The 109,593-nt window shown below is 39.8% G+C and overlaps 9 protein-coding genes across 9 annotated transcripts; 5 read left to right on the forward strand and 4 right to left on the reverse strand.

Annotated features, from left to right (window-relative positions):
- Positions 1 to 14,547: 14,547 nt before the first annotated feature.
- LOC128376824 (leukotriene B4 receptor 1-like) lies at positions 14,548 to 15,491 on the reverse strand. Its single transcript, XM_053336678.1, has one exon. The coding sequence runs from the start codon at positions 15,451 to 15,453 to the stop codon at positions 14,548 to 14,550; it is 906 nt and encodes a 301-aa protein (XP_053192653.1). The 5' UTR covers positions 15,454 to 15,491.
- A 1,237-nt stretch (positions 15,492 to 16,728) lies between these two features.
- Positions 16,729 to 19,296, forward strand: LOC128377551 (serine protease 23-like). The gene is made up of 2 exons (XM_053337508.1): positions 16,729 to 16,843; positions 17,406 to 19,296. Exon 2 carries the CDS (start codon positions 17,410 to 17,412, stop codon positions 18,814 to 18,816), a length of 1,407 nt encoding a protein of 468 aa, XP_053193483.1. The 5' UTR covers positions 16,729 to 16,843; positions 17,406 to 17,409; the 3' UTR covers positions 18,817 to 19,296.
- Positions 19,297 to 22,273: 2,977 nt separating this feature from the next.
- On the reverse strand, positions 22,274 to 43,854 carry snap91b (synaptosome associated protein 91b). The gene is made up of 21 exons (XM_053337506.1): positions 43,725 to 43,854; positions 36,536 to 36,678; positions 35,961 to 36,036; positions 35,024 to 35,126; positions 34,752 to 34,845; positions 34,505 to 34,616; positions 34,303 to 34,409; positions 34,165 to 34,206; positions 33,580 to 33,653; positions 33,291 to 33,296; positions 32,332 to 32,344; positions 32,112 to 32,239; positions 31,782 to 31,855; positions 31,487 to 31,501; positions 30,740 to 30,910; positions 28,917 to 29,015; positions 25,821 to 25,895; positions 24,176 to 24,262; positions 23,584 to 23,645; positions 22,472 to 22,555; positions 22,274 to 22,360 (listed from the first exon to the last, which is right to left on the reverse strand). Exons 1-21 carry the CDS (start codon positions 43,852 to 43,854, stop codon positions 22,274 to 22,276), a joined length of 1,782 nt encoding a protein of 593 aa, XP_053193481.1.
- Positions 43,855 to 48,039: 4,185 nt separating this feature from the next.
- LOC128377550 (zinc-binding protein A33-like) lies at positions 48,040 to 50,446 on the forward strand. Its single transcript, XM_053337507.1, has 6 exons — positions 48,040 to 48,684; positions 48,776 to 48,871; positions 48,949 to 49,179; positions 49,285 to 49,307; positions 49,529 to 49,647; positions 49,822 to 50,446. Exons 1-6 carry the CDS (start codon positions 48,280 to 48,282, stop codon positions 50,361 to 50,363), a joined length of 1,416 nt encoding a protein of 471 aa, XP_053193482.1. The 5' UTR covers positions 48,040 to 48,279; the 3' UTR covers positions 50,364 to 50,446.
- Positions 50,447 to 52,885: 2,439 nt separating this feature from the next.
- pgm3 (phosphoglucomutase 3) lies at positions 52,886 to 58,911 on the forward strand. Its single transcript, XM_053337500.1, has 13 exons — positions 52,886 to 52,890; positions 54,424 to 54,632; positions 54,843 to 55,027; positions 55,262 to 55,329; positions 55,439 to 55,572; positions 55,724 to 55,919; positions 56,396 to 56,553; positions 56,635 to 56,718; positions 56,796 to 56,894; positions 57,072 to 57,191; positions 57,320 to 57,442; positions 57,950 to 58,123; positions 58,257 to 58,911. The coding sequence occupies exons 2-13, from the start codon at positions 54,426 to 54,428 to the stop codon at positions 58,344 to 58,346; spliced, it is 1,638 nt and encodes a 545-aa protein (XP_053193475.1). The 5' UTR covers positions 52,886 to 52,890; positions 54,424 to 54,425; the 3' UTR covers positions 58,347 to 58,911.
- Positions 58,912 to 60,111: 1,200 nt separating this feature from the next.
- ngs (notochord granular surface) lies at positions 60,112 to 63,543 on the reverse strand. Its single transcript, XM_053337514.1, has 9 exons — positions 63,347 to 63,543; positions 62,920 to 63,085; positions 62,585 to 62,734; positions 62,317 to 62,436; positions 62,111 to 62,206; positions 61,560 to 61,694; positions 60,590 to 60,700; positions 60,372 to 60,482; positions 60,112 to 60,240 (listed from the first exon to the last, which is right to left on the reverse strand). The coding sequence occupies exons 1-9, from the start codon at positions 63,541 to 63,543 to the stop codon at positions 60,112 to 60,114; spliced, it is 1,215 nt and encodes a 404-aa protein (XP_053193489.1).
- A 594-nt stretch (positions 63,544 to 64,137) lies between these two features.
- On the forward strand, positions 64,138 to 72,060 carry ccnc (cyclin C). The gene is made up of 12 exons (XM_053337515.1): positions 64,138 to 64,273; positions 64,585 to 64,691; positions 65,391 to 65,475; positions 65,864 to 65,933; positions 66,050 to 66,101; positions 66,217 to 66,272; positions 67,736 to 67,771; positions 67,860 to 67,951; positions 68,086 to 68,153; positions 68,245 to 68,324; positions 69,292 to 69,410; positions 70,192 to 72,060. The coding sequence occupies exons 1-12, from the start codon at positions 64,242 to 64,244 to the stop codon at positions 70,244 to 70,246; spliced, it is 852 nt and encodes a 283-aa protein (XP_053193490.1). The 5' UTR covers positions 64,138 to 64,241; the 3' UTR covers positions 70,247 to 72,060.
- Positions 72,061 to 73,180: 1,120 nt separating this feature from the next.
- On the forward strand, positions 73,181 to 80,565 carry faxca (failed axon connections homolog, metaxin like GST domain containing a). The gene is made up of 6 exons (XM_053337511.1): positions 73,181 to 73,440; positions 76,328 to 76,463; positions 76,999 to 77,195; positions 77,791 to 78,008; positions 78,537 to 78,653; positions 80,264 to 80,565. The coding sequence occupies exons 1-6, from the start codon at positions 73,181 to 73,183 to the stop codon at positions 80,563 to 80,565; spliced, it is 1,230 nt and encodes a 409-aa protein (XP_053193486.1).
- Positions 80,566 to 88,812: 8,247 nt separating this feature from the next.
- Positions 88,813 to 90,198, reverse strand: pou3f2a (POU class 3 homeobox 2a). The gene has a single exon (XM_053337509.1). The coding sequence runs from the start codon at positions 90,196 to 90,198 to the stop codon at positions 88,813 to 88,815; it is 1,386 nt and encodes a 461-aa protein (XP_053193484.1).
- Positions 90,199 to 109,593: the final 19,395 nt, after the last annotated feature.

The following is a 109,593-nucleotide window of genomic DNA, read 5'->3' on the forward strand; positions in this document are numbered from 1 at the left end:
AAGCAGCAGCTTCAAGTTTTATTTTAAGTGTATGTCACACAAAACATATTGAAACTGATAATACGCTTTAGAGGAACTCAAACATGAAACTTTATCAGAGATATATTACGTACAATCTGGTATCAATATTTCAGCACTGAAGATACAGACCATGAAGCTCTGTAGGCTGACAGCAGGTCAGTCACACTCCTAACTTTCCCCATTCACCAACAGGCTCAATGTCAGGCTTACTGCCTGGGATTCTTATCATGAAGCAGGTACTTACCCGACCTTTGACTTGTCAAGTGGATGACACCGGCTTGGTTTCCAGTGTCTGACGACATCAGAGGATTGGTGAGGGGATTTCAGACAGACCCCTTGTCATGCTTCCAAACTGATCTCCACAAACAGATACAAATTAGTGTGCGTGTGCATGCTGAACTTCACATTCATGTATTGCATGACTGTGTACAGCTCATGCTTGTGTGGTTATTCATTGTGAAACTCCACTTTTTTTTGTATCACTTTGTCTGTGCATCACTTCTGAATGTGTAGATATCCCTCAGTTACTGTACTCAGGATCATGATAGTAACTGAAACTGTGTTTCATTCAAAAACAGGAAGAGGAAGTCAGACACTTTTTTGCCCCACAGTGTCTCATTACAATATTCACATGCTACTCCACCTTCACTCCATGAAACCCCATCTTTTACTTTTAAACCCTTATTTTCCCACTCCATCCCATCCCACTCTTCCTGTTTTTCCTCATCCTCTTTTCCATCCCCTTTTACTCCATTCCTCCACGTCGAAGTTCATTAAGAGATTACCATGAGCCCGTTAGTCGAACGTGCCTCTGCGCTCTTCCTCCTTCTCTTTCCCACCTCACTGCTCACACCTCTCTTATTTTTACTCTTTTGTCTGGATTTCCTTTAGTGGGTGAAAAAAGATTCCGTTTGTTGTAAACTAGAAAGAAAAAAGTATTTTACAGCTGATGGGGGGAAATATTCTTTTTATTTTGGGGCTAACTATCATACAACAGTTTTAACATTTTTTGTAAAAACCATCTCCTGCACTTCCTCCATTCTGGTCCAGCCTTGTTCTTACTGCTGCTATAAACCTCAACTGTCCCTAAAATAACTTACCTTTCACTGCTCCATAGCTTGTCAGCTGTGAGAGGAAACAATGGCTCCAATAAATGAATAGTTTGACATTTTGAGAAATACGGTATTTGGCTTTCTTGCTGAGAGCTAGAAGGGAAGATTTGTGTTCTTGTACAAATAACGATGTTGTCTCATCATACGTCGAATTATACAATCAAGACACAATCAAGATAACATGTTTTCAAGTCTTTATGCTAATATAACTAACTAGTTTTGATATTTGTTGTTCAAACATGAGAGTGGTATCGAGCTTCCCAAAATGTCAAACTATTCCTTTAAGAAATACCTCAAAATCACTTTTCTCTTTCAGTCCCACACAACATCTACCTCATTTAGTGAGGAAAATAGGAAACTTGCTATTTGCTACCATTTCTCTTGCATGCCTGTATTCCTAAAATATTTTTGTGTTACTCTATTTCATTTTATGGCATTCTAATCTTGGTTGCTTTTGGTTGTATTTCAAGTTCTCTTCTAACCTCTAACTTCAGTCTGCATTCATAAGGCACTTGTTATATGAGAATTTGCACATTTGTAAAGTGTTGATAGTTAGTCAGCGTTGGAGAAGTAACTATGCTCATACTGGTTCATGCCGTTAATCTGTTAATTTACACCCTAGCACAAGTAATGAATCATCTGCATACAATTACTGACCTTCCTGTTTCTGCTAGTGTGCATGAAATTCACTTCTTCAGTGTGCAGCCCACTGCCCTTTAACATATTTACAGTAGATGTAAAGCACATAGTAGCTAATGACACTATATCCAGCCAAAGACAAACCTCAACAGCATTTCCAATCAGTTTTAACCCTGACCTCGCTACAAGACCTCTGTTGACCCTATCCAACCTTGGAGAGTGTGCTCAATAGTGTAAGCCCCCTCTAAAGTCTTCCACAGCCACTAATGAGATTCGCTGACGTGCCCTGCACTGTAAGCCATGCTGCAGCGCTCCTAAAAGGTGCACTGTGTGTGAGCATGTTAGTGGCAGTTGTAAAACTGCCAGAGTAATGTATTTGAAGGGAGACCGACCGGTAAAAGCAAGATTGCATCAAAACTTTATGCAGAAATTTCAGGGAAATACACACTTGTAATTCAACTTGCAAGATGTTGTTTCTGCATTTCTCCCCAATTAACACACTCATAGTTGTCTGAATAGAATTGAGCCTGCACACAAGTTTACAAACATGTATTACTCAAGAGGAAACACACACACACACACATAAATGAAATGCAGCATAGAGTAAAGAGGATTAATTAATCGCTTATTAAATAATCTATCTATTATGTGAACAAAAACACTCCATGAAATGAAACTCAGTCAACTCAGCACTGTTTCCCCCCATTTTTAACATATTTAACATGTTCTGCTCTCCTGACCTGTCACAAAGGCCAGCAAATGCAGTGACAAAAATAAACAAGAAGTGAATTGCTCTATCTGTGACTCAACTTCCTGTTTGATATCTGTGTGGTTGGAGTCAAGACCACACTGATACAATGTGTGATCTCTTTTGCATATAAACAGGCATGCAGACACATACATGCACGATGAGAATTTACTCCTCACCCCCCAGCTGTGGCAAGAGGTTACTTTTACAAGCAGTCATGTTGGTGATACATTAGCTAAAAATTGGCAGGTAATGATCATAATATTATCATCAGACAGAGTCACCCTCTAAACCAGCTGTTCTCAACCTGGGGTAAGGGCTACTGCCAGGGGTCATGAGGGTTGTGAGATTAATAGGATAGACATTCTTATTGGGTACTTTCCCCTTGCAAATTACTTAATTATTATTAATTATTATTATTATTTAGACATCTGAAAATGTTTATTCAAACAAAACACAGGGCAAAGTAACATCCAATTCCAGCCAGGCTAATTGGCCAGCTGCTGTCAGCCCCAAAAGCTCCAGGTTTATGTAGTAACTGGTTTGTGTCAATTTAATTAAAAACAATGAACATGAACTTAAAGAGCTTCAAGGAGAATCTTATACTTTATTATTCATTTTCAGTTCCTTTTCAAAAACAGTTCGGAGTTAGAATCTTTTTTTTAAAATCACTAATTCAGTTTTATGTGTATTTGATTAATATTCTTAAGTTAATATGGTTAAACCTATATGGACCAGGCAGTATTCATGTATGGAAATATTGTAGACAGTGCAAAATACAATCAAATGATAATATTACAATAATAATAATAACTTTGTAATGCTCTTAAACACGCCAAGCATAACACAGTGAATAAGTTCTAGTAACTTATTCTTGGGAAATTTACTTTTACTTCCATCATACATTCTTCCAGTTTCATGGAGAAGCTGGAAAACCCCTAAATAGTCTCAACAAAGGTCACACTCGCAACATGAAGGAACTGTGGTGCCATCTGCTGGATTATAGCAAACAGCCCATACTGGACACACTGTTGAAAAGTTCCTTTTCCATTACACTGGGTGGTGCTCTTTTCGTACTGTTGTTCACACACGCTTCACGACACTCACTTTATATCTCACTGATGAAAAGTTCCTTTTCCATCACACTGGGTGGTGCTCTTTTCCTACTGTAGTTCAGTACACACACACTTTACATTTTTCCTCTCCTTTATTCTCACTTTCCCACACTCCAGACTGTATAGAAATGTACAAATGAACAGCTGTGTAGGGTAAACAGTGTCATTAAAGAGCCAAGTTAGGTCATTTTGTCCTTCAGTGTGATGTTATTAAAAGCTGAATTGCTTTGGGAAAAAATGTGCTAATTAGATACAGTACATGCAACTATGACAAAATCAGCAAAATGAGTTATCAGTCACTCAAAGCATCTCTTTTGTGCGCATATGTGCAGAGTGATTTAGGGTGAGACACATCCTTTGATCTGTTTGTAATAATGCTGACATTTGATATACAGTATGTCTGCTGTGGGAAATCTTTGTATCATCCATGTTGTATAACCTTTTTGTCTCAGCAATAGAACATTTATGTTCTTTTCTTTGTTTAACTGTTGTGGTAAGACATATGTCAGCATTATTATGTAGCCATAGCAACTCCTCACAATTTTGCTTGTTCCCTGTCCATGGGATGGATGATGACTCAAATGACTGGTTAAACTCAGCTTTGTTTTGAATTGCCAAAATTCTTCATGGCCACAAATGATGCAAAAGTAGAAATTAATACTTTTGAAAGTTGTTGGAGGGCACATTTCTGAGACCATGAGACCTTTAGAGTTATTGATTATTGACGTCATCTTACGGTCTATGTCCTCTGCATGTGCAAGATAGCTTGTACAAGTGAAAAAACATTTTGTAAGAGCAGCATGTGTCTGGCTCCAGAGTAACAAAGAGAATCTTAGTGGTGAGATCTTGAAGGAAATCCATCCTGACTTGGTTTAGTGAAGCCCTGTACACGCTGCAGCTGCAGGTGATGTGGCAGTAATTTTGCACTATGGTCAGTCATTTGGCTCTTCACTCTGTCATGAAAGGTTTAGGGTGGAGCTCGACTCCTATTCTGTCTTGAGACATCTTTTACAAAATTACCTTGGTGAATGGCGATTTAGGGTGAGGTACACTTCTCTCACTTCCACCAACAGCTGCAACTGGGAGTGCTAGGAGGGAAGAGGAATGAGAGGTGTAAAGAGAGAAATGCTGTCTGGTGTGTAATTGAGATCCTGGATGAAGAGACAGGAGTAAAATTAGGAGAAGTCAGCATGGAGGGATGATGAGTAGGACATGAGGGAAGGGTGGGGAAGAGGAGGGGGGAGATGGGGTTGGAAAGTATAAACAAAACATTAGGAGCAGAGTTGGATTAATGATGAAGTGCCTGAAATACAACAGCTAACTCAAGCCTCAGAGGACCACATCACCGCCTAGCAGACGGCATGCAGCATCTCGCCAGCAACACGGGCCCATCCAACTCTGATCTGACCACAGCTTTCTGTATTTACCTCACATGAGAATGATTTGCTTCCATGGCCTACTTCTCACACAGGCCTGTGCTTCATATTGACATTGTTTGCCTTTTTTGAGCTTTCACAACCCTCTTCTCTCTCCTCAGTTCCTGCCTGCACTTTTGCTGTTTGCTTATGTCTTTTGTTTACTCAGAAAGGTATTTGTTGATCAAATCAAAGGGGCATCCAAAACATCTGAGGGATCCGATGCAGGTTTAACAACCTATATAACATACATATGGCACAAAATGTTTGAAAACCCAGCACCCTCAAAGGCTCTTCTAACTATCTGGATGCAAAAATATTCCATCTGCTTCTCCATAAAAATAATTATGAACTTGTTTGGGATTATATTTCCTATCCAGCTGGAAATGACATGTCTCATTTTTCTTTTTAAACAACATGAAACTAATATTACATGTATTTAGTTAGAAAATATCAACTAATTGAAATTAAAAGAAGTGTAACTTGCATGGGAAACGGGTTAAAAATCTATTTTTGTCTGGAATGCCCTCGTGGTCCAGTGGTCAGAGCGCATGCCGCATCACAGCGTCCCTGGTTCAAATCCAGCCAGGGACCTACAGTATACTGCAGGCCATTCCACCCTTGTTTCCTGTCGGCATCTCTGCCAGCTAATTTATTTTAATAATTTATTTTTTATCAAGCAGCAGACAGAATTTCTTTTTTTATTCAAATGGTTAGAGTCTTTTAAGATTTTGGAGAAGTTCAAAGATCTTAATCAGAAAATCAGATGCTCTGTCATGATTGACTCTTCAACTATTTATATCAAAGTTGTTAGAAACATTCAGTTTCTGGACTGTGTAATAGGAACAGCTTTTGTTAGACTGCATTCTTTGTTGTTGCCTTGTAAGTAATTCCTGAGTGTTTATAATCAGAGAATTTCCTGTTTGGAGCACAGAGAGAAGACACTTCAAGGATAGCTGTGGCCAGAGAAGGTTGTCTATGTATTTGTGTTGTGTGTGCATGTGTCCTTGCATGTGTGTGGTGAGTAAGAAATGACACCAGATGGAATGTCTTACGTCAAAAATAATTAGATAATGACTTTGGCACATGTTTCCCAGTACGTGTTGAACTGACCTTGAATTTCTTTCCAACAGCTGATTGAAAATGTGATTTAGTGATTCACATTCTAAGTATCACCAGACAAGTATTTATTGCATCATACTTTTATCAAGCTGCAAAACATTCAGGGCAATATCAATGTCTCACAATTCAATCAATCAAAATTTCCTTCCAGATGGTTGATGGTGTTTTTGTAAAACCTGATCATTTGAACATGAAAAGCCAGATTAAGATCAACAGCTGCATGTTATTTCACTTAATTATTATTGTTTCTACAAGGCTTCAGTCAGCTACAGTTCATGCATCTCTGTCACCAGTGTAAAGAACATGGCGTTTTGTTCTTTGTTGTAATTTCATTCCTCCATCTGTACAATCTAAAGATTACAGTTACACCAGGCTGAACTTGGACACAGTGTGCTTTGAGCTAATTGCTGACATGTTCACAATGAGAATGCTGTAGCAGACTGTCCTGTGTTTTACTGGCTTACTGTGTCCCTCTGAGTAACTGTGGAGCAGGATATGTTGGCGGACTTCCACTTTTCGCATGTGTTAAAATTAAAGAAGCAGTAGCTGCTGGACATGCTTCTATGTCTCTGTGTAAAATGTATTGTTTTCAAACACTAGCTAATGTCTAATGGAAATGCCATTTGTTCTGCATGTATTTAGTCACAAATTAAAATATTGGACAAACTCAGATTATGAACTGATGATGGCACTATGTGTAAAGTCAGAGGGTAATCACAGATAGTACCGTTCATTCTGAGGGGACAATACATCCTGTAGTTGTTAAGACTTCTCACTTAAAACCATATATGTAAATCTCATGGGGTTTATTCTCTGGGGAACAAAATGTTATTGTAATCCATCAAGTAGGTGTTCATTCAATTCATTCTGGACTAAAGTGGTTGGCTGACCAATGAACCTAGTGACCAACGGCTCAACAATGACATCCATAGAGCCATGCCTCTAAAGCTTGTGAGCAGTTTTAATATGGATTGTAAGAAGTTGAGGCTCTCACGTGTAAGGACAGAACAAGGGGAGGACCTAAAGAGGTCATCTTTTGACAAATAAAAATCCAGTTGTTTGTGTGATGTGCAGCATGGCAACAGAACTAACTATTTTTTCTGTACAAATGGATCCAGACCGAGACAAAGACAATAAAGAAAGAGAAAAACATACTGTTGTTACCGTAAGTGGATGATTTATCCATGTGTCATTATGTATTTAGTATGAAGCCTGACCACTGCCAAACTGTCTCTGACTATGTCAAATGACTGAGTGGAGCTTTCTGCACTTCCAAAACAGTGAATCCCTCTATTTAACACAGCTGGAAGGATCTCAAAGTCTATACAGAATGCCCTGACACAAGTGCAAAACACAAAGACCAGGGGAAAAGCCAAAAGAAAAAAAGAGAAGTGCTAAATCTGGTAACATAGATCATTGTTGGTTATACATGAAGTCAGTTAATTATATTTTAGCCATCTGCAAGCTAGCAGAACACAATTCATAATAATAACCATCAAATGTGCCAATTCTTCCACAACCCAGTCTTAAAGCACATTATCATGTTAACAGACACATGTAACAGAGATGTGGCTGTGCTTTAAACATTTAAGTTTAATGAAGGTGATTGAAACCGAAGCAACATGCTCTAGAAATACGAAGGGGTGTGTGTATATTCTGCTAAATTGCCTCCTAATCTGAGGGATTTAACGCACTAGCTAGAGGGCGTTGAGTCTGACCCGAGATTACTGTGCAACAAAATTGCCCCTGATTTACACTGATACAAGTTTAGCACAGATGATATGAGGCAGTGTCACTAGTGTCACTGTAAATCCTCATAATCCTGGTCACAACACGTGTTATTTAGTGCCGCACCCTAGACAAAATGCAGTTTAGGAAGAATCTGTCTAAGGCAAATATTGGATAAAAGGCCTCCAACTCTCTAACAAAAAACAGTAACCAAAAGTAACCGGTTTTCATCCTGGATTAGTTTCTAAAGAAAGTCCTGAAAGACTTTTTTTCCCTCAAAAATTCAACTTATGAAATACATTTAGTGCATATGGTATCAATGTAATGTGCTGACTTTATTTTCCAAGATGTCAGATATTATAATTACATCAAAACTACAGATCTATGACTGATGAATTTTTGCTACAGACAAATATGGATTCAATTAACTTTCCATTTTTGCAGGGCACGAGTTAGCTAATTGCCTGTGACTCCAGTGAAACATGTTGCTGATGGCTTAATCAACTTTTTGAGTTTTTCGCAAATATCCACAGAGCCATTACTACAGTAGCAAGGTGGATGACAGATGACATGTGGACATGCAACATTACACCCATACAGCATCTGATTATTGAACTTTTCAAAACCACGGGCATTTATTTACTTGTGTTTGTTATTTTATAGTTTAGAGCAAACAAGAATAGTTGAATTTATTAGGATTGCTAGTTTTGTACTGTACATAAAAAACAGCCTCTTGTCAACTGCCAATTATTCTTCACAGATTGAAAAATATGCTCTTTGTAGTCTTTTTTAAATTCTTTTTACTCTCCGGAAAAGAAGCACTGTGTTTGAGCAACTGTCTTGACAATAGACATAAACCCATTTTTCTAGTGATGGAATCAATGAACAATTCAATATTAAGGTTCATGCGAGGATTACCAATTCACCTGGTGGACACATGACACGTGGTGTTCTGCATCAGATTTGTGATGCTGAGTGATACAAGAAAGTAAACACAACAGCAGCAATTACAACTGACCCTTATCATGAGAGAAGGTCTAAACAGAAAGTATGGACCACACACACGTGTACTGGAACTGAGGGCAGAAACACACGCACACACACGCACCGCAACAAAAGACAAAGAGCAGGACAGACGTCCAAGTCCCACAAACACACGCCTCCACAGAAATACATCTGTTTTGATTTGACATAAATCTTCCTGTTGGAGCGATAAGCACAGCTTGTTCATCAGAACTTTGCTTATTATAGCACTACAAATTGAGAACATGTGAGTCACATAAGGGCTCTACAGATGTGCTATGAATGAAAGGTCATCACATGTTTTGGTAGTCAATTTGACTTTAAGTCATCTTGATGTGTATGAAGTCTAACATACTAAACACAACACACAACATACAAGTCAGTAGAAATAATATACAGTAGGCCTACATGACGGCAGCTGCAATTACAGCTTACTTAATTATGTTTTAAAATACCTTCCATGTCCTTGTGTGACCACATGATTAAAAATGCTGATGTTTCTATTTACTGCAGGCTTTTCATCATAAACGGCATACAACGGTGTGCCCTGAACAAAACTAAAAGTTTACAGATATAGTAACATTGGAACAGCACAGCAAAATGATAGCAGCATGCTAAAATGCCCCCAATGACAATGCTAATATGCTAATCGAACATTTGCTGATTTGCACAAACAGGAATGTCACTACATGCAAGTGTTTAATCATAAACCAAAATATTGGACAGATTAAACATTTTACCTTTGAACATTACTGAAACTACCCAACTGTTTGTATTTGCCATACTTGTGCTACAAGTACACCATAACTTACTACCCTGCCTCCCCAAACATTGGTTAAATGCAAAACTATCAATAATTGATTCCAAGATAACTTGCCAAAACAATGGACACATTTTTGTGGAATACTTGAGGTGAAAAGACATACATAGAATGTGTGCTTCAGTGGTGGTAATTTGAGACTTTGTAAGTGAAAACCTCACCCTGTGCAGACAATCCACAATCGACATAACTTCCCTTTTTCCAATGAATAGAGACTCATCAGCAGTCTTGATTAACCAAAATAAGCCTCTTTTAGCTTACCCCAGAACATCCTCCCACAGGTTTAAACCTTAACATGGGTCATATCTGTGTTGGGTGCAGCCCAGAGCTGTTAGAAACACACACCACAATCTTTCAGCTCAAACCTATTAACCACTGACCTCAGCACCCACGTGAAATTCTAAAAAAGAGAATTTGTGATTAATCATCCTCATGCATGAATCATACATGAATAATAGCCTCATTTTACACTTGACCCATGATGTAAAAGATGCAGAAATGTATGTCAAAAACAGAATATAGTCAATATTTCCCCCTAAAAATTTCACAAATTATGTTTTCAGGAGAGCTGAGCCAGGCTCCTCCTGGCCCCCCTGTAGTTGGCACCCTGATATTGGAAATTCACCTCTGTTTTTACAGAACAGACCTTCCCTTGGCCTGCAATATTAATCCTCCACTGACAGTGCTTAAAGCAAAACACAGAGCTCAAATTGTCCATAACACTGATGTTCTTCATTAATTTCAGAGCTGTGTGCGATGTTTATCTCTTTCTGAAAAGACGTCCGTGAAGGAAGCGTATGTGGGAAATTCACTATTAGATCTCATTCAGGAAGTCAAGCTGAAGTGATGTTTCAGAAATGTCAGAATTCAAATGAAAACATGAGGTTTTTGGCAAACTGTACACTGTGCCTGGACTATATCAGGCTAATGCATACATGCTTTTCAGCTAGGAATGTGGACTTTCTTTTTATCAGCCAGTCTGAGGCTTTAAGATGTGCCTAATCTGAGCTAGTTAACTAAAGTAGGCTAAATTAAGGGCTACACTACTACAATTATGTGCATGATCATATACACACGCACATTTTGTATTGATTTTGCATGTATTTTTGTATGTGTATGTTGTTGTCCCTGGTATGAATTTTAGGCTCAGTGGAGTTTAGAGTCACATTACTATATCATGTGACTTATATTCATGTGACAGTGTCACCTGGGTCTGATGAAGAGCAGATATTTTGAAACATCACTTTAACATCACTTTTCGTTTTTTTAAGTTAAGTGATTAACCTGCAGTCATAAAATACTTCCGAGCTGAATCACTTTTATCTATTTGTTAAGTATATTGGGTGATACTGAGCTCAGTCTCTTACCGTAACAGGAATGAAGATTACATGATGTTCATTTAATGGTTTCATTTACATTGCAGTTGGTCCATTCATTTGTTAAGCGTTGTATAAATTCCATCACCAGGTGGTTCTGCAGAGTCAGTAAGATACAAGTTGCGAAATTGTCGAAATAGTGTAGGTAAAAGTGTTTTGCTAATGTAATTTTGTTTAATGATATATAAAAATGTTTTCCAAAATGTAAATTTGTCTTAAACTTTGTACACTGGGTGCACACACACACACACACACACACAGAGATAGAGAGACATCTAAAGATCTTCTTTTTGTTGCAGCTCAAGACTTTTTCTCTCAAATAAATCTCATAATCTGATCAAGACATTATTAATCTACAGTAAGCCATTTTTGTGTTGATATATAGTTGCAGCTGGAGATCTCAGAGCATCCCAAGACCATCTTATCAAAAAATATCACAACCTTTCCACTTAGCCACAGCATTCCACTGAAACAAGAGTTACTGTTGGATAGGAACCAGTAAAGCTCTCTTACAAGACACAGGGAGGTGTAAAGAGCCAAGACAAACCAGCTCCCCTCCTCACTCATGTGTCCGCACCAAACTTCTCAGTGACTACTGCCAGCTGGAATAAAAACCTGGATGAGTGTAGAGATGGAGAGTATGCAATAAAGAAAAGACACACGTCTTTTAATAAAACAAGCAAATTATAGAAACAAGAAGAAAGTAGATGGAGTGAAAGAAAATGCAGGTCAGGACCAGGCAGATTGTTGAAGGATGAGGAATCAGGAAAAGGACAGCAAATCCTAGATGCGTGAGAAGAGAGGAATGAACAATGACTCATCTACCATCCCAGGGCATTAATATACTTCTATCTCTAATTCTCTATAGACTTGACCCAACTCTTTTATCTCATCACGTCACATCAATCTTTTTCCCATTGCCTGTTTCCCACAACTTCAGTTATTTATTTATTTTTATTTGATCACAATACTTCCAATTTAGACTTTTAAATTGATTGTATTCTAATTTGGATGTATTAAAACCAGTATTATTTCCCAAAAGCAGACAGATAAAGTCTATTTAAAGGGTGGGCTGACAGTTTGGAAAATAAGCTTATTTGCTTTTTTACTGAGACTTAGATGAGAAGATTGATTCCACTCACCTAGTAAAGTAAATAAGTATTTTCCCATAATGTTGAACTATTCCTTTAAAATTGTGAATAGAACAAAAACAGAAATAAGCTTTGTGTTATTGTAAATACTCCTTGATTAGATGGCTTCATCAGTGAATTCAGTGAATTAATCATGGCTAAGTCTGCGTGGCTAAATTCTCATTATAATTTGCACAATGTGTTGGATGTGATTTATAGTCATCATAACCACAATTACACCATCATTTATGCTTTCCATGACTAAACACTGCATCCTTTCAGCAGATTGCATCTGGTAGGCTACACTGACAGAGGAGTGGTAAAATAAAAATCAACCACTTAGATTAGATGTAGTTTTAAATGTGTTATCATGCTCATATGCACACAAACCAGCCTCTCAGCATGCATACGCTTAAAATGATTCAGCCTCAGAATTTTTCTCCCTTTTTGTCTGCCATGGGTCAGGATAACCCCCTTCTGATGACGAACACTGTTACTGATCATGAAAATTGTAACTGAGCATCTTGGCAGAAGAACATACACTGAATCTAGAGGAGAAGTCATGCTTGCATGGGAAAAAGATGCTGTCTTTGCTGAGAGCTGGCCAGAGAAAACTCTGCTTGGGCCCAAAGGAGCAGCTGGGGGAAATACTGAGTCACCAATAGTCAAAGTACTCATGCTCCCCTGCTAGAGTCCTGACCCCTTTTTTTATTAACAGTAGTGTCTAGACAGAGTTCAGCACAAAAGGGGCCTAAGCCTAACGAGACACTGTTTCCTCTGCAGTTGAGGGCATGACCAGCAGAGTTACTCCCAGAAAAAGCCCCGCTTGTCAGGCACACAGCAGAGGAAGACCCCCTGGACCTCCTGGTTCACCAAACATATCAAAGTCCATCCGGAAATTAATGAAAAGAAAGCACAAAAGGTGAAGGCTAGCACGAACAAATGAGAATAGAAACTGCAGGGATGAATGTAATTGACTATCATGAGACACATCAGATAGCAGAGCAACACTGAGCTTTTCTAAGAATTATCTGATCAAGTGGAGTCACACAGGCAGCTGAAAACATGAAGTGAAACCTTAGACAAATTCATAAACAGTTATCTTTGGAATCACGCTTCTACTTTGGTGGCGCTCTATATACCATAACCAACATGAACTCTCCCACACACACCACGACAAGTTTCAAAATGAGTTAACAATTCTATAACATGTTATGAAGGCTGCTGAGAAACAAAGGCTCATTTATCATCCTTTTCAAGAGGGAGTTAATCCATCATATCACTATATGTATGTATGTTGTATGTAATGTTATTTGTGGATACACTGTAGCATTTAATGAGTTGTAAAATTCAGCATTATGCATACTGTCATAAGTTTTTGAAAACAAGTGAAGAGTAATTTTCCTGACCAATTTATATTTGCTATTTATTAACATAGATGGCCAGTTTCGCCTGTCCTAAAACAAAGTTCATTTAACGACCTTTTTTCCCCCTTTTGCTCTGTTTTTTGTCATCAAGAAGTACTGTACACCAAAAATTCCCCAAGAGATAATTGTATTCCTCTTAGTGAGTGAAATAAGGACACTAACCGGCAAGAATCAACAATGCTGAAAAAATGGGTGGATGGATAAACACTATCTACCAAACAAAGGAGACACATTGGATGCACTCCAACACAAATATTTATTCAATTGTTATTTCTTCTGACTTGATCCCTTCCAGAAAAACTGAGATCCCAAGACAGACAATGTCAATATCAGACTTCACACAGAATGAACTTTTTTCAAAATTTATTAATTAACACAAACACACACAAATGACATATGTAAAAGTTTTTAAAAAAAGCAGATTATAAACTAGAGATCATAAAACACTTGACCAAACCGTAATGTAAAGGAAACAGAAAATCAGTCTTTTATTGCAAATTCAATAAAACAAATATTAATTTCGCATAGTTTGATCTTATGATTCTCATCCCCATGCATTTTCAACAAACTTCTTCAGCTCAGGTTGAGGACCCGCTTATTGCTTAACTTCAGAATTCATCATTAAATCACAAATCATCTGCAATTCTCTGTGAGAAACAAGAGCAGCACAACACTGAACTCTGTATCAAGAGGGGAGATGATTCAGAGTTGGACAGAAAACACCTTTTTCAGGTTTGTCCCACAGTCACAGAAGCAAAAGAAATTTCTTCAAGCATAATCACTGAGCTGTAACAATATCTGGTGGCTTTTCATTATGATACAAATGATACACAAATGATTAATAGACTTCCTGGATTTGCAAGCTTCTACATTAACAACAGTATTTATTTTCAGAGTTTTGGCCTGAACACATGTTTCGCAAAGTAAACGTATAAAGGACTGGATTGAGGCAGCTATTCACAGCAGTTAGTGCCTCAACAATGTTCCAGCTGTCCTGACAGAACTTAATCAGGCCTTCGTTTTTGAGTGAAACAGCCAACACAATCATCACATGTATCGTATGATACGGAATCCACAGGACAAAAAAGGCCACAATGATACTGGCAACCAGTCGGGTCGTCTGTGGATTGTTGAAGAAAGCTGCCTGGTTCACCTTTCTGTGGAGGCAGATGTATGAAAATGTCACAACAGAAAAAGAACCAAATCCCATCAAGGACTCTGTCAGCAGCACAACCATCCACTGGGCCTGGGAAGAGTACTGAGGTCGGCAGCTAGTCCCACAGTGTTGGTCTTTGGTCAGCTGACGTAACAGTAAAATAGGGCTGTACAGAGTCATCACAACTAGCCACAGCAGAATCAGAATCCTCTTCTTTCCCACCTGATCCAGACACTTCTGCAGGTACACCACTTGCAGGCACCGCTGGACACTAAGCACTGTGATTGTCAGCATGCTACCATACATGCTGCAGTGCAAGACATACGCAAGGACCTTGCAGGTCACCAGGCCGAAGGGCCAGTCATACAGTAAAGGATGAATCCAGAAGGGCAAGGTGAGCAGGCAGAGCAGGTCTGAAATGGCCAAATTCAGCATCAGACTCTGGCTCAGGCTGGACATGTGATGGTAGTTTGGTTTGAGGATGATCACAGCAAGGTTTCCAGGGACTCCCAGCGCGAAGCAGATGCTCAGTATCACTGCAGGGACCAGATGGCTAAAATCCCAGGAGACAAAAGAAGGAGTGGAGCTGTTAGTATTGACAGTACAGTTGAGTTGTTCCATCTTACTGGCAATGAGCAGGTGATGATGGTGTGCAGCCAGTGTTCTTTGTTGCAGTCAAAGAGGAACAAATAACTGTACGCAAATTGTTCATGCACATGAACTGATGTTCTGCGCAGCTATGTGGTTTTGTCTGACGTATTTACCCATTATTCTATGTCCCCAAGAGGAAACAGATCACCTTTTCACCAGCATCTCAACGGAAGTAAATGTAACCTTCATAAAACCTGAGCACCAGTTCTGTGGTCTCCTGCAGCAGTTATTCTACAAATACAAATATAATGACAAGTTTATACATCTTTATGTCTAAGTAAAAGCATTGATCACACAGTAATCCCTAATTCATGTTTTTTTTAAATAACAAAATATATTTAAGGTCGTCTTCTCATGTTTATCAGTTTTTGCAAAAAAAATAACTTGATATGGTAAGTAGAAAAAGTATTCTGATAAAGCCTTTCATTTTTTGACAAATTAATCTCCCCACATGTTACATTTAGTAGCTTTTCTGGAGCTTTCAGTTACATTACATGATCTAATCAGAAAATGGAGTTTGCACAGTTGTGGAGTTGTAAATGTTTAAATTGCCATATCATGCATGCTGGTTAAAGTTGAGATTCAACGTTAATTCTCGACCTCGGAAACAACAGTCTACACAATATATTATTTTTGTGATTTTTGAGAAACCCAGAACATTTTGAATTAAAAAAGCTCCAGTAAGAGCTTGTGTAACTGCAGACAAAACTCCAAAATTTGGGTAAGAGGTTAAGCTTAGGGTAGCCTAATGGTTATGCAAATAGTTGTGATGATTAAGGTTATGGTAGGTCTCCAAGAAATTAATGTAACTCTATGTAAAGTCCCCAAAAGTGACCTTTGACAATTTATGTGTGTGTGCCTGGACGCACTTCAAACTTCACCTGACATAAATCTAAACTTATTTTACCGCAAAAGCACTCTGAGGCAATACTGTCTGCAAACAGCATCACACCAAAATCAATATTTTATTTTTAGGGTACTTGAAGGGATCGCTGTTCTGTTCTGTTGATCAGTTCGTTTTTTCCGTTTAATAAAAATATTTGCGGAATCCAAGAGAAACTTTCCACGTGGCTCCACTTATAAAAATGTCATCAGATGATCAAAAACTTCATTCATGCGTCCCCCCCTCACAGACTCCCCCCACTGTCTGTGTGGTCATCACTGTTTTTTTGCAGCTGAGTGGGATGTTGCAAACAGCTCTTTTTCCTTTTTTTTTCTTTTTCTTTCTTTCTTTTTTTCAGTCCAGGAAGATGATGGAGCCCAGTCTGTTGGAAGCCGTTTGGATGGAGTGGCTTTTTTATTGATGAGAAGGAGAGAACGTGTACAGGAGGTTGCTGGAGTGTTTTGTGTATGTTTGCAGGTAGGAATGTTTTTTGACTTTGTGTATGGTGGTTATATTTACCAAATGACATTTTAGTATCAGTTTATGCATGCAATGACAATGCTTTTAAAATAAGATCACCAGTTCCTCCCTCTTAATGTAATCTATAAAATCTATGTTTCCTCAGTGTATTCCTTTTACTAATATAAATTATTTGCAGTTACAGACTGCACTGAGTTGCAGACTTGACTAACTTATTTTGCATGGTGTAACATCCTATCGTCTTACAAAATAACATAAGTCTCGTAGTTATCTGACACATGATTTTTTATATGTGCTTGCATTTGCAACTATTTATTCAATCTCAGACACCTCAAGTCAAAATTAAATGAATATATCTCAGAGAACACTCACTTTGCTACCCAAGTGATTGTTTGGAAATAGGGCATTTGCACCCTCTGTTGGCCATAAAAAGCATCATGACAGCTACTGATGAGAGATCATGTGTATAGGTTTCTTTCTGCTTCATTCAAGCTGAATTCCTATTTCATTTAACTATTTCAACCACTGAGAATATCTCTCTGTGCTTTTACCTTTTCAGAGGGATGGGCTTCAAACACCTCCTGTGTTTGCTGCTCTGTGCAGCTGCCCTGACAGTGTCAGGAGTTTTTGGTGAAGATGAGAGCGACGAGGCATACAGGTGGAGCAGACAGAGCCTCCCAATGCTTCTGGACATGCACACCAAGGTTTTAAGCAAACCCTTGTTCAGAGGGCAGGAGGAAGATGAGGAGAGAGGAGGGAGTAAGACACTTTGTGGGATAGAGTGTCAAAGTGGCCTACTTCCTATAGACCAGGCTGAGCAAGAGAGGATTCTGGGATATGAGACCATGTATGAGAATGGCACACACACACATACAGAAATCACTTTGCTTGGTTTCAACAAGACGTCTACAACCATGACTGCCAATGCCCCCTCACATTCTCGCAGGAAACGGCAAATTTATGGACCAGACAGCCGCTTTGTGATCTCTGACTCGCAGTTCAGTACCAACTTCCCCTTCTCTGCTGCAGTCCGCATCTCCACAGGGTGCTCTGGGGTTCTTGTATCCCCGAAACATGTGCTAACAGCAGCTCACTGTATCCATGATGGCAGAGACTACCTGGAGAGTGCCAGAAGGATCAGAGTAGGAGTGCTGCAAATCAAGATCAAAAGAAGAAGACTGGGTAGGAGGAGAGGATGGCGGAAGAGGCTTGGGAGGAAGGGAGAAGGGGAGGCAGGTGAAGAGCAGAATAGTATAGAAGGAGATGTAATGAGAGGGGAAAAGAGAGGTAGGAAGCATAGAGAAAGAAATGAAGACAATCAGGTGGCAGCTGATGATGGCAATACAGATAGATTAAAAAGAGGAAGAAGGAAGCAAAAAAGGGCTGGTCTCATCCGCACACGACGCAGTACTGAACCCAAGAAGCAGACTGTCTTTCGTTGGTCACCAGTCAAACAAACGCACATCCCTCAAGGATGGATCCACTCCATGAACTCCACCAACTCTGTGGCCTCCGACTATAATTATGCTCTTTTGGAGCTGAAACGACCTGTCAAGAAAAAGCACATGGAGCTCGGAGTGGCGCCTTCTGTGATCCCCCTGGCCCGGATCCATTTTTCAGGCTACGATGCTGACAAAAGCCTGCTGGACGGGCGTGGAGATGAGAAGGTGGTCTACCGCTTTTGCTCAGTGGCAAAGGAGTCTGACGATTTGATGTACCAGCACTGTGACACACAGCCGGGCGCTACAGGTGCAGGTGTTTACATTCGACTGAGACAGAAAGCTGAAGACGCAGGCAGGAAAGGAATGTGGCAGCGGAGGGTGATTGGGGTGTACTCAGGCCATCAGTGGGTGGAGGTGGAGGGGGGTGAACAGAGGGACTTTAATGTTGCTGTGAGGATCACCCCTCCCAAATATGCACAGATCTGCCACTGGATTCATGGTGATCCCAGGCATTGTAAAGAGATTTGAACCATAGAGCAACAGTCTCTAAGAGACAGTCAGCTGTCTCTTAGGAGGCTCAAAAAATGTAAACTTCTAAGAAAATGACTTAAGAATAATAAACTTTGACTTATGAGTCAGAAAAAGCTTGGTACAAATAGAACCTACACTAGATGCTTTGTATAAAAAAGCTGAAAGTAACTTTTAGTAAAGTGTAATTCACACAGTAAGTGTAGACTGCAGTGACTCCTGAGGACTACAATTATATCTACTCACATTGCACTTCCTCAAGCACTGAAACAGCCAATAGCACGCCTCCAAAGGTGACATGTCATCAAACATTTTAAAAGGTCATCTAAAACGTCTGTATATTATTTCAATACATGTTTAACTAACCAAGAAATAAATAATTTCCTTAATAAGTTTATTGGCATGTTCATATTCAGGAAAAGTTTCATGCATTTCCGCAAAATGCAAAAATGTGTTGGTTTTTAAGACCAAAATTTAACCCTGAGCAGCTTTACTGGCACAGGAATATTGATTATATTGATATAATATTGATTTGAACCAGCTCACCTCTTCAGTCATTCAGGCCACATTGGACACACGCATAATCTAAGTATTGTGCATACTGTATGTCCTTGGTCCTGGATATGCAGTTAATTTAGTAATTCATGGTTTGATTTAGAGACTGTAGGAAACCACGGGAAGCTTTAATTACATGTGAATGATGCAAATCCATTGTTACCACTTTTTAAATCTACAGTAGTTTGTATGTCTCTGAGTATAATAATTATCTCAAGAGAAAACAAAATCTAGCTATTCTTTCACAAGTAAACAGCTTTTTAGTTTTTTTTTGCTCGTGTATATAAAGCATGCATTAGTATAACCTGTTGGTCCTCATTTCACTTCATGTAGTCCAAATAATACTGTATGTGTGTGTTTTCTAATGTTTGAAAACTGTCAAAATACAAATCTGTTAATGTCTGAGTAACAATATCTTGTTTTGTGACTTTGTATGTTACTGACCGTCAGGAGTGTCCATGCCACAACATGCTGATAAATAAAAAACAAATAAAAATTTTCACAGAGTAGTCTGACAAAACCAGGACAGAGATAAGTGATCAGCCGTGAGGGTAGTTTGTATCAGTGTATTTGTATTTTATTGCATCTCAATTGGACTCACATGCAGGTGGGGACGAGGGAGGAAGGACGATGTCATTCATCATAACCCCCCTACCCCCCCAAAAAAACAAATTAAAGAAAAGAAAAAAAAAACCCCAACAACACAGCCTTCATATGAATACTTAGCAAACATTATTTATCCACATTCTTTTAGTTGTTATGTGTCATAGTAATCTTTATTTTTCTTTCAACACTTTGCAATGCCACAATGGATTAAGATACAGTCACTTTTGGAAATAAACAACACACAGAACATCCAGCATATACTTCAGTGCTTTACAGTGAGAGTCCTCAAGATTTACAGTGACAGCACACGAGCAAATGTACCGATCGCTGTGTTACAAGTGACCCACAGAGGACTGAGGCCACATTCCAATCACATACACAGATACCTCCTTGTCTCTTTGATTTCCACCTGAACATTAAGTCAAATGTCAGCATGTGTGGAGAGACAAGGGAAGGAGCTCTTTGAGAGTATTAGAATGCATCCCAGGTTGACCTGTGTTGCATGCTACGATGCAGCATCACTCCACACCAGCAGAGGGCGCAAACGTAAAAACACTCAGGGCTGAGTTTCCATTCAATACTGGCTCTGATAACAGACTGAGAGGTATGTACAAAGAAGGCTGGAAATTTTTGAATGTACTTGCCTTTTTTTTAACCATATAATTTGACATAACTAAAAATATATGATACTTTTTTTCTTTGAAAATAAAGATTAAAGAAAATATGTAATCTATCATCAAAAATGCATATGTCAATTTGAACACAGTATTTGCATGTTTCATACAATCCCTAAAAAAAGATAAAGTAAAAATGAAAGTGAACACTGTTTGAGGTGTCCGATAAGTCCCAATTTGCAGTGCAAGTGGTTTTCAGGTAAGTTTTGAGAGAGTTGAAAAAGCAGACTGGCGGGAGGATGGACTGCCAAGCAGATATACAAGGTACAACCAAGTTTTGAATGGCATAACATAGCTCAGTATTAGTTTGGACAAGAGGAATAGAGTCGGAGTGGGGGTTGGCCAGTGAAGTTACACACACCGAATACAGTCCACATTTAAACAACACGGTCCTCGTCTGGGAGATGCGCAAAGAAACCAACACGTATCCATCATTCCAAGTCAGCTGATATGCAGAAATCCAGAATGAATCTAAATACACATTTATTAATTTTTTTGTTCATTTTTCAATAGTATATTAAGTAAAGGTTAACACTGATTTACACACACACCCACACACACATAAACAGAATTTAGTTTTTCTGTATCTAGGGTTCACATTCACAGTTGTGCTACAACATTAGATAAGGAGGGCAGGTTGTTTCAGGGGCTGCGGCTCGTAGGAAGTCAGAGGGCAAAGGTCGTAGAGATGGTGGCCGAATGGCTGAAGGGCTGGGGCATGACTGAGGGAAGGCGGTGGGGAAGTGCAGACATCCACATCCACAAAGCTCCAGACACAATGACAAACCTGCAGAGAGAGGCAGACAGAGTGATGGAGAGTGGAAAGAAAATTAAACTTGATTGAGGCAATTCGTCTCAACAGAAATAGTTGACTGGCAGTCAGATTTTCTCAAAAGAAAAAGCAAAAACAGCGTGTCACAATGATAAAAGGTGATATTGTCAATAAAATCAAAGTTCTAACATGTGCCTTTACATCATTTGCAGTGTGAAGAAGGTTAATAAACAGTCGTTTTTAATTTTTTAATTTATAGGCTTGAAAAAGTACAAGTACCCAGTATTTCACAATAAAAATAATAAAAACTCAAGAAAAGTCAGTGCTATTTTATTAGCTGGCCATGACTACCACATCAAAGTTGTCTGATGCAATAAAAGAAACCTTTGCTATGGCATTACAAGAGAAAAGTGCATATATTAAAGTCCCAGTGAAATGGAAGTGTTTATTAAATCAAATCATGAAATTGGTTTGTTCAAGCCTACGTAAGCACAAATATTTTGTTTTACAGGAGAAAAAACATGATTAAATTTTGATATAAGAATCCAAATGAATTTATTATTTCTCTTTTTGTTGGTTTATATTATTAAAAAGGTACACAATATGACTCAGGATGTGATCTCAGTTTTTAATTCCTGCTTGCAACTTTCTGTTTTGGATCAATTAAAGCCAGGCAGGTCGGTACATGTAGGCATACCTACAGCTCTGTCATAGCAACCAATAAAATGCATCAATAATAATGTGGGCTGGTAATGCAAATCCAAATCTGATCACTTAAAATAAATCAAATTTATCTGCATTTCAGCAAAGTGACTACACATTTACCTTGGGGGTTTACGGGTCAGTCAGTCTACATGAAGTCCTTAATGTTAAGGTCATCCAGAGCGTTCCTGGGTGGTGGAGGCTTTCTGGGGCTCTGGGCCATTCCAGGAGACATCTGAAGACACATCCGTTTTTAGCACTCAAACTCTCTTTGTCAGAGCAGCCGTCAATTTCAGGTATGAATGTGTAAATGTGTGGATAATCGGTTTAACAGTGAGCAAGTTACCGGTGCTCCAGGGGTCGCTCCGGTGGCAGGGAAGCCTGGCCTAACCATGGGCATCATGGGAGCTCCAACGCCTGGTGCCCCGGGCTTACACAGACACAGACAGAAAGAAAAAGAGACAGTAAGACACCGCCATCGGAAAGATGTGTTCGTGTGTGGGACACCTAAAGGGGTCAATGTCCATCTTTTTCCAGTAATGTCCAGACTGGTTCAGGGACATTACTGGACTGGACTGGTGGTCTTACCATGCCGAAGCTGGGGTGAGTTCCCATAAAAGGAGGCACACCCATGGGTACAGTCTAAAGGTGTGGAGGGGAGGGAGAGGAGGAGTTGGGATCACTACATATAAGACAGACACACACAATGCAAGACAATGCAAACACACGTCACAAAAAAATATCCACAATGCATTAATGTTTTCTACAACACTTAAAGTAATGGACGGACACAGTGATGTTGGACAATAAGAGGTTGGAACACAAATATAAAGAAACAAACACAGCACAACAAAAACCCCTAATTTAACCTATAACTTATGCACAAGGACTTATAGAGAAAGAGGAAGCTTGTTGCAGACAGCCCTAGAGGTGAGACATCTCATCTGTATGAAACTACAACTAGATCTGATGTTGCCAAGAACTGAAATATCCATAAAAAGCAAATGTGTCAATGAGAGAAGTGAGTTTAGTTATGAAGGGGAGAAGTTAGTTTCTTGCCATAACTTTATCAGGCTTAAAAGAAAATAGGAATTTCAGAGAGGAAGAAACTGTTTCCAAGCAACAGCTTCTTTATTTGGCACTTCATCACTCTCCAGTAGATATTCCAGGAATACTTTGAGCCAGACTGCATGTTGAAAGTGCCAGATTCTGGTAATTTTTCCACACATTTATAACCAGCACGAGTTCTGAGCGTTATTGGAGGTTCTGTGAGATCTATCGGCTGACATAGCCAATAATTTGTCTTGTCTCCTTTCTTTCCTCACTCTCAGCTATAAATCACACTATGATTGGACCTGGAACCTGGAGAGCCAGATGAAGATAATGCACGTGTTATGCCCTGTCTGTCGCTGCCATGCGAGGCTCCACTCCATGCTATAAGACACAGACAACATTTACCATGGGAGCACCCCAACTGGGGGGAGCTACCTGTGCTGCCGCTGAGGTTCCCATTGTAAGATCTGAGACAGATGCAGAGAGAGAGCGAGAGAGATCGAGAGAGAGCAAGAGCGAGAGAGACAAAAGAGAGGTTCTGCAAAATTACTGTTTCATTTAACAAACATAAATACAACCACAGAGACTTCATTGCAAAAAAGACAAGGTGAATTAAAGCAACAGTTCAACATTTTGGGAATATACTCATGTTTCTTGCTGTATGTTATGTGGCATCCTTGCTGTGGCAACAAGACTATTTACAACACATCCTGGATGTTCAGTGTCCAGGTTTTTGAAATTAGACTCAATCTGTTATTTAGCAAATTTTAGAGTTGCTTGTATGCAAGTTTTGTTTTTGTTTTGGGGAGAACCGAGCTATCTGTTTCCCCTTGCTTCCAGTCTTTATGCTAAGCTAGGCTAATCGCCTCCTGGCTCCAGCTCCAGCTCCAAATTCAACAGAATGACCACAGTCTTGTGTATTTCCCACGATGTTGAACTGTTCTTTTAAATTGACATATCTATGACATTGCTGTAGCTAGTGTGAATGACTACTTACTACTCGCCATGTTAGCCATGGAGGTGTCAACATCACCTGCCTGAGGGGTCAGAGTGGGCTTCATTACATCCCCTAGTCCATCAAATACTACAGGAGGGAGGGAAGTAGGGAGGAAACATAGACAAGAGGAGAGGAGGGGAGAGGAAGATATTAGCTATCCTCACACTCTACCAGAACTCAGTAGCAGACCTCATTACTATTGGAGATTGCCATGACAACCAATAAATGTCTCCATGACAACAGAGAGAGAGGAGAAAATGAGCTATGGCGTAGATTCATATAAAATAAGACATTAAGTGACAGCTATAGTAGTAAAATGGCCATTTTTAGGGCATTTAGAGTATGAAGAATGTTTTGTAATTTTAGTACAAAATCAGCATACAGACTCTGCTACAGGAGACATTATTACTAATACTACTACTACTAATTACTGTTAATAGTAATGTGCAATCTGGGCATAGGGAATAAGAACCAGACCAGCTTTAACAAATATGTATGAGGGTAGTTGTTATGTGATTGTATTTTGTGCAAAAACACTATATCTTGCATTTTAACGTCATACACTGGTCAAGAACACGTTTTCAGTGATTATTTATGTAATTAATGATGAGTGCAGAAGCTGGGTTATTTGGTAAAGAAGCACTGTAATAATACTACCACTACTACTACTTTGACTCTTTGTAACCATCAAGCATCTGGTGGTGGAAGGGACAGCACAGCTGAGCTTGCACTACTGCAATGCAGCAGTGCACTGTGGGAAATTAGCGTGTTAAAGAGCAGGGAAACTCACCGAATCAAATGGCAGGAAGCAAGCAATGAGCCAGCCCAAGAGCCAGATGGAGAGAGAGAGAGGTTGAGAGAGAAAGAAAGAGAGAGAGAGAGGGAGGAAAGTAAAAAAAGCACATATGCCAGAGAGAAAAAAAAAAAGATGCAATGAGGTTTTAAAGGAGCGGGTGACAGTGAAACCATTAGAGGTTATTGCGTGAATGACAGAGAGAGAGGGGAAATAAAGAGTTAAGCCTCGAAGCAGTAGTATTGCAGACCGTCAGTTACATAACATGAAGACCAGTGGCACAGGAGATGACCGGTAACCAGGTGAGGAGGGGCCCATGTTGCTATGGTGACAGTTACCATGGATACCAGTTGCACAGCCGGGAAAGGTGGGAAATATTGATGGAATTCCCTGAAGACTAATAACTATGCAAATGATCCAATGGTGACGTCAGCGTGACTTTATACAGACGTGATACTGAGTCAATAGCAAGCAACAGTAAAAAAAAAACAAGACAACACCCAAGTTTAGTGTATAAAGCTTCTGTATTCGGTACAAAGAGTGAATACGTGATATAAAAAGAACAACTAACAGCAGACTATTTCATTAACCATTACCAAAGTTAATAGAAACAGCGACTGATAAAACAATTGCCACAAAACAACCATCTTCACTGGGAAACACAGATGTAATTAATGGAAGATGTCACCAAGGTGGCTCTAACAGTATTAGTAGGACTAACATTAGACAGCATGCAATTAGTGAGTTAACAACACAGCTACAGTACAGTTTGCTGAGATGAAATGGAAATCCACAACATGTCCGTACACCCTCCAGCATGCAGAGCGGCTCTTCACATTTCAGAGGTTTTACCTGACATGAGCTCTGCGCCAGGAGCAGCTGGGGCGGCAGCAGCAGCAGCAGCTGGGGCCTCTCCTCCTGTGGACTCTGACAGGTCAACCAAAAACACACCAAGCCGTACAGCGCCAGGTCAAAGCGGGCCAATGCGTTTCCATCGCAGCATGAGGGCAAAGAAGGGGTAATAGTCAGCCTTCGGCTTCTCACTGCTAATGCCAAACAAGTAGAGAGTGGTTAGAGTTAGAAATATTGTTTTTACATTTTAAGACACATACACATGTCTTATCATATGCAACCGTCCACACATTTTCCAATACACCTATGATCATACAATAGTCACTGCACACATTTAAGCAAGCTTATTTATTTTAATAATCCTATAGAAAGGAAAATCTCCAGGTCCACAGTCACACAGTAGCTTATACTGTAGTTCATAAATAATTTGACAATTTCAACATGACCAAGCCTTATCTCAGATATCTGCTTGTAATACTTCTATAAAATAACCACAAAGAAAAAAATTCCCATTGTTACAAGATGTCTATGAGTTTAAATTAACAATTAAAAAAACTGACCTATGTTTAGGGGAAATACAACATGCAATAACAAACCCATTATTGATGACCATTAGAAAAGCCGTACTGGTATTAATATCAATAGTTTCATTTGATGTCTTTCACAGATACAACTCCTCTTCTCTTATGAAGCTTTCATCAACAGGGGAGAGAGAGTGCGAGCAGGCCGTCATGTGAGTTACCCACCACCAAACAGGTTCATGATGGCTCCCGTGTCAATTTTGGGTGGGGGTGCGGAGGTGAGGATGGGGGCAGGGGAGCTGAATAAATCTGGTGGGGAGGGCAAGGTGGAGATGGTGTTTAGATCACACATAACATACAGAAACGTTCACACACACTCACACACTGGTATTAACTGTGAATCAATATAATGCACGTTCATCACTTGCAGTTGCAGTGCACGCAGAACATGCTGGAATGGGAAGGAGGTAAGAGTGATTTAGTAAATGTTTCAGACAGCTTAATAGCTTTTAGCTGACCCATAGGAGAGCAACTCCATTTCCTTTTTTTCCTTTCCTAATCAAAGCCAAGGACAAAGCTGAAAAAACTGAAATGGCAAGACAGGATATGAGAGTGCGAGCACACGAGAGATGACAGAATGGATGCAGTGGGGATAGCTACCTGCTGTAAACAAGTCAACACTGGGAGTGGGCTCTGCTTTGGTGAAGCTTGAGTCTGGCATTGAATCAAAGAGATCTACAAACATATGCGCATCCAGAGACAGAAACAGCCAAATTGAAGTGAAAAATGCCGTCAGTATGTGCACATAAGGAGCCATGAGGATGCCAGTCAATGTGAATAAGAGCACAAGATAGTAAGATTAATGTTGGAGCACACACATCTCTAACATTTACCGCTGAAAAGGTCAGTTGCGCTGGGAGCTACTGGAGCTGAAATGGTTGCAGTAGTGATGATGGTGCTGGATGCGGAGGTGAAGAGCGGTGAAGGGGAAGCGGAAGGGGAAGGCTGGGGCACCACAGAGTTAAAACAGGCATCCAGCGAACTACCCAGGTTATTATTCTCCACTGTCATCATGCCAAAAAGGTCTAGACCCGAAGACACTGCATCGGTGCTACCATCTGAAGGAGCGAAGGGGTCTTTTGGAGAAGAGGTGGGGTGGTGATGAGGAAGAAATGTAACACATGGGGAGGAAGGGAGGGTGTTAGATAATGATGTTAACACAAGATAGAGCAGACACATATACTTCATGTGAAGATGTGATGAAAATACTGGTGAAATCAGGATGAGACCACAAGATGAGATGTGGGAATGAAAAAGCATCAGGGAGTTTTGATAGTAGAGAAAATGCAGCTCCAACACACTCCTGTTGTCAGCGGAAATGGTTAAAATAACACAAATAGTATCTGTTATGAAGGGAATATTGTCCAAATGTGCACTATAAACCTCAGGAACAAACCACAACTGAGTCTACTCTTAGAAAGTACAACTAGCCTGTCGCAAGAAACCTTCTCCATAACAGAAAAATCTACTTGTAATGCCAAACAGTCTTCATTCACCATGGCAACAACAATAGCACTGTCCAGACACCAGCAGCAATGAAGAGTGAAACTGTACGCCTACTGTGCCTGCACAAAGCCTCGAGATGAAACCCTGATTACACTTGAGACCAACAAAGAATGCTTACACATGTACACAAACTGAAACATCTTTTCATCCACAGCGATGACTATATTCTTAAGTTTAAAGTAGCAATACCACAATACAAAAATACAACCTTTCATGTAGAAATTCTGCATTTTAAGTCTTACTTAAGTGAAAGTACAGAAGTATTGACAGATAGGCTGCTAGATAAGAAGATTGATACCAGTCTCAGTATAGAAAGAGGTATGAATTTTCTCATCTAACTCTTGGCAAGAAAGCAAATAAGCATATTTCCCAAAATGTAAATCTGCTCCTATTTAAGTATTGTAAATTAAGTAAGTAAAATTACTCATTATTACATTATTACACAATGTTGTAAGCCTTTTTTCACAGCAGTCAGCTTGGAATAACACAGGTGTTACTAATAACATTAACAATGGCTCCGTTGTCTTCAAGTGTCCGAGTAAGCTGTGACGTCATCTATAATTTATCTGTTTTTTAAAGCTGTGCTACTACTGTGACATGTCAAACTGTCATCTGTGAAAAAGGCCTCATACTGATTCAATTACATATAGGCCTACTGTAAACAGAATTTTAATGTTGTAGTTGGTCGAGGCTGACTTAAATTTGACCAATTTATATCCTTTTGGGTAGTTCAATCTATAAAAATGAATCATATTTTATAAAACGATAATGTGTTTTGTTTCTAAGATCTTAATATATGAAGTGGTCACTAAAGCTGTCAAAAAAATGTGGTGGATTAAAAAGTTACAGCGGAATAGAAATATGTCTATAGAGTAGCATAAAATGGAAATACTAAAGGAAAGTGCAAGCACCTGAAAGTTGTACTTAAACACAGTGGCTCAGTACATATTTAGCCAATGTACCCCACTGACTCAGACACATACACAGACACAGATTTTCAGTCACCCACCAGCTCCAGTGTTAGTGGTTGGGGCAGACGCAGCGGCCGCCCCTCCTTCAGTTGCTGCTGCAGAGGCCTCAGTGGCAGGAACAGGTGTTGCAAAGGCATCTGAGGTTCACACAAACCCCAGCAGAGGATAGAGAAGTCCAGAGAGACGTAGACAGATGCAGAAATGGAAAAACAAAGAAAAAAATCAAGACGAAAATAAAGGAATCAGAAATGTGAAGAAAAGAGAATATCAGAGAAATGCAGGTAAGCTGAGAGTATTTTAGCAGAAAACAGGAAATAATCAATCCTTGTTGTTACATTAAGTATTGTTCTGTAAAGTAAAAATGCAGTTTACGGCATTGATATGTGATATTAATGACTGACAGGTGAATGGACAAATGGGAATACAGACAGGAGGCACTACAACAAGGTTTCATCTACTGCACAAAGCAGAATAAGGCTAAAATCTACGCACGTAAGCAGTGACTACAGTACAAGTGTTACAGCTCCCATCGGTAGCTGTAGCCATGTGACAGGGTTTGATAGAATTGCTTTTCACTGCGGTCAAGAAAAGCATGTCTGCCTATCAAACAAGTCGCATGCGAAGAATGAGTGTACAGCAGTATGTTTATGTGCAAGCCCATGGTGAGTGTGTGGCTGTGCATACTTACATAATGAAGAAATATCTGTGAGTAATTGTGGAGGAGTATTTTTTGTGTGTGTGTGTGTGTGTGTGTGTGTGTGTGCGTGTGTGCGTGCGTGCGTGCGTGCATGTGTGTGTGTGTGTGTCAAAGAGTTGTATATCTTCAATGACCTGCAAGGCTTATTTTGTGGCAGCTGAAAATAATGGAGATGTGCATCAATGCATCACTAAGGCTTCATTGTTTTTGATGATGCAACTTCGCTTGCAGTATAGACAGAATAAGTGATATATCAGCAAAGTTCAATGGTAACGCTTTAGATTACAGCCACAAATTACAATATATTCATTTGGTACATATGGTCCATCCATAAAATACTCACTGTACTTAAATATAAGGGGGAAATAGGGAGTGGCCTACCCTCTTGTAACAACTTCCTGCTCAAAGATCCCCTCTAGAGATGTATTAAGACATATAAAAGTACTCTGATATTCTTTTCACACAAAAAAGTAGTATTACTACATGAAAATCCTTCACATGACATCTACTTCTACTTCTTCTTTAAAAGATCAAAACACTATGGATATGCAAATATCTGCTGGACCCATGATGTCTTGATTTTGCCACTTTAAAGTCAATTTTCAGCATGTGTACATTGGAGGCTTCAATTTTTCACATTGGACTTGTGTAAATTGCATACTGGAGGATGACTGGCTCCAGACTAGCTGTGTTGTCACAATTTATGCTCCTACATCCACCTGTAACTTTTCACTTTTAGCAGATAAATGTGAAAACAACCTGCTTGAGTCAAACCTATCATCCAGCACAATTAAACTCAAACATTGTTAGAAAACAACCTACAGCAGCTTTTAGGTCCTGTCATATAAGTACCAGCTGAGGTAAGGGCCGTCACTTTTAAGAGGCACCAGTACAAAGCATTGAAATTGTGGGGAAAAGTAGCTACTTGTTCGCCTATTTACACTCCAAGTACAATGCTGTTTACTGCTAGTAGTTAATTGGTAACTCCATATGTACAAAATATTAACGCTGTAATTTACTGACTGTTATATTAAGCGTTACCAGTTCGGTCTGCATACTGTACGTGTTTGAGCATGCAGTCATCTGTCATATTGTGTGATGGGTTTTAGGGTTGAGCTTCGCAGAGTGATTCTGTGGTAGAGAATCCCCTGGAAGCCCACTGACCTCCCAACAGATCCATATTGGTGGCGCCAGGGGAGGTGGCGGCTGCTGTGCTAGTGGGAGGAGCTAGAGAGACTCCAGGCTCTGCCGCTGAAGGAGTGGGTGTAGCTGCTGCAGAGGAGGGGGCGGGCTCTGCCGCGAGGGTGGGTTCGGATAGCATGGAATCGCCCATTTCTGTGAGTACCAACGGGGTGTTTGAAATCCCCAAATAAAGGTACCAAAATAAACCCCAAAAGAGCAACCAAAATAACCAATTGAGTCACAATAAGAATAAAGCAAGCCAAAACAAAGATCCAATTCAAATTATAGCCCAATTAAAATCATTTGGAATCGCCAAAAGCAATATCCAAATTTTAATCAAATTAAAGTTGTAAAATTATCCAGCGCCATCCGGTCATAACCAATAAATAAAAACCAATAAACCAAAACAGCCCCCGTTGTAAACCAAAAACAGACAATGGAGTATGAGGAGGGAGGGGAGAGAGAAGGCAGAGAGAAACAGAGAGACTACTCAGACTAAAGAGTCCAGCTTGAGGAGACAAACAGGGAGGTAACCATGTGACATTACTACTTCATAACTTATCTAAAAGGATTAAAAACATTGAACATTTTTTCCAGGTCAGCTCAATTTCAGACTACAGTTATATTTTAGAAAAGTCAGAGACATAGAGGTAACCTGGAGGATGATTTAAGACTACACTTGTCTACACTAGAGCTTAGATGTGACATAAAGAGCACGGTAACACTCACCTGATCCAAGAAGGTCTGTGGAAGCAGAAGATAAGGGAGGAGCAGAAGATCAAGATGAAGTCAGTAACTAAAACGATTCATGATAAATTTGATAAGCTTCCTCTCGAAAACGTAAAAGTTGATTTCTTTACTGTAGATGTCATGAGTTCTGTTGTGTATTCAAAGAAAAACATATTTTCTTCACAATTACAGTCAATAAATAAATTGTAATATAACATACAGGCTGGTAAATGAATGTGTTTAGGTTCTTACAGATGAACCTGTAGCTGATTTGACAAGAAGGAGGGAAACTTACCTCCCCAAGATGTGGGGGCAGCTGATGTTACTGAGGGACCTGAGGAGGAGAGTGGATCCAGGTCCAACAAAGAACTGGAGACAGAAACAGAGACAGTGAATCCATCAGCTGTTGCAGAAGGTAATATTCTTTTACATTTGTTGCTCTAAACACCCATAAAGTCATAAGGTGTTTTTTCCTGTTATAACTCCTGTGCTGCATATGCGTGTATCTGCATATATATACTGTATGTGTATCCGAAAATGTGTGTAGTGTGTATGCATTAAGTATAAGAAGAGAGTATTATTTCTGTGATAACCACAAAAAAATAATATTGATATTGTTACTCACTCTTCTGCTGGCTCTGGAGCAGCTGCAGCAGCAGCAGCATTCTCCCCAGGAGGAGGCTGCAGTGTGGGAACAGCATTTGAAGATTTGGCTGGAGTTGATGTTGGAGACACGTTGTTTGTTGGAGACCCCTGGAATGTAGACAATGAGGGCTTTTGTTCAGCGGTGCATCAGACCAGAAGAGCTTTGCAATAATATAGACTATTTCAAATGTGCGTCTTACCTTTGTTGGTGACCTGAAGGAGCAGGAGAGAAGGAGGAAGTTATTTTGCTTGAAATAGTCAGATCTGATTTACTCAGAGTGAAAAATATTTGATGGGTCTACATTTAAAGGTCAAGAAATGAAATAAATATGTGAGACAGGTTCCATCATATGTGATCATATAAAGAGTTAATCTCCAAAGCAATATAATGTATTTCCAACATGTTGCTTCTAATTGATTGAAATACTCTAGTAATATTAACATTTTGTGGTAATGATCAATTTAAAAGAAATTATTTCACTTTGGAGCAAAACCCTTCATATTCTGATTCACATCTCAGGATATGACAATACAATAGAGCCCGACTGATATATCGATAGGCCGATATTATTGACCGATATCCAATATGCGCAAATATATTTTTTTGACAAACCTTTTTGTGTTATTTTTAATAACACAAAATTATTGTGTTCCCAGTAAAGTCTATAGTTTCAGTGCATTTATGTCATTTTGGACAATAAAGTTAATTGACAAACTGTAAAATATCCTGCCCCCATAGATGTCTTTGTCACTTTGTCACACATATTTAAATGTCTTTGTCATATCTCTCTCTCTGTGTGTGTGTGTGTGTGTGTGTTTACACATGAAGAATATTGGCCAATATATCGATTCAGGAATTTTCTTCATTCCCTAATATCAGTATCAGCATTGGCCTCAAAAATCCAGTATCAGTCGGGCTCTACAATACACATGTGGTGACTTACTGTTTTTTGAAACATGTGTCTCTTGTAGAGTACACACATGTATTCATTCAAAACGCACACAATTCCACATGTAAACCTGCTGAATGTTTCCATTCTCATGAGAATTACGTATATAATTCACATGTGAATAATGTGTTACCTGGAGGGAAATGACTGAAATACAACTACACTAAGAAATTAGTACTCTCCAAACAAAACATACAGTATATGCTCACCCTTCACTGGTGATTCCAAATGAACATAAAGGGGGATAAAAGAGAGGAAGGGTTAAAGTAAATTGTAGAAATATACCTCCTGTTTATGCCTGTTTCTACCAACATTTCTCTTCCTTCAGATTCAGACACAAGTCATGATAAAGAAAGAGGAAGTTTCTCAGATCTCAGCTTCTTTCTTATTGTTTCATTATCCTAGTTCTTCTATTCATCTCATTAGGGTTTTGTGTGTCATCCAACAAAGAAGCAGTTGAACTGATATTTTAAAAAATGCCATTAAACAATTTCTTACCCCTTCTTTCCAGTCTTTACATCCTCCAAACCGTTCATGTGTGTTTCCAGAGACTCCAGGATACTGCTGGGGGCCTGACAAAAAAAAAAAAAAACTTGAGTAATCAATAAAGAATCCTTTCCACGTGTCTCCTGGATCGTGCCATCAGTCTGTGCATAATTACTGCGTGTTTATGTTTCAAGTCAGGTCAGAAAACACCAAGGCTTTGGAAAATCTCACTACAACACACGCACACACACGCAAGTTTTTTCTGGCGTGCTTGTCAGATTGAATTAAGATCAACATGCTGACACTCCATCCTGCAAACAGGCACTCAGCCAGGGCACCCTGTGTTTCTGCGGTTACCGTGTCCTCAAGAGGTTTAAAAGGACAGTCTTCGTCGTCTGAGTCTGCTAGATCCACCACTACCCCCGGGTGGAGACACTGGGTGGGGAGATGGTGGCGGGTGAGACATGGATGTGCGTCTGTGTGTGCATATATATGTGTGTGGGATGGATGACATTAATCTGCATTATATTGCCCACCTTCAAATCTCTTTTAGGAGAGTAATAAAGAAAATGCCAGCCGCAAGATGTGGCAACTTACATAGTTGATGTCAGGAATGTCGTTTTTGTCAACTCCAACTGTCTGTTGAATGAAACAGAGTCAGAAATCAGCATTACAACGTTGCTCTACCACAATACATTGTCAGAGCCATGCTGAGGACTAGCAGGTGACTCTTACTTCAGCCAGCTTCATGAATTCCCCAATCTTTGTCACCCTGGTCAGGAACCTCTTGTAGATCTCCAAGGCCTCCTTACAATCACTCTTCTTCATCTTGAAGTATTTCTCTGTACACAATAACAAGAAGTTTGCTGATTCAGATTAATTTTGATCTACAGTAATCTGCAATTTATATATACTCATTTGTTTGTGGACAACTGACCTAATAGGTTGATGATTCCGTCATTGTAGGATGCAAACAGTTTGACCAGGTCCTTGAAGAGAAGCAAGAATGCAGCATTGATAATCCCATTGTTCAGCTCCTTGGGATGAACCTGAGAAGAGAGAGGAAAAGGGATTACTGGACATCTAATTATCAATTTAAAGTGAAATCATTGGAGACGTTCCACCTTGTATTGCTGTCAAATAAAAATAAATAAATGTACAAATCATGTCAACGCTGGACTCACATCAAACTCCAGGAGTGTGTCAATCTCAGTCTGCAGAACAGGCATGCCTTTCAACAGCTTCTCAGTGGTCATGGTCCTCATCACACCCTCAGCACTGAGTGCACACAACACAGAGAGCATTAGATGCTTCAGAGACACAAGATCAGTGACCATTACATACAAACTCCATTTGTCCAAAGTCTTGAATACAATTAGTGAATGACAAAGATGAACTGTCTAGAAGGCAGTGTGTAGAGGTGTAAGGCCACTTAAAAACACCATGTTTAACATACCCCTTCTTGACTCTGGTGAAGTCAAAAGCCATCTGGCGGTAGGCAAAAGCTTTCTCATTCAGGTACCGTCCATACCGTCTGATGAATGTAGACATGTCATACCCTAAACACAATATATTTATGTCAGTGAGTACTTTAACATTTAAAGGAGGGCTCTTTTTCAGTTATAGGGCTGTTCTTGTTTATGTGCGTAGATTCAACATCTGATTTGTATTATCTCATCTTTTTTTTTCTTTACTTTCCCCTCACGTTATGCATATTGCAAATTTGCTTTCTCCCAAAAGGAAAATAATTTCCACCAGCTGTGTTGAGCGGAGTCTTCTTGCAGAAAGAATATAAGACATTGTCAATGTATGAGAGCATACAATGTGAATAAAAATCATTTTCTGTTTCTTTAAAATCAGCATGTTTATTCATGGAAAAAATGTCAACAACAAGAAATGTCAGCCATAAAACCAATTTAAAACCGATACCACACATGTATCCCAAATTTCATGAATTCAGCAGAAATCTTGGAATGTGTGACAGCCTTTGTAAATATTTTCCAGTTGCAGAGGAACAGCATCGAAAAAAATCTACTTCTTCTTTCATTCTACACGGACATGATGATTTCAACCAAAAGTGGTCATTTATGTGATAGGCAGTACCTTTGAGTAGTGTTCCTCAGTTTAATTTCTTGTTTATTTGTATAACCATGCTGTCTTTGTTTAGCTTACAGATGTGTATCTGTGATTAACACAGAAAAAACACAATAATACAATACAGCTCTGTTGACTAAGAAAAAAAGTAAGAGCATGTCGAGTCGCTCCTGTAATTTGTGCCATTTTCTTTTTGTATTGTGTGATACTGAATAAGTTCAAATAAGGTGCCAGTATACAGATCATTTATATATATTTACATACAAAAATGCATCATCATCAGAGTTGGGTGCTCTTACCGTGAGAGCCGGTTTTGTCAATGAAATTGCTGAGGTTGAACAGGGAGGTCCTGGAAGCCAAGTACTGAATAAACCTCTGAAGAAGAGAGAGAAAACACAAAAAACTGTCTCAGAGGCAATGGTGGAAAGAAATTAAATTAAAGGTGAACACTACAACAAAATAAACACTTCAACACTTATAGCTGGGACATGCCTGGCTGTACTTCCTGAAAATCTTATTCTATTAAATAGCAGTTAAGCAGGTCTGAATTTGCGGTTGCCTGCTCATACACTGGACCCACAGGGCTCATTTCATTTATTTGAGGAATTGTGGTCAAAGTCTCTATGTATCTGAGAAACACCAAGCTTTCCTCAGCACCACACAAAACCTTTACTGCACTCAAATATGCCAGATTTAGCTGTCTAAAGTCATAACCTCACAAATAATTGTCAAAACATATTTGGACAGGATCATAATTTGACAAACCATTAAATCTCATTAAAATACCCTTTGTATTTATCATATAATGTAAAGAAAAGCTGGCATAAAATCCAGCTTGAACTGAAGATTGTTTAGAGGGGTCTCACCCACATACCTCATTGCCATGGACACACATGTGATGAGTGGTGACAAGGGCCTTGAAGACAACCACCCAGCTGGCATTGGTAGCCCGCTCAAACAGCGTGTCAGCCATCTGAGGGATGTTCACGTTGGTGGTATTGGTGGCTGACACCAGGTCTGTAACACAACCACAAAGTACCCACAGACTTCTTAGATCAATCCATCAAAGCGTCCCTCTCATTAAGCACCATGTGATCCTCTGAGGTCTGAAGACATTTCATTGAATATGGTAGACTGTATAAGGAGGGTCATGGTTAGTTTATTCTTAGATAAATGTCGACATAATTGGACTCACTCTGATTAAAGTTTGATTAAGTGAGCGGGCTTAAGTGTTCACTGCAGAACTGCTCTAAACACCCAGGAGAATATTAAGCTGGGAGGAAGACCTGATGTACATACAAAATGATGTTGGTGCACGAACACACACGGACACACACACACACACACACACACACACACACACAAACACACACACACTAAAAGTACAGAGAAAGAATAATGCTGTCTCATCTCCCCTCCCGTGGATGTCAGGTCAGACAGGGAGGTCTCCAACAGTAAAAGTGACTGAATTTTTGTGCCAGTACAAAATGAAATACGATAACTTCTTCTAACGTATTTAAGAAAAAGTGTGACGCATTTGACATCTCTTAAAAAACTGTCCTGCTCCAACATCAAGTCAATGACTAAATTATCGCTCCCATTTCTTATTTCATTATATTATATTAGAAATTAGGGAGCTGCTTTTTTATTCTATGGGCACTACTTTATATGGCTAGCATATGCATAATTTGTGTGTACCTCATTTCCTCTTACTCATATTGACATATGGCATGAAAATAAAACCAATGCGTGAGATCCTGTGGGACTCACAAATTTATCAGAAATTAGCCACCAGTAAAAAGTGAACAACAAGAAAAAGAAATTAGCCACCATTTGTGATCTGTGCATGAGAAGTGCGCACAAATCACTTTTGAAATTTACCTGATTACATGATGGGTGCTATTTTAGTATCAAATAACCTTTTTTTTCTTTTCTTTTTTTTTTACTTCTGCAGTGAGTGATAGGGAGTCAGGCAGACAGACAAAATATAACAAAGTGATTTGGCCAGATACTGTGAGTATTTTTCAAATGAAGTACATTACTGAATGTTTGCCAACCCTGCAGTACACTAGACACCCTAAAATGATGACATTCATAGCACATAAGAAACAGTTTGGTTACTTTTCTGTCCAGCACTCTGACATTGATGGCTGAGCTACAAGGGTAAGACTGAGTATATCCAATGCAGAGTGCCAGAGAGGAATGCAGCAATTATTGGCAGGCATCTCCAATAATGGAAGGAGAGGGAGGCCGTTATATTGAACAGGCCTTGGCTTTGCCTTGAGTAGGTATACAAATTATAGACTAGAAGGTATACAAATTATAGACTAGAGCAAAGAAGGAAAAAGAGCAAACACTCAAAAGAACATCAGTTGAGAAGCACTAATGTGGAAATTAATGTGTAAGACATGATGAGACATATGGGTGGGAGCAAGGGAGCTGTTCAAGGTCATAACAGGGTGACCAGCTAGACGTGTGGGGGGTTGGGGTTTAGGGAGGTTGGGGGGTTGTAAACAGATTATTACTAATCACTGGTCCTGGTCTTTCTATGTTAGCTGCCTCACTGCCTCACACCTGTCTTACACACCATATAACACATCTCCATTATCAGCTTCCTGACGCCCGTGTTGTAGGTTGTAGATTCAGTTTTAGCTAATTATCTTTCTGACACATTGTGAAAACTGAACAGACAGGAGCTGCATCATAATTCATAATGACACATCCTTCAAAGACTGAATGTGTCACACCGGTGTGACAAGGCTCTTCCACTTTGAAGGCTCCTTCTTTTCCCAAATTTGGAGGACCTAACGACTGGATCCTTTGAAGCCTAACCTATCCCAGGATGCATTTCTCACAAACCAGTAGCCATTGCCTGAAGTTTTGAGGCGTGCTAAAACCTGTTGTAACTTTCACTGTAGAACTGTGAAAATGTCACTTTGTTCATTTTTTTCCCCAATTAACCATTTAGATTCGCAATAAGTGGTCAGTTTATCCAAATATCCTGTTTGGAAATTTTTAAAAAATGTGAGGACATGCTGACTGGGTTCCAGTCCGTCATATCAACTGCTGGCAGCCCGACGACTCAGATGATTGGCCGATCAACCCAGGGAGAACATGATATGATGAAGTGATCTGTGCGGCTCTTTGGTAATTTATCGCGAGCTCTAATGTCTCTGTAGCATTTCTATGCATATGATATAATTCCTCGTGGAAGATAAAAGTTGGTCTTGCACGTGAACAATTAACAATTGGAGCTGATACAATGGTTTGTCTGAACATAGAGGTTATTTTTTGTGAGAGTGTTTTTGGAGCTTTGAGTTGAGATTGTTTTGTCACAGTACAGTCAGATAGGTGTGCTGAGACCGAGGTGCTGCTGTCAGCAGGTACACTGCTGCAGAAAGAGACAGAGGAGAGCAGAGAGAGAATGGACCGGCTCTTCTCTCTAAACGAATTAAAATAAGGGTTCTGCAGGTTCTTAAAGTCTTAAATTCAATTTTATAAATATTTGTCGTTAAAACTGTATTTACATATATGTTGGTTCAGCTGAGCAAGGAGTCCCTGATGGTGCGGCTGGACCTGGATGGGCTGTGACAATAATAAAATTCTAATTTCTGGCACCATTTCTACCTGCACCCCAATCATCAGCTGCAGCTGTCAAAATTGCTAGGCGACACGAGCAGCGCTTCGTGATGCAAGGGTAAGGGCGTGGACAGGTGGTGACGCAAATAGGAAATCCCCCACAGACCAAATTGTCTCATTTAACAACGCTCAGTTCAGGCTTTGCAGTCTTTGTAGACCGCGTCAATCGAAGAATGTTACACAAATGCTCCTGAATTGAGACACAGCTAATATCAGCTTTAATAATCAAAATGAGGATTAAACGCTAATGCTTTATAATTAATATGCTGCAATCCATCTGTACAATTTAACCAGATTGAACAACAATGATGTCTGATGGAGGTTGCATCAGATTAATGACTTTTCATCTATGTCTCTTATTTGTATTCATGTTATTTCGTAACGCTTAATATGAGCTGTTAGTACACATGGCTCTCTCTCTCTATTACTGCATTTTTTTTTTCTAAAGGTTAATTTTCTTCCTTTCATCGTCATTTGCTATCCATCCACTGTTTTTCATTTTACTCCCTTTTTTCTGTTCCTATTTGGCCTCACTTCTCTGTAATATGGCTGAAGATTACACCCGCCTGCAGCCTTTTCCACTCACACACACACACACACACACAAACACACACAGACACACACACATAGAGAGACGCGTGGTCCACAATGGCTGAAATGTGATTATATAATATTATCATGTCACCAGTGGCACAGCTACAAGTTAATATTCGTTCACTCTCTCAGCCTTCCAGCTCATAACACCACATAATAACTGAGTGTGTAGGAATCTTATCATATGTGTTTAATGTGTTGACCATATTGACCATATCACAGGCTATAATCCATGCTTTCTGTTTCTGATATGATTACCTGAAGCAAACACGCATTCAAGTTCACAAGTACAGCGTGTATGTGTATAGGTGTGTGTGTGTGTGTCTGTGTCTAATAAGGATTGGCCGAGCTAAATAAAGACTCTTACGGTAATCCACGTCCAACAGGAGTGTTCTAAGAATGAACTGTAAGGCCTCACACTGTACGAGTCTATGTTTGTGTGTGACAGCGTATTCTTCCAGTCTGTCATCTAGTATTGTGATCTGTAATTACACAACAAGCACTCAAGCAGTAGCCAGAATAATAGACAGAACACACACACACAAGCTAACAATTTCTACTCAGCTGCTGTATGAGTCATTTAAAGTGACTTCCTGACAGCTTTAATCAGGTGATTTCAACACCAATTCACACTTTAATTCATGTGATTCTAACAACTCGCATGTGACTGCCATGTGACCTCGCTGATTCTCGTGTAACATTGTGGTGTAAATTACAGGTGTTTAAATCCACTTAACAGAACTGATGAGACTTTTCAGTTCTAGTGGGGAGGTTAATTTGACCTTGACATCCAGTGATACCAGTTCTGGCTCCAGCAGCTGTGACTCACATATAAACCCCATGATATATATGTGGACTGGACTAATGATCTAGAGCTAGTTTCCTATCTCAACCAAAGAGTGTTTGAATATCTTTAGAGGTAAATTATCCAGTAATTCAGGCTCACGTGAACTTGTTTCTGTTTTCCTGTCTTGTTAATCATCACCTTTTGTCTTGAGACCCCAAGTGAGAGTCCCAACCCTCTTGTTTGAAACCACTCTTCTCGAGGTCACATGACATACGGATGCTTATATGGATAGCTGTGTCTGAAATCACTCCCTTATTCACATATTCACTACTCCCTAAATAACTTGCACTTAATACTTAAATCAATGGTGAGCAGCAAATAAAGATTTCAGACGCTTATTTATAAATGTTTCGTGTCATCACCACCAGCTGTAGAGTTGCATAAAAGTAGTTTTCACATCTTGTGGTGTGTTTGTGGAGCATGATATTGTGAGATTGTCGAGAGACAGAAAAAAGTAGCGTCCATGCCACTAACACTACTTTTTTATTCAAACTGTGGAATATTTGAGGGCACTATATATTGGATATTTTTACACATTCAGTAATTGGAAACTTAAATAAAATGGCGGAGGGTAAATGTAGTGAACTATTGATTTTGGACACAGCGATGATCATATGAATTACACTATTCTTCAGACACTTTTAATTCCATTCTTCAAAACAGTCACTTCTTCACTCTTCACAGTGTATTTTCAACATGACCTCAGATTCATTTAAACCTATTGCCTTCAGTGTTGAGTGAACTCGTCCAGCTGACCTTGTGAGGGCCATGTGTTCTGTAAAAAGCCTCTCCAGCATCCATTTTACTATCATTTTACTACAACATGATGCCTAAACACATGACTAATATCAGGGATGTGAAATTCAATTAAAAGAGGAGGAATAACACTTTTGACACCTGGGTTTCATTCCCTGCAATGTATGCTTTAAATACAGGTGTCCAAGCTGAAAGAAATTAAAACATTTCTTGCTGCACATATTTTGTAACTTGTGAGCTTTTATTTTAACGGTCAAATTGTGGTTTAAAAAGGCTTTCCTCAATGCACATGCACCTGTGATTGTGAAACACCCATTTTCACATACCTGCCCTTTCTTCAACTGCTCATCTTTTACAATTACGAGAGTTTCATAACTGATTAGAAATGCTACTATAACTAGTTACATTCCACCATATACTAAAAGAAAAAAATAATTTGTCTCCCTCAAATGTACATCTATTAGAAATGATAGAAAACACCAATACAGATACATTCAGAAACACTTGTCATCTACTTTTTAAGAACTACACATTAATCTCAGCACTCCACAGATGACAGTCGTTTGCCCTCTTCCTCATCCAAGTCTCCCTTTGTCATTACAGTGCCATCCCCTGAAACTCTCAATCTGTTGCCGTGACAACTGCGCTACACCACCACTACTACCATCAACACACACCCACTTCCACCCCAAAGGCCACATAGTGACAAAGAAATAAGACCACCAATGTATATAAATCTAAGTGTTAAATGCATATGTATCCAACATGGTGAAATATGAACAATTATTATAACAGCCTTCACTTATTTGACTTATTTGTAACTATTTTCAGCGTGGACTGTTTCATGACAGAAAAATATTAACTATTGGAGTATATCTTGGTATGAATGGAAATGTTCTCCAGTTTTTTGAGGTTAGGAGGTTCCCCCTACTGAGATGCACGTGCATGAGAGGCACAGTGGCCTATATACAGGAAGCTGGTTGAATTGCCCTAGAAACAAATACAGTATAACCTAATACTTGAAGGAAGACAACACGTTCATATGTAGCCTATGCTTTGCTGTATTATCTTGGAATTTAAGCACTTACCAATCCTTTCATGTGCCGGCAGTGTTTGTGGTAACAACAGGTTAACAGAGGCTGATAGATCCCTCAAGAAAGAGCTCGTGACTTGAACTAACAATGGTTAAAATGTCACAGTGATGTGTTGCCTACCAGCTACACAAGTCAATGTCCACAGTTAGAGTAAAAGGCACACACAAAACAAAGGTTCGGACACAGAAGAGAATGAGGAAGCAATGGTCCCTGGGGCATGCTAGCATTAGCATTGTCACCTTTGGCTGTGTAAATAATGCAAGGCAGTCATTGGCTGATTATTAAATTATTCAGCAGTGGAGCGGATCACAAGATATATAACGTCCTAGCCTAAGACACAGGACCAGCCCTGCCCAGCGACCACACACAGACACACTCACAAACACAGACATCCAAAAGGCATGTAGAGCCAGTCAGACCACCCTTCATCTGTATGCAGCGCCACGCCACTGCTTTGGTCTGACACAGTATTTGTGGTAGTTGACAGTGATTAATCACGATTTGTCATAAGGAGGCCCCTGCTGTCATCTGTAGATGTGTCAATAAAGCTGTGACTTTGATAATTTTATTCCGCTGACTTTACAGCCTTACCACATGAGCCCAAACTCACTGATAGCCAATGTCAAACACAGATAGCTGTCTACTGTATGTGCTGTAAGTTGCTTCAACTTTATATTTTCACGAGTATTTGAACATGACATGTAAAGTTCCTGATCTATCCAGACTGTTGCAGTAATGTGAAGTTAAAACATTGTGGCTTTGCAGAGCACAGAATGGACATTAAATGGGCTTGGGTTGTGTGGATGACTTGTCAGTGTACCTTAAAATATGACCTTTTCTTCCACCCTCTTCCTTTCTCCTACACTCTCCCCCTTTCTCTCTCCCTCTCTCTGGGTGTTCATCATATCTACTGGAGGCTGACATAAAGGGTCACAGACGGGTCATCACCAATGGATACATCAATTCATTAAGGCACCACACCCATTTAACCAAAGGAAATTAATAGAGGATTGACTGTGATGGCATGGCATGTGGCCTGTGTGTGTGACTGCATGTGTGCGTGAGGCCTATAGGCCTGCCTGTAGAGCTATGCCCATGCGGTGTGAGACAAGAGGAAGAAGGGCCACACTTACATTCCAGGTGCTTCTTCTTGGGCGCCATCACTTCATGAGTGGTGGCTTTGCAGACAGCTCGGGCCATATCTGATCCCGTTAGCTGGTATTGCGCAGCGGCAATGCGATCCGTGAGCGTTTGCCCCGACATTTTCTCTCCGTTCAATCAACCACCCTAGGAATTTATTTCAACACGGAACGACGTAAGAAAGAAGAAGTGTCTGAATAAAACCCAGCAGCTTCCCGGTGGTTCAGTGAGCGGATCCCGTGCTTTCGTCTTTCCCGATGGATAGGCCTGTGACCTTCTGTGTGGGCGGAAGAAAAAGCACACAAAATGAGATCAAAGCACTACATACATGTTATTTTCGCATCAAATCGTGCGGTCACGTTGATAATATGCGCCGTGACATGGGTAGACTTACGCAAGGCTGTGAATTCCCCTCTGCTCGTCCCGTTATAGCTGTCAGTTCAGCACCTTGGACAGCTAAAGCCACTGGGTTATGTAACACTCAACTGGCAATGAAAGCTATTCTCTCACCCCGCAGCAATATTCTTAAAAAAACAAGCTAATAAAAAAATGCTGATCAAGCTATTCTTCTGTCTGACTGTTCAAATATATTTTAGGAAAATTACGGGACGTAAATCAACACTCCATAGGTCGGTCAAATATCCCGTTTGGAGGGGGCACTCGGTTTGACTGCCTTCCTCAAGCGTCTGTGCATGAAAAAATATTACTCTCAGGGAGAAAAAAAAATCCCCCCACCGTATCCCCTTCGTCTGTCAGATTGCGGCGTTTCCGCTCTGATCTGTTCCGTTTGGGGCGCAGAAGTGCCTCCTCAGTCCTCTCGGATTGACAGAATATGCGCACAACTCCCCGCTGGTGTCGCCAATACTGCACAGCGCAAGATTCTCAGGAAGAGGAAAAGAACGAATTTCCTATTCTCCTTCCCCCTGTCACTTGTTTATTTATTTGCCTATCTATATGCCCATCTAGACTCTCCTCCCCCCAGCGGGTGCTTGGATAGGGTTGGATGACACAACACGTCCCATCCCACGTCTCTTAAAGGGGAGTCGACGCTGGGGTCAGTGTGCAGAAACTCATATCGCTGCGCACCAAAGGGTTAATATACGAGCATGACTGTGTGGCTTATACTCTGCTGCATGTACGCTATGCAACATATAGGTTTGCACGTATAGCATGCAGAATGACAGATAAGGGAGGCGAGGAATTTTTTGGGGGGATAATCGACTAAGATAATAGATCTGAGTTATTCTGGTCCACATTAGGAGGGAAAAGGACAATCAGAACATTTAAGAAGTATGTCCAGACACCATATTTGCTCTATATGGACCTATAACAGTTACTATGGATTTTTCATTTTTTATTTATTTATTTTTGCTTTAATCGATCCACCCAAATATAGGCTACCGCTTTGTATTTTTATTTCATTTTTTTTGGAATATGCATGTACAATATAAAATAAGATGCCCTATTCCTCAGTTCACTTGACGTGGTTGCGGTGTTGAGGGCGTCCCTGTATCAGCATATAACAGGAGACAATCATTTAAGAGGAAAGGCGCACATCACACTGAGCGTAATCGCGTCACTTGACGTACCCGGAACTGTGGCCACGTTTTTAAATCAAGCACATCAAGAAGAGAGGAGGAGGAATAACAGATTAAAGAAAGGGCCAGGCTAATTTGCACCAGTGTTGGTGCAAGTGGAACAAATGCGCCACCCCATGTTTTGTCTTTTTAAAATAAACTTATTACCATACAGCCCTCCTATCAGCCGATTCTGTGTAAGCAGTCTATGTCAGTGGTCTTTATCATTTTCAGCAACTGACCACAACAGATATTACTAATAAAGAAAAAAAACACTCAGACATCATGGACCACTCCTTCAGCAGAGTGATATTCTGCCAATACATAATCTCTTATCGGGCCAGATGACATTGTGATCTATTTTGGCTTTAGTTTCTTCTTTTCAGTGTCCCAGATTTCTTTACATTGCGTTAAAATTTAGTTTACTCTGACTGGTGTTTGTAAAGCAGAGTTGGTGGAAGACTGGTCCGAGTGTGTCTGAGAAGGATATAGAGTATATATATATATATAGATAGATAGATAGATAGATAGATAGATAGATAGAGAGAGAGAGAGAGAGCGTTCAGATTAAATTTCATATTTTTTATTACAAACTATAGAACTAAGATTTTTTACCATTACAAGTGTATTTTTGAGGGGTTGTAAATGGGGTGACTAAGATGGTGTGTTTAAGGGTCTTAATGGGTGAGAGTGTAAAAGAGGCCAATAATATTTGAGCAGTGTCTGAGACCAGCTGTGCAGGTACAGCTGGTTTACTGAATCTTCTCAGCTGCACTTGATGATTAAACCTGAACAGTGACATAAATTGTTAAACACAGTGGCCTAACCTTAATTTCAATATTTAGATCATACAGAAATCCTGAGATAATTGTTAACATTATATGAAATATTGCACATATCTCTATAGATAAGACTTTACATTGTCATGAGAAAACAAACAGCAGGGTTTCCCACAGGAGAGAGTAGTAGTGAAGCACCTCTGGGGGAGGAGTCCCGCAGTGATAGTATCACTGGTGTATTCATGGTGCATCCAGCATACATTTATTTAATATATATAATAAGAAGAGTACATAAATACAAGTCCATTTAAATACAAAGCATATTTAGCTAACCACTGATGAGATTCAGTTTATTCTACCTGAACATTCAGATCCAATATAAAACAACAGAACACACTGAGGAGATTATATTTGGATGCAGTGATATGAATTTTTTGACTGCTTATGTATCACTTGACAATGCTTGTCACTTGTCCTCACATTAAGGCCGCATAATGTTTTTATAGATAGAATTTCAAATATGAAAATAATAATCATTTACTGTTCTGATCCACCCAATCATGTAGTGTTCTTGACAAATTCTCGGTTTTCATAGTGCTGGTGGTTGTTTCTTAATTTCATCCAAGTGTTGAGGTGGTGTTGAAATGTGTTTCTCTGGGGGAGGACTCACAGACCCTAAAGTCCCCCCACCAAATATGTATCATTCCAAGTTTGCTCCCTCATTTTAAAACATAACCCCCAACATAATTACAACCTGTCTGATTGTCTCACCACATGTTTGTTGCTCTGTTGGACATATTTAGGGATGTTGCCACATTTTGAATTTACAACAATTACATTAGTAAGTATAATTTCTTTAAAACCTGTGTGTATTTATCATTGGATTAAACATTTCCATTTAAGTGTGGTGTCCACAGTAAAACTGACCCCCTACCCTGAATTGTGTCTGCCCCTTTCAGCATCAGGTTAATCCTCCCTTAAAGTAATGACATCTGTTAAGTCTACAGGTGAAAGCTCTATTACTCCCTCCAGTTAAAACCATAGGTTAAAACACGAACACAAGGCGTTCTTGTAGATACGGGCATTTATTGCATCCATATCTACTACCGTCAACATGCCGTGAGAATGAATACAAAATACAAAATTATAAATTTACAGACATGAATTCTCACAGAGAATAATCATTTACTATTAAATAGATAAGTCACAAACAAAATAAATCTTACATAATTCTTTTAACTAAAAGACAAAGCTACTTAACTAATGAATTAGCATTGAAGCTTAAGGTAACATGCAGTTATCACGTGAACTCAAATAATTACAAATATACAAATACAAATAAACTTGCATACCTCATTGGCCGCGTGAACTAAAGGGGTAAGAAAATGAACACTTCAACACAGCAAGCAACCCTTCAGTGACCATCCTCTCAGCCAAAACCGAACTTTTTTCACCTGTGGTCCTACTAAGTGCGCAACCAACCAAAACAGTCCCACCCACAACAACACAAATAACTTTTGTTCCGCTATTAAAATATTACACAGCTCTTTTAATATATGTTTTGTGTATATTCTAACTTATATTCACGTTAATAAGCAAAATAAATATAAATTTTAACCAAACAAAATTATTCTAATTTTTAACTTAAATTATTAAATGAACTTAAAGTGTATGACTAACTCTGATGATAGCTACAAGCTCCCTATATTTGCCAATGAGGCACACTTTGTTTCTTGGTTAGGGGTTAATACTACTGTTCCATTATTCTAATGTTTTTACTCACCGTGCCAAAGCACCAGAGCAAAAGTACTGAGAAAAAACAAGAAAAAAATCTGATAAGCAGAATGTCTTTCTTCAAACTGTGGCCATGTGAACATGGAGGAGGACCTACAGAGATAAAAAAAAAAGAAAAAAGAAATAACTCCTCCCTTTTTACACAGAAAGCAGGAAGAAGTGACGACAAGTCAGCACTGAAAGTTTCTCATGTTAATGTACTGAAAACAGAAGAAAATAGTGAAGATAATCCAGGAGTGTATATGTATACTGATAGTTTAAGGGTGTGTATTGATACAACAGCAACTACATTTCTGAAAGGGAGCACTGTTGGAGTGCTGATTCTGTGAAAGTGAAAGTAAATTGGCTTTTTGAGAGTTCATACAAACAGGAAAAGAACCACAGAAGACAACAACAGAATGGCTGCCAATGCATCATCACCTGTAATAGACTGCACCTGTCCTGTATGCTGTGACATATTTAAGGATCCTGTACTCTTGTTGTGCGGTCACAGCTTTTGTAAGTACTGTCTTCAGGAGTGGTGGAGACAGAGTAGATGCAAGACATGCCCAGTCTGTAAGGAAATATTTCCAATGGCTCAGCCTCCACGTAATCTGGCACTGAGAAATCTTTCTGACACCTTGAGACAAGAGAGGAGTCATACAAGTTTGACAGGATCTAAAGAGCTCTGCAGTCTGCATGGTGAGAAACTCAAACTCTTCTGTCAGGATGATCAAGAACTCATCTGTTTGATCTGTAGGGATGCAAAAAAACATAAGCAACATAACTGTGCCCCCATCAATGAAGCAGTAGAAGACTACAGGGTAAGCAATCTAGTTTAATATAGCAACTGAGATGTTTGAGATTTTGTAGTTTTTATAATTTTAGAAACTATTGTTCTTATTCTTGTTATAGACCAAACTGAAAGTTAAGCTGATGCATTTAAAAACCAAACGGGGGTCATTTGAAGCAGAAAAAGTCAAGTGTGATAAAATGGCCAGCCACATCACGGTAAGTCACTAACATGATAGTTTAATCGATGGCCAGCATCATGTAGTCTACTTTAGTCACAAAGTGTCTCTCCTCAGCTCCAGGCCCAACAGACTGAGAAGGGGATAAAAGAGGAGTTTCAAAAGCTGTACCAGTTTCTGCGGGCAGAAGAGACTGCAAGGATTGATGCTGTGAGGAAAGAGGCGACACTCAAGAGTGAAGCAATGAAGATCAGGATTGTGAATCTGACTGCAGAGATCTCCTCACTCTCAGACAAAATCAAAACCATGGAGGGAGAAATGAAAGCTGAAGACTTCTCATTCATGCTGGTAATCAGTGATCACTTGTGTCAATCAGTATCTAGATCTAAATATTCAACATGTAGCAAAATTAGATCCATTGATTTGTTATTGTATTTTCTCTTTATTTCATAGAATGTCAAATCCTCTATGATGCGGTAAGTGGCTTCATTTTGGCTTCAAGTTAGACAACTCAAAGAAACATTATGCATTTTTGTCCTCCTCTTTATGTTGGAGTGCCTACAAGCATTTTGTCTCAAGTACTCAACATTTTTAGTAGATCTTGTTGATCTAGTTGAACACTGAGAGTCTCACTGGTTATGATGGGAATGAAATATCAGCTCACAACACAAAACAATCCAATCTCTTATTCTTTCAGGTCCCAGTGCAAACTGCCAGAACCAGAGACTCCACCAGGAGCCCTGATCGATGAGGCCGTACACCTGGGGAACCTGCTGTACGCAGTCTGGTGGAGGATGAAAAACGCAATACAGTACAGTAAGTAATGTATTGTTGTTTTTACAATGCCAAATTTTAATATTTGAATCTGTAGTAGAATGTATATAGGTAAATAATGAATTCTCTTACCAAAGCAAAACCAAACCTTTCATAAAACCTTTACTTTAATAATCATCTCAATAAACTTTTGTTTCTATTTTTTCCACTCTGAAGCTCCTGTAACTCTGGACCCCAACTCTGGCAACCCATCATTGACTATATCAGAAAACATGACCCGTTCAACAGTAGGAGACAAGTCTCAGTCGCTCCCTCAAAACCCTGAAAGGCTATGCTTTTATGGTGTTCATGGGTCTAAGTGCTTTAGCTCTGGGAAACACAGCTGGGATGTAAAGGTGGATAACAGTTGTGATGTGGGAATGGGTCGTTATTGGTGTGTTGGTGTGGCTGCAAAAACCAAGCCTCGAGAGTCTGAAAAGATCTGGGGCATCTATATGTGTTCGTGTGCCCCTCCTGACTTTTTATATGAGCTTACTCCAGAGGATTATACGAAAGTTGTACTTAAAGATTCATTTCCTGAGAAGGTGAGAGTGCAGCTAGATTATGACCAAGGTATACTTTCATTTTTTGACCTGGATAGAAAAACACTCGTACGCACTATCAAATATACTTTCACGAAGCCTGTTTTTCCATATTTCCGTGGGAATACAAAAATCCTTCCGGTTGAATTGTCTGTGACAGCGAGTCAACCCAGATAAACATGCTGCATTATTGCATTAGTTCAAACAACAAGATGAGGCCTTGATACAAGATACGAGACCTTGATTATGATATTGCCTAACTTAGCACATGCAGGTATTGTGTCACATTAATTACAACAATTTTTATCATCCTATTTTTTAGCATTCTTTAACCATTCTGTTAACCTTGGTGTATGAGTTTTATATTTTGGTTTTTGACTTTCCTAAAGGGTTATCCAAACTGATTTTACCATAGAACTTCAGTTTACTGGCGTGCTGATAGACTCAGATCTGACCTTCAGCAGTCACATCAAATCAATCACCAAAACAGCCTTCTATCAGCTTTAGAACATATCCAGAGTGAAGGGTTTTATGTCTCAAACAGACCAGGAGAAGTTGATTCATGCTTTCATCTCAAGTAGACTCGACTACTGTAACGGTCTTCTGACTGGACTCCCACAAAAAAGCATTAAACAGCTGCAGCTCATTCAGAATATAATATAGAATATAAACCCAGTAGAGCTCTGAGATCTACTGACTCAGGTCAGATAGTTGAGCCCAGAGTTCAAACTAAACATGGTGAAGCAGCTTTTAGCTGTTATGCTGCACACAACTGGAACAAACTACCAGCAGAACTGAAATCAGCCCCAACTGTGAACATTTTTAAATCCAGGTTAAAAACACTTCTCTTCTCCTGTGCTTAAGATTGAGCTCTTTTAAAGCACTTTACATTTTAATCTTTCATTTGCACTGCATGTCCTTTTATTGATTTTAAAGCAAATCATTATTTTTATGCTGCAATCATATTTAATGCTCTATTCTAGTATTTTATTTCTGTCTTTCTATTTTTCTGTACTTTGTTTTTATTATTAGTGTGGGGGGTGGGGGGGGGGTTAATTGTATGTTTTAATGTTTCTCAAATTACACGTTTTTCTGTTTTATGTAAAGCACATTGAGTTGCCATTGTGTATGAAATGCGCTATATGAATAAAACTGCCTTGCCTTGCCTTTACTTGTCACAATAATTATTTTTCAGCTTTTAAAAACCATTAAAGAAAAATTTGAGAAAATAAGTCTGATGATGTCACAAGGGTTGAGATTCAAAGTGCCTGTAAAGCAATAATAAATATATGTTATGAGTGTGTCATACCACAGAAAAATACATAATTAACCACCCAGCCTAATTAGAGAAATTAAAAAAGTCGCCAAGTATACAAAAGGAAGTTTTCAAAGTCTTGGAAAAATATTTATCTATTTGGTCAAATGTTTTGAATATATTGTAAAGAATTGATACAGTCTTGTTTTGCTTTGTTGCTTCTTTCGGACATTGTATATATTTTGAAAAAAATTGCCTATTCATATTAAAATATTAATTAATTTCTGGGACATTCTATATTGTTGTGGTAACTGTTTTTTGCTTTTCCTCAGTAATTAATGATAAGCTGATCTCAATCAGGTGTTTTATTGCTGCCAGAAATTATTTGAGATGACTTTGGCACAATGTAACTAATTTGTTGTGTATGCCTTGACCTTTAGCATGCTGATGAACACCCGATGAGTTTAAAATGTTGTCATAATAAAAAAAGACTTTGGGCACAAGTGTGTGTAAACTGCTGTTTTCCTCCGGAGTTTAATAATGAAATAATAGGACCCTTTCTCATTCAATTCAATGTGAAGGTGTGTCCAAAATGTTAACTGCTACTCTACTTGCCTAGCCATAGTGGAACTGTTAGTTACTCTACTCATTCTAAACTGGATGAGCAAGTCAAACCAATCAAAGTTTTGATTGGATCGGGATAGAGGAAATGAGGGTTGATACTACTACAGCATTAAAAAGAGAGTAGGAGAAAGGAGAGAAAGCATTAGAAAAATTAAGGTGGAGGACATTAAATCAAGGACGAGGTTTAGTCAAACTGGTCTGATCATTACATTAAACATCAAGAATAATAAGCATGCTAGATGTGTGAACATTAGAGCATGTATTTTTATCCTATAAGAGACTTAAAATTACATTTCAAAAGGAATCACATGACAATATTAGAGAAATGGTGATGAAGGATACAGAGCTGTTAGATTTTTAGAAAACACAGGACTTAATAGGTAGGTTATACTAATGTAATAGTATAGTAACTGATCATAGACTGTATAAAAGAAAGTAACTGATCTATATCTGATCCAGAAGGCGGCGGTAATGTGCCTAAAAGCTGTTTGCCAGCCGCCATAAACAATAAATGAAGAAGAAAGAGAGGCGGACCCGGACGTTAAGTTTTGTTTTCCTAGGGCGGTGAAGCCACGAGTTGCCGTACTCTATCTCTGATTGGCTAGTGCTCGCTGCCTTCGTTGGTTTGGTTGGTTAGATTCAGGCATGAGACGTGTGATTGGTTAGAATTCGGATAAGAATACCTGGGTACGGCAATCAGAGGCAGAGGAGGGCGGGTCATAACTCCGCCGTCCTAGAAAAAAATATCACGGGCAGGACAAGAACCGGAGTAACAGGAAGCTTTTCATTGATTACGTTACTCTACATTACTAACCCAGACAGACAGTAAGTGAATTAAAAACAACTTTATACGATAAAAATGATAACGTTGGTTTGTTTGTATTTTCTGTAACATGTGACTCTGAAAGCACCAGTTTTTGACTTGTGTTAATACGATTTAAGACAGTTAAAGTGAGTGTCAGTGATAGTTTATTGAGCTCTTAGCTTTATTGGACGACACGTTGCAGCTGTAATCATCAGCAAACTTTGCCCTCTTATTGCTCTTTGGCATTTTCTGGAAAATGTTAGTCTAAATGTTGCTTTCAGTGGCTGTTTGTAGCCTAAGTAAAGAAATATTCATATGTTTAATTGATTTATTCTTAATATAGAAGATGTCAAAGTGTTTTCTGTGGTAGAAATACAAAGTCTGTCTTTGCATTGAGTTTATTTTAGTGGCCATTCAGAAAAAATACTTATCCCAGAGCATTACAAAGCTTTCTGTCAGTCATAAAATATCATATAAATCAATATACCAACACAAAACTTCATTTCAGTAGGCTTGTTTCAATGAATCGTTGAATGTAACTAAGTACATTTACTCAAGTACTGTATACACATATATGTCACTTTAAACTTGACTTGGACTGCAAGAACTATGTTTGTATTGTCCGCTGATGTCTTGTATGATTAATTCATTGTTTTGTTTATAAGATATACACATACAAACAAGCCGGAGGGACTAAATGTTGTCATAAAAACAAAAAATATATAGGTAGGCCTAAACATCTTGTAAAGCTTACAGTGGTTACACGATTTAATAGCTTTTTTATTTGTACATTCGGATATTGATGAAATGTATTGTTTGATATGGACAGTCAGCTCTGAAAAGATTGGCTTTTTGCTTAGGAGTATGGATTTTTATATTTTAAAATTTGGTTATGGAAAAATCGAATTAATTCGCAACATAAAGCATTCAAAAGCAACAATATTGTCAATGGCTAAATAAATTCACAATTTCATATTGAGCACAGGGGGATCAGTGTCTGACATTAACAGGCTCAGCTGTCAGGGTGTGTTTTCCTCGCTACAGTGGACACATTTAGGGATGTCAGGCTGAAAATCAAAGGACTGCCATGTTATGTGGAAACACGTCAACAGTATGAATCTGACAGATGCATTAACTTCCTTTTATATTGAGCGTAGGGTGAACGATGTCTGACAGTAACATGCTCAGCTGTCAAGATGTAGTTTTAAGACATTTAAATAAAACCTGAAAACATTTTCTCAGTTAATTGCAGTGAAAATATGCTTGTTGGTACAAAATACCATCTTAATCAAAACAGTAAAAACAAGTTGATCAGAAAAAACTGTGTACAGATTCTTGTCATATGCAATGACTCACATCCAAAACCACACCTCTCTAATAGGAGTGTGATGTAACAATTACATATATTTTTGCTGATACATCTATATGTGTTTAAAGGTCGATATTGTGCTTTGAGCTTAACATTGCTACATTGTAGTATTTCTGATTTTACTCAAATAAAGAATGTGAATTCTTCTTTCGACACTGACTTTTGTTTTTATGATGTCTTTCAGCGATGGCTCAGTTTCAGGAAGTATCAAAACAGTCCAGCCTGCATCCTAAGCCTGCAGGGTTGGTTTTGCAGTATGGAACCGCTGGTTTCAGGACCAACGCCAAACATCTGGACCACATCATGTTCAGGATGGGACTGCTGGCTACACTCCGCTCCAAAAAAACAAAGGCCACCATTGGAGTCATGGTCACTGCATCTCACAACCCAGAGGTGTGAGAGGACTAACTTCTCCTTGTGTCTTACCATGTTCTATAGATTTCGGCATTCATTAATAACCTTTCCACTTAAAATCATTTGGCCTTGTATTTAAAATAGGCAGGATTCACCTCTAGCTTTCCAATCTTAATTTTATTTGATCTCACCAGTTTAAACTATCACCTTTTCCTGCCACTCTCTCTCTTTATTTTTGGACTTGTGTAGGAGGACAATGGGGTGAAGCTTGTTGACCCGATGGGGGAGATGGTGACACCGGCATGGGAGGGCTACGCCACCCAGCTGGCCAACGCAGAGCAGGAAGATTTGCTTACTGCTCTGAAGGATGTTATAGAGAAGGAGGCCATAAACATGAGCCAGGAAGCGAATGTGTTTATAGGCAAAGACACCAGGTAATATGATGTTTACTACTTTATTTTTAATTTAATTGACACATACAGATGGCACTCAGGTAACGGGTAAAACAAAAAGAAACACCACATAGACTTTTTAACAATGTTGTATTATTGGCTGATTGAAAGTACTGTAAATGTCTCAGATTTGCTTTTCCTCTTTTGGCACAATAAAGCTTAGCCATCATGTTAGTGTCCTTGTGATTAACTACAATGTGTGCTTTCTAACAACAGGAGCAGCAGTGCCAGCCTTTCACAAGCAGTACTGGATGGAGTGTCTGCTCTTGCCGGTCGCAGCAAAGGTCAGGTTTATTAAACTGAGTTTATCCTCCGATTTTGTTTGCTCATCTAGTTTTATTAATTTCTCAGTTGCTCTCTTCTCACTCAATATCTGTCCTTTTATTTGATCAGACTATGGATTGCTAACCACCCCACAGCTCCACTACATGGTTTGCTGTCAGAACACTCAGGGCAAATATGGAGAGGCAACAGTGGACGGATACTACAACAAACTCTGCCAAGCTTTCATTCAGCTCACCAAGAGTGTAAGAAATGATGGAGTGTCACTGTGTTCTTGTGTCTTCAATCAAGCACTATATGTTTGTGTGGGCATGCTAGTAGTTTTTATTTTTTTTTATTTTTTTTTAATTTATTCACTTCTTCTCTCCTCCCATCTATTTTTTTGCTCTCTGGTAGACGTCCAACCGTACAGATGACCAGAAGCACCTCTGTGTGGACGGTGCTAACGGCATAGGGGCTCTGAAGGTGCGTGAGATGGAGGGACAAGTGAAGAGGGAGCTGCAAATTTCCCTCTTCAACGACGGCAGCAAAGGGAAGCTAAATCACGAATGCGGTGCTGACTTTGTGAAAGTGCAGCAGAAACCTCCAACAGGTGTGAACATGCTTTTTAAGACATTTGTAGATTACGTTTTTGATAAGCAGGTGCAGAATGTGTTAAAGTAAGTTATTTTTATCATCCTTTTAACATCCTGTATCTACTGCCTGAGTATGGACTCATAAAAACACTAACAACAACACAGTATATATTATTAATTGCTTGTTTTGTTTTTTTTATGTAAAATAATACATGCAGGTCCTGACCACATCAGTTTATCACCAAAGTAATGACTTTTATTTGGCATTTTGCTGATGACATTAACCTTTTAGAAATCCATCATCATCAGTGGTGATAGTTGAAAGCTCAGTTATAACTTTTGTGTCCCTGTAATTGCACATTTTTTAAAAACATTTTTCCTATAAATGTATACAGTATGTCCAAGAAAAATTAAAAAGAGAGATGGTGTTTTTAGTTTACCAATTCCATAATGTATCTTTCTCCGTCCTCCTCCTACATCCATCTCTGTGAAGGCATTGATACAAACGCAGGCGAGCGATGCTGCTCATTTGATGGCGACGCTGACCGAATAGTGTTTTACTACACTGACCCTGAAGGACAGTTTCACTTGCTAGATGGAGACAAGATTGCGACACTCATCAGCACTTTCCTTAAAGAGACACTCACACAGGTGTGCACTCTCACATACCAACATATAAACAATAAGTAGGTACATAGACACAAACACTAAATTGTGTTTGTGTTCATACAGGCTGGCCTCGACTTGAAGATCGCTGTGGTGCAAACTGCTTATGCTAACGGAAGCTCGACACATTATTTGGAGGACACTATGAAAGTGAGCAAACACACAAAAACTTTTATCTTTACATTTATTTAAAGAAGTTAGTGCTAACATACTTTTGTGTAACTTAGGTAATAGTGAGGTGCACTAAGACTGGAGTGAAGCACCTCCATCACGCAGCGCAGGAGTTTGACATAGGAGTCTACTTTGAGGCAAATGGCCACGGGACTGTGAGTAAACAGACACACTTGTACAAATTATTTCAAGCACCTATCATAACCAGTCAAACACCAAAGTAATAGCTCTTTCTTCCTGTGTCTGTGCTGTGGTACACTATGTCTGCTGTCATTATTAAATGAATGGTTCTTACTATTCAGCATGTGATGGTGTGTTTGTGTTGTGGTCAGGTGTTGTTCAGCAAGGCGGCTGAAGAGAAGATCCAGCAGCTGGCTAAAAATCCCAACATCGACGACCAGAGGAAGAGAGCAGCTCTCCTGCTGCAGAACACGATCAATGTCATCAACCAGGTAAACACACACACACACACACACACACACACTGAACAAAGGTATGAAAAGAGGCAAAATCATGTAAAGAATGTGCATCTTTATTATGATGAATTAAATATATATAATGTTCTTTTTTTTAATCAAAGACTGTAGGTGACGCAATTTCTGACATGCTGCTGATTGAAGCTATATTAGCCATCAAAGGTATGACTATCCAGCAGTGGGATGCCATCTACACTGACCTGCCAAACAGGCAGCTCAAAGTCAAGGTACACACACATTTATGGATCATTGTCACTCTTTCGTTTTTCTTGGCCCTTCTCAACCAAAGAGAGAAAAAGAGTCTCAACTTTGAATTTTTTGTAAAACTATTGCACTAAATTAATCAAAAAGCTTTCTCTAGACTTGGATCAGCACTGATTAAATAGCAGTTTTTAAATGATACTACTATATCCACTATATGAGTGAAATGAAGTGAAATTTGAGGCCTTTTTCTCTGATTTTGACCCAACAGCTTGTCTTATTTAAAATATTATTTAAAATGACTTCTCAAAATGTTCCAAACAAGTACCAAGTGCTGTAACCTTTTTTTTTTTTTTTTTTTTTTTTTTAGATCTAAGGCAGTTTCACTTTGCAGAATTGTATGAGTAGAGTAGTAGTAGTAGTTTTTGATTTTGTGTGATATGTGTTATTGAATTGAACTTACTCGTGCTCATCTTCTAAGTTCAAATATACAATTATACATATCTATAGTTGTACATGACTTTGTTCTGCAGGTGGCGGACCGCAGGGTGATAGACACAACAGATGCAGAGAGACGGACCGTGAGCCCAGCAGGACTGCAGGAGACCATTGACAGCTTAGTGAAGAAATACAAACTGGCCCGCTCCTTCGTTAGACCCTCTGGCACAGAGGATGTAGTCAGAGTTTATGCCGAGGCTGAAACTCAGGTGAGAATTCCTCTTCTTCTGTCTTTTGGACATTTTTAGGTGCTTGTCCTTTCATCTCTTACACATGCTGGTGAGACAGAAGAATACCTCTGAATAGACGTGTGGTTGCTCTCATATTGTGTTTTTGTTTTAGGAGAGTACTGACACCCTCGCACATGAAGTCAGCCTTGCAGTGTATCGCCTGGCTGGGGGAGTGGGAGATGAACCGAAGCCGCTGCACTAGAAACACTAATGGTCACAATGTTGATCCATCAATCTATGCTTTTTTAATGCTACTCCAGTTGATCATTTTCTACAGTCGGAATTTATCAAAATTGCATGTTTTTTTGTCTGTTTGTTTGTTTTTTTGTTTGTTTGTTTGGTTAGGTGCCAACTTATTTTGTACTGTTAAATTCACTTGGTACCTCAATCTCAATTTCTATTTTTTCTGTATTTCTATGTTAAGATATGGGGGACAATGGGGAAAATAATGAATGGGTTGTTATTGCATCTCAAACAGGCTGTCATGTGCCTGAAAATAATGGTTAACTTCTAACATAAATAAGTTACTATACTGTATATATCACAAACAAATGAAGACACTCCATTTCTGGGAGATTTTAATGTGGGTTTCAATCAAAATTTTATCATACTGTGACTTCCTACAACCGTTAAAGTAAGGAATATTCTATTTGAAATGATGAAATCAAAAGTTTACTTGTTTACTTTCCTCAAATGTTAAGTGGAAGGGTGGTGCTGCTTTCATTTTAAATAAATAATGGAACAAGAGAAACATCTTTTGATTGAAATGAAAACCACAACCGTGTTTGTTTGCTGTTTATTTTGTTACTTTGAAAGACACGTTCCTGCCACACAGGAGGATTAAAAGAGCAGAGAGGCGAAGAGAGGCAGACAAAAAGTTAGGAGCAGGCAGAGCAGAGTAACAGGACAAAGTGCGTCTTAGTGTAAAGTCTCAGCAAAAGATGCAAAATATCTTAAAATGTGTATATGTAATTGTGTAGAATATGGAATTCCTCTTACTATTGCGCAATGTGTTTTTCTGAAAATCAATGTTGAATTTTAGGATTTTCAAAGGACTGAAAAAGTGTAAAGAATATGCCATGAAACTTGTCCAATAGGTCGTCAACAGGGGTCACTCAGGGGTCACTAAGGCAGGTCTATTCTTCTGTATCATCAGCAGCTCCAGAAATGGTGATGGTGCACTCCTGTGTGTTGCTCTCATATGTGTCCTCATGTGTCTTAACTGTTCTGGGAAGAGGGGGTAACAGATTGGGAAATAAGATTAAGATAGATTAAATGGACTATACTTATATAGCGCCTTTCAAGTCTTTACAACCACTCATTCTTACACTGATGGCAGGGGCTACCACACAGGGTACCAACCTGCTCATCAGGAGGAAGTTAACCATTCATTCACCGTTGGCGCAGTAACGGGAGCAATTTGGGGTTAAATGTCTTGCCCAAGGACACATCGACATGTGGACAGTAGGAGCCGGGAATTGAACCGCCAATCTTCCAATTGGAGGATGACCGCTCTACCTCCTGAGCCACAGCCGCCCCGATGTATGTATGTATGTATCTACTTAGATTCAACTAAAGAGTGTTACAAATGAGTTGTAATATACATTCTCTACCTGATGAGCAGAGTCTTCCTCTCACATGTCTTAGTTGCCAAGTTACCATCTGCCTGGGTGTCTGATGAGGCCACTGCTGCAGGAGCAGGGCCATCAGAGACTGAAGCTGAAGCAGCTTTCAGACTGATACTGGACAGGTGATGGACCATGGTGCTCAGTCTGCTGTCTTCTCCCTCAATCAGTTTCCTGCCAAATAAAGAGAAGTGAGTGAAGTTTAAGAGTGTGAGTGTGGCATTCAAAACTAAAAATGTCCTGTTTGTAGTGTTTCGGCTTATATTTTCTACTAAATGTGAAACAATCAGGTCAAATTCTGGGGATGGCATTAGGGCATGAAAACCTGAGGCTGTGCTGTAGTCACCTGTATGTGGTGATCTCAATCTCCAGAGCCATCTTAACATTCAGTAGGTCCTGGTATTCCCGCAGCAGCAGAGCGATCTTCTCCTTGGTCAGCCTCAGGTCCAGCTTAATCGCCTCTATATGCTCCTGTAGTAAGAGAATTAGTTTTATGATGGGGAAATGTCCAAAAATCTGTCTTTATATTCATTAAGAAAATGTGATATGCAACTTACTGTGTATTGCTTCAGTGTAATGTGACATCAAGTCAGTTTACTTACCTGCAGGTCCTCCTCCTTCTTCTTGTATTTCTCCACTGTGTCACGGACCTGGTCCTCCAAATACTCATTCCTGGTCTTTAGTGCATCCAATTCACTTTCCTTGTTGAGGATCTATACACGTACACACACACACACACACACACACACACACACACACTCATTTTAAGGTTAAGAAGAGGTATGACTAAACATGAATGAGAAGAAAATATAATACTCACGTCTTTTTTATAGCCTGCGATCTCCTCTCTCATGCTGCGAACAGTTTGGGCATGTTTGGCGGAGGCAGTGCTCCAGTCCTCAAACTTTGTCTTGTACCAAGCGTCCATTTCCTGAAGAAAATGGTTTAATAAACTATGTTAACTCATTTGAGTAGCCTTACATACTCTTTTTTGCATGGGGTTTGTAAAGACTCTAGATTCAATACTTTATTGCTATACAGGTGAGGCACTAGGAATTTGCCTCAGTTTGCTAATGACAGAACAACAAACAATCATAACATAACTGTTAGGGAACATCATAATAAAAAGCACATAACCTCATCCCATAAAACATGGCATACATGTGTGGATGTAAGATATGAATAGATCAAGATGAAAGTCTAATGCAATATAGGAATTAAAATGTCAGGTGCTTTAAAATACAGTAGGTCTTTGCTTTCGTAAAGTGCTGACGCAGAATTGAGGAGCCATTTAGTAATTGAATGGTTCTGCAGTATGTGCTGTTGAGGAAATGAGATTTCTTAGATTTTATGGCCCTGAGCAGAAGGTTATTAAGAGTGGGTTGGCAGGGTGCAGGAGTCCTGTAGTATTTTTAGACCTTTCTAGTAGATGCCAGAGATGGGGGTGAGTTTTGATGATTTGTGAGGTAGAACAAATAATTCTGTGTGACTGCTTTCTCTGCTGAGCTGTGGAGTTGCCATACCACACAAATATAAAAAAGGGGAGAACAATTTCTATTGCAGGTCTGTAGAACTGCAGCATCCCCTCTTTGGACATCTCAAACTTTTTGAGCTGCCACAGGACAAAGAGTGTTTGGTGGGGTGGGCTTTTTTGGTAATGCTGATCGAGCTGTCATCCCATTTCAGAGAGGAGGAGATGGTTAAAGAATCATCAATGCACCAGTGGTTCAAGACAGTTGTGCGAAGAAGATTTTAAGTGAACATGATGTGGCTTTGTGGTTGCACCATACCTGTAGGTTTTTGGCGGCGATGCTGTCGTACTGAGACTGAATCTGCTGGAGGACAGAGGAGAGGTCTGGAAGACCAAAGCTCAGCTCCACCTTTGAGTTTGCTGAATAGAGTTGCTTCATCAGCTCCTCAATTTCCTTTCAGTGGATCACAAACCACAGAGAGAGAGAGAGGGACACATAGATGATGTTTTATTCAACTTCAATAATATAACTCTGAGGTATAAAAGATGATTTTAAAGCCACATGGGCACAGTATGTTATGGGGTTAAGTCATGGACACATTACTTTATGTTGTTAAGGAAGGTTCACTTCACCAATCTGCACTGCAGGTTAGTCACATGAGCTTCTTATGTGTCCTTCACACTATGCTGATAATTAGCATGTTTTCAGTCTTACTTACTCTATCCATCAAAAATGTCTTGGTTTAAGTAAAACCTGCCATAGCGATAATTACCATCTCATTAAACCATTAATGACAAAATGAAAGGTATGCCAGCCACTGATTCAAATACACAGTGTGTCTGTCAGACAGCTGGACAGACACATGTTACCTCCTTGTGAACTCTCTGAAGGAAGGCAAGCTCAACATCCAGGTTTTCCAGCTGCCTCTCCAGCACAATCCGTGCTGAGGTTGCTTTATCCACATCCTGCAACAGAGAACCACATACGGTTTGGGTTATGTGAAATAAAAAATAAGCCTTCTTCTAAATTACAACGTTGGATTACATTTTAATTGAAAGAAGGGAGTGAGCCTTACTGGACGGAGAGCCTCAACCTCTTGCTCTGTCTTCTTCCTCGCCTCAACAGCCTCATCATATTTGGCCTTCAGTGTGCCCATCTGGCCCAACATACCCTCCTTGGTGGCCAAAGACACATCCTGTATAGACCCAGTTGTTAAAAGGTAAGAATTAAGTAGATAATAAGGTGACATGCAACATGAACCACATAGACTGACTTCTCAACTAATCAGAACAACATGCCATGATCTAAATGTTTTGTGGTCATGATACACAGCCACTTCTCACCCTCTGGACTCTCATTTGTTCAGCGTTCCTGCAGAGTTCCTTCAGCTGAGATTCATATAGTTGCCTGAGGCCCGATGACCTGACATGTTGACTCTTCAGGTCCTCAATCTCAGCCTCCAGCAGCTTGTTTTTTGACTCGAGTGTACGGACCTACAGTAGGAAAAATATAGGTCCATCTGATGATTACAAGTTTATGTCATTATGGGCTAAATATGTAAAGAGATCAGGGTGGAAAAAGCTACAAAAGGAGTCAAATTTCAATGAAAACGATGATAAGTGTGGCATTTAAGAAGTGATGGATGACAGCAAATGTATGTGTGCTTGGATTTTCTTGCCTTTTCTATATATGCTGTCAGTCTGTCATTGAGGACTACCATCTCCTGCCTCTCACTGGTTCGAGTCTTCATAAAAGCTTGGTTATCTGCTGCCGCTGCATCCAAGTCCAGCTTTGGCCCGAGCCCCATGGACATATCGAAGCACAATGTTCCCATACTCACACTGCTGTAGACAGGACCAGAGATGGATATTCAGTTGATAAATCATTATCATTTTATAATCTCTATTTCAAGTAGAATGTATACCTCAATAAACAATACAAAAACTACCTACATTTTCACTGTTTTCTGAACAGTGTACCAGAACCTGGTCACAAATTTAGTGATTTTCAATTAAGTAGGCTAATTAACCTAATTGTTGCATACATTTTATATTCATACCAGCACACCCTGCAAAGCTGTAATGATAGGTCTGTAGGTGACCTACCTGGTTATCCGAGACTTGTTGGAGGTGGCCCTGCGCCCCATCGGTCTGCCACTTCGGGTGAAGCTGACCGACCGATGACGGGTCTCCCTGCGACTGGGAGACGGACTGGACACCCGAATCTGGTAGGCAGGAGCAAGATCCAGGGTGCCGTCGAAATGACGGCGGTATGAAGACATCCTCTCTGGACTGCGGCTCATGTTGAAGTTTCTGTATGTGCCGCAACTTTAACTGAAGGCTGGAAACGAGTCATTCACACTTTCTGCCAGCAGCCGGTGAGGGTCTTTATATGCTCAGCCCTCCCCTCAACACTACAGAGGAATGTTGAACCTTCCCAACATCAAAGTGCCCAGAGTGACAGTCCCTGCAAACATCTATTAAGCTTGCGTCAAGAACTTACTGCAAAGATGATTGATGATGATGAGATGTGTGTTAAGTTAAATGTAATATGGGGGGGGGGGTCATTTTGTACAATTAGGCTGCACATTTACAAAGCCTACAAAAGCCTAAGCCAGTGGTTCCCTTAGGGGTCCTTGATAGGGTTCCTGGGGTCCCCAGTAAAATGGGGAATCATTTATCTCCAGTATAATTCCATCAATATATGCTAGACATTGGTGTTTTTGATGGGTTTCTGAACATTTTCTGTAATAAGACAAAAAGCAAAAATGTTATCAATTGAAATTCAATACAAAACAGACATTTAATATTTCTTTTTGCGTGAGTTTGACCGGCGGAAACAAAAATCCGGAACCATTGCGCTTGCTATCGTATTCCGGAAGGCTTTTTATGTTACTCCAGTGTCCGCTTAGCACTACTACTTTCTCTGTGATATCCACCACTTCGTTGTAGCCAAGTAATTTAGATTTTAAGTGTACTTATCTACCTCAACTGCTGCGATATGGCGGGAAACTTCTGGCAAAGCTCTCATTAGTAAGTTTTAATTAAAAATATGACGTGTTACGTCTTTATTTTGCAGACGACCATCTTTGTTGTGAGGCCTAGCGTTAGCCTCTGCCATCAACTCTGGCTACGATCAGACAAATAGAAATACTTTAAAAATAGAAACAATGTTTAATACAACAAGTAGGCTAGTCTTTAATTTATCTGTCAAGATGCACGACAGCAAAATAGATGTCGTACACAAACGAGAGGTCTCAATATACTGGTGTGCTACCCGCTAGCTTGGATGATTTCAGTGTAACCAACCAAAATAATAATTATCATTACTTTATCTGTCAAAGTCTGCAGTGGGTGCTGGACAAACAGGACCTGATGAAAGAGCGTCAGAAGGACCTAAAGTTTCTCACAGAGGAGGAGTACTGGAAGCTGCAAATCTTCTTTGCCAATGGTATTTACATTTGTGTGAATGTAAATAGTCTGCTCTCATTAGTTACAACACCTGTTACCTCCTTCATATTCAACAAAACAGTGCTGTGATGTGTGCCAGGGCCCGACCCGTACTGGATGAAACTGATATCAGGGAGTAAAAAAATCTGATATTGATATATTACCTGTTAATCTTGTTTATACAAAATATTTAAACACACACTTTTTTGTTATGATCCCTCAAACATGGTTACACTTGTAACACTTGTGACAAAGATATGGAGGCCATGATATTTTACAGTTTAACAATAAGCTTTGTATAAAATTACAAAATTACAACAGTGTGCTGATACTGAACTTCACCAGGAATGTAATAACTATAAATAAAATAACACACCCAAAAAAAGATTATATTTACATACATGTTTAAGTGGAATTAAGAAAAAGGATCAACTATATAGAAAACTTTGCCTCATATCAGACAACATATACAGATACTGATTCTGATCTATGATATGCCTATATTGGCAGACTGATATATTGGTCAGACTTTAATGTGGACTATTACAATTGATAATTGATTAAGTGTGTTATTAAGTGTAGCAGGAGTGTCAAATTTCCTGTACTTTTATCTTTTTAACATTCTGTCTTATCTAACAGAAATTATTAAAACAAGTTAGTTGATGTTACGTTAAATTATTTTCTTGTCTTTTTTGTTCAGTCATTCAGGCTTTGGGTGAACACTTGAAGCTGCGGCAGCAGGTTATTGCTACGGCAACTGTCTACTTCAAACGCTTCTATGCCAGGTAAAGAAACAGTACAGTGTTAATATTTCAATGTAACATTAAAATGTAAACTATAAGTGTTTTTCAGACTAGATTTCATCAGATAGTTATACTGCAGCGTCAGTTTTGTCCATTTCTGCGATTGCAGCTACACTACATTTAGGTGATCTGCTATATATGTAACATTTTTGTCTGAATGGGTTCAGACAAAAATTGTACATTACTATGAATTGTTTCCCAAATACCATATCATCCACCTCTACTTTAGATGCAATATTATCTTGTCCAAATTCACATGATTAATTTTGAGGTATTTAATCTTCATTGTGCTTTATATTAACTGCACATAAATCTTAGTCATAGAATCCAATAGGAAATTGGACAAAAGCTTAATCTCTTTCTGTAACAGGTATTCCCTGAAAAGTATAGACCCTGTGCTCATGGCTCCTACCTGTGTGTTCCTGGCTTCAAAAGTTGAGGTATGGAAGTTTCCTTGCTGTCATTAAGACAAACATTTTACACTAGCACATTTTCAGCATCTGTATTTAGCATCTGTTGTATTTATGTGATCTGAGCTCAAACGTGTCGCTTTCAGGAATTTGGAGTTGTGTCCAATACCAGACTGATCTCTGCAGCAACATCTGTGTGTAAGTGACTGCATTCAGTAATGTGATGAAGATAGCACCAGTGTAACCTTATTTTCACATCTCCCAAATGTTATATAATATTGTTATATCAAAATGTGTTTTTTTTCTCAAACAGTGAAAACAAGATTTTCCTATGCCTTCCCAAAGGAGTTTCCTTATAGAATGAATCATGTAAGTAAAATGTGGGTTAAATTGTTGGTATTCAAATGCTGTCATCCAGAGTGACCCAAACAAAGTGCAAAATAACATTTGTGAAAGAGTAAATGCAACAACATACTGAAGACAAGCAAAGTCATTACCCCACTCTCAGTCATAACAATATAATGACCTAATTAGAGTGTTCAGTTGTGTATTTGAGGAGTGTGCCTGATGACACCAACTCGTGTTTAAGTAAGAGTCAGACTTGAGAGGAGGACATATGGCTGAAAAAGAGAGCATGTTTCAGCTTGAAATTAAAGAGACTGCAGCTGCAACTAATGATTATTTTCATTGATGATTAATCTGTTGATTATTTTCTTAATGAATCGATCAGTCATAAAATGGTGAAAAATGTCACTCACCATTTCCCAAAGTCAAAGATGCAACCAAAAATGTCTTGTTTTGTCCCGACCAACAGTCCACAACCCAAAGATAATCAGTTTTCTATCACAGATGACTAAAAAAACCTGAAATTATTCATATTTAAGAAGCTGGTAGCAGAGAATTGTTGCATCTTTTTTATTCAAATATAACTCAAAGCATTTAATCAATGATCAAAATAGTTTGTGATCAATTAGTTCAATCAAATGTAAATCTAATTGTAGCCGCTCTAAACTCAAGCACAAAAGCAGACATAATTCACTCCTTAAGCCATTAAAATAAACCACATATGTCAATGGATGATATATGCTACACACTAAACACATGACTGTTTTCCTGCTTCCTCTGCAGTTATTTATGCACTGTGGTGCCACATTACAGCATGCCTGAGATCCCCTTACACTGTATCACAATATCACCATGTCGGTGTCTACCAATACGACAGATTCCACAACTATTGTTCACACACCTTCGATAAAATCTCTGTTGCTGTGGAAAACGGTTTCAGCCATGGCTCTATGCTGCTGGACAGCATCTCTCACTGTGGTGTAAAGTGGCGTGTACCGCCAGCATTTTATTTATCTACCATCTGCACATAGAGGCCAGGACATCATCAGGGCTGACACGCTGTCCAGAAAGCTGTGTTGACTATTATTTATAGTGAGCCACTTTGGAGTGATGGAAGGAGGGAGCGGTTCATACAGCAGAGAATGAGTTGGCGGGGAGCTGTGACTCCTCGACATAATATTTCATGTGCGTTCTCTGGGGACATACAGTAGTAACAGGGGCGATGGCACTGGGAACGATGAGGGCCTCATGATTGTGTTATTTGATTCAATAGGCATCTAGGAAAAGAGCAAAACAAAGTAAACTACATGAGGGTGCAAAAGACGCATCTTTTTCCAACTAACTAAAGCATATTTTTATGTGAGGGTGCTCAATACAATTAGATCCCAATAGGAAGTGGCCATCTGTGTTTCCTTTCAAATCTTGTAGAAATGGGTTCTGTTTAAATTGTTTGACATGTTGGACAATCTTAATTTGTGTCTTTGCAGATATTGGAGTGTGAGTTCTACCTTTTGGAGTTGATGGTGAGTGGAGAGAGCTTTCTTTGTCTATTACCATACTGTCAGCTGTGTATCTAAAATGACTTGATGTTTGATGTGGTTTGTGTTTCAGGACTGCTGCCTGATCGTGTATCACCCCTACAGACCTCTGTTGCAGTACGTGCAGGATATGGGACAGGAGGACATGCTACTACCCCTGGCCTGGTACGTTTTTCGTCTGTGTACTTTTATTCATGCGTCTCTTTTGTGAGCAGAAATTATCTGGTAAAATAATTAGCAGTAATTTAGCTATATTTGTAGTTGTACTCAGTGTCTCTGCTGTCATCCATCTTTACCAGGCGAATAGTGAATGACACATACAGGACAGATCTGTGTCTGCTCTACCCTCCCTTCATGATTGCTCTAGGTAAGATTTGTTCCCATGTATCACTCATTGCAGCTTCAAATTAGATTTATTAGATGTAACATGATCAGTTCTTCTGCTTTTCCTCCCACAGCCTGTCTGCATGTGGCCTGTGTGGTGCAGCAGAAAGATGCCAGACAGTGGTTTGCAGAGCTCTCCGTTGACATGGACAAAGTAAGATCGGTCACTGTTGCACATTTAGCTTCACTGTACCTTCTTTAGTATGTAAGCCACTGTCGTTATTGGCTTTTTTTTCTTGTTTTGTAACTGCACTTTGTATTCGAGGTTTTGCTACAGCTGACTTTAGAGATGTAGCTCACAGTGTCACACATGCACAGACTGGTCATTTATAATACATAATGGGCACGTATGAATATTTTAACATGAGAAAAGTTGTGCAATCATTGAATCGAAGAACATTATGTCCTAACTACACAAGCCAATTCACTGTGACCATTAATTAAAGTAGTGAGCCTCTGAAAATATACAGTTTGAACAATTGAAGATTTTCCAGCATCTGTAGTCCAACTGAAGGTCCTCGATGGGCATGTATGCTCACTGTTAAGCAGTGCACATGCATAACTTATTTTGATGTTACTATACAATCCGAATGATATTATAAAGACTTAAAAATATGCTTCATATGACAAAAGTATTAAATAATGATCATTCTTATGGTTCTCTAATGGCGCGTTTCCACTATACAGTTCTAGCACTACTCGGCTCGACTCGGTTTGGTACCAGGAACGACCTTTTCCATTACTATATAGTACCTGCTCAACGTGGGCGGGGTCGTCATAGCACGGCTCCACGAAACTGCCGTGACTTCATTTTATATGCGACACAAACACATAAACAATGGAGGGCATGGAGGCGATGGTGTACTTGCTGCTCTGCCTTTGTCTTTTGTCACACACAAAGCAAGAGAAGAGAGCCGAATCGCTTTAACGCTGTTGCCGGTATTTAAGTATAGGCAATACATGTTCACTATTATGTAGAAGAGAGTACAATTTTGTGTTTTTACAGCAGTTCTAAAAGCAACTGAGTCACTTTAAACTTAGCTTGTGTAAAAAAAAAAAAAAAAAAAGTTGCTTTACACTTTTGAACGTAAAGATAAATGAACTTTGTGTTTTCTATTAAGATCCTGGAGATTATCCGAGTCATCCTGAAGCTCTATGACCAGTGGAAAAATTTTGATGACAGGAAGGAGATCGCTGCTGTGCTAAACAAGATGCCTAAACCCAAACCACCTCCAAACAGGTAAAGCTGACTTAGATCTGTATGTTACGCCGGTCATCACATAGAGTACATATGTTTCATTTGATAGATTGTGTGTTTTTCAGGTAAAATATAGAAAATAGTTGAATTTATCTGGTGTCAAACTGAATCAAACTTAAACCTACTTGCAGTTAGGTATGTCAACCACCAGAGTGGGTTTTCCCAAACATGATGGATGTGAAACATTTACACTTCTCAACAGCTAAATTAACCTTATGATAAAGAAAAAAGACTAAGTGTGGTGTACTGCACATACAGTAATGCTCTTTTAGCTCTTTTTAAGTTTTTCAAGAGGAGAAGAAAAAAAGTGGCTGATTTAGTGGGGAAGTGTGCTAATTTTACACATCAAAGTTAACAGGTTTTAGGGAATAATACATACATATGTGAAAAAAAAAAATAATGCTGCATAAATTGCTAGAGTGATGTAAATTTAAGCCACATCTAAAGCTGAAGACTACAAGCTTGAAAAAAAAATTGTTTGTGGGTTAGCATAAAGTGAAACTGCATTGTGGGTAATACAGGCACCAAGTTTTGACAAGAAGGATAAATAAGAAAAGGTTATGTTTGGTTCTACTTCATCAATTTTCTTTGAAATTGTTTTTTTAAACTGAGTCAAAAAATGTTATGATGCAATGCTAAATTGATGTAATACTTCTGTAAGGGCACCTCCAGCTCTACGTTGCTTATTTTAGGAAACATGACACTGATTTCAATGAACTGAGTATAAACTTTTCCTCTATCTGTTTCGCTGTCCTGTCTACAGTGAGAGTGACCAGAGCTCCAACGGTAACCAAAGCAACTCATACAGCCAGTCTTAGCGTGGCGCCTGTATCTCCCCGGATTCCATAATGTCGATGCAGAGAGAGGTTGATCACCTTCAAAACGTTGCACAGCACAACCTCTGTGATGCCATCTTCAACTGACAACCCCCCCACCCAACTCTGAGAGTCATGTCTTCACTTTACCCTTCTCTGATCATTCTGGGTTTATGGATTTAGGAAACAGCCGCAGAAACACCTGCAGTTAACAGCCGATCAGTGACAGCAGGCAGTTATGTTGTCTCAATGAGGCCACTCTACTCTGCTCCAGACTTGAAATGAACTTAAACTGAGGAACAGAAGGGGGTGGGGTAGAGGGTAAGTGAGTGTGAGGGGGTAAACTTGATGGGAGAATTGTGGGAGGGGGTTTACAGATGTGATGATTCAGTAAAAACATTTGATTGTAATGATCCTGACGTCCTTGAACAGCCCAGAGGAGCAGAGCAAATCACTTCACATGGAGCTCCACGGGAATCGAGAAAACTTGATCACAAATACTGTGTGTGTGTGTGTGTGTGTGTGTGTGTATACGTACAACATATTGAGAGGCCAGTCTGGGCGGGTTTTCATTCCTCAGGGACCATGGTAGTCTTCCCTACTCGTGTCTGTACATAAAAATGATTTGATACTGTGCCGTTTAAAGAATGGTTTTGATTGGATATCACCCTGTGCAACTGTGATGTGATTGGATATACCTGCCCTCTGCGCTCTGTGCTGGTTGATCATGAACCGTGCCAGGGAAAAAATCCCAAGAGAGGCTCTTCTTTTAAGGTTTATAGTAGCTCTTTGAATTCCAGATTTTACTGTTTTGAATCATGACAATTCCACCTCCTCCCTCCCATTCGCTCTTTCATTTTGTAAATAGCCTTTTTGCTTCTATTCATTTATTTTATGTCATGTTTTTGCTTCATTGAGGAAAACTCACCGGAAATCATGAGCGGCTTCCACTTTGAACTCTGTGCTTGAATGAAAGTGCCCCAGTCTGATTCATTGTCATGATTTTGTTTGCCTGCTGCAAAGCTTACGCTTCATTTTATTGTACTTTCTTTTTCATTTATTCTGCTTAGTTGTAGAATATGTATCTTGTAAATCTATTTTAAAAACTTTTAGTTTGTCAATGATTTTTTTTTTTTTTTTTTGAGTAAAGGCAAATCACAGTCATTCTAAATGAGTCTGTTTTGGTTGTACATACTTATTTCTATCCTGCCATCTCTTTAATCAGTGAATTGTGGCAATATATGTGTCCATATACCTGTAAATATCTATATTTTTGTGATATAAAATAGTGGGAGGTGTGTGTGTGTGGCTGTACTAAAAACAAGGTGCTTCAAAGCCTTATAAAATAATAGCTGCTGGTTACAGAGAAAATCCTTCATGTGAGCACATTGTCCCATTCAGGTGAAAGTGTAACATGTATCTTAGGGTGGATTTTTGTCGCAGTACTTGGATGCATCTTTATGTTTTCCTCAGTGGCTTCATCTACTGTACACTCAAGTTCTGTCACTGTTGGAAAAAGCAGCTGAATAGGTACATAAATATCTTGTTAAAGGCCACTTTTTCATACTAAGTGAAAGCCAATGAGGCATGTTTGAAGCATCCTTGTTTGACTCTGCCCTCAGGCATTTTCCTCCCCTTCAGCAGGCTCCATCTGTTACACGACTGTTCACTTGAGCTGGCGTACAGTGAAAAGGGCTTCACACTAAACTATTCCCTCTAGTTCTGATTAAAACATCACCCAACATTGTTTTATCAAATATTACTTGAAAGTCTTTGTCTATCATTTTATCAATTATGGTAATAAAATGTATGGTGTGGAAAAACAAAGTGGCTCACTGCTGTTATTCAAACTGTTGTGTTCATAGTGTATGTGATTCACTTCCAGCCTGTTACAAAAGTCTTGTACAGATCGTTTACCTAACTTCAATGTCAACGACTATATGGCGTGGCAGTGGTGGGACACCTAGTGGTAGGACATGTAACAGTTTACACTATGCAGGATTTGATATAGAAACCCTGCATATGGTTAATAACAGGAAGCTTGGAGATACAGGCAAACTATGCAACATCTATTACAAAATTAGCTGTTTTTACAATTAAAAAAATCTGAAGTGCTTCATTGACTGAACAGTATCAGGATGTATTTTCTAGTAGTTGCCTCTAGGTGTTTGTACAGTCCTTCTGACGTCACTGTATCTGTGTAAAGCCAGCTGAAACATTAACAACTATTGCTGGAGCATCACAATAAAACTCTTATGTTTTCTTTTTTAACTTTAAATGGAGGAAACACTGCTATCACTGCTTTTAGAGAGACAACCTTTATGTGATTATTAACACCTGTGCCTTTTCTACCAATAATGAAATAAACATATCTGCCCTGAGGTCCTTTTGTCTATTAATTGGGTAGAACTTTGATAAAATGCCTTAAAGACTACACTTAAGGTAAAAATAAATACATCTTTGTAGCAGTTTCAGTCATTAATAAGAAACAACACAAGAATAACATAAAGGAGCAATAAACTCTCAATAAATTAATTCTCATAAACAACATAAATGAATGTTATATGACTGAACAGGAATCTTGACACACTTGAGAATCTGTGAGTACATATCTAAATGTAGACATTCGTTTTCATTTTTGTTCATCATTTAGATATGTTATGTTATTCAAAGACTGCTGCAACGCATTATCCTCGGATCTGACTTTACTTTGAAAGGCAGCACTGGAAGCTCTGCTGGTTGCTTGTTCCGCCTTGACACTGACAGGAGCCAGCTCCGAGCGGGCTGCGGAGGATGTCGACCCCGCTGCGGGGACAAGCTCCGGGCGGGATGCTTGTGTCCACACAGTCGCCCGGCACCTGGAGCTCCCGGCACTCATGGGGACCTCGCTGATGAAGCCTGCCAGAGTGAGGCGGAAAGTGGCCGGAGACAGAGAGCATGTGCTGGCGCGTCGGGCTCGCCTGGACGCGGTCGTGTGTGGTTGATCTTGGCCAGAACCAGAGCTTCTCCTCCGGCCTGCCGGGCTCCGATGAGCAGCTCTCGTTTTATGGGTACATTATCGCCTACCCACTGCAGGACTGCGGCGGGATCATGTCAGCTTTGGGCTCGGACTCGTGGTGGCGGAAAACGCTGTATTTGACCGGAGGGGCTCTGCTCGCTGCTGCTGCTTATTTGCTGCACGAATTGCTGGCCATCAGGTACCAACAACAACACATAGATGCTGTCAGAGGAGCAGCTTGAAGCTGCAGACCTCATCACTTTGTTTAAGTGTCAGAGTATGATAGATTTAAAAGCAGCCGGGGATCTTATTCTGTTATTATTCCAAATCTCCCAGCTCTGATGTATTTTCACCGGGGGCTGATATTACTTAATCTTGTCAGGTTGGGCGGGGTGAGAGCGGAGTCAGTGGAGAATATGAAATCGTGAGTGGGTGGCTGTGATGTAACGGATCCCCCAACCCCCCCAAATCCCTCTCTAACAAACACACACGTTAGATTTCCGTGTTTATTGGCTTCTTGCTGTGGAGAAATGACACGAGCAACCTGCGACTGTAATCTTATCATAGCCAGGATCAATCAAAAATGATTAGCTGTAATTAGCCGACAATGAATGTATAAGGCTTATTTGCTATATTGTGTGTTTAAGAGGTTAGTCTGCAGGCCTGCTTCCAGCAGCTCTCTCTTGACATGTATGAATCGACTTTATGACAGCAAGTCACTTTCATTTGTCTGTTCAAGGACGTTATGTACAGGGTTAATCTTGTGCTTGCTGGAAGCCAAAATGAAAAGGGAATAGTGATGTAATTGATTTGATTATCATCAGTCTTTGGCCGGGAGGAGGGTTAACCTGACTGTCCGACACTGTTGTCCTTAACATCTCGGGTTACCTGCAGTCCAGGCCTTGTTGTTGACGAGCCACAGGCCCACAGCAATACTACAACATAGTGAGTGTTGAGAATTATAAAGGCACTAACCACTGGGTGATGCATTGTTAGTCTCGCTATGGATAATAAGAGGATATAAGGTTGATTTTAGCTGAAGTGACAAGGAGTCTTGTTGGTGTCTAGGCCCTGGACACAGTGTCCCGTGTGGCTTTATTAATGCGGAGTCGATTTGTATATGTAGGATATTTGGCAGAAATAAGGCTGATTGTTGTGCAATGAAATAATCGTTTGATGGGGTTCCTGTAGACTGTATGTAGCTGGTCAGTTTTTAATGATTAAATATTGCAGCTCTCTTCTGTCTCATCGTGTGCTATAGGCTTAATTTTACGATCATCTCTTGTCTTTAGATGAAATAGGATTGCACTATTGAGGTTATTCCTCCAAAAAAATGCCTTTCGTTAAAGTCAGCGGTCATTTCAGCACCACAGTGAGGCGGACAGCTCCTCTGCTCTCAGGCGCTGCTGCTTGTTTTCACGTTTCAGCACTTTGACAGTGTCCCTTTATTTCTGCATCCTGCCCACGCACGTGAATTTGTTGCCGTTTGTGGAGCACTCGTGCATGCTCATGACGTGGCCGGTTGTGTTTTTTTCTTTCTCCTCGGTACTGTCCATGTGAATGCAGCATAATCTATCAGAAGAGTAGAGTGGCTAATTGTTCTGACATTGCGGTTTTCCCCCAGCTAGTGGTAAAGGCCCCATAATCATTTGACCTATTCAGTCATAAACACACACACACACACACACACACACACACACACACACACACAATATCAGACCATGGGGTCTCTTTTGGGGGACATTGCATGGATTTATTACCACTTGCCTAATCCTAATCTGAACCTAAATGTAACCTAACCGTAACCTTAACCACTGACCTCCCAAAATGAGCTTTTTCCCAATTGGGAACATGGATTTTGCCTCTAATTGGACAAGGTGTCAGCAATTGACTGGTCCTAAGTCTGACGTTTGTCCCCAAAAGTAGCCTATGACAGACCACACACACAGTTGTGTTTGACTTAGAGTTAATATTGACTAACATTAATACCCTGGAGATTGGCCCTAACCCTTATCATACTTTAACCTCAATCCAAGTGTTCACCCTAAAATTTCATGATTTATATTATGGGGACTTTACATCCTCACAACATGAGTAATACAAATGCAGAGAGAGAGAGAGAGAGAGAAACACAAACACACTCAGTGAGGAGGACACTGCATTGATGCACGTTAATTCAGTTAATTTAATTTAATTCTCATCATGGCAAGATTAAAATGCTGGAAATTTAGTGTTTTGGGACTCTACTGATCCCCCAACTACTCATCTCTTTGCAGTGTGTATGTTCTTTATTGCCCCCAAGTTCCCATTATGTTCTTTGCAACCAGTACTGTGAAGCTGGAATGGTACCTAATTTGTGTTAGATGGGGTAACTTCACGAAACACAACATAAGGAATATGTGGCACGCAAGCAACATATAAACAGAAAAACAATAAAGCTCTTAAGAGTAGATTTTGACACAGGACAGGGCCCCAAAATAAGCTGATAACACTGGGGCCACTGTAGTTCATATTGTAATTAGATGATGAAACTTTTAGAGTTGCATCTGATGGTTATTTTCATCATCAATTAATCTACCCAATGTTGTTGGGTCCATGAATCAACTTTTGCTCCAGAAAACTGTGAAAAATACAAACAATATCCTGGAGCAAAAGTTGATGTCATTAAATGTGTTTTGTCCAATAATCCTCAAAACCCCAAATATTATATCTACTATAATGAAAGACTAAAGAAGGCAGTAGAATATCTCATTAAAAAATAGGAAATCTTTGGTATTTTACTTGAAAAATGACTGGAATGTTCTTAGATGACGATGACTATTTAACTGTCATCAAAACCAGCTCAGGACAGTTGCACACTTTGCTCAGCTGGTAATTCAGCCTCACTGAACCACTACATGCCCACAACTGCAACCCAAAAAGTTAATGTTAAATATTATAGGAGCCCAATGTCTTCAAATGGGAGGTGAGTCCTCATAATGTGAGACAAATGTATATTTCCACAACATAACTAGTACAAACATGCACACCTACATTTTTTTTGTAGCCAGTCCCTCTGGTTGATCTGAATTCTTTTCTCCACACAGAAAGGAGGAAGAGCTGGACTCTAAAGACGCCATCATACTCCACCAGTTCTCCAGGCCCAAAACTGGTGTCCCGTCCCTGTCCCCTTTCTGCCTTAAGATGGAGACCTACCTCCGCATGGTTGACCTGCCCTACCAGGTAGCTACCAGGTTATGTGTCTTTGAGAGAAAATATGCAATTACTCAATTTTACTTTTTGATCTACTGACTGAGATTGTCTAAAGTATCGATACCTCAATACCTTTTCGATACCACATGTTTAAAACGATATGACCTCCGTTAATTACACATTTGATGAACCCAAAGCTACAAAGAAGTAACAAACCCACCACATGACTTTTTTTAATTTTTAAAAAAAGACACAATTATCTTATTTTGTCTGCCTAGCACTCTTTTTTACTTCTTACCATGGTGTCAAAAGAGGGAGTATGTTTTTTTTTAAACTAATATGAAATATTGTAATAATGTTTAAAATTCTGTTATTGTGACATCCATACCAGTTTCTCTTGTTGTAATTACTTTTCTATTACTGTCAAAAGTTTTTTAATGTTTTCTTTTGAGCCAATTCAGTTCTCATAAAAAACAGTCACTTTATCTCCCTCTCTGAACCCCACTCGACACCCCCTTATGCACCTACACATTTTCACTTTTCCCCACTCCTTTCTCTCTTCCAGAACTACTTTGATGGGAAGCTTTCACCACAGGGGAAGATGCCATGGATTGAGTACAACCAAGAGCAGGTGTGTGGCACCGAATTCATCATTGACTTCCTGGAGGAGAGGCTGGGCGCTAGCCTTAACAAGAGCCTGACACCGCAGGAGAAGGCCATGTCTCGTGCTATCACCAAAATGGTGGAGGAGCATTTCTACTGGTGAGGAACCACAAAATGTTCAAACACAGTACTGCAGTTGACTATGATTGAAAAAAGTAGGAGATAGCATTGCATATTACCTGCTTACATTACTTAAAGGGGAATAATGAGTGAGGTGTTTTGTGTTTATTTCTTGGGTCAAATTGCTTCAGGTTTGAATGAAAACCCCTCAGCACATAATAGTTTATTGCAGACGTCTTTAATTGGATGATGTTGCTTTTTTATTTTTGTTTTTTTAAATGCAATCCATCATTAAGATTGATTATAATATTAGCACTTCAGACTGTCCTGGACTTAACATCAATATGCCTGGAAAATATAATTCAACAATTTTTATGGAGCAAATTATAAATGTTTTTATCTTTTAATATTTTTAATTTTATAAAAACAGTAATTATTCTCTGGTTTTAGAAATGTCAAGCCAAAAAAAAGTTCTCATCTGCCTACTCTTTGCTTCTTCACCCTCTTCTTCTTTGTCTTCCTCCATCCTTCCATACTTCTAGTACGTGTGGCAGCAGCAGCAATAGCAGTAAATTACTCAGTAGCAGTGTTCACAGTACTAGTATTTACTCTGAAATGTGTGTATGTGTCGCAGGACCATAGCTTACTGTCAGTGGGTGGACAACCTGGAGGAGACACAGAAGATGCTGTCAGTGAGCGGGCCGCTGAGTGACCTGCTCAAGTGGATCCTGAGTCACGTGACCGGTGGGATCGTCAAGAGGGAGATGTACGGACACGGGATCGGGCGGTTCTCCAAGGATGAGGTTTACGCCCTGATGGAGAAGGACATGCGCACCCTGGCCACTTTACTAGGTGACACATATAGAAGATTAGGTTATCTGATAATATACATGTAGCCTATATCATGATGAGACAGGAAAATTACAAATGAAACAAGTATGCTTTGTTTGCATAAAGTTAAGATTCATATTGATTATACATATTTGTATCCAAACAGATCACATTCACTTTGTTATTGCATATTTGTCATAATTTGTGGCATCTGTTCACATAGTTTTACCTGAAAGCAGATCAACAGATTTATTAGGAAAGTAAAACCATCATTACAGCTTTCCAGTGTGTCTCCTGAGAGTTATAACTAGCAGCATCATGTTTGTATCTGTCAGAGGATAGGCCTGGTTGCATAAAAAACATAGGAACAATACTGACCTCCTGTGGTGAAGATTGAGCATTACAGCTTTATCACACTGACACTTCTTGAACTACAACATACAACATCTTGGAAAATCAGGATATGTTTTGTACACTGACAGAAAAGAAAAGTCTGATTGTACTTTTGTATTTTATTTGACTTGATCTTTTTTCTGTATGCTATCTTAGGTGATAAGAAATACCTTATGGGCTCTAAGCTTTCAACAGTAGACGCTGCAGTGTTCAGTCACCTGGCCCCGGCTATGTGGACGCTACCAGGAACACGGCCGGAGCAGCTAATCAAAGGTGAGGTCATTAAAATGTGACAATATAAGGGTCATTTTGTCTTATGCAGAGAGTAGTTTTATTTGCCAAGCTTTCAAGATCCTCGCTACGCAGTAGCCACTTCAGTAAAATTAAGGAGGATGAAACTTTATTTGTGTCTCACAGTAATGAAAAATAAGATTAGAAAACTGCAGCAGTAGCATGCCTGTGTAGAAATAATGTCCTGATTATTGTAGATAACCTACAGACTTCACTGTGAATTTCCTACCAAATTTTTTGAACGCCACATCTGTGGATAGATGTACTGTATACAACAGTAAATATCTTTCTATCTGTGCTTTTATACAAAACATTAACAATTTGTCCCCTTAATCTAAAGTCAACTTCAGTGAATAAAATCATAACTTCATTTCTTAATGTTCTGTAGAGCTGCAGCAATCAGTTAATTGACAGCAAATTATTCACCAATAATTTTAATAATCAATTAATTGATTTAGTCCTATTGTAAGAAAAAAATACTAATTTTTTCTTGTTCCAGCTACTTAAATGTGAATGTTTTCTGATTCTTCAGTCCTCTCTAATAGTGAACTGAATATCTTTGGATTGTGGACTGTTGGTGAGGAATAAACAAGATATTTGAGATTGTACATTGGGCTTTGGGAAACAATAATTTATTATAACTTACTGACATTTTATGGACCAAACAACTAATCGATTAATCAAGACCATTATCAACAGATTAATTTATCATAATTGTTCATTGCAGCCCAGTTCAATATAGTTGTTATTTAACACTTTCAAACAGTCAAACACAACTCTAATTTTATAACTTAGTGACTTTACTAACATCTGGATATAGGTTAGCACAAACACGATTAGATACGAACAGATTTTAACTGAACAAATTCACAAAAAAAAGGCATGAGTTGGTCTCCAACAGGGGTGATTTTTTCTGTTTTAGCTATAGCTGTCAATAACTGTAATCTGTTACTTAATTGGATGGAAATTCTGCACTGTGTCTAGGACCAGTCATATGTCATATGTCCTTTAGACATATGACAGTGATAACTATAACATGACATTTGATATTGATGACAGCATTGAGGATTTCTCTTTGCTTGCTTGCTTGCAGAAGAAGCTCAATTGACTGAAAATATCGAAATCAGATCATGTAGTTGATTTAATATGTTGGCAGTGTTCAACTGGCCCAAACTGAAAATGTCAATTGAGTTAACTAAGTTATGCACAGTGAAGGAATTATATAAATGTATTCTAGTTTTATTGTCTGCTGAGCATGAAACAAAGCCAGTAAAGTATTAAAAATAGGAGAAATATTAATCAATTGAAGCAGATGCAAGAGAGACTTAACTAAGAGAGAGTGATGTTCTTTTATCAGATTGTTTCATTTGAAAAGTGTTAAAGGCGTGAAAAGGTCAAATTCATCTGAGATTTGAGATGAGTCAGAAAAATAATGTTGTTGTTAACAGCCTCATGACCCCCAGATTTACCTTGGAATCCCTCAGGGTGTCCTGACTTCCAGGATGAGAAGCACTGGACTAATTATGTTAGGTTTATTCATCAGCGATGTTGTACACTTTACCCACTGAGCTGTGTGTGTGTGTCTCCTCCAGGTGAGCTCATCAACCTGGCCATGTACTGTGAGCGCATTCGCCGGCGATTCTGGCCCGAGTGGTTCGTGGACCTGGAGGATTTGTGCTACGACACCACAGAGGACAGCGACTCGCCCTCCAAACTCCCTGATCTGGGCCTCTACTCCGGCACGGGCACTTTCCAGGAGGACGAGAGCTTACACACGCCGAACACTCACACACCGCAGGACCTGCGGTCGCCCGACAGCGACCCAACGGGCCATTCGCTGTATGACTCTGATATGGACACGGAGTGCTCTGAAATAGACCAGCTCAAGTGTTGACCCAAAACACACATGTAGTGCACAACACATAGATACACACGTATACGCACACCACAGGTAGGACGTGTTTCCTACCTGCACACACGTCCCCTACCTCTTAGAACAGACAATATCTGGGGAGTCCTTTCAGTGTCACCTGTGATGCTGGAGAAGTTGAAGACGTGAGGTTTGACTTGCACACTTTAGTGGAGGAATGGTTGCAATAGAAGAAGTGAAGTGTGGCTCAAACAACGAGGCAGCACATAAATTAAAAGTAGCGAAAGGAAAAGAGAGGCACAAATGGATCGAAAACAAGAACTAGACGTAAGAAAAAAAAAACAGGAGTAAATGACGCCGCTGCTGAGAAACTCCTCCACATGGTCGACATCGTCTGCAGTCACAACTTCTACCTGTTGTCACGTCGCCGTAACTGTGGCAACTACTTGTCATACCCCGTAGCAACTCGCGCCACCCAGCCTTGTGTGTGTTTGACTAACAGAACCCTTAACGCCTTGTATTGACATTGACATGTAGGAAACTATACAGGATTTACGTGAATGGATACAAATTAGTGTACATAATATAAATGGATTTCAGATCAAATTTGATTATATATATATATTATATATATATATGATTATAAATAGTGTAGCCTGCAAATATAGAATCATCCTCTCTGTCATATGGTGTAAATACTGTGGGTGTTTCTTATGTAAAATATAAATCAAATTGTCTTGTAGATGTTAACCGTCTTGACAAAATACCCCCTACAATAGTCTAGGATCAGTCTAAGGAGCCCCATGAATCCTGGATTGTATGTTTCCATCTACACTCGGGATATAACAGTAATGCCTGCTGCCCATATTTGAATAGTGCAGTAAAACTTCATAGATAACCCAATAGTAAACTGAAATGCAAGCTCCCACAAGCACTTAAACTATCTTCTGTCTTTTTTGGCCAATGATTTTGCCAAAAAAAGGAAAATATCAGAAGTAATATAACAACATTAATTGTCAGCTCCTGCAGTTTGAATTCATTGTACTGAATTTTATCATGTGGTTGCCGAATGTGGATCACCCCATCTCGTTAGAGAAAGTAGTTTTAGGTTACATAGGTCTTGACATTTCACATGCATTCAAGCATTGAGAGCGAGTCAAACAATCATGTAGATGACATATATGTATATTTTGACTGAAGGTGCATGGCTGGTACGTGCCACTGAAAATCTCCCTTTACACTTCATGTACAGCAGATTGTGCTATCTGCATTTCTTGGCTGTGTTATCTACATTTCCTAGCTGGCTTATTCTTAAGTTTGATGTAGCCATGAAGATTTTTTTTTCCTGTCATTTTTGTGACACACCACATCACACCACACTACGTTTCTCCTTCCTCTGACTCTAAATGATGGATTGCTCAGAAATCGTTATGTAAAGCAATAAGAGAGCAGAAACAGGTCCACTCTGTTCATTTTTTAAATTTTATGATAGGCTGCATGTTATTTGGGGTGTGTGACGATAAGGTGCAGATTTTATGTGTGTTTGTCATTCAGCAAATGCACGTAGCACCATACAACGTGGAAGCAAGCAAGGGGTATGCTTCTGTCTGTGTTACACATGAATGAGTCACCCTCTGTGTATATAAATGATGGCACAGTGGTGACGTTTCACATTTCCCGAACACAAACACACACACACACACACATACAAACACACACACACTTTTAAAAAACTGTAATGACTTCAGTGTTGCTCAGTTATTGTGTGCTGCTGCTTATTGTTCAACTTAAAATAGATGTCACGTCAGGTCTGAAAGAGAATCGTCATCCAGTTTGTGAACAGAGACAGGCAGATAAATCGTCCGATATTGGCTTATTACAGATATGTTGGACAAACATGCATGACAGAAATGCCAAAAATATGTTTGAAAGTAATTTGTAGAGGTGCAATGATTGATGATTGATCAATTAGTCGACCAACAGAAAATTAATGGGCAACTATATTGATAAATAATTAACCATTGATGTCAATGTTCAAACTAAAGTGTCAAAAATGCTTTATGGTTCCAGCTTTTCAAATGTGCAATATTGGTACTATCAAACATCTATCCTGTCTTGCATGATAGGAAACTGACTATCTTTGGGTTTGGGACATTGTGGGATTTCTCACTGTTGTCTGATGTTTTAAAGACCCATCAGTTAATCGAGGAAATATTTTTTCATAACTAATCATTAGTTGCAGCCCCAGCAAGTTAGAATCAGAACACAAGTCTGCAGAGTTTTTTTCACCTGCAAAATGCTCTCACACTTGTCTCATGTCTTAATCACAACTCTTTAATAACCAAATTAAGGGATCCTTATGAAAGACGTTCAAATTTCGATATCAGTCTTTAAAAACTCCAGCATCAGGCTCTACTTGTGAAGACGCTGCACAAATATGAACTTTATAAGTTGAAAATGTAGCATTAAAATGTAGCAGTATATTTGCAAAACAAGAAGTAATAATATGGAGTCATAAGGTTATGAGGTGTCAGTTTGACTTGCAGTAGGACCGTGATGTTGATATAAAGTTAATGGATTAATGAACTCTGCTAAAGTAGTTAATGATGTAATAATAGAAAACATCCACGTGGATCCTCTACCATAAGGCATGCATGCTGGGTTCTCTGTTAAAAAACATCCATGTTTGGCTGCACATCAATGCCAAAAGCAAGCCATTGAGACAGTGACAGAAAAGCCTTTGTGTGTGTGTGTGCTGCAGTTAAATTTCAGTATGATATGATCTAATACTGTACTTTCTTTCTGTCTTAAAACCCCTTGCCTGCATGTTCTTGCCTTCTCTCATCGGTAGTCAGATTTAGCCTTATGGAAAAGCTGTTTACTTTATACCAGTGCCAGCATATGACTTACATTTTTATGTCATATTTATTTATTATTCATTTATTTTAGGTTGTTATTATGATGGTGGAAGTGCTCAAATGTAATTAATTTGATTTGCACAGTTTCTTAAGTTTACATGTGTTTTGTTCTATGACTCAGTTCTTATCAAACAAATGTGTTGACCTGTATTGACCGTATAGATGTCGATACCATATAGATTCTCTGACCTTTGTTGACATGTACTGAACTAATAGCATATTTTCATGTCCCCAGTCATTGCTGTAATCTGCATGTGTGTCCATGTTTTGAGATGTCATTTGGTAAATGTTATATCATCATATCATAACATGAGTGTCATCGTGTTAAAGTATTACAACAGTTTGCTGCAAATTCAGCTTTCATCCAAAAAAGGTTTCAGTTCGAAACACTGAAGTAAAAACACCAGAGCTCAGATCAGCAGGGCGAGGTCACTCATCCTGCTGATCAACTGATGATCAGAGTCTCCTCTTTGTCTCGTAAGCTAAGCCATTACAGGGAAATTGCAAAAGTCACTCCAGATCAGTGTCTGTGGGCAACTTCATCTGTCTCAGTGTATCTCGGCAGTTAAAGGTCAGAGGTCAGGGTTCGGCCCTGTCGCGGTTTCACTCCTCCTGCTGAGATTTCTGCTTGTAGACTGTAGAAGCCATATTGCATTGTCTCTTGATGTCGTGTGTGCTGAAACACTTGTGGAATCTCATCGAACTGTAAATAAGAGAGCCAAGAAAAAAAAAGACTAAATTAACATGCGAACCTAACATAAAAGACAATGCTCTGTAATGTTTAAAAAATTCTTATGAATGTATCATACCTAGAGATAAAAAGCTGTATGAAAATGGATTACTCATAATATTTCATTAAATATAGCTGTTGTATTTTCCTCTTGTTTTGTTTCAGTTACTGTGTTTGCAGTGTTTAAGTGTGCATGTAAAAGTCACTTTTACCTGCAGAAAAAGGGTGTTTCTGCAAAATATCAACGCTTGGAGGTGGCGTATACTCTGGCATATATCTGTCTCATAATCCCTCTCCCTCTGTGCTTGCTACCATATGACAATACTAAGCCCACCCAACAATGCTGAAGGATTAGCTCTCTGCCCTTTTCTTTGTGCTTGTGCTGGAGCTCTGGAGAAATGGAGAGAAAAAGAAGGAGAGAGCAGAGACAGAGAAAAAGCAAATTGTGGGCAGCAGAGACGGAGAGCGTGGGTTTGGGTGTGAAAAGGGCATGAAAAAGGGAAAGAGGCAAAACAGTCGTGGACAGATGAATGATGTTTGATGACTTTGGCTCATTGTATTTCTTGTAGCCATTGTTCAGAATCCCTTCGAGATCTCTTCCACACAAGACAGAGGAGACAATCCAGCTGACAATGACACCAGAGTATAAACCGCCTCTGGTGAGTCAGAGATGGCGTGCAGTGTCAGAGGTAGCAGCTGTGTGTGTGTGTGTGCGCGCGTGTATGTATGTGTGTGTGTGCAAAATACGAATAATGCAGAGGATGCCTGTAGGACCGGGAGGGCTGGGAGGAGGGCAGATGGTCGTCTACTGATACAACAGAATCCAGGCAACAGGGTCCTCCAGAGAGCTGGGTTTTACACCTGGCTTAACACACACACACACATACACACATGCACGCACACACACAAACACACACATACACACACACACACACACACACACACACACACACACACACACACACACAGATACAGACTTATACCCACAATCTACAATGTCCATGCTTTTTCCTTTTTTCTTTTCAAAATCTTTAGGTTTTGCCCTAAATGTGCACATTCAGTTCTAGGTCTGATTACAAGATCCAAGTCTGGATTTTTAATAGTTTAGTTATGAAACAAAAACACTGAATTATTTGGGAGAGAAATTCAATCCTGTCTTTGCCTGATTATTTCATCTGGAAATGGACTGAGGGTTAATTTAAAACATAAAAATTTAACTTCTTCATTAACTCTCCCTGATGTTGTTAAATCCCATTCTTTTATTCTTACCTTTTTAAATTCTTGTTATTTTCATACAGATTGTAAAGTGATATATGTAAATAGCGTAGTTATATTCACTCATAAGAATCCTAAGTTTATAAGCAAGGTCTTAGCCAGGATTTTTCAAATTGAGTTGTTAAATTATTATTTTTTATATGTAGTATAAATTACATGGGACAGTTATTGCAAGGAATCCCTAAAAATCAGCAGCTTCTTATACACCCAACACAGCTAAACCTAAAATAAACCGCCATTTCTTTTAACTCATTTACCCCAGAGTACATATTTCCAGGAAATTTCAAATCTGTAAAACACAGCTTTTTATCCTCTAATATAAAGTTGTAATTGCTGTGTCAAACTTTTTAAAAACTGCCAGAAAGGAGAAATACAGAATCCTGGGGATAAAAACACTGTTATGCTAAAAAATGTTGATATTTAAAAGTGCCGTCATAAAACCCTGAAACCACAGGAAAAAGACATACAGCATGACCCAGACTCAAGAAATACTATCTCATCATAAAACATAACTGATGATATCAACTTTCATTGCATATGAGACAATGAGAGGTGGACGGTGTCATTTAACCTGCTTACGTCCACTAGGTGGCATCAGTAGACTGTTTCTAATTTGGCCATTGATCAGCCTTAAGAAATATTAGACATGAGGTGACAACAGCCACAGGAGGAAGATGTACCGAAGCAGTTTCCATTAAATCAGACAAAATATTAGATTATTGCATCATAACAGTTACAAATATCTGGAAACAAGAGTCACGTGTTGATTTTCCTCCTGTTTTTTGCAACTGCGGTCACAGGCTGCTTCTTTAACTGGAAAACTTGATTTTTTAAATGTTTTTTTTAACTGTTTTTCTGTTTATTTTGGGTTTACACGAAGAAACTGCAAATGATTTTCAAAGACATAAAAGTGCTGCATTGTTTTCTAATTATCTCATTGTGTGTATGACTAATAAAAGGCAACAGGCCCGATAAATCCCATTTACAGCACATTACGTCACCTGCTATTTTACACCTGCAGTTATTCCTATATGTTCTGTGTATCCTTTAAGGCCTGCAAATTAATCAACCAATTAAAGCATTTATGCCAAATGTTTTAATTGTTTTGAGGTTTTAAATTACGCATCATCAGCATTGTCATATAGATTCCACATTTATCCTAAAAAATGTATTAATTAATGCTTTGGTGAGCTTTAATTGCATGTCATTCATTGACTGAGCATTCTGACTGATTTCTCTCCATAAAAACATCAGTGCACATTAGCGGCATTAAACGCCACTGAAAGACAATTTAAGCAACCGAGACGGATTGATAAAATGCATAATTATAATAAAAATAGCATGAATAATAATACCAAAACATCTTGTCAGAGTTGCGACTTTTCCTCTGGAGCTTAATAAACATGCAAAGACTGCAGTGTCATAGAAAACAAATACGATTTAATGACAAAAAAGCATATAGAAATTGTGCAATCGTGGATTTCTTTTCCTCTTCGTTTGATCACAGATTTCAGGTCGATGCTATTTTGTTTTGGTTTTGTTTATTTTTTCCCCAGAAACTCACATTCAGCTGAAGGATTTGAGGAGTCTCAGAGATAAAAAAAAAAAAGAAAAAAAAAGCTTTTGGATAACAGAACGATTGGGCCTGTTGAAATGATTATGTAATGAAGGTTTAAATAAGGCAGAAATGCCCTGCTGGACATTATTATTAAACGTAACGTAACCGTAAAATATGATGCTTCATGTTAAATAATTATCTGTGATATAAATTCAATATTTTCGTTACGGACTAATATTGACGTTTTTAACGGGGCCTAATACATTCAGAAAGTTTTTGACATGCAAATACATTATGAGGAATTGTCTGGAATTGTTATATGTCTATTAAAATATTACTCAAATTCACATTCATCCGCATACTTCAGCTGAATCTAAGTTTCTCAGTGTCTGTATTTTCATCTCCATCTGCTAACATGGATCCCCCCCTCCCACACACAGCCTATAACCTCCCACCATCACACCAGGTTATCAATCACAGGATTTAAGTGGCACAAGAGCACGTGTGTGTGTTTGTGCTTTGGCACAGACTGACAGAGAGAAAACTGAACAAACAAACATACAAACAAACAAACAAACAAACAAACGAAGCCATACAAAAAACGAATGGAGATACATCCCACAAATAGTCTTCTCAGTGAATGAATGAGTTACACTGTAGTGAAAGCCACTGCGGCCAGAGCTGGTACCAGGATATATTCAGTCAGTCTGTTTTCTGTTTTGTTTTTTTTTGTGTTTTTTTTTCCTTCATAGGAAAGGAAGGCAAAAATTGGGCTGGATTGCTTTGAGTGTTTCCAGCCGGACAGTCTCGGTCCTTCTTGTCACAGCATTTTGGAAAAGTACAGAAATAACAAACAGCAAAAACACACTGTAAACAGGCGCACAGAAATGTCGAAAAAGCATTAAAGTGAACCAATACTCAGTCTCGATGAGAACATTAGAATTATTATTATTATTATTATTATTATTGTTTTTATTATTACTCAGAAGGGTGTTGTCCATACGGAATGATTTCTGAACGTAAGACATTTTATTATACGATATTAAAGCAAGGTAGATTCAATTTAATTTAAATAAATTATGGTGTAACTGACACTAAACAATCAATAGGCTACATTACACTGAATTTAGATTAATCACCTGAATTGTATAATAATAATAATAATAATAATAATAATAATAATAATAATAATAATAATAAAGGTAGGAGTTGGCTGGTATTGGCTTTCATTTTTAACATTGTACAGCAGGTGTCTGCCATTTCAGCCCTCTTTTGCCACAAGCTGCGAAGAACCCCTGTTGCTTTTGTTATGATGGAAAGATGGCGTTTATTTACCCACACTGACTGCGACTTTTTTTTATATTTCCCCTCCTTTAGCTGCGGACACCTCGTGCCCACATCACACTATGCCTTTCTTTAATGACACGTTACATAATGACACATCTGCGCCTTGGTAGAAGATATAGAAAAAGCATTTCGGTGTCAATGTCGCTTTTTGTTTTTTCTTTTTTTCTTCTTCTTCTTTTTTTCTTTTCTTTTTTTTGTGGTTAGCACACACCAGCCGTATCCCAATATGCTTGGCAGTTCCGCGGCATGAAACCTCTCCATACAGCTCTCTGCTATGCGTATTTTTAGTGCTTGGGTGCCACTGTATATCCTCACTGTATGTGTCCATGGTTCCAACGTTTTAAACTGGCTGAGGTCCAGTTCCGAGCGGTCCAGCACAGAGAATCAAACAAATAAGGGGGTATCGTACCTCCTTAAGGGGTCCGCGCTCTGCTGAGAATGGGTCACTGCACAGGAGTTTGTCCTCCGTGGTGAGGAGGGGTGTCCCCATACATGTCCTCTCCTCCTGGTAGCTGTCCCCCAGCGGGTGTCATCCTCTTCTCCTTCTGCCTTCTGTTACAAAACCAAACCCTCACCACCTCCTTCTCCAGCTGCAGGCTGTCCGCTAGGGAGTTGATCTCCGCTGCTCCTGGTTTTGGACATTTGAGAAAATGGCTCTCCAGAGCCCCTTTGACGCCCACCTCGATGGAGGTCCTCTTTTTCCTTTTCCTTCCCTGTGCCGCGATTTTGTCCAGGCTCGTTGGGCTCCCCGAGGTGGAGTCCGCCTCCTCCAGCCACTTGTTCAACAAGGGCTTGAGTTTACACATGTTTTTGAAGCTGAGCTGAAGCGCCTCGAACCTGCAAATGGTGGTCTGAGAAAAGACGTTTCCATACAGCGTCCCAAGAGCCAGTCCCACATCCGCCTGGGTGAAGCCCAGCTTGATACGCCGCTGTTTAAACTGCTTGGCAAACTGCTCCAACTCGTCGGAGGTCGGTGTGTCCTCGTCTGACTGGTCCTGGTGGCCCCCGTGCTGGTGATGGTGTGAGAGAGACTGCTGGTGGGCCCCAGGGCCGCCTCCGTGTTCACTGAGGTGCGGGCTGTGGCTGTGGTGGTCCTCATCCCGCAGGGGGTGGTGGTGCATCCCCCCTTGCTCTCCCCCCGGCATCAAACCAAAACCGGACTGGGAATACACCAAGCTCTGGCCCTCAGATGTCGCCATACCGGGGATGTGCGTGGTGGCTGTGCTGGTTCGCCATGCTCTGGCGTCGTGATGCGCCTGCTGGTGCGCTAGGTGAGGGTGTCGCTGTTGCTGCTGCTGCTGCTGCTGCAGACTGCTGGAGTTCTGCAGCTCCTCTCGGTCACTGTCGTGTAGTGCGGGCTTCACGTCCTGTTCTCCGAGGGGACTAGATGGCCAGGGTGTCCCGCTGTCACCGTGAGACAGCGCCGTTATCCACTGGTGCGCGTGGCTGAGCGGATGTCCACCGCCCGGTAACGTGCTATAGTCGTTCTGGAGCAGGGTGTGCGCGTCCCTGTACGCTGCTGCCTGCTGCATACTCCCGGACTCCGAGTGTGGCGGCGGCGCGCTGCTGGGGGTGGTGAGGACGCTGTAGTGGTTGGACGTTGCGGTCGCCATAACTATTGGAGCCAGAGTGATTGCTGGAGTTAAAAGGAGGCTGCCTTTGACAGTAACTCTTTTGCGCCACGGGGCAGCTAGGCGTCTCTCTCCAGCATCTCCCGGGCTCTGTGCCAAGGGGACGCAGAGGCGCGCACCTGTGGTCCGCCTCGCTCCGCTCTTTATTGGCCAAGAACGGTTGACAGATGTGGTTACCCCTGACAGCACCCCGCTCATTGGTCACGGGAGATTGTACAGAAACCCCAATCACTCTGCCCAACAATACTAGCAGTCCTGCAGCATGCTAGAGTACAAAGTGGAGGGAGATTTCAGGCTGCCGAGTGTAAACACAGAATAGACTGAGCTTACCTCAGCTAGAAGAAAAAGAAATGTGAATGAAACTGAAAGAACTTCATTAACAAGGTGATCACATTTATTGCGTGTCAAAATGGTGCGTAAAAGTTGCATAAGATACACAGAATGTTCACTTTAATTTATGTAAATGCGCTCGTTTCAGGGGGCTTATACTAAAAAAGAAACTATTAAACCATTTACTCTCAGTTTTAATGCATCTGAAGTACAATATTTTGGGCAGTAACGCAGCGATCATGGCGAGAAACTTCCAGCTGCCTCTCTGCTCTCAGGACGCTGTCCAGAGAGAGGGCTGCGTGCTTCCAGGGCCTCTGCCCCGTTGCCATGGCGAACGCTGTGAATGGAACAACAACGCCCACGTCACAGCTGCAATCGTTCCTTCTTTTCGTTCCGTACCAAAGGGCTCATTGGGGCCGTGCGCTCGGCCGTCGGGACAAATAATGGGGGGCGAGCGGAGCGGGCAGCTCGGGGCCAAAGAGAGGAGGCTGCAAGAATGGATCCTTGAGCCTGCTCTGCGCCCACGGTGTCCCCCTTCCACCTGCTTGTTGGGTAAACTTTTGAGATGGATGTACCCACAGTGGCACGCGAGGTTTCCCCCCAAATCTCCAAGCAGGAAAGTAGGACTTGAATTTGGAGTAACATAAGGATTTAAAAAAAAAAAAAAATCTTTATCTTCTTATCTTCAGCAGTGATGGTTCTGCACTTTGATAGTTTTACTGCAACTTCACCACATTTGAGAGAGAGAAAAATACTACTTTTTAACCCCCAAACTTTTATTCATCCAGTTACTCCTCTACAAGATATTTCGTTTAATTTCTGTTTATAACATATGATTCACTGTTTATAAATAGTATGTATAAGTTACAATTAGCTACACCATCCCCAGCTACTACCTGAAAATGTTATGTATTTATTGTTGTAGCTGGAACTTTTATTTAACTTTCATTTTTGATACCTGAAATGTTTCTTTTTAGTGAGATGCTAAATGCAGGACTTTTATTGGTAGTAGGCCTACAGTATTTTTACACTGTAACATTACAACTTTTAACTAACTAAAGGATCTGAATACTTCACTGTAACACAGGACCAGAAAGGTGTTTGTTATCATTTGAAAATACTGTTTTGTCATCGCTTGTCAACCCTATCAAATCGTTCATTTTGTATTATCTGCTGGTCCTATCTTTAAACGGATGCAACATTAGTGAAAATTACACTAATTCTCATTCTGCTGAACCCCCTTTGAAAGCCCCTTATACCCCTGGGGGTTCTCTGGACCTACTTTGGCAACTACTGGTATTTAGGAAATGTGATTTTATTGGCTCAAAGTGGGACACTGACTGTAAAACATAACAGCAATTTAGAGGTTAAATGAACCTCGAAGGACAAAAAAGTCACAGTTATACCCCCTTGCCCCCCCAACCACACAAACACAATCTATTGAAGGTTAGGGTACAATAAAATTCCTCATAGGATGTGATAGGATAATCAATAAATACTTTAACATATACTGACGCATACTGAGTTATAGGGATCGAAAGAACACTGGCTTATGATTACGGTGTAATTCTGAGAATTACCAAATGTGTCGCCAGGGGCTCTTGTGAACCGTGTGTTGAGAGAGGCAAAACATATTACCCTAATAGACTAATATGCAAACTACTGGCTGCCCAATTACAGGACTTAATAACACATAAACGATGCGAGTCCTGTTCTTACAAGACGAAGAGGTCGCTGTTAATTCAGTCAAAGGACTGGGTATGCTGTCAACACAGGCGACGGTTACACACACATACTGTCTCTGTTTCCCTGTCCCTCGTTCTGTATTCAAGAGTGAGAGTTAATGATGGAGAATCTGAGCGTTAAATTAACAGTAATTATATGGCCCCAATGCTGTAAAGATTCAATTTCTTCGCAAGTCTAATGGGCCTAAGTGTCCCCGTGCGTAGGCAGAACTCTCTATGAGATATTTATGATTGAAGCACACACAGAGAAAAAAACAAACACACACATGCACACACACACACACCATGTACACTTATAGAACGAAAGCATCTGTGGCTTTTTACATGTAGATTTGAAGATATTTCTGCAGGTGTAGAAGTGCAGCACTAAAATTCAAAGCCAGCTTTTTTCAAATCCAGATGCGCAGAGCCACTTTTTGTGGGTGCAACCCTCTCCCTTGCCTCAGTTAAAGAAAGACTGGTTCAAGTGCGAGGTGAAGCCATTTTATGTGAGCGAATGTTTGCAAGTAGACCAGTACGCTTTCACTTTCTGTGGACCAGTGTGTGACCGGCCCATGTCCCTCCCCCTGTGGGAACCCTAACACAGGGGTAAGTGGGGCAGGGGGGCTTCTTTATGCTGCCGGACACTGGGAGATAATGGCCATTCCTCCACAGCTGGCCCACACAATCAAAGGGAAAGGGGGCTCGGAGGATTCCAGCTTTAACCAGGCCATTGTCTGGGCTAATTACATCTGAATGCAGGACCCAGAGAACTCACCTCCCCCCTGAGCAAAACCTGCACAGAATACCCCAAACAACCCTTCAGGGATGAGGGAGAGTGCACACACACAGGGCACACACACACACAGAAATACATAGACCCTGGACTCCTTCATTACCCCTAAACGTAAGCATACACGCACACACACTCACGCACACATCCCCAGCAGGCTCTCATCAAAGTGTTGTGTCTCTTGCACGCACACACACATGCACACACACACACACACGCACACATGTGGCACTTGGCATTAGATCAGATCTCAGCTTGCTGCTCTCAGAAGCGATGAGGAGGTCTTAAAGGACTTAGGTTGAATAGAAAACACACTGAAGAGTCTTTCCCCAGTGCACCACCATAATCCCAATCTATACACTCCCTCTGCCCACCCCTCCCAAAACAGTCAGTGCTCGGCTCCATCTGTAGCCGGTGAACCCCCGCTCTGTACAGTGCAGAGTTTTTCTGTGAAAACTGCAGAGTGATGTCAGGATGTCCTGTTCTGGTGCCTCAGTCAGTCAGAAAATACAGCCCGCTTGTCTCCTCACACTCACTCATACATCCATTTCTTCAAATAAGCAGAGTGAGTTTGTGTGTGTGTGTGTGTGTGTGTGTGTGTGAGAGAGAGAGAGTGAGAGAGAGAGAGTGAGAGAGAGAGAGAGAGAGAGTGAGTGTGTGTGTGTGTGTGTGTAAGAGAGAGAGTTGTGTGAAAATGTATTAGTGTTGTCTCTCGTCTCCATCTCTTTTTCTCTTAGCTTGTGTGTTTGTGTGTGAGAGTTAAGGTTTGTATGGATATGTGCAGTTATACACTATACACATACACATTTCCCCAGACACGTTTCACATTGTGTGTGTGTGTGTGTCTGTGGGTGTGTGTGTGTGTGTGTGTGTGTGTGTGTGTGTGTGTGTGTGTGTGTGAGACAGTGTCAGGGTTAGGAGGTCTCACTGGTGCTCAGTTTAGCATTGATTTATTCTCTTTCTCCAATTTATTTCCCCTTCGCCTGATCTGCCTCTGGGAGGACAAATGGAGGAGAAACGCCAAGCACAGTAACCATTCCTCACACACACACACACACACACACACACACACACACACACACACACACACACACACACACACACACACACACACACACACACACAGTGACAAATGTTTCCACAAGCAGAAACGCACACTCAAATTCATATTTCTGCATAGGGCTTGCAAGCAAACGCACACACATACTGATACTGAAACACCACTATAGCTCAGTTTCTCCGTTTCCAGCGTTACTGTACCGGACCAATCAGAGAGGTGACCACTCTGTGCAACTATAAATTCCCGACATTTTCCAAGTCCCAAGGCACCCTGGATCCTATAAGACTTCCCATGTTGTCTCATATAACTGTCGTCAGAGGACCCATAAAGACATAAAGGGACACTCCTACCTCTAGGTGAGTGGTCATAACTCACCAGCAGGTATTTTTACCGTGACATTGCTGTAGAGGTGCACAGATTTATCTCGTCTCCTGCTTTATAATGTCCTACACGAACTCCAGACAGGAGAAGCATGAGTGCAGTCGTATTTTACAGGCAGCTTGCTGTCACATCCTACTATAATGGTTTGGTGCTGGAGTGTGGGCTCACAGGCACATCCTTAACACCTCGCATCACTTCTGCTTTGGGGCGTAATAACAAACCTCTCTCTTTCCTTCCCAAGTGGAAAAGGGGCGCATCAGAAACAGGGGAGTGAGGGGCAGGAGGAGGGGCAGGTAGGTCGTTAAACCCACTTGAAAGCTCAGCGCCCTGATCGATAGTCTTGGGTCAAGCAGGGATTAAAATCAGGCTAAGTCTGTTCCAATCAATACTGATGGCTAACCCTGGGGTTAAAACAAGAGTAAATCTCCATACATGTCCATACACAAGTCTGCACTATGGCCTACAGTACAGATAAATCTACAGCTATTCATGCAAATGGACACACAATGGGTTGTGGTGCTAGCATAGTCGATATGAATGAGTACTGTTGAGGCCTTCAGCTGCGACATATCTAGTTACATCTGTGTGGATATACACTTTGTCTGATTAGGATATTGAGGCAGTAAATTTGGGCTCGTCGATGGGGATGAGCAGAGTGTGAGTAAATCTCTCAGAAATGTGTTTGTGGAAGTCCGAGAGAGAGAGAGAGAGAGAGAGAGAGAGAGAGATAAACAAAACAAATTTTCTTTTTTTTGTGTGTGGTTTGTTGTCTGTTACATAGACAGAAAAGCAATAATAGAGGAGAAAATGACAGAGAGCTGACATGCCTGATTGACTGTTTCACACCCTAATGAAGGATAGACATCGCTGCTCTGTTTGATCTTACAAGCACAGGTCTGCGTATCAATTACCAATACTGATCAATGCAGCTATGGACAGACAGGCAGCAAGGAGAAACTGTTGCACGTCTATATTCTGATCAGCTAATTCTTTCGGTGGAGGGATTTATGTCTCCTTAAATGGTTACCTGTTTCCTCTAATTATTGGACACAGATTTCTGAGCACAAAATAGGACTTGTCTTCAGTCCAGAAATAAAGTAAAATTGGTGATGTTTAAAGGAATTTGGAAATGCACCCATTTGCTTTCATGCAGAGAGCTAGATCAATACCACTCTCATTGTTTTTAAGGTGAATATGAAGCTACAGCAAGGAGCTGTTCAGCTTACCATAGCAAAACAGCGAAACTGGCATAAAACTCACAAATTAGCATTTTAAAACTAGCTTTTTGGAATTAGTGAGCTTTAAAGTTCTGGTAGGCAGATTTCGTTACTTTTGGACAGCTGTTTCTTCCTGTTTCCAGACTCTACACACACACGCACGCACGCACGCACGCACGCACGCACGCACGCACGCACACACACGCACAATTGTAGCTTCCTATTTAGTGTACAAACAGAAGACCGATATCAATCTTTTCACCGATCAGCAAAATGTAAAAAGAACATTGCTTCAACTTTGAAATATTACTGATGTACAAAATGTAATGCTTTTTTTTTGGTCTGAATTGTTTACATGCTAACACCTGGATCTGAGACACAATGAAGCAAACCTGACACCCGGTCCCAAACCCTTGAAACCAATCCTTCAAAAAATACAAGCACATGTTCTGTTTTTCACTAGACAGCAATTCTAAATCACACTTTCCTTTTTTTTCAAATACACCACACACAATTGACTAGGCTACATTTGGCACAATCTTCATAACTAAAGTCTCTTGTGTTCATGCCGAAAGCATTGTCCTTCAACATGCAGAAGCGAAATCATCAATTGGCTACACTGATGACTCACAGGTGCAAACACTAGTTACTAAATTGGTCAATTACAAATCAGAGCAGAAGGCTGAAGGTGAGCTCTCCTGTTTTGGAGCTGAATGGATGGAAACGTTGCAGGAGAGATATAAAGGGAATAGTCAATTGGGAGGAGGATGAGGAAGATAAGGAGGGTGGCAAAAAGAGGAAGAGAGAGTTGCATCAACATCTTGGATTAGGTTTGGGCCTCTTCAGTTAACCATGTTGTCAGTGACTGTGTCTATATTTTTGAGTCAAGCTAAGCAGAGAGCTCAACACAACCTAAGTCACTATCATCTCTCCCCTTTTTTGCACTTCCAAAATGAGAAAATGCATGTAAACTAATCTCTAAAAAAGGTACTATTTTTCCTTTTGTTCTGCTTATAGACCTACACCTACAACGTATAGCAAGTGCACTACTAAACAGCATGTATTATATCATGAAATTATAATAGTACCTCTGCTGTGTCATTAAAATTGCAAGATACCATATTGTTTTTTTGCTTGCTACACTATTATACTGTTTTCTCAGGACTCAGAAACTGAGCAGGAGTTCTTCGTAAACACGAGAAAGGCAAACAATGAGGAAAATCTGCAGCTAAACCCATCTAAATCTTTCAGTGTTCCATTTTTGTGATTTGGACAGGCCAATAACATGCTCACCCTACAGCAGATGACTGTACATACCAAAAGTAAGTGTAGCCGGTAAGGTAGTATGCTCATCTCACAATAAGGGAGTAATTGTAGAATGTCACTGATGCATTTAAGTCCTAGGTTAGACATATATGTAACCACTCTTTAAGTCTCCCTCCTCCACTCAAAAATAAATTTTTCATCTTGTTCCTTCAGTTGGATGTTTAATCATCATTATGTAGAATAATGTATGTGTAGAGTTTGACACTAGAAGCCCAATTTTACATTCAGCTGCTGAAAGTGGAAAGTAAAAATTTATAATGTAATAAGTTTTTTAATGAATAATATTTGTATATTCATATATCCTGGCATTTTTAATGATGGTTAAAGAGTAAATGTCTTTTTTTTACTTGATAATTGAAGTTTTTGTGGAAAAATATACATGAAATATTACTCCAAGTATTTTATATACATTTTAAAACATGCCTTGAGGGTGGGAGCCTGTAATTTAATTAGTTTATGAGTGTCCATCCCATTAACATAGGGACAGGGACATAATACTAGGAACACTTTTCAATATAATGCACTCCAGTACACCTGAATAATAAACATAAAGTAGACTCATCACCTTTCTGACAATGTCAACAAAAGCTGATGAATGTATAGGCTTTGCAACAGGAGAATTTATGGCAGAGCTGTTGCATTGGATTGCACAAGTGTTCCTAATAAAGAGTTCGGTGAGAGTATACCAAACACACCTGATTTTTCCTACATTCCCAAAAAGCATGTTTACTTTCATGACTGCACTTGGAGATTGTTAAATAATCCAGCAGTGCAGCAGATTCACCTCAGATTTTTATTTTAGATTCAGAATACAATATGTGGGTGTCTTTTTAAAAAAAGCAAAAATCAATAAGACACTACATTATTCACTGTGCAATGTTCTTATGTTGTTAATTGTGTGTTTATCTTTATCAAATAAACTTTTTTTGCAGCTGGCTTCAAAAGGGACCCCAGCTGTCCCTCCATGACACTGAGTCCTCCATCTCTCCTACACTCCCGGGGGGGTAGGGCAGAGAGAAGCCTATTCAATAGACCTCTTACTTTTGTGTTGCCTTTTTAAACCACCCCCCCCCCCCCAAACACACTGACCCCCTCTCCTCTACCCATGAATCATCCACAGGCCCAAACGCAAAAGCTGGAGTTTGGAGAAAGTAAGTCCAGTAAGATATTTTGTATATTCCTGAACTAAGAAAATCATAACCTGTAAACATATGTAGAGTGTAAAGAAGTTATTGTACGTCTCCACATTGTATTACTTTAAATATCACACACAGTTCAAACCATTTATAAAAAAAACATATTCAAGTATGTGTGCACTTCCTCTAACTGTAATTAATTGCAAACTGTCTTTAAGGATGAAATCTGCAAACTAACTGCATCCAAAATATGAGATACAACAAGTTCGACCTGATAGAGTGTGAGGCTTGACTTTTACCGCAACTACTTTTAAAGATCCTGTCCTGAAACTGAGCCAAGATGTACGTCCAGGGATCGAACCAAGATGGATAGGGGAGAGACCTCTGGGAGCAATAATGGTTGTTCACAGTGTGGTAATCAAACTAATCTCTGTCTTGTTCTCTTACTTGTTTTCTGTCTGTTAACACCCAGGAACAAACGGAGTATCTCTCTTTGTTATAAAGATTTCTTTTTACTACCTTCTTTAAATGTATCTTCAGCTGGGAGCAACAGTTTTCCAGAGTATCAGCTCTTCAAGTCTCCCCCGTTATTCCCTGTCTCTTGTTACTATGGGATACAGATATGCACAAATTCATTACTGTGTCTCTTAGCATGAAGAATTTGTGCAACTCCTAATGAACATACATGCAAACAAGTTCACCTTTAAATAAAGAGTGCAGAATATGAGGCTGCTGATATGTTTCCATATCTGTATACCCTGCATATTCAGGGATGTGTTATTAGCCTACAGTATATGATCAAACAATTACACACGTACATCTATATAAGCCCTACTCTCATTATATGAGTAGCAGATGCACAGTAGAAAGGAATGAAAGCAAACGTTGCTTTTGTGAAGGAACACTTCTTTACACGCCTTTTCCATGCATATCAAATGTGTTTCGGCAATTGGAAAGCATAATTTAGGGTGGAGGAAAAACAGAGGAGCTACTCTTGGAGGCAACCTAGCCAATTAATTTGCAGCTCAGATCTCAAAGCCTCACTGGAGAGGTGCTAGGCTACATACCACTAGGCTAATTTGTGTAGCAGGTCTGTATTAAATATATGCATGAGGCTAATTCAGTTAGTGTCATAGCCCCTGTAGCTGTGGTGAGTGCGGCGCTAGCTCCCATTAGCGATGTTTCTGCCTCCAGTGGAAATCAACAGAAGTCGAGGCCGACGCCGCTTTTTTGCATAAAGCAAACAAAATTAAATTTGCTTCGTTAAATCAAAGTGTAGTGCCAAATGTGGGACTCTCTCTCCTTCTCTCTCTCTCTGTATGTCCGTCTGTCTCTCTCTGAGGGATAAATTACTCCAGAATCATAAAAGAGTAAAAAATTACAGAGAGAGGGGAAAAGAGAGATTTCAGTCGAGTGGGATTCCCCTTCCCAAACAATCCCAGCATGCTTTTGCTTACTGAGATGTTGGCTTATGTGTCTCCAGCGTGTTGCAAGTGTTTCTCTGATTTGTGTCTGTCTGTGCATGTTTCTTTGGTTGTGTGATCCATGTATTTACAGTACTTGTGTGTTTTTTCAGCCTGAATTTGCTGGAACATTTGTACTTATTTGTAAGATATCAAGAAGTCATGTTTTATGACTAGTACAAAAACAGGACTGGGTAAAAAGGACTCAAAATCAAAACATTTAACCTTGAATTGGACTTCTGACAATGAGAATAGGTTAGTTTTCCAGAATTAAAGAATTGTAGGTCTTAAAATTCAAATGTGATTTCATTATACAGCTATACAGTATGTGAGTTCATTTATTAGGTGTATTCTCTTATTGTGAGATTCAGGTGATAGAGTCAGTGTGCGTAAAAACAAGACAGTGAGAATGAGTGTGTATGTGGATGTGTGCGTGTGTGTGTGTGGGTGAAAGAAAGAGAGATAATGAAGGACTGAAAGAGGAGAGAGTGAGCTCCTTGCAGTATACCACAGAAAAAAAAGGGCCGCTTGGCTGTTCCTATTGAACTTGACCTGCGGGCCAGATCAATGTATGTGTGTGTGTTTATGTGTGTGAGAAGACAGCCCTGATGTGTGTGAGTGTGTGTGTGTGTGTGTGTAGGTGCGCGCCCACGAATGCGAGCGTGAGTGCGTGCTGCCAGATCAATGTGTCTCCGTGTGCCACGGAATGAGAGAGCACACTGATTACCCAGGGGTGGTGGGGGGAGGGGAGAAGGAGGAGGGCGGCGGGAGGGATGAGAGGATGGCAGAGGAGGATGATGGTACAGAGGGGAAGGAGGGAAAGAGGGAAGGAGGGAAGGAGGGGGGTGATGAGATTGAGCGGAGGACAGAGCTGAGACCAGGATCAGGAGAGAAGCTCAGCTCATTTCATTTTCATTTTCCCTTCATTTCACTGCGAGTCGAGCCGCGTGTCGGGGCATTCCACATGGATGGGGTGCCAAAATTTAGATCCACAGCCAGATGGCATAGATCAGTCGGGAAATAGCAACACAATCTGAATGGAATAGGATGGTTGAGGGTCAGTGATCCATGCTACTTTCTTTTCAAATTTTTTCCTGTTTCCCTTTTCCCCCACTGCAAAGCACCTGAACATTTATAAACCCCAAAACTCACATGACCACTGTGATGTGCTTCTAGTTTACAAGGTAGACATAAAACCCACCCAGCCTCAAGGCCATTGACAGTGTTTTTTTATGTGCGTATTGAGACATTTGCTCTCTACGTCCTCGCCTGTGGTTTTTGATATTTTCATCATTAAAGAGTATGAAGGACTGTGGCTCAATCCTCAGCACTGCAGGGGCTCCTCTCATCTCTCTCCCTCTCAGTGTAGTTCCCGTCACTAGCAGCTCTGTTTGCAAACCCCTGCCTGTGTCCAATCAGCACATAGCCAGCATAAAGTGTGTCTCTGTGTGTGTCTGTGTGTGTGTGTGTAAGAGAAGGGGTTACGAGTGGAGGTTGGAGGGGTTCTTCTGCCTTCTATTTGAAGGGCTATATTTCATCTATGATGTATTTTGTATGTGTGTATACAGCCCAAGAGAAGTGTACACCACATCCCAAATGTATAACGATGTAATGGTGTAGGCTGTTGTGTACATGAAGGAGTTTCAATTCAAACATAGATTTTACATTGAATTAAAACTGCAGAGTAATAGAGAATCCTGCATTCACACCATATAATAAGCAAGGTTTTCAACCAAACTGACCCCCATAATATGGACCTCTAATGCCAATCTGGCTTTGACAGTTCAAAGTTATGATGGCATCAATTTGACAGTAAATAAGAATGGAGAAAAAGCTGTGTGCATCTCTGAGTTCTTGTAATTATGTATCTCTAATGGTCTCATATGTAGACAGGTGTATAGACCAAATTTGTGCATTTGTTCTATAAAAGAAAGAAGAACAAGAAAGAGCAAAGGATATCCTATGTGCCTTGGTGTTTTTGAACCAAGCTGTACATATCACATGTATAGCTTACTAATATGATATACTGTATATCTCAATGAGGCAAAATTGTAATTCTGCCTGTGTCCTGTATATGTGTGTTTGTTTATAAAAAATACATGAGTACTCATATTTTATATTTCAACCCCTTGGGTCATGCTGTACTATAAATAAACTCAACTTTGACAATATTGGACTATTTCTGGCTTTAAAATAATTTAGAAACTGATTGTAGTTGACAATTTTCAGTGTTTCTAGAATGGCTGTAATGACTTTCCAGAAAAGACCAATAATAACCAGTGAGGTCATATGCGTACAGTAAAAAGAAAAATTTTAAAACAGGGTATTTTTATGAAGAATGTAGGTGTGCATATGTAAAACACTGTCACCTTGTTGCTGATTGGAGAAGCTTTTTTAATTCTATTATGACTATTTTCTGTTGCAATGGTAACTAGTCTAGGTGTGTGTATGTGATCTCAGGACATCATATTCATTCATACACTGTGCACAAACACACACGTACATGTGCCCACCTCCCCCTAACCCCTGTCTGTGTAGCTCGATCCCAGGAGGAAATTGAATTGGAGAGTTGACCCCACCTGACACGAGGCAAGCACCATTGATTTTTATTGAAACATGAGCCATCGATACTGAAATTGCTTTTGATTCACGGTGTACCTGCTTCCGTGTGTTTGTCCAGTGAACGGTGCAATCTGGATCTGTCATTTCAGCCATCTGCTTGTCATATATTGAGTTGTGGCACGCTTATTTGCAAATAAATCCTGTACCTCATAAATTACATTAGAGAAATGATTTCAGCTTATACAAATTAATATCATTTGTTTACAAAATAAAATTGGCTTGGGTTCCAGTTATGAAACTATTATGCTGAAAGAAAAAAATAATGGAATTTGACTTTCATCAAACAAGTTAATAAGAATTCTTATTATTCTTTCTTTTTCTTTATTTGGATCCACATTAACTTCCACAGAGTGGTTGTTAGTCTTCCTGGGCTCCACACAAAAACAACAATAAAAATAAACAATTAAAATCACACTGTATCAATAAAAATAAATATCAGAAAATAAGTGAAATGACTACAACAATAAACAACAGTAACCTACAATGAAAACAAAGACAAAATTCTCACAAATACACAGCAATAAAAAGAAAGTATAATACATTTTTTAATAAAATGCATATGAGAGCTGGAAGCTGTTAGCTGCTACAAGCTTAATATTTAACTGGTAAAATTGTATCAAGAGCTACAGGCTTGTTCAATGTCCCCATCTGTACAAGTCTGCTGTATTTGGTCACCATGGGACGTTTAAGAGATATGGCAGTTAATAAGTAGTATGGTGGCATTTAGACTCACAGATCAGTCTCTGAACGTGTCACTCATAGAGACTGTGGACAATTTCCCAGTTTCCATGATTAAAATTGGGTGGAAACAATTAGAGGTTTTAAAAAAAACCTGCATTGCAGAACCAATCCACAGTCTTTAGGATGGTCCTTCATATTGGAACGGTGACATGCAGTTCAGTACGGAGGAGGATGGGGGGGGGCATATTTTCTGGTAAATGTAAAGGGTGTAAGTTTGTTAACGACGGTTCTCACTACCTTTCAAACAACTACTATGTATTTAGAAATCTGTGGAGATCTCCGATTGTCTGGTATTGCAAGACCAGGTGGTTTTTAGTAATGGCCTATAGGTGCAGCTATTATTGCCACGCTTCAATATGTCATACACAATCTTATGGAGAATTTGTATGTCATGTTTCATTTTATTAATGATAACAGAATCGTAGCAATATCATGTTAAAATGTTATTTTAGCGCCCCCTCTGGGTAGAACTGTATGAAATGTTACACATTTTACAAAAGAAATGCGGTTTATTATTCCAAATAACGTTGTGCATGAATAACAGAAGACAAGCTTTTAATTAAGCCTCCACAGTTAGCCATGATAATTGTTTATGAATGTCACACAAATTAGCATGGAAAGAGTTAATCTGGCTGCTCTGTTCTGTGCAATCCTAAATTGTTTTTCTTTTAGATTTTTTTTGTCAGCAACACCTGACCGAATAATTGAGCAGTATTCCAGGTGTGATAGAAAAAGTGACCAACAGGATATTACTTTGTTTTGGCCATGTGGAACTAACTAATTATGAATTCTGAATGACATATTTATTCATTCCTTCATATTGAATATACAAGCAAATTTAAAAGATCATTTTCTACAGTGGGAGCAATCTAATCGCAATATCCAATATAGCTATTACAGAGCTTTTGGTTATGAAACTTGCTCAGTGCATGGACTTGTAGATTTTCAAATCTCCTTTTTTTAGCACTTTGAGAAAGTTTTGTGCTCAACACTGAACTATTTGCTGATGAGGAACATGTAATATGGTCAAAAGCCACAGATTATCTATTAAATGGACCTTGAAGTACGATTGTTTTGTCATCAGTTCCAAGCAAATATTCTTGCACTGTGTAGATTGAGATAGATTAAAATGATGCATTTTATGAAACTAAATATCTTCCTGCTACCAATTCAACACATCACCTTACGTTTATTTATTTATGTATATTTATTTTAAAGTGAATATTTACTGTGTCATTACACTGTGAAAATGATTTGTTTGTTCGCCTTGATGTTGAATTTGCTCACCTCTTACACCGTCAAACGCTTGCTCAAGTCATTAAAATTTGAGATAGTGATGTGATGTGATAAAATACTATTGTGGCTCCAGACAAAGAATGTCACTCTGCCTTTTTCAACCTTGATCATGATCTCTGAGTTAATGAGGCATTTACACACAAATGCATATATGTCAGACACACACACACCAGTTCTTTTTATATCAAATAAGTGCAGACATACACATATGTAATCTGTCAGGTACTAGAAACAAAACACACTCTGGATGCAGTTCGCTACCCATACTACCATACAATTTAGCATGCATAAAGAGATTTAGTATGTCCCAATACATAGTTTGTCAAATGCAGGATGTCTATTCTGACCCACAATCATCTTCTCCAGCTGAAGATACGTAACATTGACTCAGCTGCCAAGAAAAAAACAGACCTCGTTGACTATGCAATGATAGAAGCCAGTGCAACGGCAGAAGCTGCAATGGCAGATGAAGTAGTATGTCTCAATTGAATGCATACAGCATGCAACAGTACGTACTTCAGAAGGGCAGCTGCAGTACGTTAAACAAAAAAAAAAGTAGAAGTATACAATCTCTTTCTCTCTCCCTCCCTCTCTCTCTTACACACACACACACACACACACACACGTCACATGCACATATGAAATCCAGTTCATAGAGGCTGTGGTGGTGCATAATGATGCCCAGCCAAGAGCTCCCTGCTTGGCTTAGCTTGATCCCAATGCACCCCTGGATGGCTTTGCAACTCTAGAGACCTACTTAACCTGCAACGTATATATATATAAATACACATACAGACACACACATATACACACGCACACACACACACAGAGAGCCCTTCACAGCTTCAGCTCGGGTATGTTTTATGAGTATGAATTTGGCTTTCAGCACACAGCCACAATTCACTGTCACCAGAAAACAAAGCACAGCGACCCGTGTTCACACATACTGTATGTGCAAACAGAGTGTGTGTGTGTGTGTGTGTGTGTGTGTGTGTGTGTGTGTGTGTGTGTGTGTGTGTGTGTGTGTGAAGCTGTCAGTGGGACTCTACCTATTCCTCTCTCACTCTTTCCTTCTATAACACATGCTGATAGACACTCATATTTCCTGTGGTAACAAGCATGAAAATGGCCTCATAAATCCAAAGTGGTTTTACAGAGACCACATCAGTGGCCTAAAGGAGATGTATTATGTAAATAAAACAACACGCCATCAGTAATACTGGCTTGTTGCCGCCACTAGATCATAATGGCTCAGTGGGAGACTTTTAGTGGAATGTGGCAACACTTCGATTAGGTGTGTTGTCGTACGTATACAAGTGTGTGCATGTGTGTGTGTGTGCAAGCCCCCACGCAGACACACTTCTCCACTACATAATTTGATATTTCATCATAAGTCTCTATCCCAGCATGGTGTGGCTCTTTGCAGCCCGCTATGGTCCAATGATCTGTCAGCAGAGCGCAGGGGAAGGCAGGGCTGATCCACTTCCTTGGTGTCATGCACAAATACATGCACACACACACGCACAGCAGTCACACTGTTTATTACAGGTGAAGGAGCGAGGAAAGGTGTACGGGGTGTGCTCACATGCTTGCATACAAAACATAAAACGGACTTGTGCGCATCCGGGTGTTCAGCGTGCACTACAGTGGCACTTTGATACACAAACACAACTCAGACTCACATATTCAGTCATTCACACACACACACGCCCTAACGGCTCGCCTAGCTCCGACCCGTGATGGATTGGCTGCACTCCTGCCGTGACAGACAAGCGATGGATGGAGAGCTGAGAAGATGAAGGGAAGAAAGGGGAGGGAGTATGTGTATGTGTATGTGTATGTGTGTGTGTGTGTGTGTGTGTGAGAGAGAGAAAAAGGGAGAGAGAGAGAGAGAGAGAGAGAGAGAGAGAGAGAGAGAGAGAGAGAGAGAGAGAGAGAGAGAGAAAGGTTGTCTTGGAGGAGAGAAAAGAGCTGAGTGCAGTGGTCTTTGTGCCAGGGAGGATCTTACATGGGGCCAAGCAGATCATTTTCTCCTCGGCAGCACGTGTCATTTCCTCTAAACAAACAGCCCTTCTGTGGACAGGAGAGAGGCTGGAGGCCTGCCCTGTCAATCTCTCTCTCCTCGCCTCGGCCTCCATCTGTCCTCCTCCATCTCTCCTCAATATGTGTGTGTTAAAGAGAGTAGGTGTGTGAATGTTTTACCATAAACTAGACAGAAAGTACAGTATCAGTGCTGTCAGGACTCTTGTATGGACTCTTGGCCCCACAAACATTGTGCTAAAATTGATGCTGTGATTTGTTGATTAGTCAATGGACAGAAAATCATTAAACAACAAATTTGACAATCTATTAAGGAGGCACTGCCCCCATTTTACACAAAATCGATTTCCCGTGAATATAGTTGTATCATGTCTTCTGCAGCTCCAGCAGTGGTTTGTAAAATTTGAGAGACTATATAGAGAAGTTTCTCCACATTTGTAGAAGTAAACCTGCTTCACCACCTGCGGGAATCGGGGGGGGGGGGGGGGGGGGGTTAATTAGAAAGATGCTGTGGAGTGGCATTATGGAAAATGTAGTTTAAACTGTGTTTGGAGCTTGATCTATGCATGGGGGGAACTATCAGGGAATCACAGCATATGCTGCATGAATATCTTCTTTCTATAAAATCTGTTTCTTACAAGTTTCCAAACTTTATGAGTGCAATACAACATTGCTGAAGTACCTCTTTTAATTGTATAAAGACCAAAGTTACAACTATGTTAAAAAAGCTGCCTCACTCATTTCAATGAGACCACGGCATCACAAAGACACAAAAATCATTTCCAGCAAAGAAGTTGAACAAAGTTGAACTGTTGCTGTTAGTTTACTTTGTCACATGAGCACCACATCTCTACGGTTTACCTTGTGATCAACTAGACAGATAAAACCATTAGCACTCCCAAGTAACTCCCTGAGTTGTAAAGTCCTTCCCCATAATATCAAAAACCTCATCAATCTCAGCCTCCTAGAATGTATTCATTGTCTCACTGTTTGCTGTTTCTGATAAGTCATTTCTTAGGAAATTCCAAACATTGGCTAGTTCCGGTTTCCCAAATATGAGGATTTGAATTCCTGTAAATCGAGTATCTTTGGGCTGTTAGTTGGACAAAACAAACAACTTGCAGTTGTCACAGTCATATATATCACAGTCATATATATATGTGATATATACTGTTCTACAATTTTATAGAATTCGAAACAACTGTTTAACTGATAATGAAATTAATGATTAGTTGCCGTCCTACTTAAAATATACCTCTACGTGTGGACATATGGGATGTGCATGCGTATGCCGATACCACCTGTCATTGCTGCAGCCATGTTAGGCATTGTGTCAAACATGATTTGTATTTTCCAACCAGGAGTGTGTTGTGTGTGCAAACCACAAATTACACTCGCTCCTAATTACACACTTAAAGACGTAATTAGGCCTGCCTGTTCCATTGCTACACAAAGAGATATTGCACACTACACCACAGCACTCTGTGGAGGGAGAAGGTTCACACATGGGCAAGCAAACACGCATACACATGAATTTTAATTAACATATTAATCGTGCGCACTTAACATATGTGGAAAACAACTTGGAAACAAATATAATGGCTTGTTTTGAGGCTTTATGTGCTTTGGGTCAAGTTCTTACAGTAACAGGGAGAGCTTAGTGCACTGTGATTTCATAAACTGTGTGAAAATTGATAAGAGGCAACACCTCCATCAATTTGACAACACATATGATGCAGAATTTGCTGAAACTGACCATATTTCAATGCTGGAAAGGAGCTAATGAACTTTATTTTTGTTTAAACACTGTGATTTCTACATTAATGGGGGTATTTATAGAATGCACATGTACATACATTATGTTTTAGCCTTTTACAATTTACTAGTATGTTTATCACCATTTATCACCAAGACACTGTCTCTCACAAACTTGTGTTGTAACTCACTTTGATTGTGTTGTGCGTCATTTGCAGCTTATTTCAACCTATTTGCTTGTGTTTCATTGATACATTATCACCTCATAAAGTTGTGGTGAACATGTTAGCAAACAGTTGCCTATTTACACAGCAGTGATTTGGAGTCGTGTTGTTCACGTCTTGCTGAATATTTGTCCAACTTTCACTCTTATTGTACAGTAGCTCTGCTATAGTTTCCTCCAACTCCTGAGGGAAATGTCTGGCTCTTTAGCTGTTAAGTGCTCGAATTTGTTCATAAGCCGATCGTTAACTTTGTCAATCTGCCATTTGGTGCAGGGCAAGTTTAGCAGTTTATTAGAGCTTTTTCACTGAAAACAGCTGCCTGTTATATTTGGAAACAAGCAGTGACAGAGACTGAACCTAAACATTTGCGCAGTGGGCCGCTAAAAGCTCTATTGAGCTGAGGGGAACAGCAGAGGTACTTGACTTGACTTGACTTATTACTTGCATTGTAAATATACAAATATTTATGAAAGGAGCTTTTAAGCGCAATGTGTTTAGCTCTCTCTGCCATTGTAATTTCTAACCAACTGCATCAGTCAAGTTGCCCTTGCATTGGTTTGCACTTCAGACATTTAACATTGGTCCTTCATCCTCTGTTTCCTGTGTTTAAACTCTAATCTAATAAATAAAAACACCATTGCCTTAAAAATAACCTAAAAAAGTCAATAAATGTGATCACAATAATGATATGACACCCTGGGAAATCACAGACAGAAGCATGCAAACACACCTAATCGTTACCTCAACAAGCATGCTGGGGCTCCAAGGCACTGAGCTACAAGAGGAATGAGGCACGAGCCTTCGTCTGAACCTTGAGATATGAGCGGTGTGTGTACGTGTATGTGTGTGTGTACGTGTGTGTGTGTGTGTGTGTGTGTGTGTGTGTGTGTGTGTGTGTGTGTGTGTGTGTGTATTTAGCAGTCCTCACTCTCTAGCTGGCTGCTTAAGAATCCAGTCACATCTCTTGCTAGCAGGCAGGCAGTAAGGCGCTTTCACGCTCACAGGTTTGCTTTGGTTGGGTCTAATACCCCTTTCTCTCCCTGTATGTGTATGTATATATGTGTGTGTGTGTGTGTGTGTGTGTGTGTGTGTGTGTGTGCGTGTGTGTGTGTGCGCACGCACCTGCATGTGCCTATGCATGAGCATGCATATGCCTAAATCTGACAGCATATGTGTCTTATTCCCCACTTCTTTGTTTCTTTACTTTCTGTTTTGTCTATTACTTTCTGTTTTTCTGTGTTCATGTTTATGCCATGTGAGTGTGTGTGTGTGTGTGTGTGTGTGTTGGCTCTCGGCGGCACTGATAAACCCACTTAGACTCTCCCCTGATCTGTTCGCTCTGGGCTGGCAGCCCCCTGCCTTGGCTGACACACACACACACACACACACACACACACACACACACACACACACACACACACACACACACACACACACACACACACACACACAGAGAGAGAGAGCCCTCTGCTTTAGCTGCTAGCT

The sequence above is a fragment of the Scomber japonicus genome, chromosome 17 (assembly GCF_027409825.1).
Source record: "Scomber japonicus isolate fScoJap1 chromosome 17, fScoJap1.pri, whole genome shotgun sequence".
In the NCBI taxonomy this organism is placed as follows: Eukaryota; Metazoa; Chordata; class Actinopteri; order Scombriformes; family Scombridae; genus Scomber; species Scomber japonicus.

Coding starts and splice junctions, on each gene's coding strand:
- pgm3 (XM_053337500.1), top strand. CDS start 54,426: ATGGCTCAGTTTCAGGAAGTATCAAAACAGTCCAGCCTGCATCCTAAG. Junction 55,573..55,723: donor TCATTCAGCTCACCAAGAGT/GTAAGAAATGAT, acceptor GCTCTCTGGTAG/ACGTCCAACCGTACAGATGA. Junction 55,920..56,395: donor GCAGCAGAAACCTCCAACAG/GTGTGAACATGC, acceptor ATCTCTGTGAAG/GCATTGATACAAACGCAGGC.
- LOC128376824 (XM_053336678.1), bottom strand. CDS start 15,453: ATGGAACAACTCAACTGTACTGTCAATACTAACAGCTCCACTCCTTCT.
- ccnc (XM_053337515.1), top strand. CDS start 64,242: ATGGCGGGAAACTTCTGGCAAAGCTCTCATTA. Junction 64,274..64,584: donor TTCTGGCAAAGCTCTCATTA/GTAAGTTTTAAT, acceptor TATCTGTCAAAG/TCTGCAGTGGGTGCTGGACA. Junction 64,692..65,390: donor GCAAATCTTCTTTGCCAATG/GTATTTACATTT, acceptor TTTTTTGTTCAG/TCATTCAGGCTTTGGGTGAA.
- snap91b (XM_053337506.1), bottom strand. CDS start 43,854: ATGTCGGGGCAAACGCTCACGGATCGCATTGCCGCTGCGCAATACCAG. Junction 33,654..34,164: donor ACATTCCTGACATCAACTAT/GTAAGTTGCCAC, acceptor TTTTTTTGTCAG/GCCCCCAGCAGTATCCTGGA. Junction 22,556..23,583: donor CCAGTTGGGGTGCTCCCATG/GTAAATGTTGTC, acceptor TGTCTGTGTAAG/CCCGGGGCACCAGGCGTTGG.
- LOC128377550 (XM_053337507.1), top strand. CDS start 48,280: ATGGCTGCCAATGCATCATCACCTGTAATAGACTGCACCTGTCCTGTA. Junction 48,872..48,948: donor AAATGGCCAGCCACATCACG/GTAAGTCACTAA, acceptor GTCTCTCCTCAG/CTCCAGGCCCAACAGACTGA. Junction 49,308..49,528: donor GTCAAATCCTCTATGATGCG/GTAAGTGGCTTC, acceptor TTATTCTTTCAG/GTCCCAGTGCAAACTGCCAG.
- ngs (XM_053337514.1), bottom strand. CDS start 63,543: ATGAGCCGCAGTCCAGAGAGGATGTCTTCATACCGCCGTCATTTCGAC. Junction 63,086..63,346: donor AACAAGTCTCGGATAACCAG/GTAGGTCACCTA, acceptor TCCTGTCTACAG/CAGTGTGAGTATGGGAACAT. Junction 62,735..62,919: donor TGACAGCATATATAGAAAAG/GCAAGAAAATCC, acceptor TTCCTACTGTAG/GTCCGTACACTCGAGTCAAA.
- faxca (XM_053337511.1), top strand. CDS start 73,181: ATGTGCTGGCGCGTCGGGCTCGCCTGGACGCGGTCGTGTGTGGTTGAT. Junction 77,196..77,790: donor GTGGAGGAGCATTTCTACTG/GTGAGGAACCAC, acceptor TATGTGTCGCAG/GACCATAGCTTACTGTCAGT. Junction 78,009..78,536: donor CACCCTGGCCACTTTACTAG/GTGACACATATA, acceptor ATGCTATCTTAG/GTGATAAGAAATACCTTATG.
- pou3f2a (XM_053337509.1), bottom strand. CDS start 90,198: ATGAGCGGGGTGCTGTCAGGGGTAACCACATCTGTCAACCGTTCTTGG.
- LOC128377551 (XM_053337508.1), top strand. CDS start 17,410: ATGGGCTTCAAACACCTCCTGTGTTTGCTGCTCTGTGCAGCTGCCCTG.